Genomic DNA, 144,179 nt, shown 5'->3' with positions numbered 1-144,179 from the left:
CTGGAACTGCTGCAGAAAAGAAGCCAGGCTCTGAAAAAAGGCTGCTGACCAAAACTGACCGGGTGGTTTCTCAGCACTGTGCAATGGGAAGGGGCTATCACCCCCTGGCAGATCTCATACCTGCACACCATGGGTCCCAGATTCAGTCACTAGCATCTCCAGATCCAGTCAGGCAGTGGTACCCAGAGGAGCAGTGGTGCCAACATGCATCCTGCATCCTGAGGGTGCCAAGGCTATCACCAGGGTCTCCTTGGGGTAATGTAGCATTTGATCCCTTACCCTTGGTAACACAGTCATGATGCCAATGGGTCTCCTTGGATCTGTGCCCACTTTTGACAGGGCACAGACCTGAGGTGGTCCATAGTGGACTGCCCGGGCTATGGTGGCAGACTCTGCCGTTGTCTCCACCCCCTTATCAGACCTGATCCTCCCCTTCCTTCAACCTCCTTCTGCCTCCTTCCACCCACTTCCTGCCTCCCCTCTGCCCCAAAAATACTCACCACTGGCTGATGCTGGAGGAGCACTGACCATCCATTCACAGGCAGTGGGGCCCAGCACCAACTGGCACAGTCCCAGCACCACCAGCCCCACCTCTTAGGGTGCTGCGGACACTGGAGCTCAGCACCAGCACTAGTCCCATTTAGGACTGAGCCCTCAGGTAACAGGCACCTGTCTCAGATAGCAGGCAAGGAGAAAGACTGCAGCTATGGAGGGTTGCTACCAGTTAGAGTGAGGGAGACCAGGAAATGGGTGCTGGGAAAAAGATCAACCCTCCTCCCCCAATGCCACGGCCCCAATTTGAATCCAGCCCCCCTCCCACAAATAGCAGTTATCATCCAGCAGGCTATCCTGTTCACATCAGATCTGATTGAACCCTTCATAATGCAGCAAGCTGGAGCCACACGCCGCTTGCTTGCTGAAGAATGACAATTATGAAGATTAAAAATGGTGAAGGGTATTAAGTCGTCCTCCAGCCCCTCTCCAGCTTTCAATAAATGCAAATGCAAATCTGTGTTTGTGCCTGTGGGTGTACTCCATCAGGGCAAAGTTTTTATTCTGGATTAAAGCCCATCCAAAGCAGAACAGCGATGCTCTCGAGCATACAGTCGGAGGTGCCTCCATTCCGATTCTGAGTGTGAATGTGCAATGTGGGGAGGAGGCAGCTGGAGCCGGGCTGCCTGGATTAACCACCTTGCCACTGATTGAATTGCTGGGCTGTGTCTGTATGTGTTTGCCCACCCAGGTGGGGAATGTGGACCCAGAAGCATGATGTATTCCACCCTGTACGATGCATGAGCTACCATGCTGAATGCAGCTCAGCAGCCCAGAACAGGGATCGCCTGCCTGGATTCCTGCTTGCTGCAGCAGGTGAGGGAGGAAGGCAAGCAAAGCAGCAGGGCTGGGGAGTGAAAAGGTGAGAGGATTAGGGATGGGGACAGGGATTGGCACCTGCTGTTGAGGGGCTACTGTTGATCCCCAAGACCCAGTCTGGTCTCATCGCCTTCATGCAGCAACGGCAACGTGTTTCTCGCAAGACCTACCCAAATGGGAAGGGCATGGAGGGCTGTTTATTGAGGGCCCCTGAAACCTGGAGCTGGCCCTAGAAGGACTCTTGTCCATGAACAGTATCTATGTTTCAGAGTCCCTGTGTCGGGAGCCTGGTGAATCTAGCTGCATACCTTTTGCAATTTGACTTGGGTGTGGCCTGCCAGCATCCTGCCATTGCGGAAGAGTCTTGTCCATTGTTCCCAAGACTTGACCAGTGGCTAAGGGGTGGGGTTGGGGTTACAGGGCCCTGGGTACCATGCCTTGAAGGATGTCAAAAGACTGCTCTGCTTTTGGCAGCGGCATGGAGGAGGAGGTGGCCAAAGCTGGCTGCAGCCTCATGAGGGGGTGAGGGGTTGTGCAGGAGAAGGTAATGTAGCAGTGAGGAAGACTGGGCAAAGAGGCAAATCCGATACTGGGCAGGAGGAAAGAATCTGTCCCTCATCATCTTGGCATAGCATTCTATTTTATTTTGACTCTATTAGACCTGATGCTACCAATGTGTGTGGTTGCCTTTGGGGGAAATGTTACAGAACTATACTTTGAACACACTACTCTGTATATGCCTTTTACAATGGTAGTCAATGGGGCTTATTCCCAGGTAAGTATGGATAGGATTGCAGCCTTTGAGATGTTTGGGGAATTTTTTTAAAACAGATCAGCAACTGCTTGGGAAGGTCAGAAGGGCAGTTCTTTTATTTTAAATGATTTTTTAAATTTATAGTTATTGTAAACTTTGAATTTACTTACTTGATTTGATTCTGTGGTATGGGGTGTCAAAAATTTTCCCGCTTGATGATGTCAGTTCTGGTCATGACATCACTTCAAGGTCTATGGCATCACTTCCGGTGGGTTCTGACAGACTGTCATTCTAAAAAGTGGGTCCTTTTGAGAATCATTGGCTATAGCATGAATTTCCTTCTCACTACCCATGACATCCTAGCAATTGTTAAAACACTGAGCAATGCAGGATAATGTCAAGCTCTGCATTCTCCCCTCCCTTTCTCATTTTCAGGGGTTTTCTAGCTAACATGCTGATTAGCCCAGTTAGTGGAGAGAGGCAAAAATGAGAGCCAGGCAGGCCTTGGGTTACAGGCTTGAGACAGCCTTCCAGTGCTACTGAGCAAGCTGGGCAAGGAGAGCTAATAATTGCTCTGATTAGGCAGAATTCTCAGCCACTGAGGCTTCACCTTTGCTGTCCCCCCACCTCCTTTCAGCAATAACCAATAATAATATAATCTTGCTAATCCTTTCCCTTAGGAGCCTGCGTTCCGCACATGGACAGGAGGCGGTGGAGAGCTTCTGCCTCCACTGATAACTCAAACAATGTGGGCCCCTGTGGGAAAGGAACGCCTTTGGGTTGCTTTTTCGCTCCTTGCTCTCCAATCTCCCTGGATACAGGGTACCTTTGAACACTCTCTCGCTACCGATGGCTTCCTTCCTCAGCAGGGTGATGTTCAGCGGAGCCGGTTCTAACCAGCGCTTGTTCTGGCCCACTCACTGCTGAATCATTCGTGATATCTGCCCAGAGCAATGCTGTGCTCAGGCCCTGGGTGGCTACTTTTCACATCACTTCCACCTACGCCTTTCCAGATTTCACCCCCCTCTTTCCTTGTCACCAGGTATAGGCTGAGAGGATAAGCCATGTTCATCTTTTGCAGCAAACACACACAAACAACCAGGAGCCCTGTGACACCGTAAAGAGAAACACCTCTGCTTCATGCTGCATCCATTCTTGAGGGCCAAAGCCCACTTACAGCCCAATCCTGTGCCTGTCTCCTCAGAAGTAATTTTCATTATATTCAGTGGGGCTTACTCCCAGGAAAGTGTGTTTAGGATTGCAGCCAAAGTCACCTGAGGCTGTTTTCATCAGCTATTTGTACACTGCGTGGAATTGTTCGATCCTTGACTGATGATGCTCATCTGGGTTCTTTTTTCTTTTTCTACTGGAAATGTTGACACTGAAGGGCAGTCAGGGTTGGCCCAAGAACTCCAGGGCCCTGCAGCAGCGCACAGAGTGATGCCATCCTTTATCCGCTCACTCCACTGTCCCTCCTCCTGTTCCCTGGATTAGAAAAAAAGAGAACTGAACGTTTATTGTGTGCTGTGGCAGCAGGCTAGTGAGTCAGGCGAGCAGGTCCAGATCCTGAGTTCAAGTCCCTGAAACCATGTTGTTTCCAGGGAGGGGTGGGAGGCTCCACATTTTTATTTGTTAGGGTTGAGAAAAATCCCTGTCTGAAATCCTGGAAAACAGCTACCAGTTGGAGCAGTCAAAATCAGTATAAGACAGCCTCCTATTTTTCCACGGAAGACGGACAAACAGTGGACTCTACGCTCCTCCACACCTCCTCTTCCACTCCATTCCCTTTCCAAATCCAGGGGACAGGAGGAGGTAGAGGAGAGAAGATAGGCACCCACCTCCCTGCCAGCCCACCACCTAAGGCAAGTGACTCAGCTGACCTCATGACTGGGCTGATCTTGAAGGCAAGCTATACATCCATTATGTATACAGTAAAATGACTTTCAGAAGTCTGTCTCGCTGAAATAAGTTTCATCTCAGTATAGTTCATGATGTCTGTATCAGTGGTTGTCAAACCTTTTAGCACTGGGACCCACTTTTTAGAATGTCAATCTGTCAGGACCCATTGGAAGTGATGTCATTAACTTGGAAGTGATGTCATGGTCACAAGTGACATCATCAAGCAGGGAAATTTTTAACATCTCCCCCATGCTTGACCCCCATGGGGTCAAACCCCATGGTTTGACCAAATCAAACCAACTTAATTAGAAGTTTACAATATATATAAGTTAAAAAAAAATTATTTTAAAAATTATCCCAGCAGCGGTGCAGATCTTTAAGTCCAAGGTTGTGGCACGATTGCTTTGGTACCCCTATCTGGATTTCAGCCATTTCCACTCTAGTAGAACGTGTTCAGATTCCTCTATAAGATCTTTGCGGTACCTCACTGTGTCCCTTACACAGCATTGTGCCTCAAAGCTGGTCTACATAAAATTGAAACTCTGGCCTGGCTGAGATTCTTGAGATTTTGGCTAAGGGTCGGTTTTGAGGCAAATCTGAACATCATGCTCTCCAATATTCTTGCTGATGTTTCTTTTTCCCCTGGTCTAACTTTATTTCACAAAAGACTCCAGCTCCTAGGTTTATCACCTGATCTAATAGGAGGATTACCCATGTCTGCGGCTTACAATCTTATTCAGACCGACTATTCGATATAGAGAAACAGGATTTGCAAGCTGCAGCCCATAAGTCTTGTTCGCCTCTATATATTGGTCTTTCATGGTCCTCCGATTTGGGTTCAAGCTATCTATCGTTCATGTGTTCACCTCAGATTCATAGAGCCTCTACGCTGGGTAGGTTTAATACGCGTATCTTACCTACAAATGTACTAAGAGCAAGATTTAATAGACCATTGGAGAGTCCCCAGTCATGTTCTTGCAACTGGACCTCAAAAGAGACCTTGACCCATGTACTTTTGTACTGTACCCACTATACTGATTTACGCCATCGATTTCTATATCCATTCCTGGAAAACTTTCATGGTTCAGATACAGACTTGTTGGACAGTACTTGTTGGATGGGAGAAATGAGTGCCGCTCATCAAATGTTGCAAAATATTTAAGGCACTGTTGAGGTGTAAATTCCTCTGTATTTCTTTGCCTGATCAATGATTGGTGCTACCTTGAATGTTTTAATTTTGTTTTCTTGATGGATTGTTTATGCCAATAAAGGTGGAATGAAAGAATGAATGCAAAACTTATTTTAAAAGAAAGAAAAAAGCCTCCTAACCCTCCCAAGCAGTTGCTGATCTGTTTAGAAAAAATTCCCAAACATCGCAAAGACTGCAAGCCTATCCATGCTTACCTGGGAGTAAGCCCCATTGCCTATCATTGTTAAAGAAGGCATATACATAGTAGCCTGTTCAAAGTATAGGGTTGCAATCCTAACCTCGCTTTCCTGGGATTTAGTCACACAATAGGACTTACTTCTGAATAAACCTGTTTAGGATTGTGCCTTTAATCTGTAACATTTCCCAAAAGGCAGTCACAGACCATGGTAGCATCAATTCTAATAGATTCAAAATAAAATACATATTGAAATGAATGGGCACCCACCTGAAATTGGCTCACGACACACCTGGTGGGTCCCAACCCACACTTTGAGAAACACTACTATAGACAACTCTGATGTTGATATCTGGCCCCTCCTGTACCAAGCTGGTGATGCAATCAGGTGGACCAACAGGTGGATCACATTATGCAGCATTCCCTGTTTTACCACACTGCTCCCATTCTCAAGCAACAAGAAGCTTCAGACTTGGCTGCCTGTGGAGTACAGACCACTAGTGACTTATGTTGTCTTTACAATATTTATTTCCAAGTGTACAAGTTGGGCACCAGGGAAAGCATGGGCTCCCATCAGGGAGCACACCCATGTCCCCAGAGGGATGGTCCTGCACCCAAAAGGTGCCATCAGTCTGCTTTTTCCATGTAGCTCCACCTCCAATTTGTTTGTGCCTCTTTGTCTCACTCACAAGTAAATTTGACAAATGAGGAGTAATGACATAGAGCAGCGATTCCCAAACTGTGGGTCTGGGACCCACCAGTGGGTTATGACCCAGTTTTTCGTGGTTCGTGAAACTGACAGAGCCTATTAGGCTCTGTGCATCAAGGCTTAAACAAGCTGCTACTTGGGAGGTGGCAACTGTTGCCCAGTCACCATTCTAGCCCTTGGTATTTATAAATCAGGCAGCAGCCTCTCTAGGTTTGGGAAACATTGACATAGAGAATCAGATGGCCTGCAGACAAAGTGGAAGGAACATTATCGTGAAACATTGTTGCAGGAGTTGGATCAAAAGCAGTGGCATCACTAGGGGGGTGCGGGCTGCACTGGGTGACATGCACCGGGGGTGACACCACTACTGGCCAAAATTTTTAAAATCTTGGAATTTTTGAATAATACCATCATGTCAATGTGTAATTTCATGAGGAGTGCAAAGAAACAAACTATGTTGAAATATCTGTATTCCATCAAATGTTATAGCCCAAAAACCAGTGGGTGCAGAGCAATGGTGCATCACCACTGCCCAATGCCTGGGGTGTTGCCCCGTCCACTGCATGGGAGGAGGTCCATCATGGGGGTAACATGCTGGCCTCCTACACCAGGTGACACAAACCCTGGTGATGCCGCTGTCAAAAGTGATGAAATGCACCAGGGAAAACGTGGATGTTCTTCCCCCCTTCAAACCCCCCCCCCCAGCTGTAGGTTTCACTTGTTTTATATCTTGTGTTTTCATCATTGCTCTTTGAATTACTTTGTTATTAAATATCAATAACTATGATGAATTATTTCTGTTCGTGAAATATGGAGATGCTTGATGTGAATTGAGTTATTAGACTGTTTTGAAATGTGAGGTTTCTCCTCAATGTATGGAACGCTTACTGGAATTGTTCTGCATATTGCTGATATTTTTCTCTATATGATTTGTATCACTGTGATATGATTTGTGGTGAGCCATTTGGGGCACAGTTTCATGGGTGCAAATAAAATCTGATTGATCCAGCACTCACATCTGCTGGAAAGCCTCTTGGCTTTAACCTTGTTGTCGCTCTGCCAAGGCTAGTATGGGGTCAGTGTGGTTGGGCAGCTGGAGAGGGCCCGGGGCTCTCTGCAGAACCCATTGTCAGTGTCATCGCTAAGGGAGTGTGGGAGGTACAAACTGCATCAGGTGATGCAGGGGGGTGAAACTATGACTGGCCAAAATGTTTAAAATCTTGGTATTTTTGAATAATACCATCATCTTATATATCATTTGATGTGTAATTTCATGCAGAATGCAATGAAACAAACCATGCTGAAATATCTCCTTTCTATCAAAATTATAGCCAAAAAATCAGCAGGGGGCAAGGCAACATTGCATCACCACGCCCACCACCTGGGGTGTTGCCCCACCCCCTGCATGGGAGGAGGTTCATCATGGGGGTGAAACACTGGCCTCCTTCACTGGGTGACACAAACCCTCGTGACACTGCCCATTGCTAATCCCAGAGACCCACCTCTTTGCCCATAGCCTTTATGTGATTGCAGTGAAGTGACTCTCTTGGGACCCATAAAAGGCAGCCTGGAATCTGGAGCCAGTCCTACTTCAACCTGAACAGCAATGAATCCTAAATATCTGCAGAAACTTGGATTCATACCTCTCTCTGCCCTCCTTTTTTGTTCACCTACCTCTAAATTAGACTGTAGACTTCCTGAGGCAGAGTACTCTTTGGCTTACACATTCCTGAATAAAGCAGAGTATTTTACACAGACACACTACCCATCATTCTAGCCTGCTGTATTGATTTACAGCTTGTCCAATTTGCTTCACGGACATCATCATAGCAATCCCTGCAACAACAGCCCTGAAAGGTAGGACTGGTATTATCTACCTGTATTACAGGATGAGTGGATGGGTTTGAGGCTAACAGCTAAGTTACATCTGGCATGTCACTGTTACCCTCCTGGCCCTTTTAAAGAAGGAAAGACTTGTGAGGGGGAGCATTGGGAGCAGGGAAAATGGTGGAGAAAGGAGAGGACATATCTGTTTCTTTGCCAGCCATTTCCTGCTCCACTGGCGTCGCTAGGGGGGTGCAGGGGGTGCGGGCCACACCAGGTGACGCGCCAGGGGGGTGACACGCCCTGGGGAGGACGCGCTAACTTTGCAGCTTGTGGAGCTACCCCGTCGTGCCATACACAGTTGGATGCGGAATGTCCAGCGGAGTGCAATGCAAAGAGCATAATGAAATAGCAACTTTCGTTCAAAAGAAAAAATGCATGGAGCGCTATGGAAAGTAAAAGTGAGCCGTATCGCGTGTTTACTCGTGAGTAGGCATACGTGCCATAGTCCGTTGGAAAGGGCAGGCTGAGAGGAATCCAACGACACCACAATGGTACCGATCCAATGAATGCAGCCCTCAAAAAAACGAGAAGGAGGTCCCTGCCTCCCTCCCAGCTGCATATTTTGAGCTCGAAATGAAGCCACGTGGCCACATTTACTCGCGAGTAGGCGAACTTGCCTTCATCCAGGCAAGAATTGAGAGGACTCAGGACAGGCTGAGAAGACTCCAAGGATGTCAGAATGGTCCTGATCCAATGAATGCAGCTCCCAAAAACACAAAAGGGAGAAGGAGGTCCCTCCCTCCCAGCTCTATGGAAAGCGAAGCAGCTTCACGGTTGCGTTTACTCATGGGTAGGCAGACGTGCCTTGGCTGGTGGTCAGGCCAGGCAGAGGGGAATTGTGAGGACACCAGAAGAGTCCTGATTCGATGGAGCTGCTCCAGAAGGCAGCCTTCCCCCCCCCCCCCCCAAAAAAAAAGAACAAAAAAGAGGCTTGAATGGTAAGGGCAAAGTTTTCTATTTTGCACTTGTGAAGCCAGGAGCGTCTTTTTTTTTATGTGCCTGAAATAGAAGAACTTTAAACTGGGCACTGGGAGGGCTGAAGAGCTCACTGATTCTTTTTGGGGGGTTGTTATTGCAGGCAGACTACAGAGCAAGCTCCATTGACCACTATGGGACTTACTTCAGAGTAGACATGCATAGGCTTGAGCTCACAGGCTGCAATCCTACCCACGCTTTCCTGAGAGTAAGCCCCATTGATCAAAATAGAACTTACTTCAGAGTAGATTCATTTGGTGGAACAGGACTGGCTCCCTCTTATATAATTATTTTATTTTAATTTAATTATTTATAATTATTTTAATTGCTTGATGATGTCACTTCTGACCATGACATCACTTCCAATGGGTCCTGGACAGATTGTCATTCTAAAAAGTGGGTCTCAGTGCTAAAAGTTTGAGAACTGCTGCAATAAGGTGTTAGTAGGTTGACAAGGGGTGTGTGTGTGAGAGACTCTACAAGTTTTCAAAATCACTAAAATCGGAATTTGGAGGAATAATACCATCATGTTATATATCAATCAATGCATAATTTCATGCAGAATGCAGTGAAACAAACCACATTGAAATATCTGTGTTCTAACAAAAAGTACAGCCAAAAAACCAGTGGGGGCGGGGCGATGGTACATCACCACGCCCACCACCTGGGGCGTTGCCCCACCCACTGAATGGGGTGACGCGAATCCTAGTGATGCCACTGTCCTGCTCTGTATCTCCCCCCTACACACACTAACACACCCATTTTTCTTTCTGGAGTGAGGAGAAATGTCACACATAAATGTGACTTCTCCCTCACTGGAGATCTTCAAGCAAAGACTCGACAAGTACCTGCTGGGGGATTTCATGCTACAGACGGGAGTTGGACTAGATGGCTTTGTAGGTCCCGTCCAACTCTTGATTCTATGAAATGCAGCTGCTTTATACGGAGTTAGACCATCTCGGCTTGATTCAGAGAGAAAGGCGGGATAGAAATCATCCACATAAATATTCTGTCCAGCATTCAGGATCTCAGAGAACTTTCCTGTCATTCAAGTCTTTTAGCTGGAAAGCTCTGAGATTACATCCTGGTTGCAAGACCTGTGCTGTGTCATGGACCTAAAGGGGGGGGGCATTTAGATTGGGGAAAATGGTGGGTAGAGAGAGGCTCAAGTACCCATTTCTCTACTCCCAATCAACCCCTCCATAAGTGGCTTTTCTTCCTATGTGACCAGAGGCATTCATATTTGCCAGGACCGTGTATGTTGACTGCGAGAGGCCATTGCATAGGCAAGCTTATAGCAGGGACAAGATTTAATTATGTCTGGTTCACAGTCACAGCTCCCTCCATTAGGACTCCATTCGTCTCATATAAACTGATGAATTGCGCATGGAGAATATTCCTAATGAACACACGTGCTGCTTTTCTCCAGAAGGTTATATTGCCTGGAAAACAGGGGCTTGGGAGCACAGTGAGGGGTGCAGGGATGATGGGGGCTTTGTTCACTTTGGGGTCCTCAGGGCAGAAGGTTGGTGGAGGGTGTCGTGCAAATGATGAGCCTCCCATCTGAACTCTCTGGTGTTGTTTCCAGGGTCAAAGATGGATCTCATAACTGACCTTGTTTTTCTCCAGCCTAACATTTTCTCGGGGGGTGGGGGGGTGTTGCCATGAAATTTTAAATGTGGCTTCTGTCCAGAGATGAGGGGCCAAGGGGGGTGGGGGTCATTTGGTTTGTTTCTGATCCTGATTGCCTCTGGCCAGAATGAATGGGATAAAAGCCAGAGAGTTTCCAGGGTTGCAGTAGGAATGCTGTGCTGAGTTCAGCACAACAGTGCTGATTTATACTGATAAGACAGGACTGGCTGCATGAGAAGCCCCTCTGCTTGTGTGCACTCAGGGTCCTCTGTAACTGCAAGGGTGGCCCTCCCTCCTCTGCTCTTGTAATTTGGGGACTTTCCATGGGTTATGGTCCAATGCAGCCTTGTGGCTCACCGGTGGGGGGAGATATCTCTTGCACCCCAAAAGGTAGATATGCTACCTCCAGGGGGGAGAATTTGCAGCTCCAAATCAAGTTGGGGCTCTTTTGCTCACCTCACCTCCCTTCTAAGGTAAGCCCAAAAGATGGGGGTTCCCCCAGCATGGTAGCTGTATGCCATAAGGGTATCTGGGAAGCCCTGACTCCTCTGCACTCAGAATTGTCCTGAGGAGCACCAACCCTGAGAGGCTGATCAGTCAGGGATCAGTGGCATAGCTAATGATCTTGCCGCCTGGTGCTGAGCTCAAAATGTGCCCCAGAAGTGATGTCACATCCAGGATATTAGAAAAATGAAAATGGGGAAAAATCCACCTCCTCCCCCCAGCAGCTTGCCACCCACTTGCTCTGCCACCTCACCCCAGGCCTCCCCCATATTAACACTTTATTGATTCCTTGCTATATCATAATAACATCCAATAGCTCTCAGAACAATCAGTTTCATTGGTCAGTTTTGAGTTTTAAAAAATCCAGTTTTTGTTACATAATGCAGTTGTGTTTTTATTTTCTGGTTAGTTGATTGTAACTTTTGATAGAATAGAGATATTTTGACCTGGTTTGTTTCATTGCATTCTGCTTTAAATCCTGCATCGCATGGTTTATATAACATGATGGCATTGTTATCATGCCATCTGCCTTAAGTAACCTTGCTTAGGGGTGCTCATCTGCCTTTCTGATTGGAGGGGTCAAGACCACCTAAGTCACCTCTGACTTGGTCAGGTGAGCTGGCGTGCCCAGGGAACTGGTACATGCCAATCTTAGCAGGTGGATTGTCTAGAGACTTTTGTTTCTCTGCTGCCAGACAAAGAAGATTAACCCATACAAAAGCCAACTGGTGAAGGCACTGACTACATGGTTTGGTCAGTGGAGGGTTTGGCAGAACTCAGCTGAGTTCCTTTCTGGAAAAATTCACTCAGGTGTTCCTAAGGAGAACACAGGAAAAGGGGAACAAAAAGGGGGCAGTAACCTCAGCATATGGTCTATTTATTTGAGCAGTACATAAGGGTAGTGGCGTCACTGGGGAGTGCAGGGGATGTGGGTCACACCAGGTGACACCACTACTTGCCAAATTTTTTAATATCTTAATATTTTCATATAATATCATTATATATATAATCATTTGATGCTATATATCAGGGCTGCCCAAACCCCGGCCCGGGGGCCACTTGCGGCCCTCGAAGCCTCTCAATGTGGCCCTCAGGGAGCCCCAAGTCTCCAATGAGCCTCTGGCCCTCCAGAGATTTGTTGAAGCCCACACTGGCCCAGCGCAACTTCTCTCGCGTGAGGGCGACTGTTTGACCTCTCGTGTGAGCTGTGGGATGAGAGCTCCCTCCACTGCTTGCTGTTTCACATCTGTGATGCAGCAGCGGCAGCTAAGGAAAGGTCAGCCTTGCTATTTGCAAAGCCTCTTATAGGCATTGAGCTATTGCAAGACCTTGATTCATTTATATAAGTTCATCTTTAATATATTCATTTATGGAAACTTATGTAAATTTATTCAAATTTTAAATGTAAATTAATTATTTATTTCCCCGGCCCCCTACACAGTGTCAGAGAGATGATGTGGCCCTCCTGTTAAAAACTTTGGGCACCCCTGCTATATATCATTCGATGTGTCATTTCATGCAGAATGCAGTAAAACACACCACATTAAAATATCTATATTCTTTCAAAAGTTATAGCCAGAAAACCAGCAGGGGTGGGGTGATGGTACATCACTATGCCCACCAGCTAGGGCATTGCTCTGCATGCAAGAGGTCCATCATTGATCCATCATTGGTCCAGTGTTGATGCACTGACCTTCCACACTGGGGGATGCAAACCCTAGTGACACCACTGCAAAAGGGGACATTGATGGACCAAAGATTTTTCAGGTCAGCATTCAACATCCCATCTGGGACCAAATGGCTGCATCCGGGAAGCTCGCAAACAACGCATGAAGGCAGAAGTGTGCCTCTTTGTTGATTCTCAGCATCTGGTTCTCAGAGAGATACACACTCTGAAGGCAGAAAATTGGCTGCCATCTAGTAGCCTTGATAATAGAGCAAACCCCCACGGATTTGTTGAATTGTTTTTTAAAAACCAGCTAACCTGGCAAGCCTCACCCTGTCTTGTGCCGGTGAATTCCTGTACGACTGACCACATTGTGTTGTGTGAAGGTGTCATTGAAAGGCATAACAACTGCGATCTGCTTTGAAGGCTGCATAATGTGTCAGGAACTCAAAGGTCCCATCATGCACTTGTCCATTGTGTTGTGTTCTGCCATTTCATAATTCTTCAGACTGTGCCCTGGAAGTGCCCCAGGCTAATGACTGGAAAAAGACAGTGGCGGTGTCCCTGCAGCCTGTTGGATAACATCCATGGTGTGTACCCTGGGAACAAGTGTTTCATTTTTCAATGAAATCCTGCAATACATCAAAGGATGTGAGCATATCCATTTGTGGGGACACTCTCATCCAGCCCTTTTAAAAGTCTGACATTTCCTTTTATGAGTGATATTAACTAGACCAGTATCAGTTTATGGTCCAGTCTATTTATTTAAATAATTTTTGCCCCGCCTGTTCCCAACAGATGCTCAAGGTAGTGGACAAAATCACAACCATAATAAATAAATAAAAAGCACTGTATACACAATGAATCAATAATAACATGAAAACATTTGGAAAAAAAACCAGAAAACAGTAGTAGAAAAATAGTCTGTTCTCGTTATCTGCTAGTTAGGTTCTTAGAAAACCTAGTGGATACTGAATTAGTGGATACTGATTCACTGAGCCTATGGGGAAAATGGGGTTAGGTTCCAGGGGACCCTCTTAACCATACACTCTATGAACTTTAGGAACCTGAATCTTAACTTGGTCTGTGGGGATGGGTGATAGCAAGGGCTCATCAGTGTCTCCTACATCTGATGCTTCCTCCATCATACTGGGGGCCTCAGAGTTCAGCAGTAGGGAGAGGGTTGCTTCAGCCATCCTCCTCCTCCACCTGTCTCTTGGCCCCGGGGCTTTCCCTACCCCAAGACTTGTCCCAGCCCCAAGGCAGCTCTCGGAATCCCAGCATTTGAGAAGGGGAAGCACCCAATGCACTGTCAGTGGGTAGGTAGGGACAACATGTGGGAACGGGACAGTGCAAGGACCTGACCAAGGGACCCCCGCAACTTATTTGGCTGGTGGGCACCCAGAGTCCCCCTGAAACCCTGTCTGGGAAGCAGAAGGCTTTGAGCTGTTTCCCTTGCCCACCTCACAGGCAGTGGACCTTGGGAAATCTCCATGGAGAGGGCAGGATAGGTATCTTCTCCACCCAGTGTCAATCATTATGGGTACATGCAAAATTTCCATGTACTAGTAAAGCTGAGATGTGCATTCCCTGTCCTATGTCCGCTGCAAGTACCCAAGCCATTAATCACCTGCCACTTTCTGAAGCATGTGTGAATATAGCACTACATGCATGGTGGTCTTCTCCTGCCTTTGTGTCCATGTTCAAATTGCTCCCGGCTGCCTCTCCATCCTCCCCCTCTGACCAATGTGGCATTCTAAAGACAGGGGAGCGAGTTCTCCAGGCCATTAAGGAAAGTGATCCTGGTCAGCAGGGAACATTTAGGCGTAAATGTTAGGTTCCTGACTGCCCTTTAGTTAGGCAGGCAAAACCACAGCAATCCAGGCATCCAAGCTCCTAACATTGCAAAGTGTAGCATCAGAGCCCTGGTCAAGATGCAATCAGGTCAACTATGTGAGTCCACTCAGTATTTAAAATTATTTTTTTTTCTAATGATCCCAAGCATAGAATTGTCCTTCTTCACTGCCGCCGCACATTGGGTCGACACTTTCATCGACCTGTCCACCACCACCCCAAAATCTCTCCTGATCTGTCACAGACAGCTCAGAACCCATCAGCCTATATGTGAAGTTTTGATTTTTTGCCCCAATGTGCATGACTTTACAATTACTTTCATTGAAACGCATCTGCCATTCTGCTAGTTTGGAGAGATCCTTCTGGAGTTCCTCACAATCACTTCTGGTCTTCACCACTCGGAAAATGTTCTGCATTTAACAGGTGGTGTGATATACAGGAGGCTGTATTATTATTTATTATTATTATTATACAGTATATACCTGGTGTAATTGATGGGGCTTCAAGTGGTCATTGCCATTTAACATTAGCACTTTCCATTAGAGAATTGACCGCCTTCTGCTCAGTGGTATCACTAGGGCAATGCGGGGGATGTGGGCCACACCAGGTGATATGCACAGAGGAGGGGGTGACACCACTACTGGTCCAAATTTTTAAAATCTTGTTATTTTTGAATAATACCATCATGTATTATTCAAATATAATTCAAATTATATTATACATAATATAATTATGTAATCATCAATTAACGTGTGATTTTATGCAGAATGCAGTGAAACAAACTGTGCTGAAATATCTCTGTTCTATCAAAAGTTATAGTCAAAAAACCAGTGGGGTGTTGCCCCAACCACTGCATGAGAAGAGGTCCATCATGGGGGTGATATGCAGGCCTCCAGCAGCAATGCCACTGCTTCTGCTGTATTCAGATGGTGTGTTCATTTGTTGCAGCCAGGTCATTCCAGCATACAGAATGGTGCAGTCTGTCTCACATCGGCTATTAAACCCTTGGTTATTAAGGGAGGTATTTTTTTCCTGCAGTGGCTTGCAAGAACCCAGGCACTGTGGAGCTGCAGCTGCAGTTTCTCCCAGCATCCCTCAATCCCAGGCGCACTGTCTGATTTCTTATTTTTTTGGCCATGTTGACCTTAGAAAACCCCAGCAAGATGGGGTCCTGCAGCCCTGAGTCAATGACAGTCGTCTCTAGAGTGTGTCTGTACATTCACACCCTGCAGGTAGGACATGGCACAATCAGTGCAGTCTTGCCTTTCTTTTTCTCAAGCCAATCAGCAGCCACAGAGCCAAACCCGGAGGGTATGGGGGTTGGGAGTGGGGAAAGCCTTGGGAAAAGAAATTGCCCAAAGAAAGAGCAAGAATGGTTGATCATGAACTGTTGAGGCTGACAAAGAGTCCCCCCCCTTTGATTCCCCAGTTGCCACTTTCTTCACCTGCCTTTTCTTCCACTTGCCTGGCCAAAGCTGAACGTCTGTCAGGACACAGACAAAACCTCCTTCTGCTTTGTCCCTGTGCCATGAGAAGCTTCTAGAGGTGGAAGCAATCAGGAAGACAGTTCATGGGGGCGAAAAAGCAGGCACATTAGCATCAGGTCTTAATTGGAGCTTCCCTCCAGAGAAAAGGGGCAAAGCACTAATTGCACGTTTGCAAAGCAGGTAAAAGTAACAGAAGGCCTGGATTTTTGAAAGAAAAAAAACACAGGCTTCTGGAACTCACCCCCCCCCCCACACTATATATGTTTTGTCTGCTGCTTGCTTAATTGGAGAGCCTTCAAAGGTCAGGCTAACTAAAGCAGTTGCTGCAGGCAGTGGTTTGGTGGGGGGGGTGCCCACCTCCATCCTTCCACTGCTCTTTCTCCCCCTCCCACTCTGTGGATTGGAAAAAGAAGAGGGGACAGAGTAGAAGAGGAGGTGCAAAGGAGAATGGTGGGCTGTAGACTGCTGGAGACACATGGGGGGGCGAGAAGCCAGCACATCACCAGATAAGGGGGGGCAGCATATGACATGCAACCCTAGCATGGCCAGCCCTCTTCCTATGTCTGCCTCCAAAGCTCTAGCCCACCACTCTCCTCCACACTTCGTTTTCTGCTCCATCTGCCTCTTCCTTCTCCAGCCCAGGGAATGGGGCCAGCAGAGGCTGGGGGATCACCAGATAAGGAGAGGGCAGCATTTTCGGCCAAGAGGTTTTGGCTTGGCCTTGCAAAATGATCTCTTGTGAGATATAGTGATATTTCTCTTTTGTTGCTGTTACTTATTTATTTTTTAAATGTTTAAGCTGTTGCAAGGACTTATGGAAAGAGAGTCCATAACAAATATGGATCATAATTCAATTACATGGCAAACACTAAAAGCCACACCCCAGCCACTAAAAGTTACTCTTGGATTTCCAACATGCTGTTGTGAAAAGGCCAAGCATTGCAGGCTGCTAAAATATGCTGTGGTTGAGAGTACCCTGGGCCAAGAGCTCCATTGTTCTGGGACAACTATGGAGCACAGGTGGAGCTTCTTTATGGGGTGCAGGTAGAGCCCCTGCTCCCCATGGTAGGATTCCGTTCGTGGACACACACACACACACCCCAGATACAGAACACCGTGGATAATGAAGGTTCCAGTCACGTCTGGGAGGTCTGCAAAGGGGGGGATACAGGGGTTTGGCATTTGCGGTGGGGCAAATCTGTGGATGCTGAATTCATGGATAAAGAGACCCCACCTGTATACAGTACCTCTCTCACTGGTCTTAACAGGGGCCATCTGACTGGTGGACACATCACCTGGGATGAAGCAAATTCTTTGGCAGCAATGACCGCAATGCAACTGAGGAAAGAGCTTCTGCATGGTTTTCTAATGGAGTTCTGTATTGGGATGTGTAGGTACTTTTTCCATCTGCATGCATAATCCTTAGCAAACAGGATAATTCTCCAAATTAGGCCTCCACGCAAGGCAATTACATCATTGCCACATGTTGGGGCACCAAAGGGTTTGGCCGCTGATGTACCACCCCCTGCTTTGCATTCGTCAACAAAGATTGGAGACTCCTTTTGTGGCAGTGAAGGGCAGGGGGGTCCCTGGGGTGAGTGCCACCCAGTGCAGCGCTTACCTGGAGTTGCTCGGCATTCCAGAAGTTTGGGGATGACATAATCTCACTTCCCCCAACTTTCTGTGCTGTCACATTGCTTTTAATGCAAAAAGCCCAGCTCTGGATCGCCTGTGCTCAGCAATCTTAAGCCTGCTCTGAATTCAGTTGCTTGGTGTTCTCGCCAGCGAGCAGCAAAAACACTATAGTTGGTGAGAGTGCAAGGCAGCTGGGCTTGGAGTGGGCCAAAGATTGTCAAACGGAGGCTCGGATGGTGACACCCCCCCCAGGGTGACACCCAGTGGAGTTTGCAACCCCTTGTGATGCCATGTTTAAAGGATGCAACGGGGCAGAGGCCCTGGAGACTGCTGTGCACTTGCGATGTGTCCAGGCAACTTGGAAGACATGGGAACTTGGCAGACATGGGAACTAATCCACAAGACCAACTGAGGTGGTTCCATCAGAAATAGATTAGTAAGGGTGCCCACCTCCAATGCTCTTCCTCCTGGATTCAAAACGGACGGGAGGGGCGGCGGGGGGAAGCAGAAGAAGGGCAGAGAGTAGTGGGATAGAGCATCAGAAATGTTCTCCTCTGCACTTCCTCTGTTGTTCCCTCTTCCTTCCCAAATCCAGAAAAGGGGGGGGGAAGAGCAGTGGCAGCTGTAGTGCTGTGGGGGTGGGGGCGTGAATTTGACATGCTACCTGAGGCACTGGGAGGCCTTGGGTCATCTCAGGAAAATTTGTCTCTTGTATTTCCCAGCTTTCTCAGACACCATGCATGTGAACATCAAGTTATGGTATTAAGCAGCTACCCAACTTATATAGAAGATGGAGTTCCAGCAGATGTGGCTTTTCTTATCCCTGCTGTACTGGTGTGATAAACTGCCCCTGTCAAAACTCCATCTCTGCACAAACTATTAAAGGGACAGAAGCCCTGTCCCCCATGGCATCTGATCACTTGACTCTCATGTGTGTGGGACCCAAGCCATTTGGCTGTTTTAAACAGTCGATACATTGATCAGCTGCTGTTGAAAAGCAGCATGTTTAGTGGACAAAAAAATCTTTACTCTGCCAGCAGCCCAGAAAGCTTTGCAGCTTTGCTGGAGGGCAAGAGTGAAGGTTGCGGTGGAGTGAGAAAAGGGCCCTTCCCTGTATTGGTTTTGCTGCCTCTAGCCAGACAGATTTTGCTGTTTAAAAACAAAGGCAAAACACCCCAAACACCCGCACCACCTGTTTGTAAAGCGGAATGAGGAGACACACCCCAAGCAACAATCCCTCTCTGAAACCACGTCTGACTCCCTGAAGAAATTGCCTGTCTCCACAAATGTCATGCTCTTTGACAGCATCCCCTTGCGTTCAAGAGGCTATACAAAAGCTGCTCATGCCACAATATTTGTGATGGCCTTCAAGGTGCCAGGAAATGACAGAGAAACTAACCCCAGCATTGTGACTTATACCAATTCTTTGGCTATCACCCTGATTGTGATCCCAATTTTTCAGCTGTTCTGTTTTCAGAGACCTTCATCCCACTGGGATCCCTGTTCCAAGCACCAGAGTCCCAGGTGGACAGATCACATGTCTAGCTAAATCCCCAGGGTCCTGCCTTGTTTATACCTCCAGGTGAGTCCTTTTGAAAGGGGCTATGCTGGGCTAAACCTTGGCAGTTCTGATGAGAGGGAGCTTTGGTGTCAGAGAAACAGCATCTTTTTTCCCCCGGTAACTGTTGTTTTCTTTCTTTCTTTTCGATTTCTATCCTGCGGTTTCGGGTTGCATTCGCTGCAGTCATTCTAAGAAACAAAATCCACTGTAAGAACATCACAATAAAATCTCTAATCAAAAAGAAGAGCAGGGACTGAAACTGCCCCTTTAATGGTGGTTACTGAGTGCCAGTGTATGCATAGTGAGGTGTGAAAAATATTGCCAATGTCAACCATTTCAGTGTGGTCTGCTCCCACGTGGGAATACAAGGGGCTGGAGGTGTATTGGACCTGTGGGATGTCCTCAGGTGCGCAGTTTGGGGGGAAAAAAATTCTGGGGACAGGAAAAGAGTCAAGCAGGCAGACACATGTACACATGCTCCCTGAACTTCTGGATACTTCTGGGAAAAAACCATCACATTGGGAAGGATTGCAAGGTGGACACACTTGGTGGCTTGCTGGGCAGATGATGTTGTAAGGAGGTGGGGTCTGAGGACATAAGATTGGGAACTGGGTCAATGAGCAGCTCCATCGCCTGGGTGACCTTGGATGCCCTTGGTCCCTTGGGGAAACAACATTACCAGGGGGAAAGGAATTGGTCAATTACATTGTCAAACTGTTCCTGCAGTGTGATGGTTGGTGTGGCTTTGCAAATGTTCGCTGTCTGTGCGTTTAGAGAGTGAGATGACTGCCTCTGTGCTTGAGTGGTACCAACAGAATGAGCTCTTTCTTTTAAAAACCCCCTCTTGGCATGCCTGTAGGTAGGTAGCACCTTGTCCCTTACTACTAGTGTTACCACATACACTATTGAATAGATCAGGGGTCTCCAAACCCTGGCCCGGGGGCCAGATGCAGCTTGCGACAAGCCTCTATCTGGCCCACAGCCAGCCTCTTGTCCCCTGAGAGCCTCTGGCCCATTCAACTGTACATGACCAGAGCTGTGCTCTGGTTGTGTCTGGAGGGTGTTCTGAGGGCCAGAGAGGTTGAATGAATGAACCCATTCATTCATTTATTCACTCATCTAAGTTCCATCTCTAATTTATTTATTTAAATTTAATATTTAAATTTTTTTCCAGCCCTCAACTCTCAACACCACGCCAGATATTTGATGCGGCCCTCTGGCCAAACAGTTTGGAGACCCCTGGAATAGATCTTTGACACTCCAGGCTCCACTCAGCACTTGCAATTGAAATCTTAGAGCAGGGTGGAGGGGGTGCATTTTCCTAGCAACAGGATCTTGAGATTTGTGTGCTAGATAAATAGAACTTTTCCCCAAGAGCAGGGTGACCAAATGTCCTCTTTTTCCAGGACATGTCTTATCTTTTAGCCTTGTGTCCTGGAAACAAACTTAAATGTCCTCCTTTTCCCTGTGAGTGGCCCCTGCAGGCAGTGCATAGCCTTCTTGTAATTAATAACTTATATGTAATGTATTTTAAATTTATATAATATATTGTTTAAATTAGCCACATGAAATCAATATACAAGTGTTTTTAGCTTTTATTTTGTCATATCCTACATTTTTCTTGGATGTCCTGCATTTTGGGGTGCCTTCTCCTCTTTTGCGGTTATGACATTTGGTCAACCTGCACAAGAGAAGTACTACTGTAGCCCCCTCCAAACAGCTGAGTAGCATCTATACATTGCTCTTGCTGAAATGTTATCCTCTGGATCAGGGGTGTCCAAAGTTTTTGGCAGGAGGGCCACATCAGCTCTCTGACACTGTGTCGGGGGCCAGGGGGAAAAAAAGAATTAATTTACATTTAAAATTTGAATAAATTTGCATAAGTTTACATAAATGAATATATTAAAGATGAACTTATATGAATGAATGAAGGTCTTGCAATAGCTCAATGCCTATAAAAGGCCTTGCACAAAGCAAGGCTGGCCTTTCCTTTGCTGCCACTGCTGCATCACAGATGTGAAAGAGCAAGCAGTGGAGGGGGCTCTCATCCCACAGCTCACACGAGAGGTCAAACAGTCGCCCTCACGCTGAGAGAAGTTGCGTTGGGCCAGTGCGGGCTTCAACAAATCTCCAGAGGGCCAGAGGCTCATTGAAGACTGGGGGCTCCCTGAGGGCCGCATTGAGAGGCCTCGAGGGCCGCAAGTGGCCCCCGGGCTGGGGTTTGGGCACCCCTGCTTTGGATCATGAAATTCTCAACTTATAACAGCATGTCCTATTCTTTTCCCCATATTAATTCTGCAAGGGCAGTCAGTTCCCCTTTTTTTCAGAGAGGGGCCTGAGAGTCCTGACTTGCCCAAGGCTGTCCAGTCAGCCTGTGGCAGAGTTGGGATCTGAACTTACTTCACCCAAATCTTTCCTTGACCCTTGTCCATTCAGTCCAATTTTAACCTCTGGCAAATCTCAAGTTCTATTTGGAAAACTCCCCCCCCCCCCAACCCTGTATCCTTGCACAAAGTTCTCATTCAAATTTGGGATAAAAGGCAGACTTGGTCATGGCTGTTTTCATTCCAGCTCTGATTCTCCATCTCAGAGCCCTGCTGCACACGATAATCAAAGCTCTTTCAGCTTGTGCCCTTTCCAGGAGGCCAGCACTGTTTTCCCAAAGTCTTTTATTTACACTTTTATTGCTCTTGTTTTTGCAATGGCAGGCTCTGCTGGAGTGCCGAGCAATCCTTCAGATCTTGGCTGGTGGCACAGATCCACCTAATCACAGTCATTGTCTGGTAGCAGGTAATGGGCATCTTTCCCATGTTAATTTTGAGAGAGGGCAGGAGAGGGGGACATTCATTCATTCACAGAGAGAGCTTCTAGGCCTCCCTGTGGCTGGAATTCTTTATACACTCTTACCTTCTCATCTTCCCACCTCCCCACAACTCAGAATTTATTAATAAGAGAGGTTGCTATTTAATCATATCAAGGCCATTCTGAATGATCTGGATCCCCCCCCCCCCCGCATGACATTTGCCCGAAGCCAGTGTTTCGGAAACTTTTTGAATTCTGGCACTTTTCTAAACTTACTTTACTTCCTGAGTCAACCCCCTTCCAAAACCTACTAGTAGTCATCTTTTGGGCAGACAGGCACACAGAATTCCTTCATAGAACTGCATATATGGGGCTGGCTCATCCATGAGATTGACTAAGTCAGTTGCCTTGGGAAGCAGATACCCGCCTCTGCAGGAGGCCAGTGTGTCACCCCTAAGATGAACCCCCTCCCATGCAGTGGGCAGGGCAGCACCCTGGGCAGTGGGCATAGTGATCACCCTGGCCCTGTTGGTTTTTTTGGCTATAACTTTTGATACAAGAGAGCTATTTCAACACAGTTTGTTTCATTGCATCCTGCATGAAATCACACATTGAATGATATATTGAATGATGGTATTATTTGAAAATTTTGGCTAGTAGTGGTGTCACCACCACCCCCGTGCATGTAATCCAGTGCAGCCTGCATTCCCATAGCAATGCCACTGGGAGGGGAGACACGTGGTGTGCCAGAGTGTGCATGCTCTGTGTTCTATTCCATCGTGTCTGCACAACCTGACCTAGAACAGCCAGACTGAAAGGAGGGCTGGGCTCCTGTAGCTTTAAAAGTTGTGCAAAAAAGGGAAGAAAAGGTAAAGGGTAAGAAAAGTTGCACCTGCTGAAATGCCCTCTCTTACTGGGTAGGTGCAGGAGATCTTGTCTTCTTTTGCAACTGATTAACCTAAGTAGTTGGCTCCTTGGATTGGTTTTGGGTAGCCCAACCCTATATTCTGGGGGAAAAAACCTGTTTTGAATGCTGGTGTGCTCCCTGGGGCATTTGGTGGGCCGCTGTGAGATACAGGAAGCTGGACTAGATGGGCCTATGGCCTGATCCAGTGGGGCTGTTCTTATGTTCTTATGTTCTTAATGCTAAAGGAGAAGTTGTACATCCTCGGATGCTGGTATAGCTACAATTGCATCAGCAGAAATGAAGCCCAAGGGTACAGCTTCAGTTCTGCTGATGGATGCACCCCAGGTGCCCGCGCAGTGCTACACCAGCATACCCTCACCACTGAGCCTCTGCAGCTGGCATAAGCCCCCAAATGGGGTGGACATGTGGCCAGGATAAGGAGTGATTAGTGGCTGCCATATCCTAAACCCCATATCCTATACCAAACATCACGCCAATGTTGGAGCTGGCACATAAATTTTTTAAAACCCATAGAAACCAGTGGGGAGGGGGAAAAAAACCAGCAGTAAATCTGAACTGAAACGTAAGGTGATAATGCAATGGCTTTTCCTTTCAATGAGTTGAGTTCCAAGGGGTTACCAGGTGGTTTTTTCTGCTAACATGTGGTCCAAAATTACACTGCCTCTGTCTTTTCTCCCATTCCCTCTCACTTCAACTTCCTTCCTACTGAGTCATCCACAGGACAGGCCCATCCATGAGGCCCAATTGAGCGATTGTCTCCACAAATTGGTGGAGAGGGCTCACCTCCACTGCACACATACCCACAATGTGGTTCCTCCTCCTCCTCCTTGGCGACACTCTAGCCCACCACTCTCCTCCACACTTCCTCTTCTGCTCCATCCCCATCGTCCAATTCAGAATGTGGAAGGCGCAGAGGATGGCACATCCCCAAGAGAGGGGAGGCAGCATTTGACTCACAGATGCTGGGAGGTCTTGGATTGGTCTTGTTTGGATTCATCCTCAGGCCAGTGATTAAACTGGGGAGCATTTGACCTCAGATGCTCAGCCCACTTATTTCTTACAGTTCCCATAAGCCCATGCAAGATATATTTGTCTTGCGAGGTCAAAAGTTTCAAATACTTGTAGTATTCTACTCCCATAAGAGAAGTAGAGGTGAACTGGTGCCACCCTATTTCCCAGGTTGGGCAAGAGACAAAAGGTCATACCTCCCTCCCTCCCATTGGGCAAGATTCCCTTACTCTCCTGGTTTGAATGGTGAAAAAAGAAGGGATGGGTTTTTGCTTTCTCTAGTACCATTAACTTGTGAGCAAAGGTTGCCATGTGTCTCCATGGAGACAAGACAGCAAGCCAGACAGTGCGTGTGTAGATCTAAGGTTAAGGCTGATTAGCAAATGTCAGCGGGATCATGGTAGCCGTGTTTCTAGGAGTGCCCTCCATCAGCGTTGGCATGGATTCCGGTCAGAAGGGAGAGCGCAGCAGGATAGAGGAGGCTGAATGGAAGATGGGGAGAGCAGAGGAAAACTTCTGCACCTCCTCCCAAGCTATGCATGAAAGAATTAAACCACAGAGATCCTACTCGCAGGCGTAATCAGTGCATTCTCTCCTGTTCCTCTGTGCACAGAAGCAGGACTAATACTTTACCATCAGGGTGCTCAAACAGTGCAAATATTTTGCTGGTGAATCATTTGCTTTTCAGCAGTGACATCAGTTCAGATTGAGAAATCTGTGTTTGAGGGAAAGCTCCGTGAAGGTAAGAACTTCCAGAGGGGAAGGGGCCTTTTAAAATCTGTTGCGCCTGGAAGATGACCTGATTTGAGAGTGGACCATAACCCACAGCTTCAGAAGCTGACGTTTCTAAACCATAAAAGCTTCTGCTGAAATGAATGTATTAAGGGCCCAATCCTATCCAACTTTCCAGCACTGGTGCAGCCTCAATGCAACCCCAAGGTAAGGGGACAAATGTTCCGACCTTGAAGAGGCCTCTGTGACTGCCTCCCCACCACAGGATGCTGCACACGCCCCACTGGCACGGCTGCACCAGCACTGGAAAATTGGATCAGATTGTGCCCTAAGTCTTGAAGGTGCTACATGACTCATACAGCACAAGTATGTGTATTTTTACTCAGAAGGAATTCCCTCTGTGTTCAATGGGATTTATTACCATGTAAAGATAAACAGGATTGCAGACTCTGTTTAGGGGCCTTTTTGAGATAAAAGAATTTCGGTAGGTGCAGCTCAACATGGAAGTGTTTAAAAAGCTGCACCTACCCAAATTCTCTCTTCTATACCAGGGGTTTCCAAACCCTGGCCCAGGGGCCGGATGTGGCCCTCAGCAAGCTTCTTTCCGGCCCATGGCCAACCTCTTGTCCCCTGGAAGCCTCTGGCCCACTCAGAACTTGCTCTGATTGTGTCTGGAGGGTGTTCTGAGGGCCAGAGAGGTTGAATGAATGAGTCCACTCATTCATTTATTCACTCATCTAAGTTCCATCTCTAATGTATTTATTTAAATTTTATATTTAAATTGTTTTTCCGGCCCTCCACACCACACCAGATATTTGATGCGGCCCTCTGACCGAAAAGTTTGGAGACCGCTGTTCTATACCATGGTTAGAGGTATAGATGCTCTGTCCCCCTTTGTGTATAAGACTGCAGCCTTCGACTGTGTTGCTCAATTAATCAGAGACACCAGTTTAAATTGCTATGCATTTCTGTGTTGTCTTTCTTTGAAGGAACTTGGCACGTATCTTCCATTCCTATTATCCTCACAACAAGCCTATGAGGTAGGTTTGGCTGAGATAAATGTCCAGGTAAGTTTCATAGCTGTGTGGAGATTAGAATCCAAGGCATTCGCTGCTCCATAACTTGCATACCAATCAACTATACCACTCTGGCTCTCAATTAAATGTGGCAACCTACCTCCAAGAGCACAACTCTGAGCTCCTTATGGGAAAAGCAGGTACAAATATAACTAAGGGCACAATCCTGAACTGTAGATGGGCGAGTGCACCAGCCCAACGGTATCATGAAAGCACTTTCGCATCACAGTGAGGGGTGGCTGGCCCAAGCCCCATTGGGCTGGTGACAGGTAAGCTTGTGTCAGCCAAGTCATGCTGGCAGGGAGTCTCGGGTGTGTGGGAAGGGTGGGAAGGAGGCAATTTGGGGCAGGAGAAAGGCGGGTAGGACCACGGGTGAGCAGGGATGGAGCCAGGATCTGGCACTTGTGCCTGATCCTAACCCTGGTCCCAGGCAACTAGGAGCAGCTATGGGCTGTTTGAATCTGCACCACCTCTTGAGGTTGTGCACATCCAAGTAGCCCCATTGGGGCTGCTATGGCTTCACCATGGGCAAGGGGAAGAAATTCCCCTTGCCCTGGGCTGAGCTGCAACTGGCCCTAACCCTGTTCCAGAAGCGGGGCAGGCCTGCCAGCTCCAGGGCAGGTTAGGATTGGACAGCAAGGCTACAATCCTATACAGTGTACACTTACCTGGGAGAAAATTCCATTGACCACCGTGGGATTACATCTAAGTAAACATGCATAGACTTGTGCTGCAATACTGTTAACTGCTGCCTGCATGATATGGTGTTGGAAACGTGACTTTGCTGTGCAAGCATATTACATTTTGTGGGTTCTTATCAAAAGCCCCCAGTGTCCTTGGGGAAATCAATCTCGGCTCCTTCATCAATCGAAAGTAAATGACCTACTCACAGGGTTCTTGTGAACCAAGAGTTATGAATGTACAGGTATAATATTTTTCAGGTGACAAGGGTTATGATCGCTGGTCAAACTTGTCTTGCAGGTTTTGGGGCATGCCACAAGTTGCACCTAGGAAATCCCATTCAGGCTCCACAAAAGGAGATGAAGGTAAATGATTACACAGAAGTGTGGGTATGGCTGTTTCATGGTTTTCATCACATGAACCCAATAATACAGTTCTATTTTCTGTGTGTGTGTATATAACACAGAGAATGTTATATATAAACAGAGACTTTATACAATAGTAGTTTATATATAGAAAACCAATAACTGAATCACACTGAGCAGGGAGCTGATTACCTCTAGGACACCTTCCAACTCTAACATTCTATGAATCTAAGGCAATCCTTCCTTGTCCATCTACCAAAGTAAGATTGGAGCAAGGAAGTGCCACTGTAGGACACTTTGTTACTGGGGTTGCCAGGTCAGAAACACCCCAAACCTGAGATTTCTGAGGAGGGGACTGAGCCCCTTGGGTGCCCCAAGCCCTGAGATTAATGTTTTCTGCCAGTCCATAGATGAGAGAGGGGTCATTTGGGGCTAAGTGGCAAGCCTCCTTTTTACTTAGAGGGGCAGTGGCAGGTTAGCACAAGGAATTGAAGGTAGTCTGGGAGAAACTTAGGGTGCAGTCCTAACCCCTTATGTCAGTGCTTTCCAGCACTGACATAAGGGCAATGCAGCTCTGAGGTAAGGGAACAAACATTCCCTTACTGTAAGGAGGCCTCCATGAGTGACCCCCAACTGCAGGATTAACCACACGGCCCACTGGCACCCACCCACAGCTATGCCAGTGCTGGAAAGCATTGACATAAGGGGTTAGGATTGTGCCCTTACTGTCTTTTATTGTCTTGGTAAATCTGCTCCTTTGGCCCCCATCAATGTTTCCACAATGGAAATAATGCACTTACAATATAGGTACCTGTCTTTTCCCTGTGTGACTATTTTGCAAGGTGAGCAATTTCCACTAGGGTTCCAGAGCAGGAAGAAGGAGCTAAATTCTCTTCCCCTGTATCATGGCCCAGATCTGACTTCCTTACCCTTTCCTTGGCTGCCCATAAGGCTGAATAAAACAGGTCAGTCCATCTGATTGCTGATCTCCTGTATGGTGGGTCAGCTGGCTCTAAGGGCCTTCCCAAACAGCACCTAAAATGCTGCCGCTGCAAAAGCAATGCCCTTGCTCCATTCCAGCCCAAGTGAGGCTATACCTTTGTCCATGCAAACTAGAAGAAAGTGGAGATAGCCTGCTGAGGGCTCATGGGAGAACAGTGCAACCATAACATATATACCAATCAGTACCAGTTATGTTTGTAGATGAGCTATTCCTTAACCCCTGCATATGGCCCATCCCTGAGGCCAACTGAGGTAGCTGCCTCAAGCAGCAGATTAGCGGGGGGGGGGGGGGTCTGCTCATTTTCATTGCTCCTCCTCCCACTCCCTGGACTTAGGGTTACCAGATACAAAGGGGGACAGAGTACCAAGTACCTTTCACCATTGTGTAGAAGAGGGAATTTTGGCAGGTGCAGCTCAGTATGGAAGGATTTAAGAAGCTGCACCTGCCAAAATTCTCTCTTCTATATAATGGTAAAAGGTATAGGCACTCTGTCCCTCTTTCTGTTGGGTAACCCTACCTGGACTGGCAGAGGAAGAATGGGACAGAGCAAAAGAGAAGTACAAAGCAGAGAAAAGCAGTGGGTTCTAGAACAGTGGTTCCCAAACTGTGGGTTGGGACCCATCAGTGGGCCGTGAGCTGTTTTTGGGTGAATCGCAAAACTGACAAGCTGATAGCTGACAAGGAAAATGTATAGAGCCCCATGGAAACAGAAAGGAGCAGCATGTGTACATTTACTCATGAGTAGGTGACCATGACTTGGTGCACTTTGAAGGGTAGGCTGAGGGAAAAACACTACCACCAGAATGATCCCAATCTGATGAATGCAGAGCTCAATGAATGTTCCAGAAGGCGGTCCTCCCACCACCAAAGTAAAAAAGATGAAGACAGAGGCCTGAGTGGCTGATAAACTTTATTTTAGTGTTGTAAAGCTAGGTGGGTCCCAAAAGAGTACAGTTTCCAACAGTGGGTCCCAGCTCTAAAAAGTTTGGGAACCACTCCTCTAGAACATCTCGGAGGAGGGGTGGAAGAGAATGTGTTGCTCTGGCCCACTGCTCTCCTCCATGCTTCATCTGCCACTCAACCCCCCTTCCTTTTACAGGTTTGGAAGTGGGAAAAGCAAATGATAGCACATCAGAAGGGAAGAGGGGGCAAAATTTGGCCTGCCGTCTCAGGTGCCAGGAGGTTTCAGGCTGGCTCTGTATCCCACCCCACTCTGCAGTCACCCTGAATTGCTCCACACACACCCCCCCCCACAGAACATGCTGGGGGGAACGGAGACAATTCAAGTCTTGTGTTTCAGGGAAGAGGCTTGTAGGGAGCATTCAGAAATTTGAGTTTTGCTGACACTGTTTAGGGATCCCAGTCTAGTTTATTAATTCAGATACACGACTAGACTGGGATTCCTAAATAGTGTCAGCAAAATTCATATTTCAGAAAGCTCCCTAAAAGCCCCTTTCCTTAAATACAAGGTCTGAATTGGCCCAGTCCCCCCAACATGTTCTTTTTTTAAAAAATTTTTTTTATTATTTTCCAAAACAAAAACAAATAACAAATATAAATAAACACATAACAAACAAACTCAATACACAACACACACAAAAAACACAAAAACACACTGTTGGAGGGTACAAGCAATCATATATCAATATATCTAATCAATCAATACATGTCTTCTAATCTTGTTCCTCTTCTAGTTTAGCCTCAATATCATTTATCTATCATATCATATCCTGTACATCATGTATACATCATGTATACAATATAGTCATCTAAATGCCCTATCTTATACATCTACAACTTCATTTTCAACCAAGCATAAAATGGTCTCCATTGCTCGATCTGTGTCGGTTTGCACTATTGATCCAAAATCTCTGTAAGCCTATTCATTTCCGCCACATTCATTATTTTCTCTATTAATTCATCTTTCATTGGAATTTTAATATCTTTCCAGTATCCAACATATAAAATCCTTGCAGCAGTTAATAACTAAATACACATCATTTTCTTTATCTATAATATCTAAGGTAATATTAAGCAAAAATAACTCTGGTTTCAGCGATGATGTAAATCCAACAATCTCTTGTTTTGGATTCCCTACCATTTTCCAATATACTTGCATTTTTTTTACATGTCCACCACATATGATAAAACGTCCCTTCTATACATTTACACTTCCAACAATTTTTTGATATGTTCTGATTCATTTTTACCAGTTTTACTGGTGTCATGTACCATCTATAAAACATTTTATATACATTTTTTAAAAGTGTGTTGCTCTAGTAAATTTTATATTTCCAAATCTATTCCCACTGTTCTAATGCAATATTATGACCTATCCATATTTAACTTTTACAATTGAAGGAAGACTTTCTTTCATTTTTAAGGTGAATTTAAACCATTTATGTTGACAGAATAAATACTCCATCCTCCGTTAACCATCATGTTTCTTTTTACTGTTCACCTTTTCTTTTTGTCTTCTTCTTGTTGCTATCAGTGAGTGCCTCCCTGCCCCTCTAGTTTCTTCCTTTTCTGATTCCTCAGTTATCTCTGAATCATCTGATTTCTTTTCTTCCAGCTCCATTTCTACACTTTCTAGTTCTTTTCTTCTCAGTTCCTCTTCCTTAGTTTCTTCATTTCTTGTCTCATCTTTCATCATTGTACTCAAAAAAATTTTCTGCTTTCATTGTTGAATTTATACTCGTATTATATCTCTGTGACTGGAATTGAAAAAACATACCTTCTGGGAGAAGCCATCTATATGGTATTTGTTTTCCTCCTAAGAATTTTGCTAGCTCTTCATATTCTTTTCTCTTCTTTCTCACTCTCCATGGGACATGTCTCAGAATTTTCACTTTGCTACCCTCCACCATCCATTTCGTTTCCTGTGAGATCTTCAATATTTTATCTCTGTAAAACGTTCTGATGAATTTCACGATCTGATGGATTTCACGTTCTGATGGATTTCTCTTGGTAGTTCATGTTTTCTTAGATAAAAAGTGCTCACTCTTCTCACTGAATCCAGATCCATGAGTATCTCCTCTGTTGGCGTGTCGATCCACTCTGATATTAAATCACCAATTAGATGTCGTGTATCTTCCCCTTTCTGTTCTGGTACATTTTGTATTCTCACCACTCAAGCTGCACTCTCCATCTTAATTTCCATTAAAGTTGCCTCTCCATCATATTGGTTCTGTTCTATCTCCAGTATTCTAGATTGAGCTTTTGTTGTCTTTTCTTCTAATTTTCTAATCTTTTGTGCATTCTCATCTGCTTGGCCTTTAACAGCTTTCAGTTGCACACTGAGATCATTTAGTTGTGCAGTTAAAACAACCAGACTAGCTTGAACCTGCAAAAATTGATTTGTGTGCTGCTGTCCCAGCACCACTAATTTTTCTATATTGTCTTGTTTTGTCTGCTTCCAATCTTTTCCTTTCGGTTCCTCTTGTGTTTAGTTTTCCCAAGCTTGACTCCAGGGCGGGAGAGCCCCTAACTTTCGCTCCTTTTTCTGTCATCCTTTTTCTTCCTTCTTATGTCTTCTTTCCTGTAAAACTCAAATATCTGTTATCACATATATCACTATCAGTTACCCTTATATCACATCATATCATCAATAATTCAATTGTTCACCCATAAAAAGCAACACAAGGAAATTTTGTCAAATAAACCTTTGCCGACCGATGCAAACGCATCCAACAGATGGGAACATTTCAAGAATACCGTTTACAACACCGCCAACGCATCCTCAGCATCACCTGGCAGGACAAAGTTCCTAACAACACAGTCCTGGAACGAGCTGGAATCCCTAACATGTATGCACTGCTGAAACAGAGACGCCTGCGTTGGCTTGGTCATGTTGTGAGAATGGATGATGGGCGGATCCCAAAGGATCTCCTCTATGGAGAACTCGTGCAAGGAAAGCGCCCTACAGGTAGACCACAGCTGCGATACAAGGACATCTGCAAGAGGGATCTGAAGGCCTTAGGAGTGGACCTCAACAGGTGGGAAACCCTGGCCTCTGAGCGGCCCGCTTGGAGGCAGGCTGTGCAGCATGGCCTTTCCCAGTTTGAAGAGACACTTGGCCAACAGTCTGAGGCTAAGAGGCAAAGAAGGAAGGCCTATAGCCAGGGAGACAGACCAGGGACACACTACACTTGCTCCCAGTGTGGAAGGGATTGTCACTCCCGAATCGGCCTTTTCAGCCACACTAGACGCTGTGCCAGGACCACCATCCAGAGCGCGATACCATAGTCTTTCGAGACTGAAGGTTGCCAACAATAAACCTTTGCCTTGCAATATTTTTAACGCCACTAGATGTCCTCAGCGTATCGTCCTCCTTACTTCACTTGTCAAATCCTGTTCTTGTCCTTGCAATGTCTTTTTAACTCCACTAGATGTCCCTGATGTTCTATTCTTCTTATTCCGTTTTGATTCTATTGCTTACATTTGTTGCTATATCAACACCATTCCAGGAGAAAGTGAGAGGAATTCAAAACAATAAAACACTTTTGCAAAACAAAGAGATGCAGCCCTCTCCACAGGCACTCCAAGATCTCCACAGGAAAACGAAACAGAGCGTTCCAAAGCAGAGTTTATATTCCAAAACAATTAATTTGTAATCCAACGAGTTTTAGATTTGTAAAGTTAGAGTTATGTTCTCATATTTCCATAACAAACTCAGCAAATCTCCTCCAAAGTTTCTTCTCACACAAGCAAACAAGTGAACAGAGAAAGCCTCCCCTCTCTTTCCTCTTCCCAGAGGGGGAAAATCTGCCCCTCCTCCTTCTTCCCTCCAGTAAAAGCTTAATCAGGCAGTCAATCAATCAATCAATCAAAGCCAGGCACACACAGCAGAATAACACTCACTTAGTTCTTCCAAGTCTTTTCCTGCCTGGGGCCTTCAGCTTAGTTTCAAGATGAATCCTCACCAACACCGACATTGATGGCTGGGTTCCCTTGGAGAAAAACAGCCCCTGGTTGGACCCTTCTCTGAAACCATACACCATCTGTAGGATCGAATCTCTCCTGATCACAGATCCTCGGATCTCCTCAGACCCATGGTTTTTTGGGAGGAAATAGCATGCTTTCCCAAGAGCTTTCAAGAGCTCAGAAAAACACAGACATTCAGTTGCCTCTGGCCCTGCCCCCCCAACATGTTATGTGGGGGGCTGGAGCAATGCAGGGTGGGGTGGATTAGGATGCAGAGATGGCCCAACACAGCACCCCAAATTTTGCCCCCTATAACTTCCTGAGGTATCCGAATTAATATTGTTTGACACTGGCATCAATCAGACGGGTACAAAAATGGAAATTATGTCACTGAAGGACGGATTGGAAGTAGCAGGTGGCTGGAAATGCTCAGGGTTGCTTAGGTGCAAAAGATTACATGTGCCTTTTAAAAATCTATTCAAAGTTGATTCAAGCATCTACACCTGTTGTTTTTCTCTTGAAAAACATCTGGATTCCAGCTCTTCAACTCCTTACATCTCCTAATTTAAGGTTCCTGGTGAGGTTGGATATACTAAATCTATAAACCATAATAAATCTTATGCACATTTATGGGCCCAATCCTATCCAACTTTCCAGCTCCGGTATAACTACAATGCAGCCCCATAGTAAGGGAATACATGTTTCCATACCTTGAGAAGCCCCCAGTGACTGCCCCTTCACCACAGGATGCAGCGCACACCCCATTGACACATTAGCACCAGCACTGGAAAATTGGATAGGACTGGGCCCTGAGTCTCACTGAATTGACAGGGACTTACTCCCAGGTAAGTGTGTATAAGTTAGCAGCAAAGGTGTGGGAAATTTGATGCCTGGAATCTTGTCTTCCTTTAGGAGACACTCCATTTTGTTTTAATAAAAGTTTCAACAGGTTTCTAGTCCTCATGAGCATGGAAGGACATCTGAAAATACGCAAGGAGCGTTTGCGATAAGCTCCTTTCGTTCCCAGGCAGTGAAGCTTCTGTGGCCTGCCAGGCTAAGGCTTCTTGGACCTCCCCTGGGTATGTTCCCTTCTGCACTTCTGGCCCTCTTCTTGCTGCCACTCTGAAATCCTTAAATATTTGTATCAGACTTGCACATGCCAATAGTAACACAACCAACTGTTGTAATACAATTGTATTGTATTGTTGTACAACAATTGTTGTAATACAATTGTATTGTAATACAATACAAGTAATACAACCAATTGTTTGACAAATAAAATTATATCCCAAATTCTATATTTAAATATTCTTTAAAAAATGAGTTAGCATGGGAAGCTCCAGTTTATTCGGTTAAGCAGAAGGGGCCCAGACAAGAGATCTGGGTTCAAATTTCTACTGAAAACAAATAGGTTTGTGAATGGGGATTGACAAGTCACCAAAGCGACTTAAAGGTACTAAAGCGACATACTAAAACAGTCAAGGCACATTATCAATTTTTTGACAGTTGACAAGGCATGCCATGCTGTTGGTGAGGGGCTCACATCCCCCAATGGCCCTACTAATAGATGATCCTCCCCCAAACTCCTGCAGCACACCAGTGTGGCATGGTACAGTGGTTGAAAATGGCTGCTCTAAAGCTCCAAATTGCCAGCAGGTTAATACAGGTGGCCTCCATGTACGTGGATCCTGTATCCACAAATCGGGTTTGAGGACCCTGTGTGACCCCTTCCAGAGGTAAGGGGGCTCCGCTCACCTAACCTCCAAAGGGATGTCTGTCCCCAAACTCTGCTGAGCTCAGAGTGAGCTCTGTAGGTAAAACGGCGGTGTAAAAATGTGAATAAATAAATAAACATATATAAAACATACATAACAACATTATATAATATATATAAAGCAGCCATGTTATATATATAACATATAACACATATATAACATTTATGTATGCTATATGTTATATGTATATAACGTGATATGTCTATATGTATAGGTATATAACACATGTATAACATGCATAAGTGTTATACATGCATATAATGTATGTTACATGTGTATATGTACATGTATGTACATATATAACATATATAACACACATAATATAAACATATATATATATGCTATATATAGAAAACATATATATATTCACACACACATACATATATATATGTTTCAAATGTATTTAGAGTGTGTGTGTGTGTGTGTGTGTGTATATATATATATATATATATAGAGAGAGAGAGAGAGAGAGAGAGAGAGAGAGAGAGAGTGTATATACATACATATAGTATATATATACATATACATACATTTCTACATAAAGGTTCTAAATATAATTATTTCATATATATAATAATTCATGTTTGATAAAGTTGGGGACTAAGAGTTGGTGCTTAAAAACACACTGGTCAGATAAATTTCCTGGATGAACCCCCTTCTGAAGTGCGCATCAGAGCCAAACCAGGGTTTACTGCTGCTGTAACGTGTGAACAGCCCTGGGAAGCCAGCCTGGCTCTCCTGCGCACCAGAGATCTACCCTGCAGTTCTTATCCGCTCCCACCCAAGGCCGGAGTCTCCTTCCACGCCTTGCAGTGACACCCCCGCAGCGCCAGGGGGCAGCATCACTTTGCAGCGAGACCCTGCAGTCCTGTGCAACTCTATGGCGCCAGCTGCCTTAACGGGAAGATGGGCGAAACCATGAGGTGTTTTTTCCCCAGCATTCTTTCTGGACAAAGTGTACAAAACAGCAACTGTCCTTAAAAAACAACAACAAATCAAACCTTACTTTTCATTCTAAGCCAACCAACTTGAAGGCAGACCGGCCCACCGCACCTTCACACTTGGTACGTCCCGCCTTGTTTATCCGTTTTTTCCGTTGGGACCTGGTTGGGTGTGGTCGCTTCGTGTGAGTAAGAAATCAGCCAATCGCGTGAGGGGATGCGAGATTGACAAGGGGTGGGAGCCAATGGGATGAGAGCAGGAAGGTGCTGGCTGACCAATGAACGTGCACACCGGCGGAGAAGGAGGAGGCGGGGCCGGCTTCGGTCAGGGCAAGGCTGAGGGGGAAAGAAGCCGTGGAATGGCGGACGGCCGGGACGGTTCGCTTCGGTAGTGACGAGCTGAAGGGAGAGGAAGGGGAAGAAGGGCGGGCTGCCGGAGAAAGCTGTGTGGGCGGGTAAGTGTCGGTCCTTGGCGGGGGCTAGGAGGGGAGCCGCCCCGGCCAGGTGCTCATCTGAGGCGGGAGTGGTTGTTATGTGGTGGGGGGCTCCGCTGGTGGGCGTGGCCTACAGGGCGTGGCCAGGAGATGCTCCGCCCTGAGTATGATAAGGGAGAACAGTGACATGGTGTAGGAGAGCCTGGGAGGGGCCCTGCAGTGGGGCGGGGGGCTCCTTAAGTATTGCAGGGATTGTGGGCCGCCTTGGGCTGGAGGCTGAGACGTGCCACCCTTCCCAGCAGGGCTTCCCAAACCTTTTATCGCCGGGACCCACTTTTTGGAATGACAGTCTGTCAGGACCCACCTGCAGGTGATGTCATGACTGGCAGTGACATCATCAAGCTGGAAAAATTTTAAGCCCTGCCCCATAAGACAGAATCAAATCTAATTAACTAAGCAAGTAAGGGCCCAGTCCTATCCTAGTTTCCATTGTTGGTGCAGGTGTACCAGTGGAGTGTGTGCTGTCATGGAGGGGCAATCACTGGGGCATTCTTAAGGTATGGGGACATGTATTCCCTTGCCACGGGGTTGCATTATGGCTACACCGGAGCTGGAAAGATGGATAGGATTGGGCCCTTAGTTAATTAAAAGTTTACATTAAGAATAAGTTTAGAAATTCATTTAACATAAAGAATAATCGAAAGTAATGCACTTCCCCTGGAAGTGATGTCATGACTGGAAGTGACATCATCAAGCAGGAAAATTTTATTTAAAACCTGCCCATACGACAAAATCAAATCTAGTTAATTAAGCAAGTGATTAAATTAAAAGTTAACAATAAGTATAAGTTTAAAAATGTATTTAAAATAAAGGAGAGCCCAAGCACTCAATCAGTCATAAACTTTATTGGCATATATCACATGTAGCCAGAGAAACGAATCACAGATCTATGAATGGTAAAGGAATTCCCAGAGTATTAGTTAGTACAACCAGTTTCCCTTGTTCTATTAGCCGAGCTGGGACATTTCAAAAAAAGGAGCTAGTCTCAGTTATAGTTGGATCCTCAGATGACAATGTATCCTTCAGTCGGGTGTTGTCTGAATATCTGCCCACTTGCGATGTTCAGAGCTGAATATTTCTTGCGAGCAATTCTATAAAGTGTGCAATTCAAAACTGTATATGAGAGAGATTCGACTATAACTGACTCACAACTGCAACATCTTTCATTGTGTGGAGTCTTACTGAATCTTCCATACAACACGGCGAGGAGAATATATTACACCTGGCCAAAGTGAAGGCCATATGTTCGTAAGGGCACTTTAACAGAATGAGGTGCAATGCAAGTAACCAACTCTAGTAGGGATCTGAAGGCTTAGCAGGGAGCAAAATTTGCTCCCAAGCAATTGTTGATTTGTTTAAAACAAATCCCTAAATATTCCAAATGCTGCAGTCCCATCCACACTTACCCAGGAGTAAGCCCTGTTGACTCTCATTGTTAAAAGCATATACATCAGGGGTGTCAAACTTGTTTCATATGGAGGGCCGAAGTTGCCATTCATTGTGCCTGCTGAGGGCCAGAAGTGACATCATTAAGCGTATGATGGCTGGAAATAAGCATTTGTTCTCAGGTAGAAACTCATTGGCAGCAAATGTCAGAAGAGAAAAGGTGCAAATCTTGTTCCTATTTTTGAGATATGAGAGAGCCCAATTATCACACTGGGAGAACTCAGTTATAACAGGGGCTAGATAAATTGCTTTTCAGGGTTGCATTCAACCCACGGGCCTTGTGTTTGACACCCCTGATATGCTTAGTAGCCTGTAAAAATCTGTAACATTTCCCCTAGTCACATACCATGGTATAGCATCAAGTCTAATATATTAAAAATAAAATGCAAAGTGAAATGAATGGGAACCAACCTGAAATTGGTTCGTGACCCACCTAGTGGGTCCCAACCCACAGTTTGAGAAACATTGCTTTACAGCACTATTCATTTGACTCTTATTAAATAATAATTCGTGTATACAAAATATAAACTTATATTGTTGGCATCCTTCAGTCTCAGAAGACTGTGGTGTCACACTCTGAATGGTGGTTCTGGAACAGAGTGTCCTCTCCAGTGCACGAAGCCTGGGTAAAGTAGGTGTGGAGGATAGGCTGTTACCCATGCAGCAAATCCCCCCTCTCCACGTCGCTGAAATGGTCCAATGGAAAGGCAGAGACCAATACGGTTGGTTCCAGCGGCGTTGCAGGAGTTGCCAGAACGTGACTGTGTTCAGCCATGAACTGCCTCAGGGACTCTGGCTCCAGATTTTGCCTCGAGGTTGACTCCTGAAGCCTTTTCCATAACTGGATGTAGCCACAAGGCAGTGGAGGTTTGGGATCAGAGTTTTCCTTCTCTCAGATGAGCTGCCTTCCCAGGCTAACGAGTCCCATCTACCCGGCCTCTTACGACAAGTACAGCCAAACTGAGGGCCTATTCTTATCCCCAGCCCACAGGGGATATAAACTTATAGCTATAACAAAAACCATTCTAAACATTATCCCAACACCACACGCTGTTTATGCCTATTCCAATCAAGACAAGAACTGTCTGTTTTGTGTTCCCTTTTCTTCTTCTTTTTCCATCATGCTGGATTTTTTTTTCAGATGAAACTGCCATATAGGAATGTAAGAAGGACCCTGACCTGATGCACCAGGCCAAAAGGCCCCTCTAGCATCATGCTTCTCATATTGGCCAAGCAAGTGTGGCTTGGAATCAGAGAAATGGGAGTCCCCCCCAGTGGTTGCTTCCTAGCAACTGTTACTCATACCTGGAAATAGCTTACTGTCATCAGTGACTAGTAACCCTTGATAGACCTGGGCTCCGTGCATCTGTCTAATCCCCTTGTATAGCTATCTAGGTCAGTAGCCAAAACCTCATTTTGTGTGATGAATTTCATAAATTAAGCACTATTTTATGAAATACCTCTTGTTTGTTCCGAATCTTCTGCCAACCAGTTTCATTGTATAACCCCAGTTTCTGGTGTTATGAAAAGTAAGAAAAGTTTTTTCTATCCACCTCCTTCACACCTATAAATCTCTCCTGTACATAATTGTATTGTGTTTCTCAGTGTTTGTCCCCTGCTGTACCACTTCACATGATCCACCTGTCGGAAGTACCACCGGAAGTAACTAGTGATGATGTCATCGCCAGTTACTTCTGGATTGGGAGGCCAGATGCAATGTGACAAACACCAGAAGCTCAGAATGGATGGGAGGGCTTTTTTGAACTTGAAAAAATTGCATGCTGAAGCTCTTCCCACTGAGCTGAGTCTCCTTTCGTGTTAAGTTGCTGGTTTCTGCCAGTCTGCAGGGTTCTGGAGGTTCTGTGCATACCATTGGTGGTACAAATACCACTGGTTGAGAAACACTGGTATAAACTTCATGTTCCTCTCTGGTTGCTTTCTTTCTAAAATAGAAGTTTTCTCACCACATTTCTTACTGAACCACCACATTTCTCTGTTGCTGCTGTAATACAGGTCCAACCTTGTTATACACAGATTTTTTATACATGGATTTGACTCAACACGAATGACCACTGTAAATGAGAAGGAATGTGGTGATCCCTGGAGAAGGGGGAAATGCATCTCTTTAAAATCTCAGTTTAAAACTATCTCTTACTGTTGTAGAGAGACAGTCATGCAAAAGATCATTCCATTAGTCAGCTGAGTCGAATGGGGTCCTTTGCATTTCTAATTGCTGACTGTCACTCTACAACAGTAAGAAAAGCTGTTTTTAAACTGCAATTGTAAAGGGATGCACTTTTTAATTTTTTAAAAATTGCTTTTATTTAACATACTTTATGGTATCAGCAGAGAGTCCCAGAATCAAACCCCTGTCAATGTTGAGACACAATGTTATTAGGAGCAATAGAGGGGCAAGAAACCTGGAAATCTTTAAAGGTCTTTAAATCTATTTTTCCACTTTTTTAAATCCACAGTTGTTTTTTTTAATCCACTAGAGGTTCTGGAATGGAACCCCAGCAGATAACAAGACATGACCTGTACTTTTATGTTTGGGTGGGTTCACAACCTGAAGCACTCTAAGATTGCTTACTCCAGCCATCTTACTTCATGAGCCATCAAGCATCTTTACTTCCTGTCTGTGCTGCCGTCTTGTGGGAAGTAAACAGCAGAATGCGTGGCGAACTGCCTTACTCCTGGAGAAAACTACTGATGTTTGAAAGTAATAGGTGTGAGCCAGTGTTTGCCATTTCATCTGTAATGTTTCACTTCCGCATGGTCCACATTGCCAATTCAAAATTGAGTTGGTAGTACAAATGTGAAACTCTTGACTGCTGCAGGGGTGTAGATGCAGATGTAGCCATTGTGTGCTGATATAGCCTTTTAAGCTTTTGTCATGTTGCAGCCTTGTTGGCACTGGGCTTGTTTCTGAGCTTTGCATGCCACCATTTTTCTTGTTGTACCAGCTTATTTAATAAGCTTGTTTTAGGATTGCTCTCTCTCTCTCTTTTTTTCTTGCTCTTCCTTTTCCTTGTTAGAGGGTCATCTAGTGGGAAGGATGGGGGAAGCCCTTTATGGGTGAGGTTTCCTATTGTGAGTTGTGTTGGTAGGAAGGATGTGGGTGTAGTGGAGCTAGAAGAAGAACAGGGTGAAAGCACATGAAGCCACAGTATACTAAATCAGGCCGTTGCAGTGGCTCTCCAGGTGTTGGCTTTCTCCCCCAGATGGTGTTTTCCCAACCTGACCTAGAGATGCCGTTGATTGTGAGATGCTCTGAGCACAGACCACTGAGCTATCACGCGCCCCCCCCCCCCGCTTATTTCTGTGATAGAGGAAGGAAATGGGTAGCTGGAAGAGGAAACTTGGATGAAATCAGGAGACTGGTGTACTGACAAAGAATTTTGATTGTGTGTGTAGTAGGAGGTACTTGACCTTAGAAGTTCTTGATATGTTGCATTAAAGGTGATTTAGAATTGTAGGTTCTGTGTCACATAGGGAAGTGGGATAGAAAAGAGAGACAGTGAACTGAGGTGGGCAAAGAAATGGAGTCTGTCTTGGACTCATAGAACCTATGAGGTTCATAGGACCAATGAGGTGAGGGGACTCATGGTGTTGCTGGGGCAGGAAGCCTGGTATGTAGTGGGGTAAAGCCCTAGAATAAGCCACAAGTTTATGAAGAAGTTCCTATCTTATGACAGGGAGCATCTGATACAGGACATGAAAATTAGATAGGGGGTATGTTCTGTTATATATAGGAAGTACTTGTTTGATGCCTTGGGAGATGATTTGCCCTTAAAGAGATGTAAAGGAAGGTGGGTCTAAAGAGGTGGGAGTTCGAAAAGAGAGTTGCTTACCTACAGGATTGGTGAGACTGTTGGAGAAGAGAGTGTTTGCCATGTGTGGGGCTGGGTAGAATGTTGAAGATGAGGCTGGTTTGGGTATCAGCAGGAATGTACATGTTGTTGGAAGTTGAGATGCAGCAGGGAGAGTGATTGTTTCCATTGGAATGTTTAGTGAAGCTGGGCATCCTGCAATAAGAAAGGATATCTATTCTTTTAATTCTGTTTTGTAGATGTGTACAGTACCTTGCCCTGCCCCAAAGGCACTGAATGGGAAGAGGTGGAGGATTGTTTGCTTAAGGAGTCACTTGGATGTGACTTCTGAGGGCATATGGTGAAGCATGCCTGTGCTGGGTTGGGGCTTTCTGAGTGCGTTGGGTAGGCAGTGAGTGTGTGTTTCTCTGTCACATTGATGTCCCAGCCTTTCTTCCAAGAGCTCAGAACCACTTATATGATTCTCCACCTAACCCCTATTTTATCCTCAAGAACTCTGTGAGGAAGGTTAGGCTGAGAGGTTTGTGATTCAAGGTCATGCAGTGAGCTTCAGGATTGATTTGAACCTGTCTCTTCCTTATCAAAGTCTAGAGTTGTAGCCACTACACCACAGTAGAAGTGCAAACACTGCAGAAAGAGAAGCAGTTATGATTGGGTCATTAACGACCATTTGAAGTTCACTAGACACTTGCAGGCCTTATTTATTATGGGCACCTGATGGGTGTTGTGATACCTTTATTAGTGTTTGTGTCCTTATTTATGTGGAGTTTTTTTTTTCTGTATTCCAGTTTTGTTGTTTGCCTCTCTGAAACTTGCTGTGCTTGTGGAAATCTTGCCCTCTTTGTGTTTCTGCATGCAGCTGTTTGCCCTCACTGGTGAAAACTATTATGAGTAGAATTGTTCTGGAATTTTATTTGCATAGTAACCTTTAAAAATACATATTGGCTTTCTTTGGTGTGAGCTATTGACTGTGAAGCTATTGTCAACTAATCTCACTTAATAGGGAGTTGCTTTTTTGTCTGTGCTGTATAAGTAAAATAGGAATGTACTCTGTGATTTGTATACTGAACTAATGTATGCATACGTGTGTTGAACAACAGTGCACTACATGAGGCCTTCCCTCTTTCAGTAGTACTACTGTTAAGAACTTCATTTGAACTTCTTTATGAACATTCTTGCTTCATGCCGTACATTCATTCAATACATGCCATATTGATATTTTAGTTATGGGCCTGAGGGTTAGCTGAAGGTAGGAGAGTTGTCGTGGCCAAAGACCATCCAGAATACTTAGGACTGAGCAGAGGCATGAATCAAAATTTCCAGTCCATCCAATGCTTTCCATTACATCACCCTAATTTTCAAATTCTTAGGTGCCCAGAGAAGACATAACAAGGGCATATGCCCCTTGTAGCCCTCAGGTTCTAGATCACAAAAACTTGTGCCATCATAAATGTTAGTCTTTAAGAAGGCCTGATATTTGTTTATGTAGATAATAGGTCACTCTTGAACTACTAACTCCTCCTTAAAAGTGCCTGTACTGCATGCATACACATATAAAAAAACAAATATTTATTTGAGCTTTTTTTATATTGCTTTTCAGTAGAACTTTCCAGAGTAGTATATTATATAAATAACCCGAAACATGCAATAGTATCAAACAAAAAGCAACTCCTCCCCAGAAAATAAGCTAGTAGATTAGATGCTAATTCTCATTTGAAATATCTGTTCCAGTCATTCAGAAATAAATCTCATTTCTCTGTCTTTCCTTCTTGAGTTTTCATTTTTACAGCGCCCCAAAGTTTTAGAAGGAACAAAAATTGAAAGCCAGAATTGATATATTCTTCATGTTTCATATTGAAGGACATGCAACTTTTTTTTCTTAGTCATTTAACAAATTTTTAAATGAGTAAGAAGAAAGATATGGGCTTTTTACTACTTAAAAAATGTTGACATCCATTGACCATTGGATAAAATGTGGTACTATATTTTCAATAAGCATCAATGACAAAATTCTCTTGTATGGGTACTGTACACACACACACACACACATACACACACACACACACACACACACACACACACGATTTTTGCTTTTTTAACAACCTAGCTTTGTAGAAGTGCATGTATGGGGGGGGGGAAACACCCAACATAATAGTGGGTTAAGTGTGATTTGGTAATTGTTGCTTAGTGAACAAGCCAAAGAGGTGTGGAACTGCTGGCCTGCTTTTATGCAACACTTTCTTTATACAGTAGTAGGAATGAGTCAATCACAACCTGAATTGTTTCAAAGTAGCACTACTAGAAATTCTGTTATGTGCCAAAACTCTTTGAGCAGTTATTCAGTGACCTGCGGGTCTTGCTGCAGAATGAGTTATCCACTTAGAGTTGTGGCATACTTTTTCTACAACTTTTTGAAGTTTGGTTTGTTCATTGGGGCAACTGAGTCATTCCTTAAACTTGGTTAACCTCATTCTTCTGTGATATCACTTAACTCTGTTTATCTGAGTCACCAGAAGAAAGAATTGGGGCTAGAGAGTTGCCTTGCTAACATTGCTGTAGTGTAGATGTTGGTGTAGTCATGATTATTTTGGTGTAAAAGGGTGGTGAAACTTTCCACATTTAAGTTTCATCACTTAATTTGAATTACTCTTTCTAATTTACAATTTTACATGGTATTTCAGATGTGGTTTAGAATCAAGTACCTCTGGAATGTGTGTTCCCAGGAGTTGCATTCATACCTATGTACCATGTAGGTCCCTTTCAGTGTTCCATACAGATTATCATGTAGACATACTTTGTATCCACCAGAAATGCTAAAGTATTTCTTGGTCGATTCCGAGTTCATTAAAAGTATTTTTGCAAATGTGAAATAGCTATTCAGTCATTGCTCACATGTTGTTTCATCACCTTTCCAAAGTGATTTCCTGAGAGTTTGAGTACCTGATCCAAACTCAAGGAATAGGTGAGCAGTTTTCTTTTGTTATATGTGGCAGTTAGTAGACAATTGTAAGTCATCCCAAAGTTTCTTTAGATACCAGTTCCTGTCTGTGTTCCTATACAGTACTTTATAAGGTAACAACCCTGCTCAGACCTGGTTAAGTCTACAAATATCCAGTAGACCCATGGTTCCCAAACTATTTAGCACCAGGACCCACTTTTTAAAATGACACTCTAATGCAGAGGTGCCCAAACCCCAGTCTGGGGGCCACTTGCGGCCCTCGGGGGCTCCCAATCAGGCCTTTGGGGAGCCCCCAGTCTCCAATGAGCCTCTGGCCCTCCAGAGACTTGCTGGAACCCATGCTGCCCCAACGCAACTGATTTCAGCATGAGGACGACTGTTCAACCTTCCACCTGATCTGTGGGATGAGGGCTCCCTCCGCTACTTGCTGATTCACGTCTGTGATGCAGCAGTGGCAGCAAAGGAAAGGCTGACCTTGCTTTGTGCAAGGCCTTTTATAGGCCTTGAACTATTGCAAGACCTTCATTCATTCATATATATTCATTTATGTAAATTTATTCAAATTTGAAATGTAAATTAATTCTTTTTTCCCAGCCCCTGACACAGTGTCAGAGACATGATGTGGCCCTCCTGCCAAAATGTTTGGACGCCCCTGCTCTAATGGGATCCACCTAGCTTTATGAGACTAAACAGAAAAGTTTCACTGTATCAGTCGCACAAGCCTCTGTTTCTATCCGTTTGATTATTGGGGAGGGGGGATTAGCAGCTTTTTGGAGCATTTATATGTTTATTGGATCAAGATTGGTCTGATGGCTTTGCATTCCCCATCACCTGGCATCCAATGGGAGCTGAGATGCATTTGCCTACTCATCAGTAAACCCACACATGCATTTGTTTCACTTTCCCAAGAGCTCAATACATTTTCCTTGTCAGGTATCAGCTTGTCTGTTTCAGGACCCACAAGCAATCAGGTTGCAACCCACCGGTAGGTCCCGACCTGCAGTTCAAAAAACACTACAGTGGACATATTTATCTAAAAGATTTTTATGCTGTATGTATAAACTTCATTCTCCCTTGTATTACCAGGTTTCTGTCTGCATTTTGGCTTTCTGTTTCTTTTTTTCCACGAATCTGAATAGGACGTCTGCAGAGCTTGTATAGCCTTGTACCTTGGCTATATGGCCATGTGTAATGAAGAGTCCCAATTTTTTTAACTAAAAAACAGCATAAAAATAGGACCCAGAATCAGATGTTTAATTGAGATAAGCCGTTCAGTTCCAAACTCTTCATAAGTTAAAGCCACCTACTCTGTTCTGTCTCCAGCTCTCCTACTTTCAGTCTTGTGAGAGACTTATTTATGAACAACTGTTGATTTTGGTCAAAACAGGTGCAGTACCAAGCATCACTGGCATTGCTGCTGTTCTCTCCCCTTTACATGTGAAATATATAATTTCCCTTCAGTGCTGTCTCCTATAATAGAAATGTCTGTCTCTGAACAGATGACTCACAGAACATGAATTTGGGCTTCTGTTTTCATATGTGGTATGAGGAGATGTGACTGTGATACTTTTTGGGTGAGCTTTCAGTAAATTCCACTTATTTCTGTTAATGAGTTTAGAAATTCTGATCCACAAGGAAATGCTGAAAAGATGAGACATGTTTTAACTTAGAAGTCTGAGGGGGGCATGATGGCTGCTTACAATGAAAAATGCTGCTGGGAAGAATTGAGTAGGGAATCTTGGCATTTTATGGGTCTGAATTCAAAAGATTATCATTGATGAACAATTCCACCTTCTGTGTCTGATCAGAAATAACATTCATGTTTCGTTGAGCCAGATGGGTCCATCTAGCCTATTGTCTAATCTCTGCCCATGGCAGGATCAAAATATTCTTAGAAACTATTACTAGAGCACCATATTCCTGCTGTGTACTACTACTTGGTAGTAGCCATTAGGTGTGGTGTTTAAGCATAGCTTATGGAGTTATTTAATAAATGAAGTTATTTAAAACTCCAGTTTTATTCTGTTGTTCAGCTGGTGCATGCAGCGCGTTTTAGGCTTTGGTGTATCTGGGAATGTACAAACGTACCTGGGAATAGGTCCAGTAGAACTTGGTGAGACTTGCTTCTGAATAGATGGGCAAAGGATTGCATGCTAATTTGCTTTGATGGTCCAGTAGACCTGCTTGTACTTTTTTGTTTTGTGTTTCAGTGAGGTCCTATATATGTTTACTCAGAAGTAAGTCTGTGCTGAGTGAGGTAGAATCCCATGTAACTATGCAAATGATTGCAGCCTTTGGGCGCAATCCTAACCTCTTATGTCAGTGCTTTCCAGCACTGGCATAGTGGTGCCAATAGAATGTGTGCTGCATCCTGCAGTCAGGTGTCACTCACAGAGGCCTCCTCAAAGTCAGGGAATGTTTGTTCCCTTACCTCAAAGCTGCACTGCCCTTATATCAGTGCTGGAAAGCACTGACTTAAGGGGTTAGGATTGTCTCTTAATTCTCTGGGTGGCTTAAATTTTTCCCAGAGAAGATTAATGATGATTGACTCTCCAGCAGCTTTGCAACAGGAGACCCTAAATGCAATTTCTGGTCCAAAAGTATTCATTATGTGGCATGCTGGTATTGCTGCAACTCATGCAGATTGCAAGCAATAAAACTTAATTGAAAAAGAGATGTGGTGTGGTGGAGTATCTTTGGTGAATAGGTTTTTTAAGTTGCACAACAAGTTTCTCAAATGTGCCTCTCAAGTTGTTGTCAGATTAGAAATGACAGTCCCTTTGCATATGCTGCATCTAGTTGGTAGCAGCTGGTTATAATACACTATATATTAGAAGATCTTTTTAATAGATAACCCAGAGTACATTTTTGCTAATTTCTCTGGCGTTAAGTACCATCTATAAAACATTTTATATAAATTCTCTTTAAAAGACACTGCTTTAGTTATCTTAATGTTTGTATTCCAAATTTGATTCCAGTCGTCCATCGGTATATTATATCCAAAATTCTTTGCCCAACGCACCATTGCATCTTTATCTCATCCTCCATTCTTATCTCCAGGAGAAAATTGTACATTTTTCTTATATATTTCCCCTCATCAATCAAAAATATTTTATCAAAACTTAACTCTTCTTCATAAAGACCTATTTTTTGGTCTTCTCGTAATCTTGTTCTTATTTGCATTTCATTCTACCAGTTCAATTTTATTCCTTTCTCTTCTAACTCAGATTTGCTTAGCATCTCTCCTTTAATATTCAGCAGCTCACTGTATGCTTTATTCTGGTCTTTTTTAATCCAGTTCGGATTAGGTGCTATTTCAAGCGATTTTATCCATCTAGGTAATTTAGAATATATCTTATATTTTATTTGGTCCCATATCCAAATTAAAGATCTTCTTAAAATGTGTTGTTTAAAATATCCATGCTGTTTGACTTTATCATAAAACAGGAATGCATGCCAGCCTATTTGTAAATCATGTGCTTCTAGTGTTAAAATTTTTGAATTCAATAAGAGTCCCCAATCTTTTATCCAGTTTAAGGCTGCTGCTTGATAATATAATTCCCAGTATGGTAATCCAAATCCTGCTCTTTTTTTCCTCTTGAAGTAATTTCTGGCTTATTCTCGGTTTTTTACCTTGCCAGACAAATTTTGTAGTAATTTTGCTCATTTCTTCAAAAAAAATTCTCTTCAAAATCGGAATAGTCTGGAATAAAAACATTAATTTGGGTAATATTTTCATTTTCAATAGAGCTAGGTAAGTGTGGATAGCATTGCAGCCTTAATCTCTGTGGCTCCTGGGGACAGAACTAGAAGCAATGGGTTGAAAGGACAAGTAGGCTAGATTAATTTGATGCAATGTGTTTTGAGAAACTTGTGCTGGTTCCTAGAAATCACCATTATTTGCTTGCAGACATTCTGCTTAAAAATCTGTTACAGGATCTTTCCAGGCATAGATATCCAGCTGACTGGAATGTTGTTTCCCCAGACCATCTTTTTTGAAAGAAAGGAATGATATTTGGTCAGCATCCTCGGGCATCTCACCTGTTCTCCCAGAGTTCTCAAAGATTATATTGTATTGTATTATAATTTCATTGGTTCTGAGATAACATCCACGAGCTTCTTCAGTATGCTGAGATGTGGTTTATCAGGCCCTGGGGGCTTAAATTAGTTTAATTAAGTAGGTCTTTCCATCTCTTGAGTTGTGACACCCCCAGTTCTTCATTAATGCAACTGTTAGGTTGGGCCACCTTGCTGTTGTGGAAGAAGACATACAAAATAAGAATTGAGCAGCTGTTGTCTGTTACCACTTCCCCATCTTCTCCATCCAGTAGACCTACCTCTTCCTTGCTCTTCCTCTTTTGGACATAACACATAAAACAACATGTTTGTTTTTAGCATCCCTTGCCAGGCTCAGTTCATTCTGTGCTTTAGTCTTCCTGACATAATCCCTGCAGGTGCAGGTTATACTTGTGTAGATTCCTTTGTTAACTGTCCCTTCTTCTACCTCTTGTACATGTTCCTCTTGCTTTTCAACTTTTCAGAAAGATCTTTGTACAGCCATGCTGGTTTCCTTAGACGTCCCCCAATTTTTCTTCTCATGGGAACCATTTGTGATTGTTCTTTCAGTCTCTTGCTCTTTGAAAAATCCAATTCCTCTTAGACTGCGTTCTTCTTTAACAGATCTAGCATAGGATACAACTTGATTTTCCTCTGAGGCATTAAAATCAGCTTTCCTGAAATCCAGAGTATATATCTGGTTCCCCTTAACTTTCCTTTCCCCTAATATCAAGAATTCCAAGATGATGTGGTTGGTTTTTCTCAGACATCTTGCTGTTTTTCACCTCCTTGACCAATTGTACCCTATCGGTAAAGATAGCAGACCCCTTTGTCCCCTCTTCCACCTTCTGAAAGTTGTCCACAAGACAAGAATTTATTGGACCTCCCATGCTTAGCTGAGTTAAATGTCTCCCCACTACTGCTCTTGCTTGTGTCTTGGGATGTCTGGTACAGAGGGGATCAGTTTCAGGATCCCTGTATACCGAATTCTGTGGATAATTGAATCTTTGGGGAGGGGAGCACTGCAACAACTTACTTGGGGGATGCACCCAGCCTTTGAGAGGTTGTGTGTGTTTTTGCAGCCTCCTCAGAAGACCTCCCGGATGTGATTAGAGGGTACTTCTTTTGCTGGAAGTTTGCCAGCAAAACTTCCGGCAAAAGAAGTGCCTTCTAATCACATCTGGGAGGTCTTCTGAGGAGGCGGCAAATCACCAAGTTTGCCGGCAAAACTTCCAGTAGCTTCTTGGTGGCTTTCTGAGGCCCTCCAGCTGTAGGCTTGGTTATTCAATTTGCAGATGTCAAGCCTGTGGATAAGGAGGGCCCACTATAATGTGTTTTAGGAAAGCATCGTCCATGATTTCTGAGCTAGGTGGTTTATTAGACTCTCATGATGGTATCTCTGTTGTTTGTCTCTTTTTATTTTTACTTAGACATTTTCTGTTGGGCTTTTATGCCCAGTTTCCTGGATTTCTGTGCAGATGTACACATTCTTTACATATAATGCAACTGTTTCTGTTGGGTCTCTTTCTTTTGAACATGTTCTATCCTTCCAGTTCTATATTCCACTTATGGGTTTCATCTCACCAATTTTCTGTAATGCGTATCAGATCATATTTGCTTTCCCATATTAGGATTCCGAGTTCATCTTGTTTTCCTGTACTTTTTGAGTTGCTATATAGAAATCATGGATATTGTCTCCTACTAGCTTCCTTGGTGTAGTTTCTTTCAAGTCTCTGATCACCCTCTCTGCAAGCCTGCTTCTTCCTTTGTTCTTGTCTCCAATGCCTGTCTTTATATTTGGTTACATGTAGTTTTTTCTACCACCACTTTTGTATTTAGTTTAAAATCCTCCTCATGAGGCTTGTAACATTCAAGACATATTCCTCCCGGTCCTCATGAGTAGCAACCCATCTTTTGCCAAGCATCCTTCACCGCTGGTGTGCACTGTTGCAAACGTGCTAGCGCTGCTGCTCCGCTGGTGCTAGCCCAGCACTGGGTTAGTGTTGGTGGAGTGCCCGAGCTCTGCCACTCAGCGGTCACATGAACTGAGCAACAGAGAGGTAGGTGGAGGTGGGGAGGAGGTGTTCCCGGGCGGGGGGAGGGAGGGGGCAGGAGGGAGGTGGGACCGGTGGAGCAGTGCTGGCCGCACAACAGGGAAGCTCTTGATCCTTTGCTGACCTTCGGGTCAATGTAGAGTCAAGTAGCCCCATTGCAGGGCTACTTGCTTTACCTGGGGGAAGGGGACAAAAGTCCCCTTCTCCCAAGGAGGAGGTGGCAGCTGCCTGGAGCATGCAAGATGCAGCGGCAGCCATTTTCGGTGCCTCTGCAGCCCCGTGCAGCTCAGGATTGGGCTGTAAGAAGCCAAACCTATTCCAGCAACACCGCCTTCGTAGCCAGCTATTCACTGCCTGTCCCTTCAATAAAAGGATAGATGAAAACACCACTTGTGCCCCCTTTTTCACTTGCCGTCCTACAGCCTCATAGTCTCTTGAGATCCTTTCAAGGCTACTTCTGGCAGTATTATTTATTCCTTCATGGAACAGCAGGAAGGGATAGTGGTTACTGGATTTGATAATCTGAAGTCTTGATAATCTCTCCATTGCATCCCAGCTATGCACACTTCCTACCTGGTCTACGTACTGCTACCTCTATCACTTTCTTTAGGGAGTCCCCTACCACCACCCCTGCCTCTGTCCCACCAGTGGGGAATTTGGGTTCCTTCCATTCATGGGTAACCAAAAGTTCTCTTCCTTGTTCTGTGACACTTAGAGTGATGCTTCTTGCCCAGATGGATGTGGAGACCCTAGAATCAGTTGCTTAATTGCAGTGGCACATAATGCCTCCTGATTCTCCTGTTTCTGTGTGTCCTATGCTTCCTTGTGTTCATGTCTTCCAATGGGATTTCTTCTTCCGTGACAAATATCTTCTCCTTCTTCCTCTCTTCGTAGAAAGTTCTTTCAATCTAGATCGGGAACTCTTCAGCCACCCTAGTGAGTGTCAGCATGGAAAGCCATGCCTCAACCTTTATTTCCTTCCCTTCCAGTAAGGAGACTAGCCTGCATGTGAAGCAAGTGTAATTCATATCTTCTTCAGGTAGAAAGACAAACATGGCCCATACCCTACAGATCACTAGTACATGTTTTTTCTTCTCCATGTTGTCATTGTTGCTTGGAGCTACAGACATACCAGCAATTTCTGGACTTCTCTACACACTTCTCCTGCCAAATGTTCTCTCTTAGCTTGCTGTGTTTGCAGTCTCACAACTGTATCTGACTTCTAAGAGAGCTGGCCCTAAGTCAACCCTCTGTCTCCCAGTAGTGTGCTCATGTGCATAAGCATGAGGGGCATAGTGTTCCCCCTTCTTTGCTCTCAGCCTTTGAGTAATAAGAGACATGTCTGTCTGAGTGGAGGTTCTGTTATTACCTTGAATGCCTGAAAATCATTATTTGGACTTTTGGTCCATGCATTTATTTGATTCTTTAAAATGCACAGTACCTGTTTTCAGGCATATTTTCTCTACAATCATAAGGACTAGAAATGTTCTTTGAAGGGGGGAAGGAAGCCCCTTCAAGCTGAGAATCTTAGAAATCCATATCTTAGATGCTGGATTCTCTGCAAAGCTCAGGAAAGCAGAAACTGTCAGCCCAAGGAGCAGACCAACTACTTCACAGCCCATTCCGCCAGTGACTTAAAGCAGAGGATCTATCCAAACCCTGTTTTCTTCTTGCCTATAGATTCTGTGATTGGTTCTTGGAGAAATGTTCTGAAGGCAGCTTATATGAAAGCTTTATCGTGCCCCTGAGTGCACAAAATAACTTCTTCCTTTCCCTAGAGCAGTACCTTGACCTACCTATTTATACAAAGCAGCTTTTAATTTTGTGTGTGTGTGTCTTAGAAACTAGAACTGCATCAAGGACATTTCTGCAAAACCTCACTCTTCATGAGAGGCTTTCAGAAAGCAACTTCAGTGAACTTTGATTCCTAAGCAAGACATATCATATTATAAAATTGCTATATGATAAGATCTTAGGCTTGTGTTGGTAGTGACCCTAATCCTGTTTTCCTGTTTAAAAAAATCTTTGTTTGCGTGAAAATAGTACAAAAAACATTTTTTTGAAACAAACTGCAGAACTCAGCAACTGAGTAAAGCACTCACAATTGGTATGTGTATTTCCATGATAAATTTTCAAAATATTAGTGATATATAGTACTTCTGGGTGTTTGATGAGTAGAAATGACAGGTGTTCTAGGATAAATTATAATCAGTAAATGGCGGTAGTTAGATTTGCCTTCAGTACATGAGAAAAAAAATGTAACCATCTTGCCAGAAGGTAGCCAGTCTTTCCTGTAAAGCTACTGGCTTGTGATGCTATCTTGTCTATCAAATGATCTCTGATTTTTGCCAACTAAACCATAGGTCGAAGTTCCTTGCTTTTCCACTGTATTGCTGCTAAGATCTGACTGTTAACAGCTGCAAGAATAGTTCAGTCTTTCATTGGTAGGGTTTGTTTGGTGTTTATACAATTCAAGAAGATAACTTTTGGATCCATCATTAAATTAGACCTTCTGTGTGGTAAACTATAAAAACCTACCTTTGGGTGAATCAGCCAGATGTGATAGAACATGTCCAAACCCCCTCCTGTACTGACCAGAATTTACTGATGTTCACCTTTTTAAGTCGGGGTCGGCAGTCTTCTGCATAAGGGCCAGATGCACACAAGGGGAAGCACAAGAAAATATGTGCTTTTATGCATTTTATGATTTTTAAATGTTGTTAGCCACCTTGGGTGCCTTCTGGGGAGAAAAGCGGATTACAAATCAATCAAATAAATAAGGGAGGAAGACCTGATTGCACTCAATCATTGCCCAGGCAAACTTCAGGGACTTGCAATGACCATCTCTAGCCAAGACCCCCACATGCTCCCTGGTTGCCTTGGCTACCACCCAGCCATCCCAAAGCTGTTTTGCCCCCATTCCAAGCAGCAGTAATGGGAGTGATTTCCAAATAAGTTTCATCTATTTCTTTCCCTCCTCACTTCAGGTCCTGTTCCCAGCACTGCATGTCTCTTGCCACTGTTTTCCAGGAGCAAGAGTCTGATAATTGCTAGAAAAATGTAATAAATATCACCCTTGAATAGATTGTCCTCTGTCCACTTAATTACTCAAAGAAATCAGATTTCTGTCATATAGATTTTTAAGAGATGGTAGTTTGCAGTACATGAGATACCTGGAGATAATGGTGCCAAGAAATCATGTCCCTACCATGTTGTGTAACATGTCTTTAATTAACATTTTACTATCATGTAAGTCTTCAGTGAACCGAAGTATTTGGTATATTTGTATCACCTCATGAAGTTGGCTTCTGGTGAATTTCAAATAGATGTACTGGAAGTCTGTTTGGAGCCAAACGCCTTCTTCAGTATTCCCAAACTGTTTAATATAGTAGACAGGGCGTAAATGCAATGGGTGGGGGTGTTTGTGAAAGAAAGATTTACTCAAGCTCTTGACATCCAGGAAGCCTGAAAGGCCACTACCATGAGCAGTGATGCGGGTTTTGGAAATTTTCCAGTGCGTACCCCATGTTATGTGCTGTATAAATGTCTCAAAAGTTAATCTAATTATGGGTTTTTTAATAGAAATATTTGATTAGGAAATAATTCAGTAAAACAGATTTAATGTGGTTTATGTGTTCAGACAAATTCAAAGCTCTACATCAATGTTTCTCAACTAGTAGTACTTATACCACCAGTGGTACTCAGGGTGGTGTGCAGTGGTACTCACAGGACACCCAGACTCCTGCCACCTGGCAGCAAGAGCAGCAAGCAGCAGTAGGAGGCTTGGGAGGCAGAGCTCCAACGAGCGCTTTTCGCACATTCAGAAAAGTTCTCTCATCTGCCCTGAGCCTCTTACTCGGTAGTATTGTGTTGGCCTCCCTATCAGAAAGTAACTTGCAATGACATCATCACCAGTTACTTCTGGTGGTATTCCTAAAGGCATTAGGAAGGCCAGGGAATATGGCCATTCTGAGGCCTGCAGAGCTCAGAAACTGGGTTCCCCTTGCCTTCGGAGGGACCAAACTGCGGGCACTTGTGTTTGTCTGTATCTGCGGTTTCAACTATCTGCCGGGGGTTCCGGAACAGAACCCCTGCAGATAAGGGGGCATTGCTGTACATCAGTGGTTCTCATACATTTATCACTGGGACCCACTTTTTAGAATGAGAATCTGTCAGGACACACCAGAGGTGATGTCATGACTGGAAGTGACATCATCAAGTAGGAATATTTTAACAGTCCTAGGCTACAATCCTACCCACACTTACCCAGGAGTAAGTCCCATTTACTATCATTGTTAACAGAATATGCATAGTAGCCTGTTAAAATTACAGATCTGTAACATTTCCCCAAATGCAGTCACATACCATGGCAGCATCAAGTCTAATATATTAAAAATAAAATATTGAAATGAATGGGGATCCACCTGAAATTGGCTCGCAACCCACCTAGTGGGTCCTGACCCACAGTTTGAGAAACTCTGCTGTACATGATGCTATTTTATGCAATAAAATGCTTCCCAGCTCAACAAAAGAAAGGATGTGCTTGCTGGAAGTGAAACCAAAACAAATTGGTTTTGTTTTCCCTTGCACTCTGAGATAAGAATTTCTTCTTGTTTTACTTTTACTTGCACAGCTGATCAGGTGAATTCATAACTTGATTTTACTTACACACATACATGCTTCCTAGGGACAATTGCCTGGAAATTACGCTTTGAAACTGCCCCAATTTACATTGTACTTTATTAGCATCTGTTCATTATGTTGCATTGTTTAATAACATTAATTAGTATTGTCTGAAATGGAAAATTTTCCAATCCACTTCACTGATCATGAGGGGAAGGAAGAGGCTAAAGTGTAGATCATGTGTGAGGATGTTATGCAAATATGTTTCTCTGCATCTGTAAGGAATACCCAGTTCTTGAAATACGTTATGGGACTTGCCAGAACATTGGAACAGAGTAAGTTACCTTTGAACACTGAGCTGCTGCCACAAGTCTCCCAGTCTAGAACAAAGAGTGGGCTTGTATAAGAAACTTGAGGACTTGGTTTTCTGAAATAGAGGTGTCTGCCAACATATGAGACATTCTCTCTCAAGAATGGCAAGTTCCAGGGTTCTTTAGCTCCTTCTGGCATTTTCTGTGCACAGGCAAGAAGAGTCAACAGGACGTGGCAGTGGGAGGAAGCAACAAGCACTGTGATGGGGACATTGAGATCTCAGGGTGGTGAGAGCCAGTGATACTAATAGGATTTATAGGTCCCAGAACATCTGTAATGAGTTTAGCCTTTGGGCTCCAGAATGCAAAGAACAACTGACACTCGGTCCTGGGGCAAGGGACAGTATATAAAGCGTTTGTTATTCATGTATAATTATCGTGCCATATTACTTTGTCTGACTGTACATGCAAATAAAACAGCTGGAAAAACAATATGGTAAACAAATGGATCTAAAGAAACCAAACAACACCAATTAAGCTTCCAATTTTTCAAAATAGATGAGGTATTTTAGTGGGGAGGGAAGGGGGCATGTTACAAGTCTATACTGGACCTAGCAAAATTATGCTTGGACACAAGTAGTTGAGATCTATAATTTCTTTTTTTCAAGAGGGAGCTTACTTCGTTTTGTACTTTTTACTATTTCTTTAGATGAACTCCCTGTTAGAAATTCTCAATTTCCTATTCCCTGATTTTTTTTTTTTAAAACAGCATTCCAGTCACGAAGATTTAGCACTGGGGAATTGCAGAGAGCTACAAACTAATTGATAATGGCAAAATGGCTGACAGATTTTTCCCCAGCCATTTATCCCTGATGAAGAGTCAGTCCCTGCCTTGCGCTTAAGAACTAAGAAAAAACTAACAATGTAGCTGGGCTGTATAGCTGGGCCATAATATATTTCAAAAGAGAGAAATTGATAGTTTAATTGGCTCAGCTGTGCTTGGTATTAGGATTTCAAAGATTTAGAGTGATAAAATCTAGACCAGATACTAACAAGAAAAGTATAACCTTTCTCCCCTCTCTTTTAGATTTCTTTTTTTGCTGCAAGAGTGCTGTGCTTAGGATATCTACCATATTTCCCAGAAAATAAGACACTGTCTTATATCTTTTTTGGCTTTTATTTTCAGGGTAGGTCTTATTTTTTTCAGAAGTCAGTCCCTTTATAGTTAATGGGACTTGCTCCCTGGAAGGTGTGGAGAGGGTGTCCCCTCAGCACCCAGGAGGATGCCTGCCTGCCTGTCTACTCAGAAGTCAGTCCCTTTATAGTTAATGAGACTTACTCCCTGGAAGGTGTGGAGAGCCTCAGAGCCAGGTAGGCAGGGTTACCTCGCTTACTTCTTCCCACCTCAGCTCCTCTTCAGCATCCTCTGCCCAAGGTAGCACAGCAAGTGCTTTCTAGGTGGCGTGCATGGGAGTGCAGTGTTCCTGGTCACATTGTCCACCTGCCCCCTCCCGAGGACCCCTTCGCGCCCCCCCCCCGTCCTGGCCCTGATCACAACTAGGACTTATTTTCGGGGTAGGTCTTGTATTTCAGCAGTTCTCAAAAAACACATTAGGTCTTATTTTCTGGGTAGGTCTTATTTTCGAGGAAACTGTATTCTTTGTAGAATCTGAATCTAAATTCTGTCCAAGTCTGTGTAGTACTTTGGGGGGGATGGGTTGAGTTGGTTCACATTAAATTAGTCTGCAACAAATAATATTAGCAGTGAAATCTCTGCTGGTGTCCTGATCAATAAGTTCTTCAATAATTTTTGACAAGAAATGACCATTTTTGTACCAGATGGGTTAGAGTAGTCTTCAACCTTTTTCATGCCACAACCCAAATAAATAAAGTATGAAACTGGGAACCCACTGCTAATCCTGCCCCCTTCCCAGGACCACCTCACCTCTTCTGTTTTCACAACAACCCTCTGAGAAGGCTGGCCTTAGGAGCTGCAGGGCAAGTCATCCAGAAAAGGTTGTGCAGGATTATATCAAGAACTTAGTTCTGATAAAGTGGTACCATTATTGGATTGGGTCTAAGCCCTCTCTTGCACAGGCTTTGAAAGGTTGCATTGACACCCCCCCATGAGACTTTGCAACCCCATTGGGTTCATGACTCACAGGGTGAAGAACACTGAGCTAAAAGATTACTTTATTAAGACCATGGTGGTGCCCTAATGCTTTAAATATTCTCCTTCCAAAAATCATTAGATCAACATGAAATTCTATTATAAGAAGGTACAGAATTGGACCATTGGTCCAACCATTGGTCCATCCAGGTCTGTGCCCCCCACCCCGATATCTGCAGTTTCACTTATCTGTGGTTGTCCGCCCTTATGTGCTCATTACTTAATTGTCTTCATTTGCAGCCCTTCCTGTTACAGATCGCTAGAGGAGGAACATGAGAAGTAGTCAGCCAGAATGCGAGTGAAGGGAGACGTCCAGATCACTAACAGGAAGCATGAAGTTGTCTGCTTCCTGTTAGGATTCTGGCTGTCTCTTATTCTAGTGTTCTGCTTCTTGTATTCCAAGTCTAGCATTCTGTAATAGGAAGGGCTGCAAACAAAGAGTGCTGCAAAGGTAGAGATAAGAAACAATGCCCAATGGTTTTATCCATAGTTTTGGTATGTGTGGGAGGGGGGGAGGAGTGGAACATATCGCCTGTGGATACTGGGGGATGCTTGTATTGTCTGTGCAGACTGGCAGTGGTTCTTTAAGGTTTCAGATTTTTTTTTCCTCTGTCCTGCCTGAAGATGTTGAGAATTGAACCTTGGACCTTGTTCGTGCTCTTTCTTACCACTTAGCCACAGCCCTTCAGCTTCTTGTTTTCCCCAGAAATGATGCTGGGACAACCAAAATGTGACTAATCTTCAATTTCTAGTTTTGTTTTGGTTTTATTGGGGGTATGTGTGAGTGAGTTTGTTTTACAGAGTGTGGTCTAAGCAGTATTTCCCAGTTGCAACTACTGTAGTCAACTATTGTGTACTATTCTGTATTTGTGCAATGACTTGCCTTGTTGCATACTGTATTTGAGGCCTAAGATGTTGGAGAAAGGGACCTCAAGGTGCAAGACTGCTTGCCAGCTTTGCTGTATAATGCCACATCTTTTACAAGAAGTCACCAGCAGCTCAATCCTATCAGGTCCTTAAGGCAGAAGATAAGAACATAAGAGGAACCTTGCTGGATTAGGCTAAAGGCCCATCTAGTCCAACTTCCTGTATCTTACGGTGGCCCATGAGCTGCCTCTGGGAGCACACAAGACCACAAGAGACCTGCATCCTGGTGCTGCTCCCTTGTACCTAGCATTCTGAGGTAGCCTACTTCTGAAACCCTTTTATAGGCATCTCGACCAGATGCCATCATCACATCCCATGACAAGGAGTTCCACAGATTAATGAAATGCTGGGTAAAGAAATCTTTTCTTTTATCTGATCTAATTCTCCCGACACTTAGTTTAGTGGATGTTCCCTGGTTCTGGTGTTGTCTGAGTGGGAAAAGAACATCCCTCTATCCATCCCCTGCATATTTTTATCTCAATCATGTCCGTCCGTCCCCCCGCTCCTTTTCTTTAGACTGAAGAGCCCCAAACACTGCCGCTTTTCCTCAAAAGAGAGGTGGCCCAGCCCAGTAAACATTTTGGTCACTCTCTTCTTCACCGTTTTCATTTTCACAATATCCTTTTTGAGATGTGGCGACCAGAACTGTACACAGTACTCCAGATGTGGCTTCTCCATCATTTTCTACAATGGTATAATATTGGCCATTCTTGTGATATCTGCCACGGTAAGTCCTGAATGATGGCACGGAAGTTGCTCCTAATTGCACTAATGCAAGCAGCCTGAGACTATATGCAGATGCCACTGGCCAACAGAATCTTCTAGGTCTTCCTCTGGAGCAGATGTCGGTGGCAGGACATGATTGGGTGCCGAACAGGATAGTGAGTGGCTGGAGAAGGGAAGGGCAGGATCTTGAAGGCAGTCTCACACGCTGAGATCTAATATCCCTTCCCAGCCCAGGCCTGCCTCCTGAGTCTACTTAGTCTTTAGAGACCTACTGCAGGCTGGTTAACCAAAGAGAGATTTTACTTACCTTGTCAGGGTTTTCTGCCCCCTCCCCCATAACATGCAACACACACTCCATTAATGGTGCTGCGTACTTCAGGTTGGCGTAGGATAGGATTTGACCCCCAAGTCACTTTACTGTAGTTATTTTATGAATGAGGAAATAAACCCAAATTTGTAGTATAAAACAGATGAACAAAATATATTTTTGAACCATACTCTTGCTCCATCTCTGTGCAATTTACAGATTGCTTCATTCAGATGCTTGAGATACTTCCTCTGCAGGTTCTTTTTTGGAGATTGAAATCCCAACAGCTACCTGTAAAACATTTCAGAAAAAGTAATTGGCTGCCATAAATTTTGTAATGTCAAAGGTTGACTTATAATATGAGTGCTGCAATGATTAATTTAAGATATTAAATCTATTCAGGCAAGTATGCGTGTACATATTGTAATGACTTCCTTTTCTTACAATTAAAGTAATTGGATTATATTTAATGAGCTATTTACATTTAATAATTAAGAAAAGACTTATCTTTCCGGTATTCCCCAAGTGCAACAAATGGAAAAGGGGGAGGAATTCAGTACTGGGATATAATTAACAAGCCATGAGTGGAAATTGAGAGAGTTACTGAGCTGCTGTTTTTTTCAGTAATTTAGAATTGCTTTTGAAAGAATGATGCATATTTTAAAAATCTAAATTAAGGGAAAGTTATTCCAGGGACTTGCTTTTATGACAGTTTTGGGTACACACCCTGGTGGATGTCAGTAGATAATGCAGTCCAACATCAACAACAAAAAACGTTTTTTAGTTGCTAAGGATGTTTGAACAAATTTAGGATATTTCTGGGATGCTGAATCAAAAAGTGGCATTGGTTTTGCCTGATTGCCTCTAGTTTTGGGAGTACGGCATAGCTACCTTTAATATACTGATTCAAGCAGCTTCCTTAACGTTAGCTTTGTGTGGTTGGCTAACAGCAATATAGAATGGTATTAATATATACCATATATATATACCAATATATATATATTAATATATAAACCTATATATATATATATATTAATATATAAACCTATATAATGTATTGCTGGAGCACTGGACTTTTCCCCTAGCTGTTACCTTTTCTCTACCGAAACAGACTTGACTGGATAATGATGTTAGACTGTTGTCTTCGTTTAATGGAAGTTGGGAATAGGTTTATCTGATGTAGATATTGACACTAGTAAAGCAAGTTGACCAACAATTATGGCTGAGCCGTGCAGTATTAGTGAAATGTGATTTTTACTGGAAGGGGATCATCCATTAAAAAAAACAAAGAGCTTAAGAATATGGAAGAACATTTTTTGCACAGAAGTCATGTCTTCTGTTACTAGCTGTGTCTTCATCAGCATGTGAAGCTTCCTTGATTCCTTATGAATGCACACACTTTTGCATACAGAATGCATTTCATTTATGACACAATATCTTATCTCAGAGCAGCTTCATTACTTTTAAAGATGCTAGTCCAGCAGAAACATGGGCACTCATCCTTCCCTTTCAGGTATCAGGAGATTGTGTCCCAGTCCTGCTCAGATTCTTAGCAATTGTGCTAAAATACCTTTCAGTAGAGCCAGACTTTATAACTTTTTCTGCTCTCTAATAATATATTTTATTATATATAAAATACATAGACATACCGCAGACAGTGCAGGGAGGGTGTAACGGGCAGGGAGTGGCAGTGGTGATGGGGCAGGGAATTGGCAGTTAGGATCCCAAGAGGGGGATGGGTCAAACAGTTGGGCCCCCAATCTCATTTATTTACTTATTTATTGGGGTCATGGTATGAAAAATGTTGAAGACCATGGCTTCAACCCATATAATTGTGAAAAAAAAATACTTTGGTGCAGTTCCCTGCCCCCCTTCATGGCTGTTTTTGTTTTGCTCCCATAATCCTTGCCAAAAATGCTATTAAAAACTGCAAAAATGATTAAATATTTATGAACTTTTCAAAAGCCAGCAACAATTTTCAAATGCCAGACAAGCGGTGGGAAAATACAGTTTTGTGACTGCCAGGATGAGCAATAGCCTTGGATTTTTTTCCCAACCATTTCCATAAGCGCATTGAGCTGTGAGAGCATGACTCTACCCTTAGTAGTTTGACTAGAGAGAAGTAAAACCTGTTAGGGCGTGGTATGGGACCATACATGATTAGATATTTCTCCACAGGAGTAGGCAATTCTGCGCATTGCAGGATTGTCTTATTTGTGGTGGAGTCACCTGCACAAGACCTCTTTGTATTGTTGGAAGAAGAGGAACCTGTTAAAATCCTGGTGCTGTCCTTTCCTACCAGTTGTTTGCTAGCTAACTGGACTTCTAATGACAGGCAGTCCATGCTACTCTTTTGAAAAGGAGGGGAGTGAATGAAAACTTGTTCCAGCAGGCAGAATGAACTAGTATGCGGTGTCACATGACAGGTGCTTTGTAATTACCAATCCCTTCCTGATTGCTGTGGCATCTCCTTCAGATTGGTCTATAACCTCAGTGCCCTGAATTTACGACATCCTCCTCTTTGTGGCCACATTTGTGAATATTGCTTAGAGCCCCCAGCAGAACTTTCTGCTGAACATCCTTCTTTCATTTTTTGCTCTCTGCAGGCCTCTTCACTTTTTCTCCCCCCTCCCTTTTTTTGCTGGCCTTTCAGAGTTGCGTAAAGCCATTCTCTCTGTCTAGCTGTTTCACAGAGGAGGCATTACTGCTGAGAGAAGCTTGAAATTTTTAAGCTCGTTGCCTCCGCCGTTGTAAGGAACAGTTGGCCTGTGTTGGCAGAATGAAATGAGAATTCTGACTCTGTGGCCTGATGGGAATTTCAGATTTGATTATCTCCTTCCTCCCTTACTTCCAAACCTTCTGGTGTGTCTAATCCACCAGTGGGCATTCTTAAAAGCTGTCTCTGAGGAGCTTATGCTGGAGGCCATTTCCGCTTGCTTTGCTGCATAGGTCTGCAAGGGCGGGGGTGAAAGCGATTGTTCATAACTGGAAGTAAACTAGGGACCGAGTATAAGGTGGAATGTCATTGGCATCATTGTGAAATGCGTGGCTTTGAGTCCAAAAGATGCCAAACTTTGGGAACCACAAATATTAACTTGCTTAACTGTTCAAGCCACTAGTCAAGCATCAGTCCTTCCACTGACAACCCCTTCCTTCCCCACAAGCTCCAATACACACTCACACTCTTCCAATACTTACTCACTCACTCATACAGAGAGAGAGAGAGAGAGCATTGTAAAGTTCACAGCGCAATCCTAACGTGCTCTGGAACAGGTCGGTTGGCTGGCCTGAGCTGGCTGTGGCTCTGCCCGAGGCAAGGGGAAACTTTTCCCCTTATCCCGGGGAGAGCCACAGCAGCCCAAATAGGGCTACTTGGATCTGCGCCACCAAAATTGATGGCGCAAATCCGAGCAGCCCGGGACTGCCCCAGGCTGCCTGGGAACGGGGCTAGGATCCAGCATAAGTACTGGATCCTGGCCCTGCCACCTGGAACACCTCTCACCGGCCATCCCTCCCATCCTGAAATGCCACCTTCTCCCCGCTCTCCCCTTCACATGCACCCCCAGACCTCTGTGCTGGCCAAGCTTGGCCGATGCAAACTTACTGGGCTCAGGGCTCATGTTGGTGTGGGGAGGCTGCATGTGTCTATGTGCTGGCATATCTACCCTGAGAGTGGCACAAAAGTGCTTTTCGGTACTTCTACGGCACTCTGGACTTGCGCAGTCCAAGGGTGCCCTCAGGATTGTGCCCTCAGTCCCACAGTACTGCTGCAGCAATGCTGGGTGCATTCGAACGAATAGCAGATTCCTCAAACGGAATGTTAATTCAGTCTTTAAGTTACGATGGTATGCATTTTTAGAAATATTTCTAATATGTGATTTCATGGTATTTGATTTTTTTCTTTCTCATTTTTAAGGCTGAGTTTCCACTTCCTGCAAATATTTGTATATTTTTATTAAACACTCAAATATTACTCAGTATTTACTTTTTCCAATGCAAACCCCAAAATGTTTGGGAAAGTTTGAGTTTTGGCCAGTAAGGTGCTTATTTAATTACCTGTCCAAGAAATGTTGTTACAGAAGTGAAGAATGTCAGGCAAGTTTTCTTTCATAAAGAAAGAATCCTGTGGCATCTTAAAAACTAATATTGTTTTGAGGTATGAATTCTCTTATTAGCGAGCTAGAGTCTGCGTGTGAGGCAGCTTCCAAACTAGGAGCCCAATCCTGAGCTTGGCACTCCGGCTTTGCGCCGGAGTGCACTGTCGCAAACGTGCACCCTAAGGCACATCTCCGAGGCTTACCGCCGGGCCAGCACCCATACTAGCCCAGCGCTGGGCTAGTGCTGGGCGGGCGCCTGTCCTCCGCTGCTCAGTCGTCTCACAGACCGCCAAGCTACCACACAGTAAGCGGGGGTGGGGAGGAGGCATTCCGGGGAGGGGGGAGGCAGGCAGTGGGCAGAGAGAGGGTGGGGAGGAGGCGTGAAGGGGAGGCGGAAAGCAGAGAAAGGGCGGAGAGGGAACGTGCTGGTGGGGAGGGAGGGAGGCGGATCCTGTGGAGCTCCGCTCAACCGAATCCAAGGCATTTATGTGGGGCTCAGCACTGTACACAAATGCCTTTACCTTACCACCAACCTTTTGGTCAGCGGTAATGTGAATAGCCCCATTGCAGTTCTGCTTCCCTTACCTTGGAGAAGGGGACAAAAGTCCCCTTCTCCCAAGGCGCCACCTGTGGCAGGCTGAGGCTCGCAGGTTGCAGCAGGAGCCATTCTCGGCGCTGCTGCAGCCGCGTGCCCCGGGCAGCTCAGGATTGGGCTGTCGGGCACTGAAACCCTGCCTGCAAGATTTGGGAAAAGCAGTACTCTGGGCTTTTTAAAATTCATGATGAAACAAGATTCTTCCCCCCCTATCTAAAATCATTTACAGCTGTCAGAACAGCTCAAAAAGTTCTAGTGATGTTTTGAGTAAAGTTCGCTGTTTGAAATAGGCTGTATTCTGATTATAGCTACACCTCCTTACTTCTAGCTGTTTCTGACTAGAAATATTGACTTTTTTTTTTAAACATTGGACTCCTATGCACACTTACCAAAGAGTAAGCCCCATTGAAATTAGTGAGACTTCTGAGTAAAGCACGCATGCATAAGACACATGGAGATTTGCTAAAGAATACTTTTCTGCCAGTCTTTGCATTTCTAGCAAGAAAAATGACTGTGCAACAGTGCACCATTTTAAATACTTAGTTTAAAAATATTAAAGACTGACTTTGAGCTAAGATCTCAGTCACAGAAGTTGAGAAAAATATCTAATCCTATCCTACACAATTCTCTCTAGCCCTGTTCAGAAGTGAAGCCGTATGCATTTCTGTACTATGTCTGAGTTTTAACCACTGCTGGCAATGCGCTGACAAAGCCATTCTCCCTATGACCAGCTGTTTGCAGCAACAAATACTAAACGGGGGGGGGGGGCAGGTGGTTCTTGTGAATTCCATCCTGGAGCAGGGACATGCATGTCTGTAGGGGCTAAATCAGCTGTGCTACCCGGAAGTCCTTACAGGTATAGGAAGCTTCACATCAGAACAGGGCTTCTCTCATTGATTGGATAAGCATTTTGAAACACTTGACAGTCCCTCTGCCTCCTTTGTTTTAAGTTTAGAATCCCTTCCACCTTCCAGCGAAGATAAGATCATGATTCCTTTTCTCCCAGTTGTTCCTTCAAAGTAACTTAACCAGTTTTCTGCATTTTTAACATGTTACGGAATAGTAAACCTTAAAACGGATTTGCTGAGCTTTGTTGTTATCAGTAATCATTGACTGTGTTATTCATTCTAGCTGCCAGAGGCAGTCACCAGAAAAGGTATGGCAGGTTTGTACATGGAATCCTATTTTAGGATAGTTTGGCATTCTAGGGTCACCATTGTGGCAGTGTTTAATATTAAAATTCTCACACAAATGTGTCTGCCTCTTCATAAAGATCCAACATTGTCAACATCCATGCGTTTCCATCACTTGTTCTGTTCTCTTGTCCTTTAATTGTTAGTGAGAAAGCAGGCTCCAGATTGCCTCCAGAAACTCTGTATCTGAATTTTTTGTTTTTTTGCAATTACACTATGGGAGGGTGTGGCATGTGACAGTTTCCTTCCTCTGTGCTCACTGATCACTTTCAAGCAAAAAAAAAAAAAAAGTACTTAAGTAGTCTGGTACTACAAATTGTGCTAAGAGAGCTCTTCTGAAAGAGTTTTGGTGACCATGAGGATAAATTGGTTTGGTTTGTTCAGGGACATCTCTGTAAGTTAGGAGGTAAGATGTATGCATACTATAAGCTACCCTTCATCCATCTCTTGGGGCGAGCTTGTTGGAATTATGCTTGGGGCGTTTGCTTTGTTTGGCCTCAGAGTGCTACCTCTGATGCTCAGGCTTGCCATGTTATGTTGTTATGGTCCTTTTGAAGTCTACCTGATAAAAAGGTGAGTTTGAAGCTTTAATTGTGTTTGTATAGAAATCCAGCATGTTCCCTACAGTCTTGTGTTTGTATAGTTCCAGCATGTTCCCTACACTCAAATTAATTTACTCTGATTAAAAATTTGACTGTAGGGAACACTCTGGAACTAGTATACTGGGTGAAAGTAGGAAACTGCTCTCCCTGACTTCACTATATCTGGGTGCTAGAATTAGCTTATGGGCTATGAAGTTCTCATGCACGGGATGCTGCTCAGTCATTTCTGCTTTCTGTAGTCTAAAATAGACACCATTTGAGATTATGTCAGCATATGATTTGGGTTGTGGCCTGCTGCTGGTGTAGGCTGTGGAGTCACAATGTGTAATCTGTTCTTTTTGAGACTGCAGATCATAAAAAGTGACTTGGGGAGTGGTGGTCGTCTTGTGCTACATGTCCACATGAGGGTAGTCCAGGTGGCTGTGGACCTGCTTTTCCTAACCTGTTCCATGGGAAACAGAAGTGTGAAGAGAAATCTATACAGTGGTAGAAAGCAAGTGACTTGGAATACTTTTTGCAGTACTTTACAAATATTTTTTAAACAAAAGAAGCAACCCCCTTCCATATTTTCTTCAGAGCAAAACTGTGCTACAATCTTACACTGGTGGAGCACACATTCTTCTATGTACTGCTGTTTCTAAAGAAGAAGCTAGGTGGTTGTTCTCCAGTTTCTGTTGTTGCCTTATGCTTACACTTCTGTTTCCTCTTTTTAATTCTGTTTTGTTTGCATTAAGTTCTTAATACAGAAAGCATGGTCTTAAAATGACTTTAATCTTGAACCCTCCATCTCTGTTGTTGATAAATGATCTCTCTCTCTCTCTCTCTCTCTCTCTCTCTCTCTCTCTCTCTCTCTCTCTCTCTCTCTCTCTCTCTCTCGTTTGTGTGAAGCAGCCATAGGGACTCTGAGCTATAGTAGAACTGCAGTGTTGGAAGAGGGAGTTTTGAACCCTTCCCCCTGTGCCATTTACCCAGTCTTCACAGTGGAAAGCAGACAAGTTATGGTATCATGTCCCTATTTTTCCACAGCGGAGCACCCTAGATTAGGAAGGGATTAATCAACGTCACTGTTCTGATCTGGTTTTTTCCCGTAGCAACTGTCTTAAAATTTAGGAAGAACAACATGCTGGGAGATTGGTATTCCAGTATTCTTTGTGTCTACTCAGATTTCTGAGTAGGATTGGATGATGCATAGGATTGAACTTTGAGTGATTTAGGGCCCAATCCTATCCAAATTTGCAGTGCTGATACAGCTGTGCTAATGGAGCATGTGTTGCATGGGGGGGAGGGAAAGTACCTCCTTAAGGTAAGGGAGCATTTGTTCCCTTACCTCATGACTACATTGCAGCTACATCCGCACTGGTATGTTGGGCCCTTAGGCTTCTAGCATTCAGCCCTCTATGGTGGTGCTTGAAGCTTGTGAGTTTCTGTGCTTTACAGAGCTGAAATTGTATAGTCCTTCCTTTAGATCTGAGTGTATTTTGTCTCTCCTCCAGACTTTTTGTGGTGGGGGGGATGTAATCTTTATTCAAAGAAGACACTTAAAATTTGTATTGGGATACAAATGAAAGTATCTCTGTTTTTGCATAAAGACTGACATTTGTGTGACTAGGTGTCCTAGAAGGGGGATTGTGGTGTAAATTATTGTTAATGATTTGTATCCTGCTTTTAAGCAGTGATTAACAAAGCAGCTTCCAGGAGAAAAATACAATTAAGCAACCAAAATTACAATAGTTCATAAATTACACTGTGCTTAAATGATGGTTATTACAGTAACAGAATACAAGGCTGAAGGCAGCCAACCTATTTTCCTTCAAGAAGGAATCCCGTCATTACCTTGTTACCAGTGAGAAGAGCTTGTCTCTGGAACCTGCTCTCCAAATTTTTGTCAGTATCAGACCTGGGGAGCAGGGCTTCTTCAGCATATTTTAAAGCTCAGACAGGTTCAAATGAGACAAGGAAGTCCTTAAATGTTAAGCACTCATCCATGGAAAGTAATGCAGTACAGATAGGTGAAATTCAACTGTGCCTCCTATTTATGCCTGTAGTTCATGATCTGAAAGTGATATGCATGATATATATATATATATATATATATATATATATATATATATATATATATATATATATATATATATATATATCTTCTTTTAAGATTAAATCAGACATAAGGAAATACTTAATATATATATTTAAATATATTTTAAATACTTTATATTTATATTTAAAATATAAACGGCATAAATTTGACACATTGTGTTGCAGTCATCAGAAACTAGCTTAATCCAGTGGTTCCCAAACTTTTGTGTCTGGCGAAACCTCTGTGTGCTGCAAATACAGTGCACGGTTCCCAGAAGTGACTGGCAATTATGTCATCGCCAGTCCCTTCTGGTGCGGGATGCTGTCGCCACCTTTTAGAAGCCTGCTTCAGTCCTTCTGAAATGCAGTTGGGGGGGCTCACATGCAGCTTCCCCCCTCTTCAGTAGGCCTGCCACAGCCTTCTGAAGCAGATTTCTGATTTGGCACTAAACTGGAAGTTCGCTTGAGAAGGCTCTGGTCGGCCTTCTGAGGTTCGGGGAGGCGGACCGCAACCTCTCCAAGCTTCAGGAGGCTGTCCGGAGCCTTCTCAAAGGCTTTCAGGTGGCAGGCAGCCTGCGGTTCCCTGGGGAGTGCCTGATGATGCCCCAAGGTGTGTCAGTGCACAGTTTGAGAACCCTGGCTTAAACCATTTAAAATCTAAAGACGACAAACCGTCTGTCAAAAACAAACCAGCTGGAGTTGGGACTTTAACTAGCAGAGGCTGGGCATCACTGGTGTCGCTAGCAGGGTGCGGGGGGTGCAAGCCGCACCAGGTGATGCGCCGGGGGGTGACGCGCCCTGGGGGAGGACGCGCTAACATCGTGGGATTAGGAGCTACCGCGTCATGCCATACACCGTTGGATGCGGAATGGCCAGCAGAGTGCAGTGCAAAAAACAGAATGGAAATTGCTCCTTTTGTTCAAAAGTTATGGCCAAGAAACCGAAGGAAAAAAATTCATGGAGCCTTATGGAAAGTGAAAGTGAGCCATATCGCGCGTTTACTCGTGAGTAGGCATACTTGCCATAGTCCATCAGAAAGGGCAGGCTGAGAGGAATCCAACGACACCACAATGGTCCCAATACAATGAATGCGGCCCCCAAAAAACACCCAAGAAGCTCCCCCTCCTAGCTGCGAGTCTGAGCCCGAAATGAAGCCACGTGGCTGCGTTTACTCGCGAGTAGGCGGACTTGCCTTAGTTGAGGCAGGCTGAGAGGCTCCAAGGATGTTAGACTGGTCCTCATCCAATGAGTGCAGCCCCAAAAAACACTGGAGAAGGAGGTTCCTCCCTCCCAGCTGCCTCCCTCCCAGTCTATGGAGCCCTAAGGAAAGCAAAGCCGCCTCATAGTCGTGAGTAGGCAGATGTGCCTTGGCTGGTGGTCAGGCCAGGCAAATGGGAATGTGAGGACACCAGAAGGGTCCTGATCCAGTGGAGCTGGAGTGCAACAGAAGGCAGCCTCCCCCCCCCCCAAAGAACAAAAAAGAGGCTTGAATAGTAAGGGGAAAGTTTTCTATTTTGCACTTGTGAAGTCAGGAGGGTCTTTATTCTGATGTGCCTGAAACAGAAGAACTTTAAACTGGGCACTGGGAGGGCTGAAGAGCTCACTGATTCTTTTCAGGGGGGGGGGTGTTATTGCAGGCAGACTACAGAGTAAACCCCATTGACCACTATGGGACTTACTTCAGAGTAGACATACATAGGCTTGGGCTCATAGGCTGCAATCCTACCCACACTTTCCTGAGAGTAAGACCCATTGACCACTATGGGACTTACTTCAGAGTAGATATGCATAGGCTTGAGCTCACAGGCTGCAATCCTACCCACGCTTTCCTGAGAGTAAGCCCCATTGACCAAAATAGAACTTACTTCAGAGTAGATTCATTTGGTGGAACAGGTCTGACTCCCCCTTATGTAATTATTTTATTTTAATTATTTATAATTATTTTAATTGCTTGATGATGTCACTTCTGACCATGACATCACTTCCAATGGGTCCTGGACAGATTGTCATTCTAAAAAGTGGGTCCCAGTGCTAAATGTTTGAGAACTGCTGCAATAAGTTGTTAGTAAGTTGACACGGGGTGTGTGTATGTGACTCTACAAGTTTTCAAAATCACTAAAATCAGAATTTGGAGGAATAATACCATCATGTTCTATATCAATCAATGTGTAATTTCATGCAGAATGCAATGAAACAATCTACATTGAAATATCTGTGTTATAACAAAAGGAACAGTCAAAAAACGTGGGGTTGGGGCGATGGTTGCCCCACCCACCCCACCCGCACCGGGTGACGCGAATCCTAGTGGTGCCACTGCTGGGCATCTGCCCTGCGCTAGCCCAGCGCTGGCTGGCACTGGGCTAGCACAGGCAGTAGCCAGGTGGTAAGTGTCACAGACATGACTTACGGCACATTTGCAACAGTGCATGGTGGCACGAAGCCACGGCACTGAGCTCAGGATTGGGCTCTGTTTCATTTACAGTGATTACACAAGTGGCAACACAGCATGCCAATCTTCATGTTTCAAAATTGTAAGTGTAATGTCTCGACCAGTACTACTCATTTATTGCTATGACTGTAATAATCAAAACCAGAATAATTAACACATGTGCTCTTCATTCTTATTCTGCCATTTAGCTGGACCACAGCAGTATTTAAAAATATTTTAAAATGCACATTTCATGTTTCAGTTATTTTTCTGTACATTATCAATAACCCTTATAACAGCCATTCAGGATAGGCCAGTATTGGTATCCCCTTGCCCCTAACAATCTTAGATTACCTTGCGCTCCCCTCTTAAAAAGAACCCCTGCTAACTGGGAAGGGGCACTTTTTAAGTGGGTGCTCTTCCTTTATTTACAGTGGCCCTCCTCACCCCACTGGGCCTCCTCACCCCAGCACTGCCTTTTCTAGTGCCTGTCTATTGGTGTTCTTTTGCATCCTTTTAGATTGTGAGCCCTTTTGGGACAGGGAGCCATTTGTTTTTTCTCTGTAAACCGATTTGTGAACTTTCCATTGAAAAGCGGTATATAAATACTGTTAATAATAATAATAATAATAATAATAATATCATCGAGCTTGAAAAGTTTTAGGGCTATCAAAATGATAGGTTGAAACATCTTCAACTTCAAAGGCAAACACTTTTTAGGTTAGAGAAAAAGACTAACAAAGATTTATAACTGTTAAACTTCTAGTTTTTATCAGTTTTCAGAAATTTTACAATTGTGTTTCATGACAGGCCTCCTTAGAGAAAGCTTGTCACATCTGTGGTGCCACATAGAGAAAATACTATTCTGTTTCATCTCTGTATGAACCTCCTTAACTTAGAGTTCAAAACCACACTTCTCTGCAAAATTGCAAGGGTCATATGGAATTGGTGTTACCAGTTCATTTAGATATTTGATGAGAATGCAATAAAAAAGTGTTTTTCTGAGCCAAAGCTTAGAACATACAAAACACTGGATGAGTTAGTTCACATGATCAATACATCATGCTTTGTTATATCCTTTTAGAACTTGTATGCTCCCTTCTAGCACAAAACTCTGATATGAAATTAGTTTAATAAACCACATTTCATCTGTACCTGGAGCTGCTATGTAACTGCAATTTACAAACCAGGATTAAACCAGGGTGTTTCACATCATGGCTTGTAAACCATAGTTAATCAGCATCACCAGGTTAAGGTGAGCCACCACAATACAATTTCCCTAACACATGAGCACAAGAAGGGGAGAGGGAGCTCATGACCTTAGGAGCGTTCAAAGCTGCATTCTGAACCAACTTAGAAACTATTTTTTCTATGTTGTTGGCAACCTTCAGTCTCGAGAGACTGTGGTATCGCACTCTGAAAGGTGGTTTTGGCACAGCGTCTAGTGTGGCTGAAAAGGCCAATTCGGGAGTGACAATCCCTTCCACACTGGGAGCAAGTGTAGTGTGTCCCTGGTCTGTCTCCCTGGCTGTGGGCCTTCCTTCTTTGCCTCTTAGCCTCAGACCGTTGGCCAAGTGTCTCTTCAAACTGGGAAAGGCCATGCTGCATAGCCTGCCTCCAAGCGGGCCGCTCGGAGGCCAGGGTTTCCCACTTGTTGAGGTCCACTCCTAAGGCCTTCAGATCCCTCTTGCAGATGTCCTTGTATCGCAGCTGTGGTCTACCTGTAGGGCGCTTTCCTTGCACGAGTTCTCCATAGAGGAGATCCTTTGGGATCCGCCCATCATCCATTCTCACGACATGACCGAGCCAACGCAGGCGTCTCTGTTTCAGCAGTGCATACATGCTAGGGATTCCAGCACGTTCCAGGACTGTGTTGTTTGGAACTTTGTCCTGTCAGGTGATGCCAAGAATGCGTCGGAGGCAGCGCATGTGGAATGCATTCAGTTTCCTCTCCTGTTGTGAGCGAAGAGTCCATGACTCGCTGCAGTACAGAAGTGTACTCAGGACGCAAGCTCTGTAGACCTGGATCTTGGTATGTTCCGTCAGCTTCTTGTTGGACCAGACTCTCTTTGTGAGTCTGGAAAATGTGGTAGCTGTTTTACCGATGCGTTTGTTTAGTTCGGTATCGAGAGAGAGTGTGTCAGAGATCGTTGAGCCAAGGTACACAAAGTCATGGACAACCTCCAGTTCATGCGAAGAGATTGTAATGCAGGGAGGTGAGTCCACATCCTGAACCATGACCTGTGTTTTCTTCAGGCTGATTGTCAGTCCAAAATCTTGGCAGGCCTTGCTAAAACGATCCATGAGCTGCTGGAGATCTTTGGCAGAGTGGGTAGTGACAGCTGCATCGTCGGCAAAGAGGAAGTCACGCAGACATTTCAGCTGGACTTTGCTCTCAGTCTGGAGAGGTTGAAGAGCTTTCCGTCTGATCTGGTCCGGAGATAGATGCCTTCTGTTGCGGTTCCAAAGGCATACTTCAGCAGGACAGCGAAGAAAATCCCAAACAAGGTTTGTGCAAGAACACAGCCCTGCTTCACGCCGCTTCGGATGTCAAAGGGGTCTGATGTGGAGCCATCGAAGACAACAGTGCCTTTCATGTCCTTGTGGAAGGATTGGATGATGCTGAGGAGCCTGGGTGGACATCCAATTTTGGGGAGAATCTTGAAGAGGCCATCCCTGCTGACCAGGTCGAAGGCCTTCCTGAGATCTATGAAGGCTATAAAGAGTGGCTGTCGCTGTTCCCTGCATTTCTCCTGCAGTTGTCTAAGGGAGAATACCATATCAGTGGTGGACCTGTTGGCTCGGAATCCGCACTGTGATTCTGAATAAACGCTCTCTGCAAGTACCTGGAGCCTCTTTAGTGCAACTCGGGCAAACTCCTTTCCTACAATGCTAAGGAGAGAGATGCCGCGGTAGTTATTGCAGTCACCCCTGTCGCCTTTGTTCTTGTACAGCGTGATGATGTTTGCATCCCTCATGTCTTGAGGTACTCCACCTTCTCTCCAGCAGAGAGAGAGGATTTCATGCAGCTCAGTGACGATGATCTCTTTGCATATTTTTTCTACACGTAGTGAAAATGCCACTGAGCCAGTTGTCTTGCTACTAGTTAATTTAGGGAAATTTAAAAATTTTGTGTATAGCTTTCTAATCTAATTCCTTTTTAACAAACTGACAATCTCTAATCTCATTTTAATAACAAAGACAGAATGGTCTGACATTATTAACCCTTGCTGTTCTTCGTGGCTTAGCTCTTTAACAAGAATATACCTAAGCCTTTTGAAGTCGCTTCCTTCAAATATGTGATGTTTGATTTACTCAGATAAATTCACAGGCTGAGTAATTTTGTAAGGCTTATAACTACTTACTCCATTTTATATTGTGAGATCATTGTATTGTAATCGATTGCTTTTATTTTGAAAATGTATTCTCCACCTTTGTCCCTTCAGCAGACTCAGGGTGATTTACAAAACTCATAACAAAGAAAAAGAAAATCAATATAATATAGTTCCTGTCTCAGTACTTGAGTTAATTAGCTCAATATAGGCAGGGAGAATGCTCTATTCCTGTTGTTGTAGCAGTCACTATACTGTACTTAATAGTGATTACTGACAATTCGTCCCTTTTCCATCTCTTGACTCCTTTTTTACAACTGTCTTTCCTTTTCTTTTAAGTGGACTGTATAGTTCATGAAAGGCTGAAATAAATGTACTGGATCTTTAGGGTGTTATGAGACTGTCTTGTTTTGTTGCAGCAGAATAACACAGGTTCTCCTCTGGAAGTACACTGCAATGCAAATTAAAAATCCAACAAGTAACAACAACAAAAAATGGAACAGCAAAATAATCACAAAACTCAGCAAAGCCCAAGGCCTGTTAAAAAGTCAGATTTTCATTTTCCAGCAGAAGCCCAGCAAGGAGAGAGACAGGAGCATTCCACAGAAAAAGGGCTTTCACTGAGAAAGCCCTCTAATGCATCGCCACCAATCTAGCCTCAGAGTGTAAAGGGTGCATAAAATACATTTTTCCCTCTTCTTCAGCAGCAGGTAGTAATGTAGGGTGTATAAGGAACTGTACAATGTGATAGGCTGGCATAGTAGAGTGGCTAAGAGCCTGAGCTGAGAAGGCAGAACTTCCTCAGTCTGAATCTCGGCTTAGCTATGAACTCTAGGGAAGTGGTTCTCAAATGGTGGGTTGCGACCCACTAGTTTGTGTAAAGGTTCCCCCGTCCCTTTAAGGGGTGAGCGAAGGGGAGAGGCAGGGAAGCGATCCCCAGGATCGCACCCGTATGGGGGGTGAGGGGTGTGTGCTCGTGACTTACTTTATGAAGGCGGCTGTTCCAGGAGGTGCGGGGAACCCTGTGCAGCCCTCTGCAGCACTCCCTGAGGCTTGGAACATTTGGAGAAAGTGGGCTCAGAGCACTTCCATTTTGCAGAAGGTGCTTTGTGCCCACTTTCTCTGAATGTTCCAAGCCTCAGGGAGCGCTACAGAGGGCTGCATAGGGCTCCCCGCACCTCCTGCAGACTGCTGCAGCCCTGTCCTCATAAAATAAGTCACAAGCACTCCCCCTCTCCCCCCATACGCGTGCAATCCTAGGGATCGCGTTGCTGCCCTAGCCCCTCCCCCACAACTTACTGAGGAAGTAAAGCTCTCTCAAAGTTTGAGAAACACTGCTCTAGGACAGTGGTTCTCACACATTTAGCAGCAGAACCCACTTTTTAGAATGTGAATCTGTCAGGACCCACCAGAAGTGATGTCATAGTCGGAAGTGACATCATCAAGCAGGAAAATTTTAATAATCCTAGGCTGCAATCCTACCCACATTTACCCAGGAGTAAGTCCCATTTACTGTCATTGTTAAAAGAATATACATAGTAGCTTGTTAAAAGTACACATCTGTAATATTTCCCCAAATGCAGTCATATACCATGGTAGCATCAAGACTAATATATTAAAAATAAAATATTGAAATGAATGGAGACCCACCTGAAATTGGCTCGCCACCCACCTAGTGGGTCCCAACCCACAGTTTGAGAAACACTGCTCTAGGGCATTGGTTCCAAGCTTTTTAGCACCAGGACCCACTCTTTAAAATGACAATCTACCAGGACCCACCTAGGTTTACAAGGAGACCTAGTATAAGGAAACCTAGAAAAACAATTTATTTATAAGCAACAAGTAGAAAAAGACCCTCAAACATTTATCTCCCTATATTTACATTTGCAAGCTCTGAGCATTAGCAGGTACAGTATCTGATTTTTAAATAACCTCAGGGCTTGAGACAATTAGTTATCTCATCTTTCCATCACCCTTTGGCAACCCACCAAAAATCAGGCCGGGACCCACCAGTCTTGTCACTCCTCTATTTTAGCTCCTCAGCTGCAGTGTGGGGATAATATTTGCTTTTTAGGGTTGTTGTGAGAATACATCAAGATAATAGGGTATGCGTGAAGCATTCTGCACACTCAAAAAATCCTATCTACATGGTTTTATTAGTATTGTTGGTATTATTATGTGATTGCAGCTACTGGATCAGTGATTCTCAGTGTTGGTGGTTTATACTGCCTTTTAACCAAGACTGGCTCCCAAAAGTGGCTTATAAATAAGTTTACTGCTAAGATAATATAAATGAAGATGTGTGATACAGTCTAGGTCAGTGCTTCCCAAACTGTAGGTTGCGACGTGATTGTTGGTCGGTCATGAAACTGAAATAACAAGCTGATAGTTGACAAAATGCAATGAACCCCATGGAAAATGAAATTGAACCATACATGCACATTTACTTACAACTAGGCGACTGTCTTCAGCCCACCTCGAAGACCAGGCCGCATGCAGTGCAACAGCACCACAATAGCCCCTATATGATGAATGCAGGCTCCAAAAAACACTCAAGAAAAAAGTCTGATAAGGAAAATGTATTGAGCCCTGTAGAAGGTAAAACTGAGCCATACATGTGCATTTACTCATGAATAGGCAAAGTGACCTCTGCTCTTTTCGAAGGTCAGGCAAAGGGGAATGCAAGGCCACAAGAATAGTTGTGATGTGATGAACATGAAGCTCAACAGATACTCCAGAAGTTTTTGCTGCTGCCCCCACCATAGCAGAAGGGATAAGAATAGAGGCTTGAGTGTCTGTTAAGGTGAAACTTTTTTTTTAGTCTTGTAAAACTAAGTGGGTCCTGAGAGTATTGTTTTAAAAAGTAAGTCCTGGTGCTAAAATGTTTGAGAACCACTGGTTTAGGTTCCTTGCTTCCTCCAGAAAGTGGCAGATGGATTTGATGATTAAATTGACTCATGTTACAAAGGAGAGGGAGAGAATTTGGCACAGGAATGCCATTTTCAGCTGCAACTCTCTGTAATCTGCCTTTACACAAGAGTAGGAATTGATAGTGTCCATGGTAGTCAAATGAGTAAAATTTTACACCCCAGGTTAGACACGTTTTCAGCACAGAAGTATTTTGGGAAAGGAAAACCAACATGTGAAGCATGCTTTACTCTAGGTCTTGCAAGAGCTCCCTGGCATCTTTAAATTGGTACCTGTAAAAGAAGAAAACAGCTCATCCTGCAGAGGATGAGCAAAAAAACAGTTTGTACACTGAGAAGCACATTAACAAATTCTGACTTTTAAAAAAGTGTTTAGAAGTCTGTTCTTATTCATTGTTGTGATTATGGATACCGCAAGGCATTTGACCCTGGCAATAACCAGGCACAGCAAGACCCATTCAGAGGAGAAGCATATTCCTGTCAAGATTGCCTGTCTGTTCTTGGCATAGGCTGTTAATTTCTTGAGGTTTCTGTAACCTCGTGTTACACATAAAATGTTGGCTGCTGTGCTGTGCCCTCTAGATCTTGAACTCCTCTGCAGTGGCAGGTCAAATTTGGAAATTCAGATTTTGGGCTTGGGAGGTAATTAGCAAAAGCTAATATCAGCTTCAGTCCCTTAACACCCTGATAGAAAGGCATCCAGGAATGACTCCTGGACCTCAGAGATAAGCTGCCAGCTGCCACTGAGACTATAAAAGGGTGGTTCAAAGTCAAGCACAAACAGCTGACTTTTAAAAAATGATTCTTGGTTTGTTGCTGTTGGTGACAGGAAACCATATTCCCCAAGCTGTCAGCTTCCTGCTTTTATTTTTTTCCATTCCATCCACAGCAGATCAGAGTCTTTGTCACAAGACAGCTGTCTCTTCTGGCAGGCTGTTCACCATCTGACCTAGGAGGGGGTCCTCCCTTCTGAGAGATTAGCCAAGGAATTGCAACATGCTTTATTTTTTTCTTGTTGGATATCTCATCATCAATTCTTGGCTTTGTTCTCTGTTAGACCTCAAAGTCTTCATACGAATGAGAGCCTCAACAAATGCACTAGGTCCCCTACATTACGTAGCAGTTAGATTCCAGTAGTCTATGAAATTGAAGCATACGTACCTTGGAACAGCCAGCTCTTATCACCCAGCAGTATCCAGCCTGCATGAAAACACCACCAAAGGATGTACTGCGCCAGAGTAAAAGTGCCGGCGCAGCTGTCCATAATTGGGGGAACCAGTATATGCTGCTTTTGGAAGAAGAATGATCTGAGCATACATGCACTGCAGAAGGACTTCATGTTTCCTGGAAGTGTGCAGGTTATTTTTGCAATGTGATGGGAAGGAAGGTGTTATCAAGATTATCACAGTGCTTATTTTGATATCTGTTTGATCTCTTTATCCTGTCGCAATACAAAACTGTTAAAAATGCCAGATTTCTTTATTCAAATGTCAGATTGCAGGCGCTTTGCTTGTTTAACTTTGGGAAGCGCAGTAAGTGTGATTTTCTGGCATATTCTTTGAAAGCCCATCTTTTTATTCCAAGAGGTGGAATTTTCATTTAACAAGGATGTGCCATTGGCTGCTATATGTCTAAAGTACCCCTGTGCATGTAAACTACAGTGTCTTTGAAATCTACACCGGTTTTAGTGACAGTATCTTCCATTGTAAGGGGTTTGGGGGAAGATGGTGTAGCCCTCTGGATAAGAAGCAGTTGTTAGCAAGCTTCCTGGTCAGCTGAAAGCACTTCCTGTTTTCTCAGGAGGACACAGTCAGTCTGGCATGACAAAAACGTTTAACCCTTTCCCAACTTGTCTCCCTCTCCTGGGGCCTTGGCTAGATGCTCAGCAGTGTTTTGAAAGAGCTCAGAATGCTGCGACCCTTTTGCATTGGGTGGAATGGTGGAGTGGCACAGCTAGGAATGGTTGGTGTTTTGTTGCTGGTCCTGTGGCTTTTCTCCAGCAGCCCTTATTTAAATCATTCTATTGAAAGCCTGGTCCTGATAGGTTTGCAGGGAAAATGAATTTAGTGGCTTGAATAAAGCTGGCTCTGAGCAGAGGAGCGAATGCTGTTATTTTGGTGTTACCAGGATCTGTGAGTGAGTAATCCTTTTCCTGTTTGGGGTGTGTGTTTTGTCTTTCAGAATACTGCCTGAAGCTGGTCCACCATGCCATTAGTAACAAGAAACATCGAGCCAAGGCACCTGTGCCGTCAGACGTTGCCTAGTGTCCGGAATGAGCTGGAATGCGTGACCAACATCACCCTGGCAAATGTCATTCGACAGCTGGGCAGCCTGAGTGAGTACCATGGCAAGCCTATACTCTGCCCTCAGGAGCTGTTGGGCTCTTGATTTAGCTGTCTGTCTTCTTGTGTTCCTATTTCTCCCCCATCTGTCTTCGATGGGTAGTGCTGAAAGATCTTCCGGGTAAAACTCTTCTGAACATTGATGTCTCCCATCCTTTCTTTGTTTCCCCCTTCCCTGACTCCCAAGCCTGAGGGAGTGGGTGGGTGTGTAGAAGGACAGCAGGAATCTGTGCAGCAAGCATGGATGCAGCGAGTGCTTGGCAGTGTTCTAAAGTGGCAGAAACACAGTAAAGCTGGTCTGAGAAACTCCTGTCTGTTGTACTTGCTGTTGAGGGTAGCTTAACAGTATTCGGTATCCATCTTGGCAGGAGTAATTCATTTATCAAAGCCAATCAGGGTGCAGGTGTAGTAATTTTCTGATTTAAGTGAACTTTAAATGATACTGCATTGCATTCCTCAGGGCCATAATAGCATGTTATGTTAAATGTATCATTAGAGCTGACATGCTTGCTTGACTTTTTTCTCAGTAAGAACCATGGGTGGGGCTGGTTAGTACTACACTGTGGAAGAAGATTGTCTTTTAACCCTTTTGCCTCTGCCATAATTCCCAGTCTGGACCAGCCTCCTTCCACATGGCTGCTATTTGTCCTGCGAGGAATGCTCCTGTTGGCTTAATTGAGAGAAACAAATGGATCTAGGTCTTTGTTCACCCCTTTTAAAAATAATGACAGTATTGGAGAAGTGCTTGATCTGTTATCTTCTATAGATTTTTTTTTTATTTTTCATAATGTTTTGCAAGTGTTGTCCCTCTTTTATTTCACAGCAAACCTGGGAGGTAGGCAACTTGAGAATGTGATTTGCAGCTGGGTGGATTGATTTAAAACCACACTTTTCACCCTGAAATATATTCCACAGACACTCGCCTATAAGTCGATCCCACAGATAAGTCGAGGGCAGGTTTTGAGCCAAAAATCATGGAATTTTCTATGACCCTCGGATAATCGGGGGTTAAACTTAGAGGGGTGTCTGACTATAGTTTTGTCTGATTTTAACTGAGGCCAGATCCTGAAAAATAACCTACTACTAATTGTTACCTAAGAACTGTAGTCTCTAATTTATTAAAAACATAGTAAAAGATCATAAGATACATTTTTATTCTTTTTAAATTCTGGTCTTAACAACCTTTTTGTAAACACTGTCAGAGTAAGTGCACTGTAAACAACATACCAGTAAAACAGTGGTTCCCAACCTGGTATTCATGTACTCCAGGGACACTCAATAGGACCTTTATGGGTACTTGAAAAAGAATGGAATAATGGCAGAAAAAGGCAGTTCATGCTCCAGAATGCCTTGCAAGGACCAGAAGGGCAGGAAGGGAGATAGCTAGTTGGCTGTGAACGCTCTACCAGTAGCTAGTATTTGGTCATCAATTCATGCATGAACCAGTGATTGAAAACCAGCACAGTAAAAAAGCTGAAACATAATATGGAAAGTGATCAATCACCCAGAATTTCTCAGCACACTTCTGGTGCAAAGCAGTGCAAAGGCAGTCTTCTGTTGTTCAAACAGATGAAAATAGAAAATATGTGATGAATACAAGGCTTTCATATAGAGGAGATGAGGGCTTGTATTATTAATTACAAACATCTTGCTAATATGAAGGGTACAATTTATGGAAATGGGCTGCCAAGGGATATGCAAGTGAAAAAGGTTGGGAACCACTGCAGGAGAACCATGAATCAAATCCACCTTTAAGATGTCAGGTGTGTTAAACCAGAAGCTCTACGTATAACATACAACCCATAACGCATAACTGAAAGTGTTCAATTCAATTCACAGCAGAGAGATGCAGCTGCATATATTTGCAAATCTTTTTACTTAGAAGTAGACCCTCTGCTTTCCATGGGTGGTGTTCTTAAGTAATGGTGCATTGACTTGTAGCCTGAATTGAATTTCTTATGGAAAGGAGGATCCCATCCTGGTGTTGAAAAAAAAAAAAGACTTCTTCCAAACGCATGCATTTGCATAAAGGAACCAGGTTGCAACATTGAAAGGGAAAGGAGGAGAATAAAAGGTTAACTTTGACTGGAATTTCCCAGGAAAGTTACTATAGAACAGCCATTTTCAATCTTTTTCAGCTCACAGCACACTGTCAAGGCACTAAAATTGGTCAAGGCACACTCCCAGATTTTTATTTACATTAAATTACTACAGTACAATTAATTTTTAATTAATACAATTAAATCATTACATGACAAAGGGCACAATCCTAACCAGGTCTACTCAGAAGTAAGTCCTATTTTGTTCAATGGGGCTTACTCTCAGGAAAGTCTGGTTAGGATTGCAGCCTAAGACTGAGGGGGATGATAATAGGGAGGAATGTGCCTGTGGGATTTACTTCTGAGTAGACATGCCTAGGATTGGGCTTTTGGTTGCACTCTTTTTTTTCAAATACAGGAGCAGTCAATTGGCACTTCTCTCCCCTCCTCTCCCCCACCCCATCCTCTCCCACAGGCACATTCCCCCATCTCATAATTGCAGTAAGCACCTCTCCTACTGTCCCTCCCCTCACTGGTCCACACCTTCCAGAGGTCCAGAATCACTTGTTTCACATTCTCTCCCCCCCCCCCCATTGCCTGCTCCTGTATTTCAGAAAAAAGCCCAATCCTAGGCATGTCTACTCAGAAGTAAGTCCCATTATAGTCAATGGGGCTTACTCCCAGGACAGTGGGGTTGGAGAGGAACCTGAGAGCCCAGCCCAGGCATGTCTTCTCAGAAGTAAGTTCCATTATAGTCAATGGGGCTTACTCCCAGGAAAGTGGGGCTAGAAGAGGAACTTGAGAGCCCAGCCCAGCTCAGCCATGTCTACTCAGAAGTGTCCCATTATAGTCAATGGGGCTTACTCCCCGGAAAGTGTGGATAGGATTGTGGCCCAACGCCCCCACCTCTGAAAGGCGAGGCAGGGAGGGTCGCTTTGGGGAGCTGCAGGCAACTGTGGCAAGGAAAAGGGACTTTCATGGACCCTCAGCCAGCCCATTCTTAGGCTGGTGGCCTCAGCAGACTCACTGGCTTCTTGCCTGCTTGCCTCCCTCCGGCTCCCTCCTTCTCACTCTGCCCAGACCTCCTCCAGGCTCTTCTGGTTGCCCAATCAGGCATGGCAGACAAGGGACTTAACCCAATCCTAGGTGTGTCTACTCAGATGTAAGCCCCATAATAGTCAACAGGGCTTACTCCCAGATAAAGGAGAATCAGGTTGCAGCCTTCCCCTTGCTCACAGCAGGAGATGCAAAGCAGCCTCTTTTCTGCCCCATGAGAGTCAAAGCAACAGCTTCTGTGGTGGGAATGAGTGTTTAAGAGATTATATGCTTTTCAGTATCTTTGTATTGTTCAGATTTCTTTTTATATAACCTTAAAAAAAAATCTCAGCAGTGTCATTTTGAAGATTGATATAAAAAATCTGTACCAGACCTGTAGGCCTGAGATGAACCATTTCTATTTGGGTGCTCATGCAAATGTAGGCTCTGCAGTGTTTTAGTTTTGATTACCTCTGGCTTTAGATTCTGGAATTCACAGACTGAAGTAATCACCATGACTTCAAAAGGCATTATGGAAAATTTGTATGCTGCATATAAAGCTTTATGTAGTGCCAGTCCAGAACATTTGTCTGCAGAAAGCCCCAGCATCCCATGTCTCTGGCTTATATTTAAGGAGCACTACTTTTCTTTTCAAACCAGATTTGTTTGTTCTATAACTAACTAACCTTGAGATTGTGAATGTGAGAGTGCAACTCCAGTGACTAGCATCCAGGACCCTTGGACCCACTGTGTCACTTTGTGCCAAGTAGCACCCTCTGTAAATTGGGGGAAACTGAAACAATCCCAGGATTGTTGCGGAAATACCAGATAAACATTTGAAAGTTTTTCATTCTGTTTTTTTGTTTTAACTTTTAAGTGAGTAACATGATCACTGAGAATGTTGATCTTTCTCCACATCTGTTGTGTCTGCAGTATACAAAATACTTCAGTTCTTGTTAAATCAGAGCCTGATTCCTCTTTCAAGCAGCTACTGTGGGAGTCTTGCTGTTGCTCAATCAAGTAGTCTGTCTGTTGCTATAGGATGAAATGTGTGAAAGGCAGGCATTCTTGATGCCAGTGTGCATTTCCAAGAACATGGGAAGAGATTGGAAAAGGGCCTGCTCTTTGTCCTTCCCTTTCTCTGACCAGTAGCTTCTGTATTGCTTACATGGAGGAGTTTTTGAAGAAAGATTGGAGCATTCTTATTCTTATGGAGATATTCTGAAGCTGGGCAGATTACTTTACTGCATTTAACCCCAGAAAAATGAGTGTGGACGGTAGGAATCTTCCTCATCACGGGAGGAATCAGCTTTCAGCCAGGTCCCATACCCTTCATACTGACTTGAGCACCCATACCCTTCATCCCCTTGAACCCTCAGTACAGATGGCAGGATAGCATTCAAAGCACCTTCTGGGTGTGTGTGTGTGTGTGTGAGAGAGAGAGAGAGAGAGAGAGAGAGAGAGAGAAGGGGGGGCCATTAGGGCCTGCCTTTGCTTTCATGAAAATGGAATGTATAGCCTTCATCTCATTAACCCAAGTGCAGAAGAGACTCTGCAAAGAGCTAGGCTTGTAGGTTGTTGCATCTTGTGATTTCATGTGGCAAAACTGCATTGTGTGTTTCTCCAGTATAAAAGGGGTGACTTATTAATTAAACAGGCAAAAAAATCCCATCTTGCATCCCCCAGGGGCAATTGGTTCCCCTGGGTATGTATATACCATAGGAAATTAAATGTGGGTCAAACACAAGAGCAGCTGTTGCAGTTAATCAAATGAGCATGTGCTAAAAGTTATAAAAGTGACAGGATTGCACCAAAATAAAGCACAATTTTTTGCGATTTAGGATTTGAAAGAATGTTTTGGATAATTGTTAAGTGTGCAAAGCACTGTTGACTTACTTGGGTGTAAGACTCATGGAATTGGAGATATCGTAGATACATGTACATAGGATTGAAACTTGAGATCTTTTACTTCAAGAACATAATGCTCAAATGCATGATGAGGAAAACATACACAGAGTTTTGTTTATAGTGAAGAAATTTGAAATATGAAAGAATGTATGGATATCCAGCAGTGCAAGTGGGATGAAGCAGTTATATGAGTGTTGGAATAAACAAATCTCCAAGCATTGTACACCTTTGCATGTGGAATTTTCTCACAAAATTTTCTCACAATTTTCTCTTGCTTTCTGAATTTCTTGCTTGTGAAATTCAGAAATAGTTTCCTTTGATTGAAGGCTAGTTGTAACCTTGGTATAAGGCTGTGGTTTTCAAACTCTCTGGGAGTTTGAAACCCGCAGTAAGTCTTTGCGGGGGTGGGGGGGAGGCAGTAGGGGCAGGGGGAAGGCAGGGTTACATAGCTCAGGGGGCTGCAGGGACTGGGATGCATTCACCAGTCCCTGCAGCAACTGTCCCTGTGTGCAGGGAGCCCTGCGTGAGCCCCTGCAGGGCGCCCCAGTTCAGGGAAAGGGAGAGTGGAGTGATCTGCTCTGCCTCCATAAAAGCGGAAGCAGAGCGCAATCGTCCCACTCTCCCTTTCCCTGACCTGGGGAGTCCTGCAGGTGCTCACACAGTGCTCCCCGCATATAGGGACGGCTGCAGCAGGGACTGGTGAGTGCACGCCAGTCCCTGCAGCCCTGTCAGAAGGGAAAGCGGAGCAATCGTGCTCTGCTTCTGGTTTTACGGAGCGGGGCGCGATCGCTCCGCTTTCGCTTTTCCGGACCTGGGGAGCCCTGCTGAAGGTTGCTCAGGGCTCCCTGCACCCCCGGGAGGCTGCAGGAGGCTTGGGCAAGTGCACCCAAGCCTCTGCAGCCCCCCTGAGCGGCGCAATCCACAAGATCGCACCGCTGCCTCCCCCCTGTCTCCTGACTGCCCCCGCCCTTTAAGGGGGCAGAGACCAGGACCCACAGGCTGGGGTGTCGCAATGCCCCAGTTTGAATACCACTGATATAAGGTATGTGTGTCTGCATTAACTATGTGAGCAGCTATAAATGGGGAGGTAGCATAAACAGCTTTACAGTTCATTTTTATGAGAATCTTTGCTCTGAAACCAGCATTATCTACAAGAGTACAAATGCTTTTTTATATCTGCCATAAGCATTCTAACAAGAACCTGCTTGCAATACCTGGGAAAGGAAATATTCTAAGCACATAGCAGTGTCCGCCTGACCAGCTTTGGAAGGGGCTTTTGTGTTTATCAGCAATGTTTGGAATACATACACATTTTGTAGCTTCCTGAAAGGTAAGCAGAGGTTTGGTCCATTGTAGCATGTTGAACCTGTGCTGCCTTTCCAGAGATCAGGGTTTCCCAAAATATTCCATATTGCCATCGTTGAGAACCTAATAACTTCTTTGACTGCAAGATAATGTCACGTGCTTTGCCACTGTTGCTTCTGCTCTCACTATAATATTCACCAATGAAGTCTCCTTGCTCATATGAAACTAGATAATATTTTAATTTTTTTGTTTTACTTTTGTTCTCCTGCCTTCAACCTGTCAGGACCACCAGGCTAGCTGATATTTAACCAGATTGTCATTGGGTTTTTTTCTATATGAATCTCTTCTTACTAGTGTCCCGGTTGTGGAAGCAAATACACTACTTTCAATTATCACCCCCCCACCTGTCCAGTTAATATGAACAGTGGTGTTGGAATGTGTTCAAAGAAAGTTAGTTATGACTAAATTTCATTGAACTCAATAAAACAAGTTAGTTGTGACTAACAAGTCTCATTAATTTCAGTAAGACTTGAGCAAAACTAGTTTTCTTATATACAGAAGTATTGAATTATAGCCAATGATTTATTTTTTCTCTCATGCAGAGTTTATATAGCACTCCTGCTAACCAGTGCTTCAGGCACATTGCAAAATATTGTGAAGAAGGGAAACACATTTCTTTTGTGGTGGGGGAAGAATAAACGACTGAGTGCTTTGAGTTGTTAGCAATATTTAGAAGTTTAGTAGTCTGCTATTTCCTTTCTTCCCTTTCTAGGTAAATTTGCTGAGGACATATTTGGGGAGCTTTTCACACAGGCAAACACCTTTGCCTTTCGAGTGAGCTCTCTAGCAGAGAGAGTTGATCGTCTGCAAGTCAAAGTCACTCAGCTGGATCCCAAGGAAGAAGAAGGTAAGGTTGCACAATGATGCATTTTAATAATATAGTAATAATACAGGTATTTAAATACTGCATTTCTGGTCATCGGATTACTCCTCTAACTTTTTTCAAGGCAGTTCACATAGGCAGGCTACCTCTAAACCTCTGAGGGGATTTTTACAATAACAGAAAGGTTCTGTCTTTCAAGAACCGCACAACATTTCAGATGGACCTTTCACGGTCTGGTCTCACTTCTGGCCCCCAGTTGCCTCCCACACTGGCTAACAGGCAGCTCCTTCATCTCTCACTTGAAGGGCAGCCAAGATGCTTCTTCGCTCACACAAAAGAGCAGGTGGAATAACTCGGCTCAGCTTGTCAGCTGCTTCAAGGTCTCGCCATTCACGGAGCTGCTGGTGGCCTTGAACTAGCGACCTTCAGATGTTCAGGCTAATGGAAGCTCTACCCTCTAGACCAGACCTCCTGCCCAGACCTGTCCTCCTGCATTTTAGGCTAAAAGAGCCTTAGCAACAGCTTGGGCATCCTTGTGACCTTGGATAAACTTGACATGGGGATGGAAGACTCAGTTGACCACATATTTGTTTATGGTCTGATGCTGGATGTTTAGTCAAGTTGCAGCCTACTTCTTATTGCGTCCTCGCTTGGTGGCCACTATTAGGCTCCTGCTTTTAAAATTCTGCTGACTTGAAATTAATAAGCCAGTCTGTGACCTGTGATTTTGAAAAGGTGTGCAAGATAATGGTGGCTGCTCAACGTGGTGTTCTTGGATGAAAGAGAAGGGTGAATAGATTTCAATTCAATGTGAATGTCAAGAACTGATAGTTGAGGATGCAGTGGCCCAGTTGACTGGGGATAGGCCTGTTCTGAATAGAGTTGCACTACCCTGTAAAGTCAAGATTTGTACGATGGATGAGCTTTGGGCTCTTCCTGGGAATCCAGGAGCAGTGCTGGATTAGATGAACTCTGGTTGGTAATGCATGGCTCTGCTTGCTGTTAGAAAACCTGACCACTGTCATTCATGCTCTAGTGCAGCAGTTCTCAAACATTTTAGCACCGGGACCCACTTTTTAGAATGACAATTTGTCGAGACCAACCAGAAATGGTGTCATTAACCTGGAAGTGATGTCACTGCCGGAAGTGACATCATCAAGCGGGACAATTTTTACGACAAAATGAAATTAAGTAAATTTAAAGTTATTTAAACTAAAGAAGAACCCTCCTAACTCTCCCAAGCAGTTGCTGATCTGTTTTTGTTTTTTTTAAAAAATCCCCAAACATCCCAAAGTCTGCAGTCCTAACCACACTTACCCAGGAGTAAGCCCCATTGATTATCCTTGTTCAAAGCGTGTACATAGTAGTCTGTTCAAAGTACAGATCTGTAACATTTCTCCATATGCAGTCACATACCATGGTAGCATCAAGTCTAATAGATTAAAAATAAAATACACATTGAATGGCGACCCACCTGAAATTGGCTTGCAACCCACTGCTCTAGTGACTTTCAGATTAGATTATTGTAATACACTGTTCTTGAGGCTGTCTTTAAAGATGGTTCTGAAACTTTAGTTAGTAGAGAATGTAGCAGCCTGCCTGTTTACAGGAGTTGGCCATTATTGTCATTCAGTGTCTGTTCTGAAGCATTTGCACTGGCTGCCAGTTTGCTTCTGGGTCTAGTTAGGTGCTGATGGTGGCCCTTTAAATACCTAAATGGCTTGGGTCCTGACTTTTCAGGAAACATCTTCCCCCACCCCCTGGCAGCTAAAACTTTCTGATAAGGCCGTGTATAAGGTCCCATCTTATTGGGAGGCTAGATTGGCCTCTACCTAGAGCAGAGGCTTTTCTGTCAAGACCTGGATGCTGTGGAACTTCAAGGGAGGCTTGTACTACAATTTCCCTGCTGGCCCTTGGAAGACAGGTGTTAAATATTTGTTTTTTCCAGATGACCTTTGAAAACGAAAAGCAAGGAACTTTTTTCTTTTGTGCCCTCATTGCTGCTGTTGTGCCCTTGCAAATTTCTTTCATTGCTAATATGCATTTTGATTTCTTACCTGCATTTTGCTTTAACGTTGCAAACCACTGTGAGATATCTTTATATATGGTAGCATAAAACTATTTTTAAATAAATAAAATGTATTGCCTCTAATACCTGTAGGGTTTGCAGCACCTCTTGCCCTATAGCTCTCCCTCCTCTCATCTGATTAAACCATATAGTCTAACATCTCCTACCTACATGAGGCACCAGTAGGGATTTTTGAGAAGAAGAGACTTGGTGATTAGGAGGCATTTTGAAAAACACTCATGCACACAGTTTTCACAGTGGCACAGGTCATGATTAGCCAGAGTCAGAATTGCTGGAGAGTCTAATGCATTTGCTTACATTGATCTGGCAGGGTACTCTATTAAGTGTTGGTGCCTAACTAGGCCCTCAAGAATTCTAGAAGGCAATAGTTCTTGATTTTCAAAGTTATTTTAATAAATCAGTTTTTTTAAATACCTTGCTCTTATTTTGCAGTATTTGACTGGTCAATAACCAAAGGTGCTTTTAAAAAATCCATCAAATGTCAATCCTATTTGAAGTTTTTTGGAAAGCTTATGAATCTTCCCTTTGATTAAAGAGATTACCTGTGTTCCCCATTTAAAAAATGTTGCTGTTAATAGAATCACAACACTTCGGTTTCTTAGCCAACTTACAGTCACACACTGACTGTTGGACAGTTATTTCCCTTTTGAGGGAACAGAGCTCAAATGCAGTGTCAGATGATAACATTGTGAAAAAGTTTTAAGAGGCTTCCTTAGAGATGTGGCTTAAAGGACCCATTCTGTAACCACAGCATGCATCGAGAACAATTGTTAGACAACCAGTGGCTTGGTTTGTGTTTGGAGGTGGATTCTCAGTTCTTTCTTTCTTTCCTCTTAGTGTCCTTGCAGGGTATTAACACCAGGAAGGCCTTCAAAAGCTCCACGACTCAGGACCAAAAGCTCTTTGACCGAGACTCTCTCCCAGTGCCTGTCCTTGAAACATACAGCTTTTGCAATATGCCGCCACCTCTTAACATTCTCTCCCCCTACAGGTAACATACCTTGTATTCATAACCAAGCAAGAAGGCTGCCCATCTGATTGATAAGGTCACAAACCTTCACTGAAACTTTCTTCTTTCCTAAACTCTTTGGAGCATCCCAACTAGTCCATGAAAAGATCTACTTTCTATTCAAGGGATTGGCAGAACTTCCCTATGAAGGGAGGCTAAAATGTTTTGGGCGTTTGAGCTGAGAAAAAGAGGATAGTAGATGGGGACAGGTTTTCCTTCTTGAATGCTAGATTGTAGGGTTACTCAGTGAAATTGGCAACTAGTTCAGGACTGAGGAAAGGAAGTATTCACAGTGCATGTCATTAATTTATGCATCTTTGCCATAATAGCACCATAACATTGTGGTAACTGCTAGTTTAGAACATTTAAAAAAGGTAATAGCTGAGTTAATGGAAAATAGGCTTGTGGGTGGCTGGAGTTTAAGAGGAAGTGATTTCCCTAAGGCTACTGGGTAAGTTCCTGGCACAGGTGAGGATCAAACCAGTGAAGTCATGATTCATAGCTCAGTCTCTTAACCACTAAACTACACCAGCTTGGGTGTGACCTTCAGACCTCCTGTAGGCTTTCCTGCTGCAATGGGATTATTTTTAGCTTTTCTTTTAGGATTATGCAATTTGCTGTGGCTGGAAGACTGCCCATTTATGACAAGAAAGAATTGCAATAGCACTCCAGCTTCTAGGATAGCAAGCTGTGTGTGTGTGTGTGTGTGTGTGTGTGTGTGGTGCCATGCCCTCTTCCGTGTTTTCTTGCTGTGCCTTTCCCTACTGCCTTTGTGCAATTTACAGTGCATACATTTTCACTATACAGCTGTCTGAAATCTGTGCAGACTGTTCTGCTGGAAAGTGTAACAATATGTTGATCCCTCTGCATTGGGTCTCAGGAGACCGATGCAGGACTACCATAGCATAAGGCAGCATAACTAGATAGCTTTGCTTCTTGCCATCTGTGTCATGTCATTCTGTTGGATAGGAAGTCTAAAGAGGTGGGAGGGAGAGGGTCAGGAATACAAATATTTCTACAGCCCACCTCCATAAATATCTTTTGAGCAGGTAAAAAGTAATTACAGATAGCTGGAGGCAGCTGTCTCCTGTGAGATGTAGCTACACTGCAAAGGAGGAGTGTGCATCTCAATGGGATATATGGGATTTAGCATGGGATGAAAAAATTTTAATCCTTTCTCCCTCCTGCTCCAAGTTATTTTAAAAGGACTGTTGGGTGGAAGTCTTTTTGTGATGGGACTCGCAGTGTTTATATCTGGTATCTAATGGAATTTGACCATCTTGCTGTGTATGTTTATTTTCTAGGGATGATGGCAAAGAAGCACTTAAATTCTACACAGATCCATCCTATTTCTTTGATCTTTGGAAGGAGAAAATGTTGCAGGATACCAAGGATATCATGAAAGAGAAGCGGAAGCATAGGGTGAGAGGAAGGGCATCTTTCTTGTGAAACTTTAAAAGACATACACACACTTAAAAGATAAGGGAGGGGCAAATACAAAAGACTTCCACTGCCTTAGTTCAGACATGTCTTTTTGAGGAGGGTGTGTGGACCATGGAACCTTTTGCTGCAAAACTGGATGGCTGAAAGTACATAGGTGAAGTTCCATCCGGTGTGCTTCATTCAGTGGTTGTGCTGGAGCAATGCAACTATTGTCTCAGTGCAAAGGTGATATATAGAGTCTTTAGCATCCAGCTAATATCTATTCAGTGCCTTAGGGTGCAATTCTGTGCTCACTTACCCATGCTCACATCCCATTGAATATAGTGGGACTGAGTGCAGAGTAAGCATTGCATAGATCAAACTGAATGTTTACTCTGGAAAACATCAGGGTTACTTGCTGTGGCACACCTGTTGGAATTCCCATAGTAGGGATATTCTTGCTTTGTGGAAGTTGTGAAGTTGATTCAGGCTAAAAATATACATTGGAGTGCAAATATTTGCATGTATTTGAAGCCTTGAGGTTAGGCCTCTAAGACATCTGAACACACATACCCACCACATAAGCAGTAATTCAGCTCATTCAGTAATTCAGCTCATTCAGAAGCAGTATGGTTGCTCCTTCCCTGTACCTGAAGTCGTGTTGCTCTGGTACCTTTTTGAATCACAGGGTTATGTGGGAGATTCCTGCATCAGTGTTGGGTCCCAAGGAGTGGTTGGGCTGATGTGGGAACTTGACACATGATCTAGCCACCATATGTCACAAGGAAAGGTTTAGGAAAGTGGCTTTGGTAATGTGTGAATGAACCCAAAATGTCTGTTGCCTGCCAAAGTGAAGCAATGAATAGTTTGCCCATTGCAGGATATGCTAGTCCCTCCTGGCCGACCACTGCCATGTAGCAATTTTGTGGAAATGCTGATGCATCAAATTGCCAAACTAAGATTTGCTGTGATTTGGCAGTGTTGTTATGGGGAATCTGCTCTATAGCGGTGTCATTTGCGTGGAATAAGACTGCTTTTTGTTTGACAACCTACTCATGGCAAGCTGTAAATGATCACCTGAGTTCAGGAAAGGCAGAGTCCAGGAAAACAGCTTGTTAGAGCCTCTTGCTGAGTTTACCAGAGCCCAACTGCTTGTGGGCTGTCTACCGACTTAAGGTACAGTTCACCTGACTGTGTACATATTGCCCTGCGATATTTAAGAGTAGAGTACTTGTTCTCTTCCCACTCCAACTATATAATTCCTCCAACTATGTAATTACAGTAATACCCCAGGTGGTACTTAGGATATTTTCCTAGAACGTGGAATAACCAAAATAGTACTAAACTAACAGTACACAGCGGCTGACGACATATATGTACTGTATTCTTCACAAGGTGCACTAAATGGCTAAATGAATGTTTGCAATGATTCAAAAATGGCTGCTCTTAGGAATTACCAAGCATGTGTACTATAACAAAATTGCGCTGTGGGGTATTACTGTATGTATTTTTAAATTTTATATGCATACACATGTGCCAATAAAGAGATGTCCACTTGCAATGCTAATGGAAGAGAACGCTTGTTTACCTTTATTGATAAATCCCTTTCTAAGATTCAGTTAAATTCAAGTGTAGGGAGTACATAACACACAAAGTGACCCGTGCTCCTAAGTTCCACCATCTCATTTGACCCTGTATCAGTGTTATGTGAGATGAAAGTGGTCAGTGCACTGAGGCCTCTGTCTCCTCAGAGGCTTGACACACATGGTAGTTTTAGTTCCTCTTTTTTCCTTATTTGACCCAGAGGTTTTCAAACTGCATTCTAAGGAACTCTTTGATTACTTGGGAAAGACTAATCCTCTCCTTGAGGAATAGAAATGATGGCCAAGCTTCCCTGAAAAAGAACTTGTCTGCCATTACTGATCTCCCCCTGCAGAGCACTCAATCACAGGGGGAGAGTTGGCTACTATTACAACCTGCTACTCTTTATTCTCTTAGTTAAAAAGACATGGGCTAGGAATTCAGAAATCACTGTTAAAAGGGCTCCCCCTGGTCTTTCTCAGAAAATAGTTGAGACTGTCCTTGCACTTGTTAATGCAATGACGGACCCAGTGTTCTGTGAGCCCATTTCTGGTGGAAGGATGGGGCACAGGGCTCAGCACATGGCACCCAATTCTCTCTCACCACTCAAGGCTAGAGACGATTCAGACAGAAGGAGGCCATCTTGGGCAAGCATCCCTTTAACTATAGCAGAGGGCCCCAAAATCTGGGAGTGGCAAATGGCCAGGAAAGGCAGGGCAACCAGCTTCCTTCCGAGTGAACAGACACCAAGCAGGTGAAACAATAACATAAGGAGTTTGTTGAAACAACTAGAAACACACCAAAAAGGGGGATGTGACTAAAGGCAGGAAAAATGGGCACTTGAGGAACCAATGCAATGGGATATTTCAGAATAGCATCGTCACGTTTGCTTAGCGATTGTTGGGCAAAGGTTGGTATGAAGATTAAAAAGCAAGCCGAAAGCACCTAATAAAGCTAGCCTGTCTTTCTGGTATTTTCCGTATACAGTGGTGCCTCGCATAACAAAATTAATCCGTTCCGCGAGTCCTTTCGTTATGCGAATTTTTCGTTTTGTGAAGCGCGTTTTCCCATAGGAATGCATTGAAATTTAATTAATGCGTTCCTATGGGCAAGAAAAGTCAGAACAAAGTCAAATTTGGTTTACAAAGTGTTTATTAAGTGCTCTTTAAAGGCATACATACTGTACAGAGGATTTCAAAAATGGGGGGGGATGCTGAGTGGGGAGCTTGAAGGCTGTAATCCTGTGCACGCTTTCCTGGGAGCAAGCACAATGGGACTTACTTCTGAGGAGACACGCACAGGATTGTGCTCTAAGCTGGGGAGCAGCTGCACTCAATTGCTTGCTTTTGTCGTGATCATGGGGGGAACGTGAAGGAAATGGGGCAGTGAGAGGGTGAATGAGCGATGGGGGGGATGCTGAGTGGGGAGTTTGAAGGCTGTAATCCTGTGCAAACTTTCCTGGGAGCAAGCACAATGGGACTTACTTACATGAAGATCCGCCCCTTACTAGGGTGAACGGGATCATAAACTGACATGAAGATCCGCCCCTTACTAGGGTGAACGGGATCATAAACTGACATGAAGATCCGCCCCTTACTAGGGTGAACGGGATCATAAACTGGCATGAAGATCCCCCCCTTAAGTCAAACCAAAACAAAACAAAAATTCGTCTTGCGAAGCACGGGTCATAAAAATTCGTTGTGTGAGGTACCACTGTATATATTCTCTCCAGGAGATTCATTCCTGTACCCACACCTGGCTAAAAGGGGAGGTGACTGTCACCTATGCAGCTGAAGCTCCAACAGAGCAACCAGGGCAAAGGCACAAAGGGGGTTTCATTTTGTCATTTTTTATAATCTTGGCACGATTTAGATTTATCTGTTGAATTGGACACTTGGGGTCACCTGTCCTTTAACTTCCCTACCCTGGCAAATCAGGTGGGCTTTACAGTCCATTGAGCTCACTCAGAGCTAAGGTCTTTGTCTAACTTCCCCTTTGTCCCCAAATGACCAATTAATCAATAAAGTAAATGTGACTTATGCCCTGGAATGATGTAGGTGCTCTTTCAGGCTGCTGACTCCATATAGGTGCCTTGTTTCGGAAAAGGAAGGTAATAAATAAGGGAAAACCAGGGATTTTCACAACAATGATCTAACAGTCTCATTTTAAAATGTATATCTAGAAAGAGAAGAAGGATAATCCAAACAGAGGAAATGTGAACCCGCGGAAGATCAAAACCCGGAGAGAAGAATGGGAGAAAATGAAAATGGGCCAAGAATTTGTCGAGTCTGGAGATAAACTTGGACCAGCAGGGTAAGAGAAACTAACCGTTCATTTGGTAAGAACTAAGCATGGCATTGGTCCGAACTGGCCCAGTGAAGTTCTGATTGTGCTGCACAGTGTCAAAACTGACAGGGTTTTATAGATTCTTCCAGTAATTCATTAGGTGATGGTGATAAATTTGCTAACTAGGGGCCGAGTCCTGTCCACTTTTCCAGAGCAGGTGCAGCCAAGCCAATGGGGTGTGTGCTGCGTCCTTTGGTGGGGAAGTAGTTACAGAGGCCTCCTCAATGTTAGGGAACATTTGTTGTCTTACCTCTGGGCTGCATTGTGGCTGCTAACCTGAAAGATAGGATTGGGCGCTAGATCTTTGCCAACTAAGGGTGCAATCCTAACAGGGTGTTATGCCCGGGCTAGCCCAGGAGGATCGCAAACATGCTGTAAGGCACGTTTGCACCTCCTTGGGAGAAACCAGGCCGGCGCTCCCAGAAGCGCCGGCCTGCAGATGCTGATGGAAGTCTCCACGCACGCTAATGATTAAGAATCCCCCCCCCCATCTTTTAACCTTCTGTTCAGAGAGTGAAACTGTACCTTTAAACTTTGCAGACTTCTCTTCTGTAGTCTTTGCTCTACAATATGCATCTCATCTGTGGACTTAAACTCCTAGAACTAGTTTTTCTTGCAGATGAATTGCATAGCTTCATGAACACTCGAGTTGGAAGAAACCATGTGCATCCAGATCTCTTTCACAGACACCAAAGACTGGGGGACAAACTAAATAATACTACTATTGTGATTGGGATCCGCGGTGTGTGGTGTGGTTTTTAAATGTAAATAGCTATGCAGGGTCCCAATTCAGATTGGGGCCTTAGCAGCTGCTATTTACATTTTTTTTAAAAAATGAAGGCCCAATTCTGTAATGTTTGTTGTACCATTTGGCTGTTACTGCCATCTTTAAAACCTAAAGGAAGTGCAACTTGTGGCACCTTGTTTGTGTTGGAGAGAAGTGCTGGAATGAGAGAACTAACTAGGGTTAGTTCTAACTAGGAACTAACTAGGGTTGTGCCTGTGCCTTGCGTGTCCCTTGTAAGGCTCTGAGGTAACTAGAAGAGAGGTGCCAGGCTGTTCAAATAACCTTGCAGTGAACCCACCACCATTCATTTTCCAAACTAAACAATATTTCTATTGTGATTGGGGCCTACATGTGTGTTGGTTTGCTCTGGCAATGAACTGGAAATATAAAACATATTTTGGCTTTGTAATTGTTTTGGCAAGCAGGTGAGATGTAGGTAGTTCTGCATTTTATTTTTATGGCCATCATTTACTGCCCAGGCCTTTCAGAAACATAGCAACTGTGTAAACTCTTAATGAACATTAATCTGAATTGAAGTTGTAACAGTTACAGACATCATGTTGGCCACACATGAGAGACTGTTGCACTAATGAGTGTGTGTGATTTGCCTGGATCGATCTAATTAGGCAAGGCAAGGGCTGGCATGACTGCTTTTTTTCCTTCGCACGATATTCTGTTTTTCCCTTTACATGTGAAGGAAGGAAAAAAAATCACCCTCATGTAGTAGAAGATTGCAAATGTGAATTCACCACTGATAGTACCTGAACTCCTTTATTTGCAGCATGCAGTTTTACAGTTCATTAGTATTTCTAACGAAATACTCAGACTGTATATAACAAAAGTATCTTGGCAAACTGAATTTGCATGCAGTAGCCACATCTAAGAGTGTGTTGATTTTGTTTTGTAAATAGAGACCTTCTTTTGCCACATTCTGAATTCAAGCACTCTGCTCTCACACTAGTAACAAATTAGCAGACTTAATTGAAATGGTTATTAATGGAATCTTAACAGTTTGGTGCCTGGATACTTGAAGGACCATTTTTCCCCACGTGAGTCTTCCTGTCCTTTGAGGTCATCACAGACAGCTCTATAGAAGTGAATTCACTTCTATATTCAGTGATTTCAGAAGTCACTGCTGTTCTTTTCAATAAAAATATTCAGCACTTAGAGAAAAACTGCCTGGGCACAGCTAGGATCCAAGCATTCACCAGCAGTAGGAAAAAACAACTGGGTGATGTGGCAAAAGTTGAAGCCTCCTTTGCTACAGGAGAACTTCACACCTATTGGCTTTAAATTGATGGTTTTCAAACTGTACTCTGAGAACCCTGGAACTCCTTGGAAATTTCTCAGAGATTTTCAAGTGAGAGAGTCCTTAAGGTCAGACAAGCTTTCCCCTTAAGTTTCTCTTGTCTGTGTGGTATACTAATATCTCTGGTGATTTTTAGGTATCCAGCTAACATGGTATATCAGAATGGCAGTATTGGGTCCAATGAGAGTGTAGATGCAAACTACTACCCACCACCTCCGCAACCAGACTCCATTTCTTCATCACCACCTTCATTTACAGATGACAACCTTCCACCACCACCAATGGAATTCAGGTAAGCTGGAGCCTGAGTAGGAGGAGCGAGGGAGGTGTGTTGAGCAGTTGTCTAAGATAAATGCTCAAGACCATAGTGAACCTGTCTGCTTTTCATGGAATTTGCAAAAGTAGCTTGGCATTAGACTTGTTGACTAAGTTTAATGAGGAGAAATTACTGTGGTATAGTATAGTCATGGAGGCATGAGGTTCCAAGCTAATCCTATTAGCTAGATTTAAAAAAAAAATCTGCTTCCAAGTTTTCTGAGCAGGCTGTGTTCATGGCACATTTTGATGGCACATGGCACGTTCACATTCTAAGAACTCTTCTAACATGTGCATCTGTCATAATTCATCCAAAAGGTGGCCACATTAGAATACGCAAGCATTAGATTATATTTCTTAGACTCTTCTGTCACTTGGGCAAATGAATTGTACCAAACAAACCAAAAGTGGTTGCCTGGCTCTTGGGGAGCATAAAAAGTGCTAGAAAATAATCACTTTCCTATTGACCACAGGAGATGATGTTGGTCTGAGTCAGTTTGTGGTGTTTGCAAAACTCACAGTGTGTCCTGTTCTATCTCAATCTCCACTCCCACAGCTATCCTGTGCATAACCAGAGCAGTTCGGGAAGTCTGAAAAAGCCTGGTCTTGTTAGCCCAAGCCACCCTCCACCAGCACCGCCTATTAGCTCGCCACAGGGTGCCAGACCAGGTTTTGCACCACCTCCTGCTCCGCCTCCACCACCGCCAATGAACAACATTCCTCCACCACCTCCACTTACAGGCTTTCAAACTGCAGGGATCCTTCCTCCACCTTCTCCCTCTTCATTCCCCCCTCATCCCGATTTTGCTGCTCCTCCACCCCCACCACCTCCTACCACCATACCAGAGTATGCTGTTGTGCCTCCACCTCCTCAGCCAACCAGTGGTGCACCACCTCCTCCTCCACCCCCACCCCCGCCTGGTCCCCCTCCTTCCTCTTTTGGTGGCATGGATGGTCCAGAGGCCCCTCTGCCACAGCCAGACTCGGTGTCCTCCAAGGCCAAGTCCTCACTGCCTTCTGTTAGTGAGGCTAGAAGTGACTTGCTTTCGGCTATTCGTCAAGGTGAGTGTTTCACACTTCTCATTTTGCATGCTTCAGTTTTTCCTTCTTAAACTGGATCTTCAGTTTCGGGTGTGTGTTGAGGTGTAACAATTTGTGACTGTTGAACTTCATGCTCTTGGCAAGTATGTACTGAGGAGTGTCTTAAGCCAGTGGTTCCCAAACTTTATACCATCAAGACCCATCTGAAAAGAGTGTCTCACTTTACCAGCCACTCAGGCCTCTGTGGCTTTAATGGTGATTGAGCAGCACTATTCCCCCCCCCCCCAGTAGCAGGTTAACCCTTTACGCACATAGCCTAATCTGCCCTGTCATTTTTACAAACCATCAAAAATTGGGTCGTGACCCACTGTTTGGGAACTGCTGCCTTAGGCAAACCACCATATCTGCCTTTCTGCCAGGGGAAGCACCAGCATTGGCCGTGGCTCCCTGTTAGGATGAGCAGGTATAGAGTGGCGGGTTTTTCACAGGATTTCGCAGCTCCCCTGGCTGGTTTCTACAGCTCCCCAGGGAGCCACAGCTCACAGTTTGGGAACCACTGCTTAAGCAGCATCGGTTTTATTCCCTTATTCCTTAAACCTTGTGTAGTTTACGGGCTTATTCCCTTCCTTCAACTTAACCAGGCTGGTATAGTTGCAAACACTCTGTGCAGCTCAGAAAACAGAGCTTTTGTCATCTCTCTCTCCTCCCCTCTTTTTTTCTTTAAACTAGGAGTTGCTCCAAGAGCAAGTTTGTTACCAGATTTACCATATATACTTGTGTATAAATTGATCCAGATTTTTAGGATCAGTTTGAAGACCTAAATTTCTCAACTTATGCATGAGTATATATGGTATGATTTGGAATGCTTAACTCATTGATCAGTCTTTCTCCTGGGCTACCTGCAAGACAGCACTGAAGGTCATTGCTCCCTTGAAGAGCTTTCAGTAACCTGCTCCTTCCATCCTTCCCCCCCAACAGGATTCCAGCTCCGCAAAGTAGAAGAGCAGCGTGAACAAGAGAAGAGAGATGTAGTAGGCAATGATGTGGCAACCATCCTCGCACGGCGCATTGCAGTGGAATACAGTGATTCAGAGGATGATTCTTCAGAGTTTGATGAGGACGAATGGTCTGATTAGACTCCTGCTACCTTCAAGTCTTAAAAGGGGGGGGCAAAAAGCCCCAACTTGCCTGATTGCCAAAACTCATTTTGCTTTCCTCTTCTTCAGTAACCAAAGATAGATTATCCAGAATTTCCAATTAACCCCCAGTTCTTTTTTCATTGATGGGTTTGTACCTTCATTCCAGCAAAAGGAAAAAAATGAACTTAATCCCAGATCTTAATATTCTCAGGATCCTAGTTAAAGATTCCTCTTGGGACAGGAAATTGTGATTATTTTTTTTTCAAAAGCTTGCATTTGTAGGCCCCAGTTGGGTCAAGTATGCTTTAAGATGACAGGCAGCAAACATTACATGTTTACTGCCTTGTGTGCTTTAAGATGAAGGGCAGTAAATGTGCAGGCAGCTTTCTCTCCTTTGTGGATAAATGTTGGACATTGGAACTAGACTTGACAATGAGCTGGTGACTTGCCTTCCGGTCAGACTGAGAAAAGCAGTAAGGAAGTGTGCTTAAATTCTCTTTTGTAGCCCACTTCGTTCACAGTATACTAAGTGCTAACTTCAGAACTTATGATGAATGTTTAAAGGGGTTGTACTATATGTATAACAGTGAAAGTTTTCAAGGCATCCACTTTTTCTCCCTCTTTCCCTTTCTCTGTATAGGCACTATGTCTCTTCCCCCAAACAGTCTAAATGGGAGGTGAACACATGCCCAGGTGTTAACCCTAAATAATGAAACTGAGTTTCTGCTGGGGTTTGATAGATGATTTCACTGTGTGTTTAGAATGGGGAGCTGTGAGCACCACATAAATTAATCCAATGGGCTGTCCAATCATTTTTAAAATGATGTAGGTGGGTACTTTGAATTGCAGCAAATTCAAACCACTGTCCCTCTTCAGGAGTTACGTAGGAGCTTTGAGTAATAAAAAAACTGTCCACTGGTGTGCCAAGCTAGTCATCAGTAATGCTTTACCAACTCTCTTTAACCTTTCAGTAGGTAGTTCCCAGTTATTTTGCACCTCTGAAATCCTGCAGCTGTTCAGCTTCAGTTGCAACATTGGTTTATTGAGAGTAACTTGTATAGATGGAATCTTCAGTTTTAGGCTTTGGCAATTTTAAATGCAGTGTAGATGACATGTACCTCCAAACAACTTCTCTTGGGTTTCCTTGATGAAGAGTTGGCATGCATAATTATTAGCAGACAGGTCCATAAATTAACCTGGGGGATTCTGGTGACTGAAGTGCTGCCAGCCCCTCCTAATGACAATGCTGGTCCTGGCTCTGCTGCCTCTTCACTAAGCTGAAGTTCTTGTCAATATGACATGCCTTATAACTACTCTCATATATGAAAGAAAGTCATTCCTGGTAAAGAAGTGTTTGAAAACGAAACCTCTTTTGTTTGTTTTCTGGCTTGTGCTTCTAAATTCTGATTGCTGGTACATTTTAAAAAACTTCTATGGCAGGAATGGTTAAAATAGCCCCAGACGTATGATCGTGTTTGACCAAGGGAGCAAAGTGGCTAAAGCATATGTGGAATTCCTTTATTTTGAACCCAGAGCCCCAGTGAGGAGGGATTTGTGTCTGGTGTTCTGCTTGCAGCATAGAGCAGCCAAAGACATGTAATTCCAGTATATTATGGCAAAGTGAGTTGGTCTTCTTACTGGTGGGTTTTAAAGCCTTAAGCACTCTGAATGATCTGTAACATTCCCTGTTCCTCCTCCTCCCAGTTTCCGCTCTCATAATCTATGCACATACCGCTCTGCAGTGGTTTCAGGATTAGGAGAACCTCTGCCTTTTTTAAGGGAACAAATACTGCTTCATGCAAACCTAGTGCACATGTTCAGAATGACTTACTGTGAACCAGTATCCATCCTCTTTGTGTCTGAGGTCATTGTGGTCCCAAGGCATTGCTTTTCTCACCATTCCTTTAAATTATTGTGTGTGGAGTGTCCGTTTCAGTCTGTGGACAAGATAATCATGTGGACAAACCCAAAGCATAGCAGGTATCCCTAAATAAGTAATCCAGAATCAGGTGAGCTTCTCTAGCCATGTATAGATTTAAAAAGTTTTCAAGAATAGTCAACCTGCAAGAAGTATGGGATTCAGAAATATAAATTAATTACAACTTAATTTTTCCTCATTTCTGTGCAGTTGTATGTATGGGTTGTGTATCTGTAGAAAGTGATACTTTGGAAACTTTGAAAGGGCATTCTAGCCCTTGCCGTTGAGTGAGAAGACCCCATTTCTAGTTTCCAGTAGTTTCCAAAGTATTGCTGTTCCCAGGCACTGGCTCAATATGTGTGACTGCACAGAAAACCACTTGAACATAAATTAAAGGTAAGCAATCCCCTCCTAGATTTCTTCCACTAGTATCTGTCCTGCTCAAAGTGCTGTCATGACTGGTGGGAAGTGACTTGCATTCACACATGACAGCAAGTTGAACAGGAGGACCATGTAAGAAGACAACACTTGTCCAGGTTGTCTCTAACATGGGGGACACCTGCATGGCCAGTGACCCACCAAGCTGGATACAGCAAATCTTTCTGTCAGATACCAGGCAACACCACCACACACCATTTACAGTTCAAACACTAAAAACGGGTGGTTTGTTAAGCTCTTGGTGGGTTGCATTTGGCTTAGTGGAACACTGGTGTGGGCTGTCAGGCAGTCACAAGAGAAGCAGAGAAGAGGAAAAAGTGGAAACCATAATCTAAAACAAATGCAGTTGTCTTAACTTTTAAGGTACAGGTCCAGCCTATTTATACACAGATTCTTTATACATGGATTTGACTCAACATGAATGGCCCCTGCAAATGAGAAGGAATGTGCTGATCCCTGGAGAAGGGGAAAAATGCACCCCTTAAAAATCAGTTTAAAAAATTGAACAGTCCTTTAACAATAGCCTCCTTAATGAGAGGAAGGGGGGGGCAGCTGGCTGACAATCCATCAGTCCTTCTCTCTCCAGCTGACTCTCCCTTCCCCCTGAGCAAAGAAAGGTGATCACTTTGCATTGATGAAGGGAGAGGCTGAGTAAAGCTCCTTTCTAAGCTCTTGGAGGAGAACTGTTTGATGAATTGTCTTCTTAATTACTCTTATCTTCCATCACAAAGGTCAGTAAGGCTGTTTTTAAATCACGCTAGCAAAGAAACCTTGTTTTTTAAATTGATTTGCTGTAGTGCATTTTTTGCCATCCATGTGAGTGCTTGGAATGGAACCCTTGCAAATAATGAGGCTCAACCTGTATAGGCTAGAGCAGTGGTTCTCACACATTTAGCACCAGGACCCACTTTTTAGAATGAGAATCTGTCAGGACCCACTGAAAGTGATGTCATAACCAGAAGTATATCATCAAGCAGGAAAATTTTAACAATCCTAGGTTGCTATCCTATCCACATTTACCCACAAGTAAGTCCCATTTACTGTAATTGTTAAAAGCATCTTCATAGTAGCCTGTTAAAAGTACAGGTCTGTAACATCTCCCCAAATGCAGTCACATACCATGGTAGCATCAAGTAATAAATTTAAAATAAAATATTGAAATGAATGGGGATCAATCTAAAATTGGCTTGCAACCCACCTAGTGGGTCCTGACTCACAGCTTGAGAAACACTGGGCTAGAGTATTTTTTGACAACCGAGACTGATGCAGGGGATCTCCAAAAGTTGATTTTACTACAGCTATTCTCCATGGTGGGATGTGATTTTAGCTATAGATATAGATATATTTAGTTATATTTTACTTGGGACTCCTTAACTTTCCTTAGTAGTGTAGGAGCATTCTTACAAAAAGGAAGCTGAAATGACCATTGCTCAGTTATAAAGCAAGATGTGTTTAGAAGTGGGCTGAGGGGCTCTCTCTTGCTTGGCCATTCTTTCCAAGCTTTGCTCATGAAGCTTTGAGCTTTGCTTTGCTCAAGCTTTGCTCATGAAGCAACTTTGCTCATGATTCAACCAGCACTTTCCTGCTTTGTTTTGCTTTATAACACCTGTCTGAGCAGTCAGGGCACCTTTTCCCTTTTTTCAAGATGGTCTAGCGCTGTTTTTTAAGTATTCTGTGTGTCCCTGGCTCCGAATCTTAATGCGCGCGCACACGCACGCATGCACACACACACACACACACACAGGTTCTGGTTCCAGAACCAGAGTAGTTTGAGCTTCCCTTCCTTCTCTCACCAAATCCAGGAAGAGGGATCCTTGAAAGGCCCAGAAGCCTCAGAGCTGCATCAATTACCATTTCAGGAGAACCAAGACTTTAAAATGTGCCTGCTTCTGAAATGCGTGCCTGGGGATAGGATACAGTGTCCTTTTAACAGGCTGCCATGCCTTTAGAGACTCTCAAGCTGTGCTGTGTTTGATTTTTCTTGGTTTTTTTTTTACCAAGTCTTGAACTAGGGGAAGGGGAAGCTTTGATTCATTTTTTCCCTTTGTATTGCAGTTTTTAATATGATTCATTTTATTGATTTCATAAACTAACCAATATTTTGTTTCTTGTCTAGAATGATAGATGATTTCTATAAGTGCCTTATTCCATATGACATAAATATATTTATAAGAGAAATTATTTCAGATATATTGCAGGTCTAGCCTTAAAGACTGAATGCTGAAAGAAGCTTCCTTTTTAATTTTTATTTTTCCCCTAAACTGTTGATTTATAGTGAAGAGTCATCAGCAGATGTGCCTTGGTGTCGGTGGGAGAAACGGTTACAACTGGAATTCTTTGATATTTAGTAGTGGGCAATGGGGTGACAGCCAGTACTGTGATCTCCCCAGTGGAGGGACATGTGAATGCTTCCATGCTAGTAATAAGGCATGTAGTCAGACAACCACTTGTCCATTGAGAACCTACAAAATGCCCAGGAGTCACCACAGACATGGTAGCTATGTGAACTGGTCCTAAGTATGGATCTTACCAGAAGATGCTGTAATGACCCCACATTGCTTAACACAGAGGCCAGTAGTGCATATATTTCTGTCAGGTGCCAAATTCTAGCTTTTGTTCTCCTTGGGTGAGGAGGGAGTGGCTTCACGGGCATCATCAAAGTGGCTCTCCTTTGGCCCCATGGTCCAGAATTTGGCCCATCAATTCAATGTTTCATGATGGTTGCAGTTTTTAATCAAAACTTTAATACTGTTTTTGTAAGCTCTTTGGTCTGTCTTTCCTTCTTGAGGAACTTTTTATAATGTACATTTTTTTTTAAGAAAAAGAGATACTTTTTACCATGTAAACTTCAAAAGAAATGATAAATTCTTTCTAGCCAATCAAAAATTGTGTTCATATTACTTGGGAATGAGGGGCAGAGTGAAATGAAGTTGGGGGGGAAGGGTGAAGGTACATCTTTAGGTTTTTTTAGTCAGCTTGAGAAACTTCTGTATTGCATGTCTGGTACCCCATGAAAATTGCACACAAGAAGAATCTAATTTGTCACTGTCTTTGGGAATGAGAGATGGGCTGTGTGTGTTTGCACACTCACAAAAATTTCTGTATATCCCTGCTATTACTGACTATTGGATTATCTTGAACCTGGACCCTCTCCAGGTTATGGGGATATATATCTATGTAACTGAAGCTACCCTAGGAATTTGCATTAACTAAATGGCAATTGGGTAGCTCCATTTTGTTACCACTGGAAGATTTCAGTACTCATTCCCAAGCCTCCCAGAGAAAATGAGGGTGAAGGATGGCTTCAGAATTTGCAGTGACATCTCCTTTCCTCCTGAATAGAAGGGTTTGGTTGGCCATTTACACAGCATTGGGTTTCTTCCCTGCTTGTCACTGAAATGGCATATGTAGGTGGATGTTGCAATATTCTTCGCAATGGAAATGGTGTAGTAGAGGAAATAATCACTAAATCTCTAACCTGCTTCTGACAATACCAGTTCGCTTTGGCTTTGAGGCGCCCTCTTGTGCAGTTCCCATTATGACCATTGTAGGATGTCAGTCATGAGTCAGGGATGGGTTGGTATGTCCAAAAGTGTGGAAATTCGGTCACTGTGCCAGTCTAATTCCCAAAAAGGCACTGCCCAGGCATCTTTCTGATCCCACAAAATCATTTTTGCACTGGCATGACTTACAGGTATAGTTCCACCAAGAAAAGTTGGGAAGTGGGAACTTGCCTGTTAACTGGAGTTTTAACATGTAGGCATTGGCTCCATTCTGATACTGAAAAATACATACAGTATAGGTACATGCCCTTACAAAACCAAAAACAATGAAGAAAAGACCCCATAGATGGAACCAAGAGAGGCAAAGAAGGTGGAAACAAAAAAATAAGTTGGATAGCACCCTCAGGGGAAGAAAAAAAACACTACTACAGATGCAGAACAGTTAGTGCCTTTGAACATGAGAGGAGAGGAAAACAGCAGCAATAGAGGAATTTCTGGGTTGTGTGTGGTCCATGAAGGCATATGGTAGTGTTTCTCGACTCTTCCTCCCTGATCTCTTGGTTCATGTGAACTTGCAACCTCAATTCTTCAGCTGGTAGTGAATCAGCAAGCATGGGTTGCAAATCAGCCTGATTTAACATGGGTTGCATCAACAGAGCTGCACCAAGTAGAAAGATGTAGGGAGCATATTACACTACCATCTTACACTGGTTCATAAATGTTCCCCTGCTATGGCTTTACTATGCAAAGATTCCTGGGACTTGTAGTTTGATGCAGTTACTATTTCTGTTCATTATCTCTCCATCTTCACCTGTCCCTGAACTTTGATTTCCAAGGCTTCCTAGGGAAAAGAATGACTCCTTAATCTGTAGGATAAAATATGCCCTGGGGAAGAAAGAGGGACCCTTTATACAGGCATGGGAATGGCTGTATTGTTGAATTGAAAAACATCATTTAACCAAGACCTGAACATTCTGGCAAATCTGATCCCTTTATCCAATCTTCTTGAAATTGAGCATAATCATAAGAGCCCTACCTGGTTCAGTCCAAGGACTTATTTAGGCCTACTTCCTGTGGGCCCAATTGTATCCAACATCCCTGTACTGCTGCAGCTCCAAGATAATGGAACAAATGTTCTCTTACCTTGAGAAAGCCTCCATGACTGCCTGCCCACTGCAGGATGCATCATACACCCCATTGGCACAGCTGTGTCAGCACTGGAAAGTTGGATAGGATTGGGCCCTATGTCTCATAATGACCCACCAAATGCCTCACAGAGCTCACGAGAAAACAAGATACCTGTATTGTGTTGTCACTCCGTTGCATCTGGCATTGAGAGATAGGCTACCTTTAAAATCAGAAGGTTGCATGCATGTAGCCATCATGGCTTGTAACCTGTGATGACTTTTCCTCCATGAATCTGTCCAATCCCCTTTTAAAGGCATCTAGACCAGGTGGCATCTCCACATCCTTTGGCAAAGAGTTCCACATATTAATTATACAGCGGTTAAAGAAATAATTTCTTTTGTCCTAAGTCTCCTGCCACTTTTAGTGAATGTCCCCTGGTTCTGGTGGTGGTGTACCTCATCAAGTACATTTTGAGTAATTACCCTTTACAATTCTTGTTTGTACCAGTGTAGTTTAAAGCAGCATTTTTCAAACTGGGTTGGGACCCAATTTTTTGTAGGTCCTGCAGAGCCTCCAATGAAAACACTGGCATAGTAAGATCAGATTGCCACAACCCCTGATGCTATGCAAAAATCAGCTGCTGCACTACAGTTTGCAAGCATGTGTAAACATAGGGAGATAAATGCTTGATTGTCTTTTTTTCTGGGTCCCCCCCCCCCTCAAGTCCATCAATGACAGCTAGTGGGGGCAGGTGAAAGCTGGGTCACAGAACTAAGCCCCTTCAGGCCTTGATGCTATTAATTATGGCTGCCTCATTACAAGAAATGGATTTTAAAAATAAATTCCTTGTAAACAAAAACATTATTTCTTTCTAGATCCCTTTTTTTCCTTAAGTTTCATAAGCTAGGAGGGTCCTGATACAGTGTCATTCTCCAGTGGGATCTCCATGTCCCTCTTAGTCGTTACAAGTGGGTAGCTTCTCGTTACAAGTGGGTAGCTTCTCCCTCTCAGGTCGGCAGGCCAGAGTCTTTTGGACTTCCTGAGGGGAGGGGCTGCCTGGACTCCCCAGACTGGCCTAGCCTTTCATCGAAGCAGGACAGAGCTGGGCTCAGCTCCCCTGAACCACCCCTGGAGAAGCTAAGAGGGTATTTTATTCTTTTTACCTTTTCCCTAACTCCAGCCTTCCAGCAGGCAAGAAGGGCTGCTGTCCCTTTAAGAAAGTTTTTCTTTGTTTAGCCAGCAGTCTGGAGGCTCCTGCTTTAGAACAAAGCAGCAGAACCTATTTTGAATTTCAGTGCTGGCTCTCAGAGAGAAATCTCAGAGAGTTCCCTTTGTTTTACCAGAGCAAGACAGCAACTCTGCTCTTGAATTTCTCCAGGAGCTCCTTGCCCCTGCCTAGAGGCAGAGCCCCTTGTCAGGGCTACCCTCACTTGACCCAGGGCAGTCTGGGGAAGTTCAGGCAGCCCCTCCCCTCAGGAAGTTCAAAAGACTGGCCTGCCTACCTGAGAGGGAGGAGCTACCCACTTATAAGGACTGATCCGGTCATGGAGACCACTGAGAAGGGGAGTCACGGTAACTACAAATCTCTCCGTTTTAAAACGTGGAACCCAATGCTAAAACATTTGAGAAGCACCGCGATGAAGCATTTCTAGCTTACTCAGAATGAACTAATTCTAATTACTTCACTGAAAATAACAAGGATTCCATACTCAAAGGTGAAGCTTTCCAGGAGTCAGGAGAACTGTTGGACGCAAGAAAGAGGCACTGTGATCCATTAACTGAAATGATAAAGTAAACCCCTGTGTTTTCAGGGGTACTTCCTCCCAGTAAGGGAGCAGAGGTTTGCAGAGTCTGAGTTGGAAAGGACCTTCAAGATCATTCCAGTCCAACCCCATCACAACTACAACATCCCCCTATGTAAAGACTTCAGATGATGGTTTATCATATTCCAAGTTAGTCTGTTCACTGCCAGTTGGTACCATCAGGAAGGTCCTCCAGACACTTGAGTTCTCACCTGCTGTAATTTAAATCCATTTGTCCTGATTCAGTTTGTCAATATCCCTCTTAAAATGCAGTGCCCAGAGAACTGGGCACAATCATTCATGTGAGCTGACAGGCACCCCAATGCTAATGAAATTCCCCCATGCCAATGCAGCAGCGCCAGTGTGATTTGTGCTGCATCCTGCGGGGTAAACCTGCTCTTTGGAGGTCTCACAAAGGTAAGGGGATATTTGTCCTCTTACCCTGCAGAAAGCCCCAACCACAGCAATGGGTCTACTAGGAACTGTACCTGCTAAATCAGCAGCACAAGTCTGAGTGGATCTGTGTCAACGGATATATGCCAGGAAGGGGAACAGACTATGGTGCACACTAGTGCTGCTGATCCCACCCCTCTACCAGGCCCCTTTAAATCCCCTCCCCACCCTCTTGCTGCTCCGCTGGCCAGTCCAGGACATATCTGCTCCAGCGTGCAATATTCTACTGGCACCATCAGGCCAGTGCAGGCCTTCCCACCAGCACCACAAACTCCAACACTGTCACAAAGCCATTTATGGAGCTTTTCTGACAGCATGCGCTGGCACACAGGCACCTTAAGTTGGTGCCATGAAGCAGAATACAGGAATACTGTTACTTCCCTTATCTCAGCACTACTGCTCATGCAGACTAGAATCACATTCACTTTCTATCCCGCTGCATTACCCTGCAGGCTCCTATTTAGCATCTGGTTCACTAAAACAATTTGATCTTTCTCACGTGTATGCAAAACCTGACACTTGTCCTTGTTGAAGTGAATTCTGTTTGCCCTGTTTTCCATCCTGTCAAGATTATCCTGGACAGTGGTGCTGCTTGGAGGGTGCGGGTCGCACCAGGTGACACCACTACACACCAAAATTCTTAAAATCTTGGTATTTCTGTATAATACGATCATGTTATATATCAGTTGATGTGTAATTTTATGCAGAATGAAATGAAACAAACCACATTGAAATATCTTTATCAAAAGTTATAGCCAAAAAGCCAGCAGGCAGGTACATCACCACACCCACTGACAAGGACATTGCCCCACCCACTCCATGGGAGGAGATTCATCATAAGGATGAAATGCTGGCCTCCCGCACTGGGTGACACAAACCTTAGTGATGCCACTGATCCTAGATCCTGTTCCTATTGCCTAGGACAGTGTTTCTCAAACTGTGGGTCAGGACCCACTAGGTGGGTCATGAGCCAATTTCGGGTGGGTCCCCATTCATTTCAAAGTTTTATTTTTAATATATTAGACTTGATGCTACCATGGTATGTGACTGCATTTGGGGAGATGTTACAGACCTGTACTTTTAACAGGCTACTGTGAAGATGCTTTTAACAATGACAGTAAATGGGACTTACTTCTGGGTAAATGTGGATGGGATAGCAACCTAGGATTGTTAAAATTTTCCTGCTTGATGATATCACTTCTGGTTATGACATCACTTCTGGTGGGTCCTGACAGATTCTCATTCTAAAAATTGGGTCCCAATGCTAAATGTGTGAGAACCACTGGTCTAGGAGGTATTAGCTAGGGCAGTGGTTCTCAAACTTTTTAGCACCAGGACCCACTTTTTAGAATGACAATCTATCAGGACCCACCAGAAGAGATGTCATTAACCTGGAAGTGATGTCATGGCCGGAAGTGACATCATCAAGCAGAAAAATTGTTAACATCCCTATAATCAAATCAATTCAGCAAGCAACTAAATTAAATGTCTGCATTAAATATGTTTAATAATTTATTTATTTTTTAAAAAGCAGCAGCCTTTTTTAAAGGCTTTTTTAACCTTCCCAAGCAGTTGCTGACCAGTTAAAAAAATTTTCCCAAACATCCCGAAGGCTGTAATCCTATCCACACTTACCTGGGAGAAAGCCCCATTGATCATCATTGTTAAAAGCATATTCATGGTAGCCTGCTCAAATTACAGACCTGTAACATTTCCCCAAATGCAGTCACATACCATGCTAGCATCTGATAAAGATAAAATACACATTGAAATGAATGGGGACCCACTTGAAATTGGCTTGCGACCCACCTAGTGGGTCCCAACCCACAGTTTGGTAAACACTGAGTTGAGGTATTAACACCTTCTGAGTTTGGTGTTGCCTGCAGATTTAATGAGCATCCTCTACTCCAGCCATTTTCAACCACTGTGGCGTGGCACACTGGTGTGCCGCGAATGGTCCCCAGGTGTGCTGCAGGAATTTGAGAGAGGGTCATTTATCAATAGGACCATTGGGGGAATGTGAGTCCCCGTTGACAGCACACTGTGCCTTGTCAGTTGTCAAAAAGCTGATGGTGTGCCTTGACCATTTTAGTGCCTTGCCAGTGTGCCATGAGATGAAAAATGTTGAAAGTCATTTCTAATGTGCTACTCTTACTTGAGGATCAGCTCCTGTGAATTCAGTAGGGTTTACATTTGAGTAAACATGCATTCAGTTCCCTTTAACTTCACAGCAGCTCCTTTCTCCCTGCTTCTGAAGCAAGCTCAGATCCTTTCCAAACAGCCAGCTCTCTTTCTGCAGACACAGACAGGGCCAGCTTGTCCAGGGTCTTTCCTAGCAAGGCATGTTTAAGATTTCATCCTGAATTTTGTGTGTGGTCTTGTTTGCCTGCTTGGCTTTTTCCCTCCTCCGTGCTCAGCTTCCTGATTGCCACTTCCTTTTGCTCATCAGAGATTGTCTGCCAATTCAGGTTACTTTTCCACTCAACAGCTCAAATCAGCCCCCTTTCTGCTCTGTCTGCTATCTTCACAGGGTTTTTGTGAAAATAAAAATGGGGGGGTGGTGGACCCTGTATGCAGTGCTGAGCTCTGTGGGGGAATGGGATTAAAATGAAATAAATGCTTTAATGTACTAAATGGCACTTACATGAGTATCTTTCCTGCACTATCAAACCCAAAGCAAGGCACTCTGCACGTACTTAGAGATCTGTGGGGTGCCAGCATTCCCACCACTTCCCCCAAATTCTACTCTCCATTTGGCAAGGAGAGGTCCGATTTTTTTTAAATAAAGATTTAATGGACATCTTATTTACTTCACATAAGCATATAAAATCAGCACATAAAATCAGCTCGCAAACAATAAGATGTGTGTGTGTGTGTGTGTGTGTGTGTGTGTGTGTGTGTGTGTGTGTGTGGAGGAGGGATACTGGATTTTCAGTTTGCAAAGTCTGTAGTTGTGGTATTTTTAATAGCTGTATAGTTAGGGGAAAAACTGCATGGTTGGAGGCCAGAACTCTGAATATTGAAGGCCTGTTGCCTTTACATACATATATCATGGTTGTTGTTTTTCTTTTTCCTTTATTAGTGAATAGAAAATAAAGCAACAGAAAGGAAAAATACATAATATAAATAAAATACATAAAGATTACAACATATAATAAGCAATCTATAAGAATAATAAACAACCTTAAAACACATACATATGTACTATACATCCATACGTAATAAGCCATTTATTCAAATGCTGATAAAGTTAAAAGATCCTCAGTCTGTCTATTGCAGCGTTTTTCAACTGGTGTGCCGCGAGGCAGCCTCAGGTGTGCCGCGGGGTCAGAGGACAGCAGCCGCGCGCAGGAGAAGCGACTCCTTTGACCCACACGCGGCAGCAGCATCGAAAAAGGAGCAGCCCCGCTGCTTTGCATCTCCTGCTGCTGAGCAAGAGGAAGGCTGTAACCTTATGCTACGGATGTGGGGTTTCAGGCTGGACTGCAAATGACTTTTTTTAAAAGGGGTTTTGTGGAGTAAAAGACCGAGGAGTGGAATATTTCTTCTAAAAGGCACACTGTGTATGCTCAGAGGCTTGGTGGTGACCCATTTTCATCTTTTGTAATGAAGTATTTTGCATAGAGAGAGACGGACACCTGGATCTGTGGGATTCTGCCTGTTCCACAACCCTCACCCCATGTGCCACACTCCTGAAAGTTTACAGTAGGTATACCCTGAGTTTCGCTGCCTCCCTATGTTGCTTGCTGCCAACAAAGAAAGTGGAAACGGACAGTCCCCTGGGGGACTCCCTTCATCCAGGCTTGTACAGCTGTGTGCTCTTTATTCAGTGTGCCTGGAATGACTGAAGCCCCCACTGAAGAGTTTTGAGGATGGCACTTCTTTTAGAAATTCAGTAGTGTGACAAGATCTGTGATGGCTGAATCGATCTGATTTTGCAGAGAGTGGCAGGAAGGTTTCCTGACTGAAGTATACTCTTGTCTTTATCTTGCCAATGCCCTCGTTTATATCATGTCGTTTTATGATTGGACTTAAGATCCACATTCTAGGAAGCAATTCTTACTGAACACAACGGACTTACTTGAGAGTGAACATGCTCGTGTCCATTACTCTGGAAGTGCTTCCATGCACGGTCTGGTGCAAAGATGAAGGCACTGGCTGAGATGTGCATGTGATGTGGGGCAGAGAATGAAAAGGGAATGTAAAAGAATGACAGCTAAAAGAAAAAAAGTGAATTGAGAAAGCACCACCTGGAGAGTTTCAGACAATCTGGTACACTGCTTTTGAACAGAGAGGTTTTATTTCACTGTTAGGGGTGATGTTGATGTATCCACTTTGGGGGGAGGGAACCCTGGAGTATGAGAGGAGCAGAGGCTGGCACAAAATTGGGTAAGGGGGGGAGTAATTGCCATGCTGCCTCAAGCATCAGGAGGTCTTGCACTGACTCTGACACTTACACTCCCTTTCCAGTGGTGTAGCTAGGGGGTGCAGGCTGCACCAGGTGACGTGCATAGCAGGGTGTCATCACTACTGGCCAAAAGTTTTTAAAATCTTGGTATTTTTGAATAATACCATCATAAATCATTCAGTGTGTAATTTCATGCAGAATAAAATGAAACAAACAGCATTGAAATATCTCTATTCTATCAAAAGTTATAGACAAAAAATCCAGCAGGGACAGGGCAAAGCTGCATCACCAGGCCCACCACCTGGAGCGTTGTCCCGCCCACTGCGTGGGAGGAGGTCTATCATGGGGTGACGCACCGGCCTCCCGCACCAGGTGACACAAACCTTAGCAAGGCCACTGTCCCTGTTGTGTTTTGTGTTATTGTATTCTGTTTTCAAACACAAAATTTTATTATTGGTGTTTGCACTCTGGTGGTTGCACACCTTTGGTGAGTGCCCAGGATGGTTGACCCTTGATGGCAGGATATGCTGGAGAAAGAGGGTGATTTCAACTTTAGGGGGTCACCCACCGATCCCCAACTTTTAGCTCCTCCTCCTCTCCAGGAGACCTTCAGGGGAAGGTCTCTAAAACTCAGAAACATTTGGCCAGCCCCTGAATTCTGGCATTCCTGTTCTGCGATGATGCCCCTGACTGTTTTCTCTAATAAGCCTGAAGGTTGTTATCAGAAGACTCCGTGCTTAGCTGCATCCTGCCTTATTCATATGTTGGGCTCTGCACAGTGAGCTCGTCTGATCAGTGAGCCGTGGCAGTTGACGTGGTGCTCTTGCCAAGGGCAGAGCTCAGCATGCCGAAATATACATCTGTGTCTCCTCCCCCGGGAGTTGGCTTCTTCACTGTTCAAGCAAAGCTCCTAGCTTGTGAAATCCTCAACTCCAGGAGCCTTATCCTCCCTTCTCTCCAGGTTTGAAATATGCGGCTCTTTCATGAGCAGGGATTTCTTTAAAACTGGGCTTTCCTCCTGGTCTGCAGATCTGAGAGCTGATTCATCAACTAAAACCTTGCATTTATCATCTGAAGCCACCGACCAATTAATTGCCTGCCTTTCAATTTAAAGACATTTAATTACATGTATTGAAACGCTTTTATGTCTCAGCAAAACTTCCACTGGTGATGACCTTAAATTGACTTGATGTGACTAACGTTTGAATACTACCCAGCTCCATTTTGGGAGACCAGGAGACCTGCAGGAAGTTTTGCCTGTGTGATTTGTTTACACTGAGCTCTTCCCCATTTCAAGTTATGTCTACATCAAATGGCTGTTTAAAATGTCCGCAAATGCTCAAGGCCTGGACAAGGAGCACAAGCTCAGGGTCAGCCCATCCATGATGCCAACAGAAGCAGTTGCCTCAGGCTGTAGATTGGCAGGGATGCCCATGTCCAGCTGCCCCCTAGCTTGAGATATACAAAATTATGCAGGGGATGGATAGAGTGGATAGAGGGATGTTCTTTTCCCTCTCACACAACACCAGAACCAGGGGAATTTCACTAAAACTGAGTGTCGGGAGAGTTGAGACAGACAAAAGAAAATATTTTTTAACCAAGTGTGTAATTAGTCTGTGGAACTCCTTGCCACAGGATGTGGTGATGGCATCTGGCCTGGATGCCTTTAAAAAGGAACTGGACAAATTTCTGGAAGAAAAGTCTATCACTGGTTACAAACCGCGATGGTTATTTGCAACCTCCTGGTTTTAAAAATAGGTTGTTTCAGAATGCCAGATGCAAGGGAGGGCACCAGGATCCAGGTCTCTTGTTGTCTTGTGTGCTCACAGAGGCATCTGGTGGGACCACTGTGAGACACAGGAAGCTAGACTAGAAGGGCCTATGGCCTGATCCAGCAACTCTTCTTATGTTATGCTCCACTTCTCGTTCTCCCCTTCCCTGGATTCAAGGAGGAAACTTGTGGATGGAGTAGGAGAAGTGAGTTGTGATGCTCCTGTCCACCTCTCCATACTTCCTATTCTGGTTCAAACCCCCTTTTCCAGTCCAGTGGGAGGAGCAGAGGCTGGCACATCACCGCTCAAGGGAAGACAACATTTAGCTTGCCACCTTGTATACCAGGAGGCCTTAAGCCAACCCTGCAGAATGTCAGTGCACAATAGGTGAACTTGAGCCAGTCACTCACAGCCAGATCTACCTCTCACAGGTTTGCTGAGAGAATATAATGACCAGGGGAGCTTCATAAACTGCCTTTAATTCCTTGGAGGGATAGAAATGTAGCAGAGGATTGGAGGTCATCCCGAGGTGCTGGTTTCAGTGGCATCACTAGGGTTCACGTCATCTGGTGTAGGAGGCCAGCGCATCACCCCCATGATGGACCTCGTCCCATCAGTGGGTGGGGCAATGCCCTTGGCAATGGTGATGTACCGTTGCCCATCCCTGCTGGTTTTTTGGCTATAACTTTTGATAAAATAGAGGTATTTCAATGCAGTTTGTTTCATTGAATTCTGCATAAAATTACACTTCGATTATTATATAACATGATGGTATTATTTGAAAATACCAAGATTTAAAAATTTTTAGCCAGTAGTGGTATCACACACACACACACACCCCATGCATGTCACCCGGAGAGGCCCACACACTCCGCACCCCCTTAGCGATACCACTGGCTGGTGGCATAATACTCAGAAGACCCTACCCCATGTGCATGTTTACTTGCACCTTACACCCACCTTCTCCCATACATCCAGGCCTGCCCTCTTTGATCATCTGAGGGGGCTCTCCTTTAGTGCCACCTCTGTAGTAGCACCACAACTAAGGAATCCCCTTTCATGGCTCTTTGGCGAGGGCTGAAAGCATGTCTGTTTCGCCTGGGCATTTGGATGATGGGTTGATGTCTGCTCCCTGCGATAGTGCTGTGCTTTGGCTTCTCTCTGGACCAAATACAGTAGTAAACCACCACCACCCCATGGCTCTATGGGTTTTTTTAAAAAATTATTTTACTTATTGTTATTTTACGTTGTGCATTTTGTTGTGGAACTTTGTAAGCCTGTATAACCTGCCTTTCAACTAAATGATCCTCAAGGCAGATCACAATGAATAGCAGAGAAGATAATTTAGAAAAAAGGAAAAGAAAATTCCAAACCCACACGCAAGCACAACTCAAGAAAAATAGCAAATGGCGGCATGGCGCCTTTTGGGGGGGGGGGCTGGTGACTCCTTCTTCTGTGGCCCTGTGGCAGAGCAGAGTAGGGAAGGAGGGAGGAACCTCCCTACAGCTGCCCCTTCCCTGGCCATTGGTTGTAGCACTGCAAGAGTTCACTTCTAGTGCCCCCCCCCCCAAAGGACTCAATGTCCAAGAAGTTTCTTATGCTGAGCCTGGACCCTTCTCTGGTGAATCTCCATTTGTGAAGGCTGGAGGAACACAGTGAGACAAACTGTTACAATGGTGGGCTTTTAAGCCCTATGAAAAGATGGGGGGGTCCCTCCCAAAATGTGCCCATCATGGCCCAGCACTGACTGCAAGCAAATGGGCAATTTCTTTTCTTTTTCCTCTCCTCCTCCTCCTCCTCATCAGCCCTGCCCCAAGGGAGGGGGGAGCAAATGAACAAGCAGCCCGTAAAGAGGGAAGCCACTGACTGCTCCAGACAGTGCTGGAATTGGACCCAAAGGGAGGAGAGAGGAGACTTGGTGAGGAGCAGCAGTAGTAGGGCCTCGAGTTACATTGGTGGTGGATCCCTGCAGGTACCTGGCTACTGTCTCCATGGCTGGTGAGCAACCTTCAAATTGGCAGGGCATGAATCCTACAGGTCTGAGTTATACTCTGAAAAGAAACAAAAACCCTGTTGTTGTTGTTCAGTCACGTTGCAAATTCTAAGTGGCTTCCTGCCGGTGGCTGCTCTGGCTATGTTTGGCTTGGCCCCTCTGCACCTGCTCACCTGAGCCAAGAGTACTTGAGAGGAAGGCTAATTGCCTGCTTGAGTTACCAGGTCCCCAAATTTCCTTCCATTAGTCATGATTTTGCCTGGGGTGGAAAAACTGCCGCTGCAGGGGACTTCAGGAGGGAGGGATGTACACCTGGACTCTGCTGGTCCGGCTTTGGCCAGGTCCTTGGAAGGGAGTGCGTGCGTGTGTGTGCTTATCTCTGGATCCTGCTTTCACAGAAACTCTGTTCTCCAAGGACCTGTTTAATTTTCTCCTTCCAAGGTGGTGAGAGCAACACCAAGGAGAAGCTGCTGCCTGATTTGGACAAGTGGGGATTGCCTGCCCTCTCTGACGTTGACGTCATGCTCCTTTTCTCCCCCTTCCTGCTTCTTCTGGGATTGAGGTGAGAGGAGAGGCTGCCAGCTCCAATCACTGTTAGCACCCTGCTTTCCCAAACACACAGGTTGCCAGTGTCATCTCGGCTGCATGCTGGATGTGCTCTCCAGGCGCCCGTGGGCACAGCACAGTAGTCATCGGGAAAGGGAGAGTGGTCTCTTGGATCCCATTCCAGGGGCCTGATTCTTCATGCTGCTTTTTGCCTCCAAATCCCCGCTTCCTGCCATGTTGTGATTTTAGAAAAGCCTGGCTGAGCTTTTAGAAATGGCTGACATTTTTGACTGTGCAGCTGGGGAGGAAGCAGAAACAGCTTTTGAGCTGAGGAGGGCTTTGTTTTGGGCTCCCCCCGACCCACCCACCTCTCTCCCCAGCCTGCTTGCAAATATCCGCAAGCTGCCAGAGGAAATGTGAGCGTGACACTTTTGCTGTCTGGCAGTGCCTTGGCCTGGCACAGGGCTCCGATGCTTGACAAAGGCCAACTCCTCTTGTGCTGAAGGCTTAGAGCAGTGAGCTTGTTGGCTGCCAGTTCCGATGGGGTGGATGGATCCAGCAATTAGGCAAGCCATTGTGGTCCCCCCCCCCCCCCGCTTCTTTCCTTCCCTGCTCCCACTGTAAACTTTTTACTAGAGTCTGGAAAGGGACCTTTTGGTCACTGGGGAAGGGCCTGATTTTACTCTGGCAGAGTCTAACCAAAGGCTATATCTACAAGGAAGCCCCAGCCAGACCTAACATTTGCTGTTTAGTTCCATCTTCGACCACAGCAGCCATTTTTAGCCGTATGTCTCCTGGTTTCTTTGCAACTCAAACAGTCAGTTCTCTTTATGTGTGAATTTGCTTACCTGTAACAGGCAGAATTGCCACCCATCTCTCATTATCTGTTTTCTTTATCTGTGAATACTGTTCAAGTGCACTCAGAGCAGAGGGGAGCTTGGTGCAGCTATGAGCAGGCAGGCAGGTTGCAGGAGGAAGAGGGGAAGAGACAGTGGCCTCCTCACCAACAGAAGAAGGAAAGGAAGAGATGCCTGTACAGTAGACAGCCAACAGGGGAAGGGGGTGATAATTATTCTCAGAGCTGGGCAAATCCAGCATGGCTGGACTCCAGTCGAGTCACCAGCCTCCACCCCCTTTAACTCAACTCAAAAACAAGTCCTAATGGGTGGACTTTCTGAGTCACCCAGAATGTTTTGGGGACTCTAATAGACTCGAGTTCTGAGTCTTTTCCATAAAAAGTCAGCCACGGCTCCATGGGAAAAAATCCCACTTGTCCCTAGGGCCAAAACCCCTTTCCCCTTCCATGAGGCTCCTCCTCTCCCCCTCCCTCTTCCAGAGACACAAAATCAGGACACATCTTCCTTGCAATGGACTGTCTGGGGGACAAGAAGAAGCACATTACTCCCCCATATTCTGGATATGTGCAGCACCTAGCTTGCAAACATAACTTCTGCAGCTAGTTACTTCTGCAAACCAATACCATTAACCCCCCCCCCAATTAACCATTTCCCTCGACCTGCAGCCCCTGCCTCTGCCTCCTGACCAAACATAATGTACCCTGCTGCTGGTTGCTGCTACTTGCAAAGATCTGAGTGTTCGGCTTCTAGATCACTGCATGAGGTCTTTTGGGTGACATGGAAGCAGTGCAACGCCAGAGTGCACAGACACTCCAAGCCGCGTCTGGAAACTTGAGTCGCCCAAATCCATGATGCTTTCAGAGTCAGTAGCCCCAGACTCTTGACTTAAGTCTGCACAAATCAGATTTGTGTTTTTGTGACTGTCACTTAACTTGAGTTCCCACCCCTTATTATACAGGTCCAACCTTGTTATACACGGATTTTTTATACACAGATTTGACTCAGCAAGAATGGCCCCTGCAAATGAGAAGGAATGAGCTGATCCCTGGAGAAGGGGAAAAATGCACCCCTTTAAAATCACAGTTTAAAAAACTGCTTTTCTTACTATTGTAGAGAGACAGTCATACAAGTGGTTACCAGTATAACCTAATTATCCACAGATTTTTCACCCATGGAAAAATCCATGAATTTTTCTATCTCAGCATGATGGGAAGTGTCTTTTTCCTAAAGGAAAACAGTAACAATAGCCTTCTTAATGCAGCTAAGAGGGCAGCTGACTCAGTCATTCTCTCTCTTTCACTCCCAGGCAAGTGATCCCACCCTTCCCCCTGAGCATGTGAAAGAAAGATCACTATGCTCTGGGTGAAGGGAGGGATTGCTGGCTCCCCTGGAGAGAGACTGATGGATTGTCTGCCTAATGACTCTGTCTTAACATCACAAAGGTTAGTAAGGCTGTTTTTAAATCACCTGAGCAAAGGGACTTTGTTTTTTAAATGGATTTGCTTTAGTGCAAATCCACACGAGTTCTGGGAACAGAACCCTTGCAAATAATGACTCAACCTGTACTCCTTTTTTAAAAAGTTGTCTGGATTTTGTCAATTTTGTCCATCACATAGGCACTGGTAGTGGCTTATGGAGAATCGTTGGATATACTGTGTCTGCTTTCAGACTTGCCCACCCCCCAAACTTGGGGTCTCCAGCTGAACCCTGGGGATGATGTCTCCGGAAGGCTACCTGAGGACTGCTCTGGGGCAGGGACAAGCCCAGGGAAGGAGCCAAGCAACAGGACCAGGAGGAAAAGGAGGAAGGGTAATACTGAATACTGAATGCACCCCAATGCTGAACTCTGAGGGCTCATTGTTGGACCAACACCTTCAGCAAGATATGAGATAGCCAGCATGAAGGAGAAAGCATCCGATGCTGGAGATGTTGATGAGCCCTCACTATCACCCTGCCCCATAGACTTCAAGTTAAGATGCAGGTTCGATAAGTTTATACAGTGTTTGGTGAAGAGGATCCCCTGGAACTGAAGCCTGTTTTCACTCAGAGGCTCAATGATTCAATATCCACTAGGTTTTCCAGGAACCTCACACTAGTGGATAGCAAGAACTGACTGTACATAGGGGGATATGGTATGACCATCCCTCTGACTGTTCTTGGTGCAGGCAAGTCCGCAAGCTAGTCTGTCTGCTTGCCTCCTCTTCCTTGACTGCTTCACAGAACTGCAAGATGCTGAGAAGGTGGGAAAGGGGAAGTTTGGAGACGCTGGGACATTTCACCTGAGAGTAAGATCAAGCTCTCCAATATTACATTTCCCATAGCGCAGCAAAGAAACAGCCTCCCTTGCTGCATTGTTGAGCCAGCAGCAGCCCAGCCCAGACAGCAACTGTGACAGTAGCAGCCCAGAGAGTACACAGATACTGTTCCTCTGCTCTCCCCTATTTGCGTACTTGAAAAATTCCAAGCTCCAAATGGCAAGCTGGCCCACGCTGCCACTCTCAAACAGAGCTACCGTTGAGATCACTGATATAATGTAATTTGCCTTCCAATAATTGAGCAAGGCATAGAGGAACGTATATGCAGGAAAGTCTGCCAAGCTAAAGGGCATAACTTCTGTGGTCAGTGGGACTGCTCACCCCTTTTGTTTCAGAAATGAAGAGTAGACTGATGTTGAAGCCCAAAGAACAAACCCCCAATAATCAATAATACTACTACTTAGTATTTGTTGAGTGTTTTAAGAATGTTGGAGGGGGTGCAGTTAGAGGGGTAGCTGGAGGGGGTGCAAAGCACTAAGTTTTGCTCAGCATGACTGTTTTGCTCTAGTGGCCCAGAATGGCTGCAAAGGGGAGGGAGAGGGGCCGCTTGCAAGCTGTAGTTAAAACTGTACAAAACTGAGTGCTCTGCATCCCCTCTAGCTATGCTACTGGCTGAGAGTTTGAGTGAATACAATAAGTGGGTGGGGGTGGAAGGTCAAGCCCCCTCCTTTGCCCCCCCATGCTCAATGCTGGTCTCCCCCAGAGGTCATACCGTCCAAGCCTATGGCCCCAGGTCCACAAGGGTGTGGAAACCTTGCCAGGTGGACTCCTCAGTAGGGTGGCTCTGGGTGCCAGGGTCTCACCCATATAGTGGCCAGGTTCAGGAGCCTAGGGTCTCCACATCTGCCCAGGGGCTGTCCTGTTGTTACCTGGAGCGGTGTGGTTCTTGGCTGGCCTCGTCGTCATTGGCGTTGTCGTCATTGCCACCGCTGCCCTTCTTGGCTCTCCTACTCCTTTCCAGTGACTTAAATCATCCCCTACTAACTCCTTCTCAATCAGGCTCAGGTGCACTCACAGGGCACAGGTCCCTGTGCCAAGTGCTTTTGGGATCAGGACCAGCCCTAGTAGTACAAGTGTGGGGTTAGGATTCACCTGGGTGGACCAGGGCCTCTGAGAGGAATTGTATCAGGCAGTATAAAGTTTGTTTTTGGTCCTTTCCCAAAGGAGGAGGGGAGGGGTGAAACAGGGTGGGAGAAGGGTAGCAATGGTGGTGGGTGGAACATGGACAAAACAGGGCAGGAGGAGAGTGGCAGTAGCCAAGAAGGTTTCCAGAGCCCAGGTCTACTGGACTTTCCAATGTGGAGCCCAGGTCTACCTGCTTGGTAGACTTGGTCTCCATCTTTCACTCTCCATGAAGACAGCTGAGATCCCAGGAAATTTTTAGACCCCCTCCTTGGGCTCTTTTTTGGACCCCAGACCTGGGTACAATTTACCCCCTGTATTCCTATCTTATGGGTCTTGATGTGGCCCAGGAGGCAAGGGGCAGCCCCACCAAGTCTCCACACATATATACATCCTTTGGAAGGGCTGCTGTCCTTTTTGATTCCCATACCCCACAAAGTCAGAACCTTGATCTGTCCAGCTCTTTATTGTCAAGGATGCCTGGCAGCTCTTCAGGGTTTCAGTTCAGATGGGGTCCTTCCCAGCCTTAGCTGGTGATGCTGCTGGGGTTTGAAGCTGGGCCTGCTGTATGCAAACCTGGCCTTTCTCCAGAATCCTTATTGTTTCATAGGAGTGCTGAGAGAAGCTGTCGAGTGTTGTGGTTAATGTGTGAGCCAAGGAACAAGGCCATCCAGGTTCTTATCTCCATTCAACCATGAAGCTCCCTGGCTCACCTGTCACAATCTATCAGCTTCACCTACCCTACCCTGTTGTAAAATTAAATGGGAGAGGTGTAAATGAGAGAACCATGCTGTGCTGAGCTCTTTGGAGGAAGGGTGGGCTCTCAAAACAGCTCTCAAAATGTGGCAGAAGCCACAAGATAACTGCTCTCAACAAGTCAGGACTATCACCCAGAAGCCCCTCTTCTCTCCCCCCATCATTCAAACCAGTACTATCTTGACTGCACAAATAAGCTTTCATTATCATTGCTCATATTTATACAGTGCAATCACTACCCACAGACCCACAGATTTCAAAGAGAAAATATGTCCCTGCCCCAAGTAGTTTACAATTTTAAATAACTAATCAGCCCCTTGGGGTTTGGAAGTGGTTTGGAAGTTGGACTTAGACCTGGAAGAGCCAGGTTCAAATCCCTACTCAGCCATGAAGCGTCCTGGGTGATCTTGGAACAGTCACTGGCTGCAATCCAAACCACACTTTCCTGAGATAAAACCCCATTAAACAAAATAGGACTTCTGAGTAGACCTGGTTAGGATTGGGCCCACTACCTCTCAGCCTTACCTACCTCACAGGGTTGTTGTGAGGACAGAAGGAGGGGAGGAACTATGTATACCACCCTGAGCTCCTTGGAGGAAGGGTGGTATCAAAATCTGAAAAAAAATAAATAACTAAAAATATTTGAAGGCGTGTACATGCTTATGAACTGTGTGCAATCTCAACCGTGTCTCAGAATCTATTGCAATGTCTCAGGGGAGCCCCAGAGTCATCTGTGCAGTGTACAAACCACACACAGCCACAAGTATCACAAAATTAACTGTATTTTTTTGTGGACGGTTGTAAACAAAAGTGTACAGTACTTTTCAACCCATAGAGAAAATCTTGAGTCTCTCTGCAAATACAGTAGCAAAAAAGTCAGCTTTCCAAAGTGCCTGTTACATTCATTTCCTTTCCAGGATTTGTGCAAATTTGAAGACAAAGAAAAGGAAAAACAAAAACAAAAAAAGTACCAACTATGAGATCCCTTGTTTGACGGCTGATCCATCATCTATTTCTCCAGGGTCATTTCAGAAACCTCATTTCAGTTGGGCAGTTCCTAGTGCAATGGTTTGGGCTGTGAGCCTGAAATGATGGCTCCAGAATCATACCAGTGATGTCCTTGAGCATCAGAGCAACCTGCTCACTTTGTTCATATCTAATACAGCTGTGCATTCCATTTGTTAATACTGTCTTGGTTAATAAGACATGCAAAAAAATCCTTCTCTCTCCCACCTCTTTGCTTCCTGTTTTTTTTAATGTGAGTATTAAAATAGAATGAACACCAGAGGGCAGCAAAATACAGAATTGGAATGAATTTATGCGTTTAAAGCTGGGAACTAAATAAATACAGATAGATAAATAGATAAATAAATAAATAAATAAATATGCGTACATTTTCTTTAAAAACTGGTGTATTTCTGTCCCATCTCTCCTCTTCTATCAGTGAAAGGGTGAAAAAAAGAGATGGAAGGAGATACAATGGATTTTTTTTTTCTTTAGATGTAGAAAAATATCTTCTGAAGATCTGAGGTAATTAAGGCTGTTGAAACTCAAAAGTACGATCAAAGGTTTTGAGGTTTCTTCCCATTTCTCTTAAGAAAATAATGCATTATAAATATTTCAAATAAAATATTTATATCTGATCTCTGATATGTAGCATGTACACACGCACAGACAGACAGACAAAACACAGACAGGCACACGTGCACACACGTACTCTCAGGCAAAAACACATTTCTTAAAAATGCATGAATAAAAAAATATGATATTTTTCTCTTTTCTTCCATAATTTGAAAATAAAACTTTGCCTTTTTACACACATGGGAAAAGGAAATTAGGGATGCTGTGATATTGCAAATATTCTAAAGTACTGTGCAAAAGAGAGAAGGGGGGGAAGAGGAGGAGGTTATTTGCAAAGGGTTTAAGAGCGGGGAGGAGGGAAGAGATTGTTCAGACATCACTGGGAGACCTGGATCGGAAAGGCATGGTGGAAGAGATGCACCCACAACAGACAGCCCACAATACTTTCTGGATTTCTTGATTCCTGAAGGCATAGATCACAGGGTTGATCATGGAATTGTAAGTAGCTGGGAGGATGGTCATGTAGGTGTAGAGAGCTGGGTAGGTGTAATCTCCCAAGAGGCAGTAAATAGCAAAAGGCAACCAGCAGGAAGCAAAGGTCCCCAGGATGACAGCCAAGGTGGAGATCCCTTTCCGGGTGGTGACGTAGTGCGAGGTGGCCAAGAAGTGTCTCTGGAGGGCAATCTGCTGGGCATGCCTGCACACAATCTTGCAAATCTGTACATAGAGCTGCAACATCATGGCAAAGATCATGAAGAAGGAGATGGAGAGGATGATGAGGTTGTTCTTGGTCAAGGGTTTGACAATGCTGCAGTTAGAGTCGTCCTTCAGGCAATTCCAGCCCATAACAGGCAACAGTCCAAAGCAGATGGAGATGCCCCAGGTGATGATGAGCATAATGTACGTCCTGGTGACTGTCCTTTCGGAATAGTAAGTCAGTGCATTGTAGAGGGACAAGTAACGGTCTATGGTGATGGCTAGGAGGCTGCCCACACTGGCTGTGAACGAGGTGACCAGGAGCCCCACTGTAATGAGACTCACTGCCTCTGACTCGATGCAGTAAATGAAGGCAAAGTGGAAGATCAGGCCCAAGCCGGCCAAGAGGTCAGCAGTAGCCAGGCTCCCAATCAGCAGGAACATCGGAGTCCGAAAGGCAGGTGTGTAAAATATGATGGCCACCACAATGGCATTCTCACAGGAGATGATGGTTCCGGAAATGCAAAGCACCACATCCCAGGGATTCAAGGGGAGGGGAGGAGCCTCGGAGAGAGACAAGGAATCACTGCTGATGTTGCCACTGGGCACAAACCAGCCCGGCTCTTGCTGTTCTTCTGTGACATTGGAGAGCGCGTCCTCCTTCATGGTGACTGCCTGGGAACTGCAATGACAAGAACAGCCAGTCAAGCTTCATCTCAGGCACGATGGAAACCGATGTGCATTTGTGAGTGTTTGGGGGGGGGGGCGAAAGGAAGGGGGAAAATCTGGCTCCAGCTATTCTGGTGCTAGAATTCAGCACAGGGACAAACTCACCACCTTTCAACCATGAAGGTTAATGAGAAAAATGACGACAGAGAGCAGGCAGGACCCACGCAGGCCGCCTGTGATTGCTGCATGCTCCTTATCGGCAGTCATTGAGATGTCTATTGCTGCCTAGTGGCTGTGTCCGTTTGCCTTTTTCTCCTTCCTCAAATAAAGCCATTGATCAAAATAAGCCACCAACGCCCACCATTCTCTCTTGTCAACATCAGATTCCCCCCCAATGACATCATTCGATTGCGTCGGCTGGGGTCATTCATCCGTCATTCATCCTTTCTACCATCATCATGCAGACATACGCAGCCCTCTTGAAACCACCGACTCTCAAAGTTGACAAGAGCTAGGTTTGGTCAAGGAGACTGTGCTGGGTGGGGGAGGGGGGAGAAGCTACCTTAAGTGACCCTGAGTCATTGACCATTTTGTCATGTCGGTTTTGCCTTTCAAAGCAGAGGGCTGGCACCTGCCAACCCGACCCCAGCCTATACAAGCCCAAACAATTTTGTAACCTTTCCAGTACTGGTATTCTCAGCTAGTGCCAATGAGATGCCTGCCCACCGTGACCTGCAATGAAAGGAGAGCCAACCAGGTGGCACTTGTCCTTTATCAATCACTACCCAGGTGCAGAGCTAGCCTTCTGGCTGCTGCTGGAGACAGGACTTGGAGGGGGGGTTGGCTGGATGACTGTACCTCTTCCAATCCCTCTTTTGCTTGCTTGCTTGCAAAGACTGATATCTCAGCTCCCTCCACGCCATGCCAAAAGCAAGTGCAATGGGTTTTGCTCACTTTCTGCCGAACGACACGGATGTATGCTGGAGACAGGACTTATGGGGGAGGGGGGGGTCTGGGTGAATGCAACTCATCCAATCCCTCTTTTGCTTGCTTGCAAAGATTGATATCTCAGGCTCCATCCATGCCATGGCAAAAGCAGGTGCCATGGGCTTTGCTCACCTTCTGCCAAAGGACATGGATGGATGGATGCTGGAGACAGGACTGATGGAGGGGTGTGTGCTCTGGCCGAATGCAACTCTTCCAGTTCTTCCAAACTCTTCCAATTTGCTTGCTTGCAAAAGACTGATGTCTCAGGCTCCCTCCATGCCATGCCAAAAGCAGGGGCCATGGGCTTTGCTCACCTTCTGCCAAAGGACTTGGAGGGATGGAGGGATGCAGGGCAGGCTGGAAGAAGAACTTGGATGCAGGGCAGGTGGGTGCTCTTTGGGGATGTGGGGGGTCCTGTCATGCGGGCCAAGGAGAGAAGGGGGTGATCACCTACCCTGTCCAGAAGAGGAGGCTGCTGCCCAGCCACTGGGGCTGGCTTTAGGGCGCCTGACGGGATGGCTGGAGGAGAGGAGGGCGCCCCTCTCACTGCGGCTGCTGCATGGGCTCCTGCGTGCTGGGCGAGGGCTGCAGACTCCGAGCCTCCGCTCCAGCCGCGGGGAGTGGGACGCCAGTTATAGCCCCCTTCAGCCTCTGCGGGTGACTCAGACCAAAGGCTCCGGACTGGCAGCCCAGCCCTTCGCTGCCCTGACGTCAAGGGAGGTGCGAGCCAATCACCTGGCGGCGCCGGGCTGCATCACAATGGGGCTGGGGCTGGAGAATTCCATTCATAAAAACAGTGGCAGGCGAATCACAGAGCCTGGCTGGGGCTGGGGGTGCGTAGCCATCAGGTGCTTCCTGCCCCCTCCCCCGCTCCTCCCCCACACTCTGCCCTTCCAAAGTCCTCTGTGGCTGGAGAAGGGGAACAGGAGGATGCTGCAGGGGGGCAGGGGCTCATCCTGCACCAGGAGGAGCGCTGGACTGGAAGCCCAGGCTGGGGGCCAGAGGACTCCCATCGCAGTGGGTTCATGAGAGGGCTCCCCCGAGTCCTCCATCATCCCATGTCTGATTTTAGGGCCATGCCCTGAAAGAGGGCTCCAGGAACCCAGGGCCCCATCCTGTCCAACTTTCCAGCCCCCAGGGAAGGAACAAACATTCCCCTACCTTGAGGAGGCCTCTTGGACTGTCTAAACCACCACCACCCCACTGCAGGATACAACGCACAGTCCCTTGGCAGAACTGCATCAGTGCTAGAACGTTGGATAGGGTTGGGCCCCCAATGCAGTGGCATAGCTAGAGGGGGTGCAAAGCACTTAAGTTTTGCAGGGAGCCTCGCCACAGCATGCAAGTCAGCTCTTCCCTTTCCTCTTTGGAGCCATTCCGGGCTTTACTAACACCACCTGGAATGGTTCTGAGGGGAGGGCACTTGCACACAGGGCCTCTGAGAGGAATTTTGTCAGGGGCTACAAAATTTCTTTTGGGCCCCTTTGCAAAGTGGGGGGGGGGTGAAGCAGAGCAGGGGAGGGTGGTGCTGGGTGAGCAGAATGGGGCAGGGAGGGGCAAAGCATGGTGAGGGGAGGGTAGAGACAGCTGGAAAGGTCTTTGGAGCCCAGGTCTACCAACCCACGTGGCATCAGTAGTGTCCCCAGCATCCCCAGTCATGGTAATGTCCCCAGCGTTCCATACGTGCAACAAATCTGAGTAGACAGGAAATTGTCAAATCCCAGGAAATTTCTGGGCCCCCTCCTTTGGCTCCTGGGCCCCCTTTTTGCCCTGGGCCCAGGTACAAATTACCCCCTTTACCCCCTCTCCTAGGCCCTGCTTGCACACTGCACTTAGGGTCCCTGCGAAACATAGTGCTTTGCACTCCCTCTAGCTACGCCACTGCCCCAAGGTGTTCTAGCATTCTTTATCTGTAGTGCATCCTGCAAAAAAACAACATTGTGTTTGTGTGTGTCCAAAGATTCACTGGTTTTATTATGGCAGGATGAGCAGGTACAGCCAAGAACCAATGGCATCCAGCTGACTCTTGCCTCACTAGATAGCTCACTGTGCTGCAAGAAGTGATTCCTTTTTAAGCAGTGAAGGGCGGTGGGTAAGCAGCCCAGCCCAGACAAATAGCTCACTTCTGATCCCCCCCATGTTGAAACCTGTGGTAACCTGAAGGAAAGGCACTTTTCTCGTGCTCTGTGCTTTTCCTATCGCAATCCTCTCTCTCTCTCTCTCTCTCTCTCTCTCTCTCTCTGTGTGTGTGTGTGTGTGTGTGTGTGTGTGTAAGAACATAAGAAGAGCCCCTCTGGATCAGGTCCACGGCCCATCTAGTCCAGCTTCCTGGATCTCACAGTGGCCCACCAGATGGCTCAGGGAGCACACAAAAGACCACAAGAGACCTGAATCCTTACATCTGGCATTCTGAGGTAACCTATTTTCTAAAATCAGGAGGTTGCACATACACATTGTGGCTTGTAATGTGTGATGCATTTTCCTCCAGAAATTTGTACGGTCCCCCTTTAAAAGCATCTAGTCCAGATACCATCATCACATTCTGTGATCAAGGAGTTCCACAGACTAATTACAGAGAGAGAGAGAGAGAGAGAGAAAGAAAGAAAGAGAGAGAGAGAGAGAGAGAGTGAGTATCTCCTTGCTGTCTATGGCTAGAATGAGAACATTGATGTTGCACACTTTATTTTTCTTTCAGGAACATGCCCTATGGGACAAAGTTCCCTCATTCCTTACATAACATAAGAACATAAGAACAGCCCCGCTGGATCAGGCCATAGGCCCATCTAGTCCAGCTTCCTGTATCTCACAGTGGCCCACCAAATGCCCCAGGGAGCACACCAGATAACAAGAGACCTCATCCTGGTGCCCTCCCTTGCATCTGGCATTCTGACATAACCCATTTCTAAAATCAGGAGGTTGCGCATACACATCATGGCTTGTACCCCATAATGGATTTTTCCTCCAGAAACCTGTCCAATCCCCTTTTAAAGGTGTCTAGGCTAGACGCCATCACCACATCCTGTGGCAAGGGTCACTTAACTCATCAGTCAGGTGGGGCCGTTCGGGCAGCAGTATCTGCCCAAGGTCTTCTGCCGTGAAGACAGATGCAAAGAACTCATTTAATTTCTCTGCCATCTCTAAGTCTCCTTTTATCTCCCCTTTCCCTCCCTCACCATCCAGAGGGCCAACCGCTTCTCTGGCGGGTTTCCTGCTTCTAACATATTTGAAGAAGCTTTTATTATTCTCCTTAATGTTGCTGGCCATGCGTTTCTCATAGTCTCGCTTGGCCTCCAGTATCACCTTCTTACATTTCTTTCGTCACAGCTTATGTTCCTTTTTATTCTCCTCATTAGGGCAAGACTTCCATTTACGGAAGGAAGCTTCCTTGCCCTTCACAGCCTCTCTAACTTGGCTGGTTAGCCATGCGGGCACCCTCCTGGATTTAGTGGAACCCTTCTTTCTTTGCGGTATACACCTCTGCTGGGCCTCTATTACTGTTGTTTTAAGCAGCCTCCATGCACTCTGGAGAGATTGGACTCTTTTTACCCTCCCTTTCAACCTCCTTCTAACCAGCCTCCTCATTTGAGGGAAGTCCGCCCGTCGGAAGTCAAGGGTTTTTGTTAGAGTTCCTTCTGTTTAGAGAAGGAGCCTGTTTAGAGAAACACCTGTTTAGGTGTTTGTTAGAGTTCCTTTTGTTAGAGTTCTTTCTGTTAGAATTCCTTCTGTGTCCCTGATACTGTGAGTATCTTTCCTCTGGTCTTACCAGTGTAAAGGACCCTAAAGGCATTTTGCTGTTTTTGATTTAGAACAGGGGTCTCCAAACCCCGACCTGGGGGCCAGATGCAGCCCGCAGCAAGCCTCTTTCTGGCCCATGGCCAGCCTCTTGTCCCCTGAAAGCCTCTGGCCCAGTCAACTGAACATAACCATAACTGTGCTCTGATTGTGTCTGGAGAGTGTTCTGAGGGCCAGAGAGGTTGAATGAATGAACCCATTTATTCACTCATCTAAGTTCCATCTCTAATTTATTTAAATTTTATATTTAAATTTTTTTCCCGGCCCTTCACACCATGCCAGATATTTGATGTGGCCCTCTGGCCAAAAAGTTTGGAGACCCCTGATTTAGAATAACTGCCTTTTATCCTCCTAGGTGGGGATGGGATTGCCATAGCTTTCTTTTCATGCTTCACATCCCCAATGCTCCTTGTTCCAGCCCCACTGTTATACAGCCTTTAAAATTCTGACTGGATAACCTACTTCCCATCCCTGGCCCCCTCTAGCTCCACAAGGATTCTGATCTTCTTGGAGGCAAGGCTGAGAGGAGCTGTCCCCACCTGCCCTCCATCTCTCATCATGCTTCTTGCCCAACTCGGCAAGAGTTGCATCTCTGATGTAGAGATGGATGAAGAATATGAACATGCATGGAGTATATGAAAACAAGCCAAAAGTTGCAGACTAAAGCCTTACCTGCATTAGCCCCCCCACCCCCATATAGCACAAAGCCTTAAGCAAGATTTTGAGTGCACCAGAACTCTTCATCAGGTTAGATGTCAAGTATGTGGGGGGAGCTGGATTTATTTGCTTTGTGCGATGTCCAACCTGACGGAAGGTTCTGGAGGACTTGACAATTTGACTTGGTGGCAACTGGCCTGGCTGGTTAATGAAGGCATTACTAGACTGTGGGTTCTGGATTTTTTTTTTTAATAGGCTAATATTCCTACAGTACCTACAATTTTGTAACCAAAAAAGTAACAGCGTACACTTGGATGGATAAAGCATTCAGTAACTGGGGGAGAGCATTTAGAGGACATCCACAGCAATTCTTCACCAGAAGGTTTGGGACTGGGGAGAATGAGTTCCATAACCATTTCTGTTTCTTATCCCCACAGCCCAGGCTTCCACTTGGCTCCTACTTGTCCATCTTGGTTACAGGAAATAGGGGATGTGTAGCTTACACATTTCATTCTTCACAGTAATGGCAGGGTTGACCTTCAGGAAAAAGATATCTTCTCTCTCCCATCTCCTCACCCACTTTGCTGGAAGTGACAAACCAGCTCAATTCTAGATTTTTCCATACTATCACCAGGCTGCTTGGGATCTGGTTGGCTTGGCAAATCCTACTGAACTTGCCTCTGTAGGCAGGGCAGACCCAAGACCTCCTGTCACCTGAGGTGGTGTGCCAAATGCTGTCTCTCCTTACCTCATGATGTGTCAGCTCCTCCTCCTCCTCCCAATCCCTGTACTGGAAAATGAGGAGGGAGGGCAGAATAGAAGAGGAGGTATAAAGGAGAGTGACACTAGCCCACCACTCTCTTCTCCCCCACACTTCCTGTTCTACTAGATTACCATCTTCCTTTTTGAATCCAGGGATTAGTGGATTCCTGTAGAGGATTAGTAGAGGATTAGTGGAAGTGAGTGGGCTGATAGACATGGATGCCCCAAGACCCAATAGGAGTTCCTTGTTCCAGCCCCTGCAGGTCTGGAAAAGGAGTTCTTTGGTCTGCTGCTCAAGGCAGCTGCCTCAGTTGGCCTTGTATATGGGTCAAACCTTGGTGGCAGGAACTGGTCACCATTGGAGGATGTAGGAGGGAGATGATTTAAGGGATTGTACAATCAGAATTGGCTTTGAGAATCAACTCAGAACACTCCCAGCCATGTAAGTGTTTGTTCCATTGATCTTTGGAGAATTTGGATCACATGTTGTGAACATTTTGTTCCGGCACCATTTATTCATTTGGAGGTCTTTTCCCACAAAAACAACAATGCTTTGTGCCTGAGTAATTGGGAAACAAGGAACTGTGACTGCCTTGCTGCTGTAATCACTGCCTATTTATCAACTTAATCTCCAGGTAATTGCTGCAGAGTCCCTTCTCTCCCCCCCTTCATTAACGGCATGACATCATTTGTGCTGTTAAAGGGTGGCATGCTGGTTTGAATCCAGAATTCAGGTATGATGTGACTGATCAACAATGAGAAATGAGATGGTGAGAAGGCCCAGTACTTGTGACAGTCCTAAATCTATTTCTCTGAGGTTAGTTAAGCCAGTGGCTCTCAAACTATAGGGTGGTCCTTTCTGTGTGTGCAAAACACTTAAAAGTACAGGGAGGGAGAAGATCCTGCAGCAGAATGAGGCAGGGGTACTTTCCTTTCACCACCAGCAGCTTAGCACTAGACAAATGATCAAAATTGCCATGCTAGGCATGGAAGCTGCAGAGAGGTTGGGAGCTTCTGACCTCTGTAGTTCATCCTTTAGGGAAGGATTTTAGGAGAGGAGTAAAAAAACAACAACTCTGTTTAACTCTACTCCTAATGCCAGTGTTGGATGACTCCCCTTTGGAGGCAATGAGAGAAGTACAACATCTATTGTACCCTTAGGTGTCTGAGGGCCCAATCCTAAACTGGTGCTGAGCTCCAGTTCAGCACTAGGTGTCACAAACATGGCTTGAGGCAGTATGTCCATGACATGCTCTGATGCACAGTCAGCACTGGTAGCAGCCCAGAGCCGGTCAGCACTGAGCCCAGCGCCAGCCCAACACTGGCTGGAGCTAAGTAAGAGCTCCAGGCGGTAGTGAGGGCCTTAGGGTGGGGGGGGAGGCATTTGAGGTGGGGGGAGGGCAGGGAAAAGGTGAGGTGGGGAGAGGAACCAGGGCAAGAGAGGAGGGTGGGACTGGCCAAGATCTGCTCTGCCGGATTCTGAAGTCTGCTCTGACAAAATAGCTGGTCAGACTTGAGAAGCCCATTGCAGGGCTTGAGGCTTTCCCCAAGGAGACCTATGGTGGCCTCAGCAGTGCCGCTGGATGCAGTGGTAGCCATTTTGGTGCTACTGCACCCAACAGAGCTGCCACCTTCAGGATTGGACTGTGAGTGTGCCCTAGTTACACAATGTCAAGTGTCATCCTGCCTTCAGAGTACCAGGACAATGTTCTGGGCACAGCTGCCAGAGTCCAAACAAACCAAATGATGCACCTTTCCCACAGCATCAACAATTGGGAAGTTCTCCTGCGCGAGCCTCACTGGAATGAATGGAAGCTGCACAAGGGCAGGGCTGTGTTTTTGCCAGCTTTAAGCCAATTGGAACAATTGCTTCCAATGGGACCTACACCTAAGGGAGGTCCTGCATCAGATTAATCTACTCTAACTTGTATGCAATTTTATATTAAAATGTGCTTAGATTCATGCATGTTTAAGTGCATATTTTGATTGCTTTCCATTCTGCCCAGCAGCTCCAATTGGGCCCTGCTGCACCTAAGGCCAGCCCTGCAGTTGCCATTCATTTCACTGGGACCAGCCTCCTAGAAACATACACCAATAGTTAGCTCTATCTGCTTTCTTGCCCCACTATCCATGAGATGGTTGCCTGACCCTGCCATGTGATAAGACCACCTTTGGTATGGGAGGTATAGCAAGATGCCTCATTGACTTTTATTGCTGCCTAAGTTACCTACACCAGGACAGACCTCTGGAGTCATCCTTAAGAACATAAGAACAGCCCCGCTGGATCAGGCCATAGGCCCATCTAGTCCAGCTTCCTGTATCTCACAGCGGCCCACCAAATGCCCCAAGGAGCACACCAGATAACAAGAGACCTCATCCTGGTGCCCTCCCTTGCATCTGGCATTCTGACATAGCCCATTTCTAAAATCAGGAGGTTGCACATACACATCATGCCTTGTAACCCATAATGGCATTTTCCTCCAGAAACTTGTCCAATCCCCTTTTAAAGGCATCCAGGCCAGATGCCATCACCACATCCTGTGGCAAGGAGTTCCACATACCAATCACACGCTGAGTAAAGAAATATTTTCTTTTGTCTGTCCTAATCCTCCCAACACTCAATTTTAGTGGATGTCCCCTGGTTCTGGTGTTATGTGAGAGTGTAAAGAGCATCTCTCTATCCACTTTATCCTTCCCATGCATAATTTTGTATGTCTCAATCATGTCCCCCCTCAGGCGTCTCTTTTCTAGGCTGAAGAGGCCCAAACACCGTAGCCTTTCCTCATAAGGAAGGTGCCCCAGCCCAGTAAACATCTTAGTTGCTCTATTTTCCACCTTTTCCATTTCCACTATGTCCTTTTTGAGATCTGGTGACCAGAACTGGACACAATACTCCAGGTGTGGCCTTACCATCAATTTGTACAATGGCATTATAATATTAGCCGTTTTGTTCTCAATACCTTTTCTAATGATCCCAAGCATAGAATTGGCCTTCTTCACTGCCGCCGCACATTGGGTCGACACTTTCATCGACCTGTCCACCACCACCCCAAGATCTCTCTCCTGATCTGTCCCAGACAACTCAGAACCCATCAGCCTATATCTAAAGTTTTGATTTTTCGCCCCAATGTGCATGACTTTACACTTACTTACATTGAAACGCACCTGCCATTTTGCTGCCCATTCTGCCAGTTTGGAGAGTTCCTTCTGGAGCTCCTCACAATCACTTCTGGTCTTCACCACTTGGAAATGTTTGGTGTCATCTGCAAACTTTGCCACCTCACTGCTTAACCCTGTCTCCAGGTCATTTATGAAGAGGTTGAAAAGCACCGGTCCCAGGACAGATCCTTGGGGCATACCGCTTTTCACTTCTCTCCATTGTGAAAATTGCCCATTGACACCCACTCTCTGTTTCCTGGTCTTCAACCAGGTTTCAATTCAGGAGAGGACCTGTCCTCTAATTCACTTACTGTGGAGTTTTTTCAGTAGCCTTTGGTGAGGGACCATGTCGAACGCCTTCTGAAAGTCCAGATATATAATGTCCACAGGTTCTTCCGCATCCACATACCTGCTGACATTTTCAAAGAATTCTATAAGGTTAGTGAGGCAAGACTTACCCTTACAGAAGCCATGCTGACTCTCCCTCAGCAAGGCCTGTTCGTCTATGTGTTTTGAGATTCTATCTTTGATGAGGCATTCCACCATCTTACCTGGTATAGATGTTAGGCTGACCGGCCTATAGTTTCCTGGGTCCCCCCTCTTTCCCTTTTTAAAAATAGGCGTGACATTTGCTATCCTCCAATCCTCTGGCACCGTGGTCATTTTGAGGGACAAGTTGCATATTTTAGTCAAGAGATCAGCAACTTCATTCTTCAATTCCTTAATAACTCTTGGGTGGATGCTATCCAGGCCTGGTGACTTATTGATCTTTAATTTATCAATGAGGTCTGAAACATCTTCTCTTTTAACCTCTATCTAACTTAATTCCTTGGTCACGACGGGCCGTTCAGGCAGCGGTATTTGCCCAAGTTCTTCTGCTGTGAAGACAGATGCAAAGAACTCATTTAACTTTTCTGCCATCTCTAAGTCTCCTTTTATCTCCCCTTTCCCTCCCTCACCATCCAGAGGGCCAACTGCTTCTCTGGTGGGTTTCCTGCTTCTAACGTATTTGAAGAAGCTTTTATTATTCCCCTTAATCCTTGACCAGTAGGACACCTTTCTATATCACATAAAACTTTGATACAAACCAATGACTGTCTGTCTGTTACATGTTTATCCTACCCTTCTATCAAGGAGAATGTACATAGTCTCCTTACCCTCATATTATCCTTATGGCACTCATGTACATTAGGCTATAGCGATAGAAAGTGACTGACACCCCCCCCCCCCCCGGTCCTGTTCAACATTTTAACTCTTCTGCTATTCAGACTCTCCTTATGACGAAGGTCCCAAGTTAAATGGAAGCCCAATTTTCAAGGTGAGCAAGGTGGACAACAATTAGTTAAGTAACTCATTCTTAGAACTTTTCTGGGGTGTGGGGGAAGATAGATTCCAAAATAGAACATTCTAATTGAATTTATGATGCATCATCTGTCCTCAGGTTGTTTTATTTAAAACCAGCCACTATACCAGTGAGGCAAATGAAACACAGGGATTCTTCTCTTTCTCCAGCTGGTGCTTCTGCCAGCGGAATATCAAACAGCACAAGTTATATAATAGCCCACTGCAAGTCATACATGTGTAATTAGATCCCACCAGAGCAAGCAGGTACACAATGGAAGGAACTCTCTTTCAAGTATTTTCAGAAGGATATCTTTAACGCACCCATATGCTTAATTTTTTTTATTTGGTCCTGAAATAAAACAAGGGATGTTCCCTTGATTCTGCTGTCAGTGCCTATGAGAAAGGCATACAGAGGCATCCACTAAAACTGAGTGTTGGGAAAGTTAGAACAGACAAAAGAAAATATTTCTTTACCCAGTGTGTCATTAGTCTGTGGAACGCCTTGCCACAGGATGTGGTGATGGCATCTGGCCTAGATGCCTTTAAAAGGGAATTGGGCAAATTTCTAGAAGAAAACTCTATCTCTGATTACAAGCCATGATAGGTATGTGCAACGTCGTGGTTTTAGACGTAGGCTACCTCAGAAGACCGGATACAAGAGAGTGGCACCAGGACGTAGGTGTCTTGTGGTCTTGTGTGCTCCCTTGAGGTATCTGGTGGCCCACTGTGAGATAGAGGAAGCAGGATCAGATGGGCCTTTGACCTGATCCAGCGAGGCTCTTCTTATACGTATTCTAAGAATCTCTGGGTTTTGCCTGATGCTGAAGAGATTTGTGTTGCACTGAACAAGGCAGAGGAGAGAAGAGAGAGCTGTTGCCTCCGAGAGAGGAGCTGTCTGTGGTGCTGAACATCTAATTTTTCTTCTGCCCTCTGGACAAAATGAGTTACTTGCTTCAGGGCTTATTTTATGATGAAGAAAGTTTAAGCAGTCGTGGGGGGGGGGAGAGATTCTAGTGGGGGAGCCTTCCCTCCTGCCTTGGTCTCACCCCCATCAACTTTAAGCTCTGTGTTATTGAAACTCAGCACTTGTGATGTCCGCAGTTTTTGTTCCCTCAGGTACTCAGCCCTGTGGCTTCCAAGGGAGAGTGAATTTATATGGCATTGTGGTTTTTCTGAATTATGGGGAAATGTGGAGGCTCCAGCCCAATCAAGTTCTGAGTTAATATAATTAAAGGTCATTTCTTTCCTGCAACATGCAGCCTAGAAGCAGATTGAATGGCACAGGGAATATGGAGAAGCAGGAATCTTGGAAAACCAGAAACTCTCTCTTGGAGTCAAGAGAGCATTGTGAAGGGATAGGGTAACAATGGCTCAGCAGTGTCAAGGCCAGTTTGGGTGGCTGGTTCAACTCCATAACACATAGCTGAAAATGTGTGTACACACAAGGTGACAACATGCACCAGATTTGGGAGCAGAAATCTTGGTTTTGGACACTTCTTACTATATTGACCCTGCTTGTCCTGAGCTGCTTGTTGCAATGATCAGTACTCAGACACAGAGATGGTCGTCTTCCCACATGGCTTGTGGACGTTTCTCCTTGCAAACGTGTTTTGGGGGAAGGGATTTGGAGTGGGGGAAATGGAGACTGGAAAAGGGTTAACTGCTCCTTCCTAACTGCTTCTCCACTTGCAATCAGCTCCTTCAAAAAGCATTTAAAATTTGAAAGGGCCATTGGGCTACCTTTGCACATAATGCACATTGTCCTAAAGAACTAATGATGGAACCAAGGTGAGTTCCATAACTGAGAAGATAATTGAACCTGGGTCTCTCTGGTCTAAGTAAAGTATCTGTTAATGATACCATTTTTACTTTATTGCTTAAACTGAAACATATTGTCCAAGACTGCAGAATTTGAGGTGCGGCTTCTGGGAGGTGACACCCCTTGCCTCCCAGGAAAACAGTCAAGATGAGGGGAGGAGCAGCCTGGTCTCGACCAATAGCCACAGAACACATGGCTTCAGGGAGCCTGCTCCCCTTTCCTGGCGAGAAAGTACTGTACTCTAACTTGCAAAGTTGCCAGGACGATAGATCTGAAAGGAAGCGCCTTCTGGTCTCTGCCATTGGTCAGAGGACTAAGGGCTGCTGGGCTATGTGTAGGTATTGCTGGTCACTGCTGTTATTGCACAGCCTGTGCACATGGTTTGTCACATGTTGCAACATATTGTCAGCCGCCTTGCAGATTGTGTGTTCAAAAGGCAGGACTGAAGTTTAAATAAATTCGGCTTCAATCCTATGCTCGCTTTCCTGGGAGTAGGTTCCACTGAATACAGTGGGACTTATTTCTGCTTGAGATTGGGCTCTAAATTGCATAAATGGATTAGCATTGTGTCTTTGTCAGTTTGACCTCCTCAGTGGGAGTTCAAGTTCTCCATACTCATTACCAAGGACTGATTTGTACCTGCAGCCTCTCCTCTCCTCACTCAGCAATGAAAGAATGGAGAGTGTTCCAGCCCAGGCAGCCCTTGACCATCTTTGTGCACTGTCTTGCTGCTATGCAACTCAAGTCACACATTCCTCACTGCTCTGGATTTGGCTGGAGCCAAACATGCAAGAACAATGAGAAATCCACATGGGTTGTACAACCCCTGTGAAGTGCATTGCATGGTGGAGAAGAATTTTTGGTTCGTATAAGCTTGTTAATGCTATTTTCCTAACATGTGAAGATGAGCAAAGCCTTTTAATTGGTAATGGCAATTCTTTATAACCCCTGCATCACAAGGGCTGATTTGGGCAATAATCCCATCTTAACAAACATGGAAGGGGGGGGGGTCTTGCTAAATTTGGTGAGGATCTGCACTTAATGTCTCTGATTCATTTCAGATCGTTTTGACATGTTGCCTTCAAGGGCCAAGGCTACTATTTGTGAATTTGTAAATTGATGCACTCTGTCCCCCCTCAGGGATGGTGAGCTGACCTTCCGGACTGTGTATAGAAATGCAAATCTCATCATACTGAACACCTGCTCGGGCAGCTGCAGGACCTTCCTGTGCTGTGTGTGCAAACTGGACGGGGAGCTTGAAGAGGGAGACCTTGAGGGAATCCAATGACAAAGAAGCAGACTGGCTTGCTGCCCAATGGGAAAAGGAAGGAATATTGCCCAGGAATACTGATAGTACAGAGAAAAAATAATAATTTAGAAGTCCTTTATTTTGAAAGAGCAGCTGGGGGAGTAATAGGTAGCTCAAGGCTATCTTGGTATGGGAATTCCAGACACATATGTGCAGGGGCATAACTAGAAGTCCTGGCACCTGGAACAATGACATTATGACATCACTGATATTATGATATCACTTCCAGTTTCTCCCTGGAGCAAAAGATGCTGGCAGCTTCACACCCCCTTTCCTTTTTCAGTGGAAGCTCCCCTTTGAAGGGGCTCCCCCTAAAAGGGGAGCTCTACAAGAGAAGGAATGGGGGCACAAAGCCACTGCAATGAGTGCCCCCTCCTCTGTAAGAACTGTAAGCGGTGCAAGGCAGTCACTTTCAACTCTCTGAAGGTGCATTCTGTAGGTCAATGGTCTTCAACCTTGGGGTTGCAAAGACTCAGTTGTGGGGTCATGGTAACTTACAGGAATGAAAAAAGTTGAAAGCCACTGGGCTAAAGCACCACCAGGTAAAGGGGAAGGTATCTGATGCACCCCTTCAGGTACCCAGAAGATTGTGTCCCAGTCCTACTCAGGCTCTTAGCAATTGCGCAAAATTAGCTTTCACTACTGCCAGGTTTCATGGTAATTTTTTCTGCTCTTTCTGTTAAGAATATTTTGATTACAGTGAACTGTGGTAAGAGGGAGTAACAGGGCGGGGAGTGGGAAAATAAAGTCCCAGGAGGTGGGTGGGACCAATGGGGGGGTTCCCAGTCTCACATTTGTTTGCTTGTTTGTTGGGGTTGTGACACAAAAAGGTTGAAGGCCACTCCTATAGGTAGAGTGCCTGGAGGGCAAACAGCAGATTTTTGTTTCTTTTTATGGAAGTCATGTGTATTCCATGCATCTATGATCTCATCACATACACAAACATGGGATATAGTAGCCAGTAACTCAAAATAATGCCTCAATATTTGAAAAGGAAAAAAAGTAGTCCTTAGGGCTGCAGAGGGACACATGGAAACATATGGGTAACATCTGCTGGAATCTCAGAACATGATGTGGCTAAATACAACTTTACAAGTCAGGAGGATAGGCTGTGGTTCTATAGAGAGAAATGTTTCTGCCTACTTCTTATTCCCAGCTAGTAGAAAACAGAATACTGGTGGAGCCTGTTAATCCACAGATTTTATATCAGTGGGTCTGGCTCAACATGGGTCCCCTGGAGCCAGTCAGCTCCACCTGAGGCCTCTGATGGGGACTTCCCTGGGCCTCCAGAGGCTTCCCCGGGCCTCAGAATCCCTTAAAAGGCTTAAAAACATCACTTCTGGTTTCACAGGGTAAACCAGAAGTAGTGTTTTTTTCAGCTCTAAGAGCCATTCTGAAGCCCACAGAGGCAGCAGGTGGACACGCACTGCCTCTCTGGGCTTAAGGGGGCAAAGATAATGAATTCCATTATCCATGATTTTCGGTATCAGCAGGGGGTCCAGGAACGGATCCCCCGTGGATATTAAGGTCCCACCTGTGTGTTGAACAAAACAGATAAACTTGCTTTATTTGCATTACTTATATTGAAATAGCTTTTCTTCTGGTTGGTTACCTTGAAGAAGAATTTTTCTTCTCTGTTCTGGCTTCTTGATCAGGGTACCATTATCCACTAGTTTTATCAGCCTGCAATGATCAAAAATTTTTCCCATCTTAGCAATCTGTATTGCCATGCGGAGCAGTAGGGCTCTCAGACTCTTGGGAGAAGAACCCCTTGCTTTATTTTTCCCCTTTATGTCTCTTAAGGGAATGTTTTGCTTCTTAAAATAGTAATACCTCATTCAAACCTGTAATTAGGTGCATATGTATTTTACTGAATAAGCCTCCTGATACCCAGCACTAAAATGCCCACAAATGTGTGCCTTTTGTTTTTAAAGGAATGTCTGTTACTCAATACCATCAGCACTAAGACATAATCGATATTCCCATTTCAAAATGTTGTGATAATCCTTTTTCTTTTTGCACCTTTTACAACCTCATCCAGGAGGAGGGAGATATGAACTCAGATGTCGCTGGTCCAAACATAACACTCTGCCCACCGCATCACACCAGCTCACAAACCTATATGAATCTAAGTTGAAATTCTCTCTACCACACTTTCATGGGAGTAAGCCCCATTAAATGCAGCAGGACTTACTTCTGAGTAGTCACTCCTAGGACAGCATTGTTAATCAGTTAAGTACCATCACTGTCAGACCATGTGGCTACATGGCTGAAGGTGTTTTAATTACACTGATATGAAATTAAATATTCTGCACAACACTTTAAAGAGCCACATTGGCTCTTTATGGGATTGTCATCTTTCCTCACCAACTCTGCTCCTGATGCAGAAATTTAGCAGGCAAAGCTTTTTAATTGCAAGAAGGTAAGACTCTGCAAAAGCCTCACCTGCTTAATTTCTGCTTGTCATACATCTGAAAAAAGTGTAATTCAGCAGCTAGTCAAAAAATAGGTGGTAATCCTAGCAATGAAGAAAATGCCAAGGATGGCAATTGCCCTTAGATGGGTGCATTGACCATTAGTTGAGAATGTTTCAGCTACAGAATGTTGCAAGTTACAAGGATGGCCAGTTCATGTTTTGTGTGCCACTTACCTAAGTGTTGGAGCCCTGACTTGGAAGCAAAATTGCAGGAATGAGGCTAGGGTGGGTGAGTGCAGTTTCAGTTGGCCCTCGACCTTCCAGTGCTTAAGGTGGAGCTTGAAATGTCACCCCCTTTCTCTAGCAGCACACAACTTGCTGCTCCTCTTCCTCCTCCCTCTCCTCGGTTTCAAAAAAGAAGAGGATAGTGAAGAAGAATCAAAAGGGTGAAGGAGAGTGGAGGGTTTGAACACTCCAACCCAGTGGTTTTCAACCTTTTTCATCTCATGGCACACTGAGAAGGTGCTGAATTGGCCAAGGCACACCATCCATTTTTGGACAATTGACTGCACAGCCAGTGGTAGGGAGGGGCTACGGTTCACATCCCCCAATGGCTCTTCAAATAAATGCCCCTCCCCTAAACTCCCACAGCACACCAATGCAGTGGCATAGCTAGCGGGAGGCGGTACCACCCTTGGGGGGCTGACACCACAAATGGCCCAACATTGCTAACATTGCGGAAGTTTGGAATAACCCCATCATGCTAAATACCATTGGATGCCGAATTTCCAGTGGAATGCAATGCAAAAAACCAAAGTGAAATATCTCTTTTCCATCAAAAGTTATGGCCAAAAAAGCTGAAACAAAAAAAATGCATGGAACCCTATGGAAAATGAAACCGAGCCATATTGCGCATTTACTCATGAGTAGGCAAACTTGCCATAGTCGGAAAGGGCAGGCTGAGAGGAATCCAATGGCACCAGAATGGTTCCTATTCAATGAAAGCAGCCCCCCAAAATACCCAAGAAGCAAGTCCCTCCCTCCGAGCAGACAAATGTATTGAGCCCTATGGAAAGCGAAAGTAAGCCACACAGTTGTGTTTACTCGCAAATAAGCCTTTGCACCTCCTGGTCAAGTCAGGCAAAGGGGAATGCAAGGCTATCTGCATGGTCCCCATCTGATGAAAGTGAAGCTCAACAAATGCTCCAGAAGGCAGCCTCCACCCCCACCCCCCACTAAGAAGGATCAAAACAGAGGCTTCAGCTGGTAAGGTGAATTTTTACTTGTTTTTAGACTGGTAAAGCCAGGTGGGTCTTGATAGTGATATGCTTGACCTAAGAACTTACACTGAACTGGGCACTGGGAGGGCTGAAAGTCTCACTGATATTTTTGTGGGGGATGTTATTACAGGCAGGCTACAGAGAAAATTCACTTGGTGAAACAGGTGAATTCACTTCCCCTTATTTAATTATTTGTTTTTCTTTAATTTATTTACAATTTTAATTTGCTTGATGTCACTTCCAGCCATGACATCACTTCTGGTGGGTCCCAGACAGACTGTCATTCTAAAAAAGTGGGTCCCAGTGTTAAAAGTTTGAGAACCACTGCCTTAACTCAAAACAGGTCACTGAGACATCGGGGGTGACGGGGTGACACCCTACTGACCAAAATTCTGGAAATCATTGCTTTTAGGAATAATACCATCATGTTATATTTGCAGAATTTCATCCATTGCTTATGGGGAAATATTCACTGCATTTATTTTCTGGCCATTATTACTATTCATTTCAAATCCTGAACTGCTTAGAGGAAGGGTGGAATAAAAATATGATTTAATAATTAATTAATTATGTCATATGAGGTGACAAAAATTTATGGGCTGCGGGTGTCAAATGACCTAACTACACCACTGTACCAATGTGCCACAGCACACTGGATGAAAATGGCCACTCTAGCCCATCACACTTCTCTCCTCTGCTCCACACAGTAGTGTATCTAGGGTGTGGCAAGAGGGGGCATTAGCCCTAGGTGGTGGGGTGTGGACTTACACTATGAGAAGGAAGTGGCTGTGAGCATGAAAAAGCAGTGGAGAGCAGACACATTCGGAGGTGCACCCCAGGCCACAGAGGTGTATGAGTTAGTTTCCTCTTTCAAAAATGTCCAGGAGGACATGCTCCCACCTTTATGTATGGAAGGAGTAGTGTATGGCTGGGAGTCATGTGGGGGTCATGGCTCATGTGCATTTCACTTAAATGGTAAAAAGCACTTAAGGCAAAGTGCTTTGGTTGTGCAGAAACAGCCTCCACCTTAATTGAATGCAACGCCCTGCTGAAAATGGATTGACAGCAGGGACGGTGCTGCGATCCACCTGCACATGGGTGTACGTGAGGCATTGCACTGACCTTGGGGTTTCTGGTTCATTGTCTCCCTCTATAAATGCACGAGCCCCTCCACAGATCAGGAGCAAACCAGAGGCTGCCTGCTGATTAGTGCTGCCTTGGACATCTGGACCGACTGTGGAGCCTGTTTGTCCCTGGCTGGATGTTTCGGGTGAGAAAGCTGCAGGCTATGTGCACATCCATGCTCAAAGATAAGGCAAGGAAGGTGAATGCATGCAGAAATAATTATTTCTGGCTTATGACAGCGGTGCTAATGTGCCATGTTATGAATCAACGTGAGTAGGATGTTCAGGATTGGTGACTCAGCAAGCACACTGCC

General features: G+C 44.7%; 2 protein-coding genes across 2 annotated transcripts; one reads left to right on the top strand and one right to left on the bottom strand.

Moving 5' to 3' along the window:
• The first annotated feature begins 35,876 nt into the window (after positions 1 to 35,876).
• Positions 35,877 to 104,501, top strand: WASF2 (WASP family member 2). The gene is made up of 9 exons (XM_066638904.1): positions 35,877 to 36,011; positions 78,891 to 79,044; positions 86,111 to 86,245; positions 89,148 to 89,301; positions 90,624 to 90,741; positions 94,505 to 94,635; positions 96,901 to 97,056; positions 97,636 to 98,141; positions 99,099 to 104,501. Exons 2-9 carry the CDS (start codon positions 78,915 to 78,917, stop codon positions 99,254 to 99,256), a joined length of 1,488 nt encoding a protein of 495 aa, XP_066495001.1. The 5' UTR covers positions 35,877 to 36,011; positions 78,891 to 78,914; the 3' UTR covers positions 99,257 to 104,501.
• A 19,719-nt stretch (positions 104,502 to 124,220) lies between these two features.
• GPR3 (G protein-coupled receptor 3) lies at positions 124,221 to 125,213 on the bottom strand. The gene has a single exon (XM_066638802.1). The coding sequence runs from the start codon at positions 125,211 to 125,213 to the stop codon at positions 124,221 to 124,223; it is 993 nt and encodes a 330-aa protein (XP_066494899.1).
• Between the last annotated feature and the right edge of the window lie 18,966 nt (positions 125,214 to 144,179).

Source organism: Tiliqua scincoides, chromosome 10, assembly GCF_035046505.1.
Source record: "Tiliqua scincoides isolate rTilSci1 chromosome 10, rTilSci1.hap2, whole genome shotgun sequence".
NCBI lineage: Eukaryota > Metazoa > Chordata > Lepidosauria > Squamata > Scincidae > Tiliqua > Tiliqua scincoides.
The sequence above is the reverse complement of the archived record's forward strand: the minus strand, read 5'-3'. Positions and strand labels throughout refer to the sequence as shown.

Excerpts from the sequence above, each read along its gene's own strand:
- WASF2 (XM_066638904.1), top strand. The coding sequence starts at position 78,915 with ATGCCATTAGTAACAAGAAACATCGAGCCAAGGCACCTGTGCCGTCAG. Across the intron at positions 79,045-86,110 it reads TCGACAGCTGGGCAGCCTGA|GTAAATTTGCTGAGGACATA; the intron begins GTGAGTACCATG and ends TTCCCTTTCTAG. Across the intron at positions 86,246-89,147 it reads GGATCCCAAGGAAGAAGAAG|TGTCCTTGCAGGGTATTAAC; the intron begins GTAAGGTTGCAC and ends CTTTCCTCTTAG.
- GPR3 (XM_066638802.1), bottom strand. The coding sequence starts at position 125,213 with ATGAAGGAGGACGCGCTCTCCAATGTCACAGAAGAACAGCAAGAGCCG.